The sequence below is a fragment of the Mauremys mutica genome, chromosome 1 (genome assembly GCF_020497125.1).
Source record: "Mauremys mutica isolate MM-2020 ecotype Southern chromosome 1, ASM2049712v1, whole genome shotgun sequence".
Lineage (NCBI taxonomy): Eukaryota > Metazoa > Chordata > Testudines > Geoemydidae > Mauremys > Mauremys mutica.
The window spans coordinates 10,566,019-10,687,914 of record NC_059072.1 but is presented as its reverse complement, the minus strand read 5'-3'; the positions used below and the strand labels follow the sequence as shown (position 1 = coordinate 10,687,914).

The 121,896-nt window shown below is 50.5% G+C and overlaps 1 protein-coding gene across 1 annotated transcript; it reads right to left on the bottom strand.

The window, feature by feature from the left end:
* Positions 1–483: 483 nt before the first annotated feature.
* On the bottom strand, positions 484–88,817 carry PODXL (podocalyxin like). Its single transcript, XM_044986005.1, has 8 exons — positions 88,349–88,817; positions 38,278–38,943; positions 35,000–35,256; positions 32,896–32,967; positions 14,404–14,551; positions 11,141–11,202; positions 10,422–10,589; positions 484–2,502 (listed from the first exon to the last, which is right to left on the bottom strand). The coding sequence occupies exons 1-8, from the start codon at positions 88,389–88,391 to the stop codon at positions 2,308–2,310; spliced, it is 1,611 nt and encodes a 536-aa protein (XP_044841940.1). The 5' UTR covers positions 88,392–88,817; the 3' UTR covers positions 484–2,307.
* Between the last annotated feature and the right edge of the window lie 33,079 nt (positions 88,818–121,896).

Genomic DNA, 121,896 nt, shown 5'->3' with positions numbered 1-121,896 from the left:
CTAGGACTGAAAGGGACCTTGAAAGGTCATTGAGTCCAGCCCCCTGCCTTCACTAGCAGGACCAAGTACTGATTTTTGCCCCAGATCCCTAGGTGGCCCCCCTCAAGGACTGAACTCACAACCCTGGGTTTAGCAGGCCAATGCGCAAACCACTGAGCTATCCCTCCCCAAGGAGATGAGGGGGGCAGCCCTGTCCTGGCATGACACAGATTTTTCAGGTGTGTAAGAATTTTTGGGTTAACAGCAGCAACTTCACTAAGTTTTTCCCCAGCACCAGCCCTTGCCTCACATAATGGCTAGGTCTACACTGGGGGGTGGGGTGTTGGGTGTTGACCTAAGATACGCAACTTCAGCTACGCGAATAGCGTAGCTGAAGTCGGCGTATCTTAGGTCGATTTACCTGGCCATGAGGATGGCGGCGAGTCGACCTCTGCCGCTCCCCCATCAACTCCGCTTCCGCCTCTCACCGCAGTGGCGTTCCGGAGTCGACGGCAGAGCGATCGGGGATCAATTTATCTCGCATCTACACTACACGCGATAAATCGATCCCCGATAGATCGATCACTACCCGCCGATCCGGTGGGTAGTGTAGACGTACCAGTGAGTTTGAATCTCTTTTGCATTCACACATTCAGGAAATGCAGTTCTGACAAGTCTGCCTGCATACCAGACAATCAAGGTGGCAGTTTCCTATTTGCCTGCTGTTAGATGCCTTTTTATGAGCCGTGAGAAACTTCACGGTGCGTTTTGAGCGACTTTGTCATTGGATGCAATGATGAAACAGGGTATTTAGTCCTGCTTCAAATGCAGATCTCACTAAGGACCCTTACTGGGACCCTCCCTAAATACATGGTGGGCTTCCTACACACTTGCCCTTTAAACTTCTATGACCTTTGGGCTAGGAGCTAAAAGAATGGGCTTAGGAATTTCCTTTCAATGGCAGAGGCAGTGCAGGTATTTCCTGCTCAGTTTGTTTATGGACATGATTCCAGCCAAGAATTAAATAACTCTGTTTTATTCGCTGTAGTAAGGATGCTACTGTATCTGAAAAAATGCTGCATTTTAATGGCTTGAGAAGGCAACATCCCACGGCAACGTCTACCTACAGTGGCTAAAGAAACCCAGCAGAAGTGCAGTCTTGGAGCCTTAACATTGCCCCGTCCTGAAGGAAGGGTGTATCCTCAACAGGACCCCGGTGTCAGTCAGTGGAATTCACACTGCAGGCCAGGAAGGTCCATGTAGGACAGAGGGAGTATTAAGGACCCAGGAGTGATCACTGTGGTTGTCAGGGGAAGCTTTGGTGAATGCAAAGTATTTTCCATAGTGATTCCAGGGAGACTTTGCAAATGACCAGGCAATCATGTGGCTTGGGATGAGGGCAGTTGCTGTTCTTTCCCTTATCTCCTGTGGCTTAATAACTGACACTTCTATAAAGCTTCTCTGCACATAAATGGGGAAAACAAAAGCACAGAGCACCTAAGTGACTTCTTTGAGGTCACACAGAATGGACCCCAAATCCCCTACCCCGTGTTCTCACCACTGCCCCATCATTTGATTGGAGCAGAACCTGGAGGTTTGACTATGGAAATGCAGGTGATGGTGGAGGTTACATGGGGGAAAGATCCTCATTCTCCTGGTGAGCAGTGATGGGGAAAAAACCAAACAGAATGCAGAGCCTCACAATGTACTGGGCACTGGCAGTAGGTGATGCACATGACAGCAGAGCGAAGAGCTGAGAAAAACCTATGACAGGAGATCGCTAGCCCTTTGCCTCCAGCCCTTCTGCCCTGAGCAGCACGCTTCACTAAGGCAAATCCGCTGTGATGCTAACGCAGTTTCTGGAGTACCCCCGTTAGGCACCAGAGGCTTCTGATCATTCTGAATCCAGGGTTCTCAGCCCGGGGCTGGGGGGTGTCATGACCACTCTGCCCTTCCCATAGTGCTAGATCCCAGCTAGACGGAACGGGTCCCCGTATGGAAAAGGCTGAGAAGCCCTGCAAGAGGCCTTCAAGCTCTTTATCCTTTTACAATGGCCAGAAGCTGAACTTTCTTGTCTCTAGTCAAGGCTTAAATACAGGCCCTCTCCCGCTACAGAAGCAAAAATACAACCTAGTCTGGACAGTGAATATGTTTTGATTGAACAACATTTGGGCCAGAGCAAACGCCAGTCATGGTCTCCTGCCTCAAGGGGGCATTCAGGCACCTGGGTGTCTCCTTGCTCCACAGGATGCTCCAAGCAACGGCACTTGTGGCTCTGATCGTTTTGGGGTGGTTTGGTTTTGTTTTGCTGGTAGAGTTTCATGTCACTTATAAATGCGTGTCCTCCTCTCCCTCCAGCTCCTCTTTTGTGAGGTTGTCCATGGGGACTATCCAGCTGTCTCCCAGCTCCCCGTTCAGGTTCACCTTCTTCTCCTGCATCTCTGAGGAGGTCTCCATCACCTCCAGGGTCGGGTTGTCATGGTAGCCGTTCTCCATGGTCTGTAGCTCTTCTGTCAGGCGTTGCTGGAAGGGGACAAGAAAAAAAAAACAAATCTTTGGTGAAAACAAAAGCGTGGTCGGTCTGTGGATAAATGTACAGTATTTCCCAGCTGCCAACCTTTATCCTCACAGCATCTGTCCACACTGCACAGTCACCTCACAACCAGACATGTTAGTGTGACTTTCCTGGTGATGACCAAAACTAGACTAGCCAGGGGTGCTGTAGGTCGGGATGGAGGGGCCTAGACTGGACTGGGCAGGGGTGCTGTGGATCAGGACTGAGGTACCTTGGCGGGGCTCTGTGGAGAATCTTACAAAGCATCTGCTAGCCTTTGATGCTACTCAATCAGTGAATTTTAAAAAGAGAGTGAGTCTGAAGTGTACTGCAGCTGGTGGCTTGGTTCTCCCTCAGCTCCTCACGCCCAGGGCCAAAGACGTGCAATCTCCTTGGCTCACCTCACCAGCTCCTAATTCCTTCAGCAAGACCTTTCCTGAGCTCAGCAGCACAGTGTCCTTCAGAACTAGCCGGCTCCACGCTCTGTTTTCTGCACCTGTCCTCCTGGCATCCCCAAAGCAGGAAAAACCCTGCTGTTCGGCTGAACCTTCTTTGACTGGGGCCACCCTTGGTTTTCAGTGCACTTAGGGTCACGAAGTGCCTCTGTATAAATAATGCCACAGAGTCCCACCTTAGTCCTCTGTGACAGAAGACAGAGATGGGAAAAGACAAATAGCTCATCCGCTCCATCTCCCCTTAGCCAGGAAGCGTCGGTCTCCATTCTACGCTCCCTGCTGTCTTTCTTGTCCAGGCTAGTCCCAAGGCATGGGGCTTCACTATTTCACGCCTGATTCACCTCCTCTTCCTAGTGATATGGTGCCTGGAAACGAACCCGATGCTCTAGGAACGGTCACACCAGAGCTGGAGAGATGATTAGTTCCCTGCTCTGGCCATGACGCCCAAGCATGTGCAGCTGGATATTATGCTGGCTCATCTTGCAGCTGTGTCTCATTGCCCACTCATGTCTAACTTGCTGTCCATGCTCCCTCTGTTGTCTCTTTGGGCACTGTTGCGCCTCGCAAGTGTCTTGCACTGGTCAGGTGCCCGAGGGATCATCCCCCAGATGTCCTCACCTGGGCCTTTCCCAGCGCATCTTTTTTTTCTGCCCATGTTTCCAATCTCTCTCAGGCTCTTTAGAGGATTTTGGTTGGTTCTTGCCACTTCTTCCAGTTTCCTATCATTAGTCTGTGTTCTGAATGTGTTATTCTAGCCACGCTCGCAGCTCAGCTGTGATGCTAACAAGCCATCACCGTAGAATGAGGCTAGACTTCTGCCCCAGCTACATTGGTTTACCATTACCTGGAGTTTAGCCGGTTAATCATTCTTCAAGTGTTCCTAGCCAAGCCAATTCCAATAGGACTTCAAGAGACACTACATCAAATGCTTTGCTAAAATCCGTTTGACGTAGAATCAGAGAAAATTAGAATTGGAAGAGATCTCAGGAGGTATCTAGTCCAACCCCCTGCTCAAAGAAGGACCAACACCAACTAAATCATCCCAGACAGAGCTTTGTCAAGCTGGGCCTTAAAAACCTCAAAGGCTGGAGATTTCACCACCTCCCTAGGTAACCCATTCCAATGCTTCACCACACTCCTAGTGAAATAGTGTTTCCTAATATCCAACCTAAACCTCCCCCACTGCAACTTGAAACCATTGCTCCTTGTTCTGTCATCTGCCATCACAGAGAACAGATGAGCTCCATCCTCTTTGGAACCTCCCTTCAGGTAGTTGAAGGCTGCTATCAAATCCCCCGTCACTCTTCTCTTAAGCCCAATTCCCTCAGCCTCTCCTCGTAAGCCATGTGCCCCAGCCCCCTAATCATTTTCGTTGCCCTCTGCTGGACTCTCTCCAATTTGTCCACATCCCTTCTGTAGTGGGGGGCCCAAAACTGGACTTAATACGCCAGGTGTGGCCTCACCAGTGCCGAATAGAGGGGAATAATAATTGCCCTCGATCTGCTGGCAATGCTCCTACTAATACAGCCCAATATGCCGTTAGCCTTCTTGGCAACAAGGGCACAGTGCTGACTCATATCCAGCTTCTCGTCCACTGTCATCCCCGGGTCTTTTTTCTGAATAACTTTTTTCTGCAGCCAGTTGGTCCCCATCTCAGTCCAGAAAGCAAAGCAATTAGGTTTCTGGCAGGATTTCTTCCTCATGAAACCCACCGCTCATGCTGCTAATTGCTCATGGTTCTGCACAGTTACTTGGTGTTCCCCTTCGCAGTTTGACTGTGGGTGGAAATCGGCCTTATGGGCTGACAACAGCCAGGATCACCCTGCCTTCATTTTTTGGGAAGTGGGCACCAGATTGTACTTGCCCTTCCCCCACGCCTTCCTCCCCTGCCCTCTGGTCTGTGACATTTCTAAAATACCTACAGCAAACTAGCTGGCTCTCAAATGGCCCGTGGGATGACTGTTCTACCAGGCTGAACGTGGGCGCTGAATCCTCCCTTGTAATGCGGCCCCCTTACAATGAAAGCGACAGCGGGGACCAGGGCACAGAGCATGTATCGGAGCTGTGGGGTCTATCCCCACCTCTGGCACTGACCTGCTGTGGGACCGTGCGCTACTGCCTGTGATTTGCCTACCTCCCACACGCTGCCTGGCTTGTCTAGAAAGGCCTTGTCTCCATGGGAGAGTTGTTGTGTGGGCGGGATTTTTGCTTTGCTACAACCCAAGGAGTGAATTTAAGCTGCTACAGTTATAAGCGAAAGGCATGACTATTAATATAGTGGTTTAACACCTGCCCCACTCCCCCTCCGGGCACTCATTCCTATGAGTGGCTTTTTTTGATTCAGCTTGTGTTACTTGGGAAGGGGCTTAAGCTAACCCCAAAAAGCTGTTCTTATACCAGAATCAGTGTGTGCACCCTGGGGGTGGGTGTGTGTGTGTGTGTGTTATATTGGTCTGTTGACGTGGGCACAACTGGTACAACTTTCCGGTGTAGCCATGGCCTTAGGCAATAAGCTCTTCAGGGCACGGACCTGTCATTGGTTACGTGGCCGTACAGCACCTAGCACAAACAGGGCCGGTTAGCTGCTGCTGTTAGAAATATTAGAAGCCAGGCTGCTGCCATGGCAACGCCTCAGGAGCCAGCGGCTGGAAGTGCTGCTTTGTAAAGAAAAGCCAGCGGCTCTGATTGGCGCTCACGCAACTCAGGCCGGCTGTGTTCAATTCCATCACTTACATATTGCAGCAGGAGCCTCTTCGGCGCTGCCTCTGCAAACCGCCCGCTTCTGAATGCCTCCCTGCAGACAGGTGGGGAGCTGAAGTGGGTGTTGATCCTAGCAGCGCGTCACTCAGACCAGGGTTTCTCAACCCAGGGGTCGGGACCCAAAATTGGGTTGCCAGAATGTTTCAAAGGGTCGCGTGGCAGCTCCTGTCCCACGAGTCTGGCTGAGCTCACCTCCCTGCTCCAGGCGCTGCAACCTCTGGGGTCCCAGCGCCGCTCAGGGTTGGCCCAGCCGCCATGGCAACCAGAGTCCGGGTAGGCCAAATTTGAGTGAGTGGCACTGCCATCCCATGAGCCAGGTCACAGCTCCACTCACACAAATTTAGTCCAGTCAGGGGTGGGGCCAAACCTGAGCAGCACGGAGAGCCAAGCCCAGCCAGCCCCACAGCACTGGAGCTGCAGGAGCTGCCACTATGGGGTGAGCGTCGGGCAGGACCCAACCCCACTGTGGGGCAGAACAGGGGCAAATCCACCTGTGGGCCTCCACCCCCAGATTATTTACTGGGTTGCGACAGGCCCTAAACATTGCCAAATGGGTCCTGATCCCCAAAAGGTTGAGAACCACGGGACTAGGGTTTAAGGCTAGAAGGGACCCCCCGGACTATCTAGTCTGATCTCCTCTATAGCCCAGGCCTCCACCACCACCCAGCACCCACACACGAAGCCCAACAACCGGAATCAGACCCAAGTATCCCAACCCCTCAGGTGCCTACACTGTGCCAATGGCAGGGAATTGCCACAGCTGTCTGCTTCCCGAAGCCCATCACCCCTATGTCTTTTTAAAACTCAGCCCTGCGTCGGAGCAGCCTCGCCGGCTCTGAAGCGGGGGCCTGGTCTTTTCAGGTCCAAATGCAGCCTCACTTTCATCCCGCTCTTAATCGTCAATCTTGTCTGTGGCTGGTTCCTCGGGGCTTGACAAACAGGCCAAGGAGCGAGTCCTTCAGTGTCTAGACAGGATGCTGCCACTTCCTGTTTGGTGACTTGACTGCGGCTTTTCTCTCATGTTTGTAGATTAAATAATCATGGCGAATTAAGTGCGCTTGGAAGGACATTTGGAGGTGGAGGGATGACCTGGCTCTGTGCTAGCAAGGACCTGCAATGGGGACAGGGGAGGGGAAGGGGCGTGTGCCCATTTTTGCTCTGATGATGTATAAAGAAGGCCTGAAATGTATTTGCCGGGGGGAGAGGGGAGCAGAGAAATCATCTGCTTGTCTTTTACATTAGAACTTCAGGCCTCATCAGCCCCGGAAGACACCTGTGGTCTCGTCCCTCCAGTCCCCAGAGGCTGAGAGCTGAGCCGTGACGCTCAGCTACACGGGAGGGGTTTGCTCTGATGTAGCTGCACTGGTGGAAACCCCCGGCCTATGGCTCCTCAGCTGACGGGCAATGGTTTTGAAGAGGGGTAACGGCAGCAGCGTACACCGCTGTTTGCACGGATGTAGCTGCACTGCCTCAGAAATCCTCACCAGGGAAGGGATTTTCAAGTCAGGGTGCTCCACAGCCATTGCTTTTCGTCTCTGCTAAGAGCTCCTCTGCTCTACTGAGCACTTGGGACAAAGTGAGCGAAAGATGGAGCCGCCTGCCCCTTCCGGTGTAAGAACCCACAATAGCCATCAGCGCCCCAGTCCTCCAGCAAAACCCAGGGAGAGCAGCTGGGCTGTTTCAATTTCTTAGCCAGCCTTCCGAGTCACCGCTAAGGCCTGTCTTCCTCAGGGCAGAGAGAGCCTTTCTTCTCAAGGACGCCAGCCTGACTCCAGCCCAGGCCCACGATTACAGATACCTGTTACTGTCTGTGCCTGGCCAGCGGCCTTTTGGGACATGAGTGTGCTGAGCTGCAGTCCAATTCCTAGCGGACAGGTGTCCACCTTGCAGTGAAAGGGACCTAAAAATCACACGTCTGCCTGAAAATGTGTTTAAACCTTTAAATGGCAGTAGACAACACTGACAGCTTGTGGTGTATAATCAGTGTCACTCCTTCCCCCATACAGCAAGTTGCACCTGTTGTTGGGCCTCTCACAGAGCAAGAAAGGTGAGAGAAATATGTACGCTCCAGTTGGGTGTGTACAGCACCTAGCACACTGCAGTCCTGGGCCAGGATTAGGGCTCCTAAGCACTACAGCAATACAAGGAATTCACACTGATGGGGGGCTCCAGCCCAGGTAGGGTCTGTAACCACTTCTCATGCTTTTTTCTTTTTTTTTTTATATATAGTTAATTTCAAGCTGACAGTGACCCTGGTTGTGGTCTCGGCAATGAAATGGACCTAAAGACCAGCCCGTCTTTTCGCTCCTGATCGCAGAGGCAGGGCACATGAGAAGCAGCCCTGAGTGTAAGAAGCTGGGGCTATAGCCCTCCCTGTTGTTAATCCACCTCCCCGAGAGGTGGTAGCTGGGTCAATGGAAGAATTCTTCTGCCGACCTAGTGCTGTCTACGCTGGGGCTTAGGTCAGCTTCAGGATGTCGCTCAGGACTGTGGATTTTTCACACCCCTACGCATCATAACTGGGTTGACCTCACTTTTCAGTGTAGACGAGCCCTGAGTAATCACCTTCTATAGACGTTTCTAAGCCAACTGAAAGGAGGATTTTAATTCTCTGAAAAATCCTGCACCGCCCTCAGGAGAACTTGTGAAGACCTCTAGTGGTTTTGCCCTATCATAGGATTCTTGCATATGACATTGTCAAATTCCTTCTCCGCTGGATCCAAACTTTTATCAGTAGCAACTGGAGCTGTGTAAACCGAGGGAGCAGTGACTTGTACTTTGGTTTCTTCTGGCTCTTTACACTGATACTATAGCCAGCCTTTTAGCTCGCAAGCTTGGCACCAGATGTTGCCTTTATCTGTTAGGTTTGAGACCGGACTCTGCACAGGCGAGCAAAGGGATTTCCCTAGCAGTGCTAAACTAAAGAGTTAAATTGCTGCCGCAGCAACCATCACTCCTGGTGCTCTTTGATCTAAAAGGGTGTAGTGCCTGCGCCCTCCTGTGGACATCAACTGTGTCTGCAAGTCATATTTGCATTTCCTACAGCACAGAGCAATACAATGACTGTCCAGCAGTGCCAGTGAGGGTAGGGTGACCAGATGTCCCGATTTTATAGGGACAGTCCTGATTTTGGGGGCTTTTTCTTATATAGGCACCTATTACCCTCCACCCCCTGTCCTGATTTTTCACACTTGCTGTCTGCACCCTAACTGAGGGGTTAGCGGGAGTAAATCAGTACAGGCCAATATGGTGACTGGTAGGGAACCTTGGGGAACAACAGTTCAGCTTGCTCTGCTGTGAGCCTGATCCTCCCAGGGAAACTCAAAGGGACATGAACAGGAGAAACATACGACACCCTGTCAGATTAGCCCATTGTAAACCCTACTGTTCTGAGCACAGTGGACTCACCCATCAGTTCTAAGGAGGCACTCAGGCCTAGTGCCCCAAAGGTATTTAGGTGCGTAACTCAAACTGGGGCTTTGATCCTCTGCTACCTTAGCTACACTATGAGAATCTACAGGGATGGGATGCAGGCTCGGGGCAGGACGCCAAGCTGCCCCTCATTTCAAAAACAGCCTTTTGGGCTGCGTGCTCAGTGACGGTCCCTGTGCTCGCTGTGTTAGCCAGGGATTTAATTTGGACGAGGGCCTGAGGAAAAAACTTGCCACCCACTTAAAAATGGTGGGCGTGTGGGAACTGTCAGCCCATCTTGTCCCGTATCCTGTCTCTGATAGAGGCGAGTGTTAGATCCGTTACAGAAACTGCGTAACGGGCAGCTTGTTCCATGACTTTCCCCTGGGGGCATCTCCTGGTTGATTTCCTGAGGGGGCAGAGTCTGGGTTACAGCTGGCTGAAAAATGCCAATTCTTTTTCACAGGACATTTTAAAATTTTTGAAAGAAATCAAATCGCTTTGGGGGGTGGGTTTTCATCAAAAAAGAAAAAAAAATTCAAGGGAAATTTTGAAAAAAAAAGAACCCCAAAAACCTGTTTCATAACCAAAATTTTTACCCATTTTTGTTTTTCTATCAGAAAACCAGTTTCATTGCCAACAGAGAGATTCCCCCAAAGCATTTTCTGTGCTTGACCAAAAGCAATTTGCATCACAACTAGGTTTCCCTGGGACAAAATTCTGACCAGCTCTTGTCAAGTATCAGAGGGGTGGCCGTGTTAGTCTGGTTCTGTAGAAGCAGCAAAGAATCCTGTGGCACCTTATAGACTAACAGACGTTTTGCAGCATGAGCTTTCGTGGGTGAATACCCACTTCGTCGGATGCAAGAAGAAGTGGGTATTCACCCACGAAAGCTCATGCTGCAAAACGTTTGTTAGTCTATAAGGTGCCACAGGATTCTTTGCTGCTGACCAGCTCTTGCCTGTCTAATGTAATGGGAGGGGAAGGGGGACTTCTCCATGTCAGTCCTCCCAGCCCAGCCATGGTGACAGAGCCGAGCAGCCAGCCCCACACGTCCCCAAGGAATTCAGGGTGGCTGGCAGTGGTCTGATCCCAGGACCACCCCTCTGCTTCTGGCAATAGCCCCGTCCACATTAGGACACAGCTCCCTTCTCCCCCACCACGCAGGTCACCCCAGCCCTCTGGCTGCTGACTGACTAAACAAAACGCCCCTGCCCTGCAGGGGGCTGGGGACATAACGGGAAGCCCCCGTGGGTGCTTACCTGATCCTTCCTACGGGCAACCCGCTGGTGGCAGCAGCCGTAGATGGCAGCGACGAGGAGCAGGGAGCAGGCCATGCACACGATGGTGATGATCAAGGGCATGCTGAACCGGTCCTCATTCTCCTCCTCCATCTGCTTGTCAGCGTACGTGACGTTGCCAATGCCAAGCTGCCAAGGGCAGGAAGGGTGAGGGGGCAGACCCAGCAGCACCTGCCCTCCCTTCCCTCGGTGCCTAGCCTGCGTTGACAGAGCGCCCGCCCCCTCGGCCTCCCCTGCAGTCCTCTTTCCATGGCACGGCAAGCGGCCCAGCTCCTGCCTGCGCTCCCGAGCCTGGGCCTGCACAGAACGGCCAGCTGCACAATCAGCCGGGCGCATACAACTGTGGCGTGTGCTGTGCTGCCCTGCCCTGCCCTGGCAGGGGCTCCAGGCAGCCTGCGCAGAGGGGAAGGAGGGATGTCCAAGGACAGCAGCTGGGCTCAGTGAGACGTCACCCCCCATGTTCCCGTCCCCTGCGAACTGGCTCCTCTTAGTCACAGGCTAAAGCCCTTTAGAAATGGAGACGCTGATTGCCTTGGGGCTGGCATGGCAGGGAGCAGTGGGACTGTCTTCCAGCCCCAGCGCTCCAGCCAACGTCATCTCGGCAGCGTTTGCCCAAAGCCGCCTCCCCAGGAACGGGAAATGGGGTTCGTCCGGGGGGGTTGGGGGAGAGACCCACTCACCTGCTGGAGCTCTCCCTTCTTCGTCCCCAGCAGGTCAAAGAGCTCCTTGGGAGCGGCGTTGGCTGTAGGGAGAAACGAGCCAGAGGTGAAAGGCGGCCCCCTGCGTAACGGCTACGCCACGCGGCCTGCCCCAGGCGGAGCTCGGGGCATTCAGCCTCCAGCTCACACATGAGGAAACGGGGCAACTTGCCCCAGGCCCTGCAGTGAATAAATGGCAGCCTGGGCCTCTGCAGAGAAGCCAAGGATTAAACGGGGGAGGGAGACTGCCCAGCCCTCTCTGCATGTCAGGCTCGGTGCATGACCACCTGAGGGCCCTTCCAACCCTGCTCGTCTATGATTCTATTGGGTTAAGGAATCTGCGGGCCCAAGGAGGCCGTGCTGCTGGCTGTGCTTTGCCTGCCGCCGGGATGCTCGTTGGGTTGGAGCCCAGGGCTGTAACTCTAATAATACCGTTCAGCAGCGCGACACCCAGGCCCAAAGCAAACTGGTTCAAAGGAGATTTTTGGTGCCAGAGCACCGGCTGGGGGAAGGGCTGCCTGAGCCCTGCATGCGGCGCTATGACACACGTGCTGCAGCGCGTGACAAGAACAGAAATCAAAGCAGGCGCAAACCTCGCAGGGCAGCTAGTCCCTGCCCCGCCTGGGCTGTCCTGCTCCCTCCGCGGGATCCCACAGCCCTCTGGCCGCTCCGGCTGTCCCGTTTGTGCAGCGGGCTGGGCTGCTCCCTCCGCGGGATCCCACAGCCCTCTGGCCGCTCTGGCTGTCCTGCTCCCTCCGCGGGATCCCACAGCCCTCTGGCCGCTCCGGCTGTCCCGTTTGTGCAGCGGGCTGGGCTGCTCCCTCCGCGGGATCCCACAGCCCTCTGGCTGCTCTGGCTGTCCTGCTCCCTCCGCGGGATCCCACAGCCCTCTGGCCGCTCTGGCTGTCCTGCTCCCTCTGCGGGATCCCACAGCCCTCTGGCCGCTCCGGCTGTCCCGTTTGTGCAGCGGGCTGGGGCCACATGGGGAGCGGATGCAGCCCTGGGGCGGGGAGCCGGGGCTGTTTTCACTAGCGTGATGGGCTTTGGGGATTGGTTTCGGGCCTCATAAGCGCCAAACAATCGCCCTAAGCACGCACTTGAGTCCCTGAGGGACACCTGAATCCCCGCGGCTGGCCTGTGCCAGCTGACTCGGGCGAAGGGGCTGTATAACTGCAGTGTAGCCATTCCGGCTCGGGCTGGAGCCCTGGGCTCTAGGCCCCTGCGAGGTGCCGGGGGGAGGGGGGCTCCCAGAGCTCAGGCTGCAGGCTGAGCCCCAGTGGCTACACTGCAATTAAACAGCCCCTTCGCCTGAGGCCAGCTGTGGGTGCCTCACTGCGGTGTAGACGTACCCACAGCACAAGAGGGCAGCTCCGAATCCCAGCCCCTGCCTACCCTGTGCCCAGGCCGCGGGAGGCCCGTTACAGGCAGTGCTGTGTGCACTGGAAGCAGACAGCACGGGGGAAGGTGAGACAGGGAGGCTGGTGGTCGAAGAGCAGCTCACAGGCCAGGAGTCACTTCCCTGCCCCCAAGGGCAGGCGTCCTTCATGGAGCACGGGAAGGATCAGATTGTTCCCGGGAGTTTGGCAAATGGCCTCTGCCAAGCAGTGGGCTCCTACCTCTCCCCAGCAGGTGGGGCTGTTACTGAGGTGACCATGCAGCGGGGGGGGAGGGCATGGCCTGCTAAACCCAGGGTTGTGAGTTCAATCCTTGAGGAGGCCACTTAGGGATCTGGGGCAAAAATTGGTCCTGCTAGTGAAGGCAGGGGGCTGGACTCGATGACCTTTCGAGGTCCCTTCCAGTTCTAGGAGATTGATATATCTCCTATTATTATTATTATGCTGTAGCAGGGCTGTGTGCCCGGAGCACCAGCTTGGGTTATTTAGGTCCGCCTGAGCTTTGAGATCCCCTCTCCGCACACTCGCCTGCATGAGATCACTGGCAGGGCTGGTACCAGCAGCTCTCCCTGGTGGGTAGAGGGGGAAGACCATGCACTGCTCTCAATTTCTCTCCCTACCCCACCACGCCAGGAGTGGCATTAAACAGAGAGGCAGGTGCTACCCTCCTCGGCTGTGAGAGTAAGTCCCTGCTCCAGTACCAGCTGCCTCAGAAGAAAGTGAAAGAGCCCCCATAGGAGGCAGTTCCAGAATAACCTGCCCCGAGGGGAGATCTCTTCCTGACCCCAGGCAGCTAGCAGTTAGCTTCTGCCCTGAAGCATGAGAGCTCTGGCCTGTCCTGCTTGTGTAAACTGGCTCTAAGTGCCTGGCTTCGCTGAACGAAGGGGAGTCCCTCCCCAGGCCCTGTAAACACTGTCCTCTCCTCTGTGGGTGCCCAAAGGAGGTCAGTCCTCGTGGGGCCCTTTAACCACGGAAGCACCTGCAGCCTGGAAGCTGAACTGAAACCTACCATCTCATTTCACATCAGCAACCCAGCAGCCATCAGCTGGGCTGGATTTGAACCGGGGCACCTGCACTGAGAGATCATTGCACAGCTACTCTCCTGAGCCGCCGTGGGGTGAGGCTTTTCTCTCCCTGGCCTGGGCTCCAGGCCCTTGTTGATACTGGCTAGTGGGTCGTAACCCTACTGGAAGATGAAATCGAACTGATCCACCTGGCAACTAGGTTTGGAACCAGAGCGGTGGCCTAGCCGTTTACTGATTGCTGGGGCCACTGGGCTTCCGTCACAGCCCAAAGGACGACAGCGGGAACAATGGAGCCCCAACCAGCCCTTAATGGAAAGTACTGGAGTCCCCAGTAAGGCTGATTACACAGCTCCATGATTTCCACCAGGCCTCCTGAAGAGGCTACAACAGCACGCACGCACGCACGCACGCACGCACACACGCACACACACACACACCCCAGGCCTGGAGCGGAGTCGTGGCCAGGCTGGGGCCGAGAGCGGAGGCCTGAGGCCAAGCATGCGGGCTCGGGGCTGACAGCAGGGCCTGGGGGCTGAGCCATGGCCTGGAGCAGGGTGCTGGGAGTGGAACTGGGACAACAGCTATGGCTGAGGCCAGGGTCAGAGCGGGGCCGGGTGGTGCTGCTCCCTGCCCTCCACCCCCCCCTCCCCTGGTGGGGGGCTGGCCCAGGCCGCTACCTCCCCCCCATGCCAGACATTCCTCCATGCCACTGCAGAGGGGCACCCCCCCCCAGTTTGGGGACCACTGGGCTGAAAGGTCTTCAGCAGTGAGACACCCCCCGCCCCCTCCCCTCCTGCAAAGCCCTTGGGTAGTGAGCAGGGCTCACTTTGCACAGAAACACCGAGCACAGCAATCCTGTTGGGGGAGTTCCCAGCGGCGGTCAGGCGCACGGTGCAGATGTCTCGGCTCTGGTTGAACGTGGCCTTCACGGCTTTGCAGAGCATGTTGTGCAGGGAGGAATCCACAGAGTTGCCCTGCAGGGACAGAAAGCACACATCGGCTAAGCCAGCAGATACACCTGCCAACTAACCTTCTGCGCCCCAGGTCTGCCTGGGTCCAGCGCCCCAGGTCAAATCCAACCCAGCACTGTCGTGCAACGAGCGTGATGGTTCTCAGCCCTGTTCTGGAGGGAGAGGGCAGGTGCTACATCACAGAACCACACCAGCACTGGGCACGAATTGGCCCCTTTGTGGGTGATCTCAGCCGAGTGTGAACAACCCTCTTGTCCCAAGAGGTGGTACCTCCAGGTCAGAGATGGAGGCGGTGCTATGGTGACCAGACACCTTTGAAATGGAGACCGGGCCTGATTTAGTTTATCGCTCTACGGTACTTATACACCTTGTCCCCCCAGTCACCATAGTATCTGAGCGCCTCCCAGTCCTTAATGCCGTTATCCTCCCATGCTTTGACGGGTTTAGCCTCACAACACAGATGGGAACGAGGCACAGAGAGGCTAAGCGACTTGGCCAAGGTCACATGGGAAGTCTGCAGGCCAGCAAGGAATGACCCCAAGTCTCGCACATCCCCATGCTAGAGCCCTAACCACTAGGCCAGCTTCCGCGGCATTAAAAGAATATGGTCGGGGGCTTGCTTTTGAGACGCTGAAATAGTGGCAACAGTTTCCTGCCTGGGGAGTCCTAGGGATGGTCTTGTCGCCAATAAGGTGTTTGTGACACAGCAACCCCTTGGTAAAGAGTGCCCTGTTCTTTGCAACCATCTCGCCCCTCAAAACTGAGAAACTCACGACACCAACCAGGTCTCACAGGGTATTTACCCATAAAGAGATGCTCCTAATGGGTCTGGATTCGTAATCAGAGTGTGCTGTACGTATGCTAGTTAATAAGGTATTGCTATTGAACGTATGCTTTATGGACTTGGCGTAAAAGTTAGTCACCTGAGGATAATGTATCTGGGCAGAAGGCAGGTGTCACCGAGCCCTGCTCAGCCGGCAAGGTATTTGTCGACCCCTCCCGCTCCATCCCAAGACGGTCAATGGAAAAACCCCAGAGTCAGCTGCAAACAACTGAACTCACTTGGAGGTGAAAAGAAGCATAGCAGGCAGGCGATGGCCCTGGCTGGGAATAAAGACAAAAGACTAATTCACTGTATGGCGGGGGGGAGGGAGAAACCTACTTTATTAACGAGGAAAGAGTGTAGCCCCAAGTCTGGGTTGTTATGATTTTGTTTTGTATTGTAGACATGTTTCCACCTTTCTCTGTTGTTTCTCACTGACTCTCGGTTCTTTCTTAAATAAACCGTCTTTTATTTCATGACACATGCTGCGTGGTTTATGGGAACGGGGATTTAAGGGAAAACTGGGGCCCACGGCACAGCATCTGGGATATCTGCGAGCAGCCAGGGCTGGATAACACAGGAGAACGATTCACAAGGACTCAGGACCTGGGACATCCCTACTGCTAAGGAGAAGCCAGTGCTGGCAGAGGCCGGAGGAGAGGGCTTGTGAGGCTGGTGGTGGCAGAGATTCCCCTGCACGTTCTGCTGAGACGCCCGCCCGTGGGAGGCAGGGGGTAACAAGGCGGCTCTCAGGCCCAGGTGCCCCGAGGCATCACAGGGCTGCCTCTCTTTCTAGTCCCCCAGCTTCTGCAAAGCAGGCGATGACCGACATTGGCTGCTTCCCTCCCCATGTAAACATGGGACCAGTCTCCCTCTGGTCTCGCCTAATAACCCCAGAGGAGACTGGGTGCTGACGGTCACCACACCACTGCCTCGTTGAGCAGCAGTGGGCTTCTTGCCTGGGGCTTTTTCTCTGCTGAGCCCAGATGCCCCAGCTGCTCCGGCTGTACACATGGGGCCCAGGAGCGTCCCTCCTGGCCGCGGCCTCCGCAGCGTCCCCTCTTCATCTGCCTTGTGCCGCAGCCCCAAGGCCAGGAAGAGTTTCGAAGCAGTTTCTTTATCACAAGCCAAATGCAGCTGGCCGGAGTTCTTCTCCAGGGCACGACCGGCCTTATCTGAGGGCTGCAGCTTTTGGAGTTACAGAAATAGCAACTCCCGGAGGGCTGCGGGGAGCCAGATCACACTTGCACGTCCCTGGCCCCGGCTTCAAACGAGCTGGGCTGTGCCCTTACCGAGCCGGGAGCCAGGGGCTAGGATGGGGCAGGGTAAACAGGGCCCTGCGAGGGAGCAGGCCCGACGGATGGTGGATGAAGAGCCCCAAGCCCCAGAGGCAAGCAGGGCCCCGGTCAGCTCCCATCCCACGGGGATTTGTGAGCAAATGGCTGGGCTTGTGACACTGAGCATGTGCTGTGCAGGTACCAGGTACTGAGCTGTGCCAGGCTGTGGGGGCAGAGCCCGGGGGAGAAGGGGGCGCCCGGGAGCTCCCGGAACGGTGCAGGGGGGGACTGAACCGGGGGGGGGCAGAGCCCGGAGAAGAAAGGGGTGCCCGGGAGCTCCCGGAAAGGTGCCAGGCAGGGCTGGGGGTCAGAGCCCAGAGGAGAAGGGGGCGCCCGGGAGCTCCCGGAACAGGGCAGAGGTGGGGGGGGGGGCTGAGCTGGGGGGGTCAGAGCCCGGGGGAGAAGATGGTGCCCGGGAGCTCCCAGAACGGTGCAGGGGGGGCTGAGCTGGGGGGTCAGAGCCCGGAGAAGAAAGGGGTGCCTGGGAGCTCCCGGAAAGGTGCCAGGCAGGGCTGGGGGTCAGAGCCCGGGGGAGAAGGGGGCGCCTGGGAGCTCCCAGAACAGTGCAGGGGCAGGGGGGCTGAGCTGGGGGGTCAGAGCCCGGGGGAGAAGGGGGTGCCTGGGAGCTCCCGAAAAGGTGCAGGGGATGGGGGAGCTGAGCTGGGGGGTCAGAGCCCAGAGAAGAAAGGGGTGCCCGGGAGCTCCCAGAACAGTGCAGGGGTGGGGGGGGCTGAGCTGGGGGGTCAGAGCCCGGGGGAGAAGGGGGTGCCTGGGAGCTCCTGGAACGGCGCAGGGGGGCTGAAGTGGGGAGTGGAGCACAAACACCGGTTTGGCAGCTGTGTGCTGTGACTGCGGCTCAGTTCACTACGTCCCATCATCTGTCTGTTACGTCCTGCTCCCCCGTCTGTCTCCAGCCACTGCCTGACCTTATGCTCCCACCGTGGCTCTCTGGGGTCCGGACCATCCCTCCGTTCTTTGCACACACAGAGCCCAGCACAACGGGGCCCTGCCATCTAGGTGCTATCACAAAACACACCCTATTAGGGGTGATGCTGCTGGGCCTGGAGCACAGGGGACAGTGAGGTGGGGACAGGGCAGCCAGTGTGAGCCCAGAAGAGCTGAGCTCCCTAACCCCTCACGTCTCAGTTAATTCCCTTTAGCCATCTCACTCGGCCTCCCTTTAGCTCCTGGGCTAGAAGGACCTGGGCCCGGCCACACAGCAGCGGCCCAGGAGCTGGTGCTTCCTTTGCCTGAGTCCTCAGCCCGCTCCCGTGGCGAGGTGAGGCCAGTCTCTCTGCTAAGCCCCTGGGCTCGCAGCCACCAAGAGCGCAGTTGCTTTATTCCTGTCCTCTGACCTCCCAAGGAACAACCTCGCCCCTCCTTGTCTAAATATTTGCGAAGCGGCTGAGGAGGCGCCCGTGGCGGTGACAGGATGCACATGCTCCGGAGGAAGGAACGTTCCCCAGCCGCCTGCGTGAGGGAGTTCGCCTGCATTGTTAGCCTCCCAGCAGGGGACAAGGGCCCTTGGCCTCAGCTCCATGAGACCGGGGCGAGAGCCAGGTGCTGCCCTTCTCCTGCCCTTTCGCTTTCCACCAGGAAAGTCAGGCCCTGGCAGGCTCTTCAATCGCACAGCGAGCTCCTCTGAGGCTCCCACCTTCCTCTGACCCAGCCAGCCCTGCCCACAGGTCGAAGCAGGGCTCTGGAGGTGCTGGGCTTTGGCTGTGGCACTCAGCGCACGTGTTGCTGAAAGAGCTACAAAAGGTAGATCGTGCCAAACCAACCTGATCTCCTTCTTTGAGAAGGTAACAGATTTTTTTTAGACAAAGGAAATGCAGTGGATCTAATTTACCTCAATTTCAGTAAGGCATTTGACACGGTTCCACATGGGGAATTACTAGCTAAATTGGAAAAGATGGGGCTCAATATGAAAATTGAAAGGTGGATAAGGAACTGGTTAAAGGGGAGACTACAACGTGTTGTACTGAAAGGTGAATTGTCAGGCTGGAAGAAGGTTACTAGTGGAGTTCCTCAGGGATCGGTTTTGGGACCAATCTTATTTAATCTTTTTATTACTGACCTTGGCACAAAAAGTGGGAATGTGCTAATAACGTTTGCGGATGACACAAAGCTGGGCGGTAGTGCCAATACAGAGAAGGACTGGGATATCATACAGGAAGATCTGGATGATCTTGTAACCTGGAGTAATAATAATAGGATGAAATTTAATAGTGAAAAGTGCAAGGTCATGCATTTAGGGATTAATAAGAATTTTTGGTTATAAATTGGGGACACATCAGGTGGAAGTAACAGAGGAGGAGAAGGACCTCAGAGTATTGGTTGATCACAGGATGACTATGAGCTGCCAATGTGATATGGCCGTTAAAAAAGCTAATGCGGTCTTGGGATGCATCAGGCGAGGTATTTCCAGTAGAGGTAAGGAGGTGTTAGTATTGTTATACAAGGCACTGGTGAGACCTCGTCTGGAATACTGTGTGCAGTTCTGGTCTTCCATGTTTAAGAAGGATGAATTCAAACTGGAACTCGTACAGAGAAGGGCTACTAGGATGATCCGAGGAATGGAAAACCTGTTTTATGAAAGGAGACGCAAAGAGCTTGGCTTGCTTAGCCTAACCAAAAGAAGGCTGACGGGGGATATGATTGCTCTTTATAAATATAACAGAGGAATAAATATCAGGGAGGGAGAGGAATTATTTAAGCTTAGTACCAATGTGGACACAAGAACAAATGGCTATAAACTGGACACTAGGAAGTTTAGACTTGAAATTAGATGTAGGTTTCTAACCATTAGAGGAGTGAAGTTCTGGAACATCCTTCCAAGGGGAGTAGTGGGGGCAAAAGACATATCTGGCTTCAAGACTAAGCTTGATAAGTTTATGGAGGGGATGGTATGATGGGATAGCCTAATTTTGGCACTTAATTGATCTTTGATTATTAGCAGGTAAGTATGCCCAGTGGCCTGTTAGATGGGGTGGGATCTGAGTTACTACAGAGAATTCTTTCCTGGGTGCTGGCTGGTGAGTCTTGCCCACATGCTCAGGGTTTAACTGATCGCCATATTTGGGGTCGGGAAGGAATTTTCCTCCAGGGCAGATTGGCAGAGGCCCTGGAGGTTTTTCGCCTTCCTCTGCAGCATGGGGCACGGGTCACTTGCTGGAGGATTCTCTGCACCTTGAGATCTTTAAACCATGATCTGAGGACTTCAATAACTCGGACATAGGTTAGGGGTTTGTTACAGGAGTGGGTGGGTGAGATTCTGTGGTCTGCGTTGTGCAGGTCAGACTAGATGATCATAATGGTCCCTTCTGACCTATGAGTCACCTGGCAATGGGACAAAGGAAATCAATGTCCCCTCCTGCTGAGGGACGGACAGCAAAGAGGACGCCAGCGTGGGGAAAGGTGTGAGGACAGGAAGAGCCGTGCCTGCCTCTGGCACCTCTTGCTGTGGGAGCTCACAGGTCTCAGGCAGGCTCAGAGCACGCTGACAGGATGGAGCGCTGCCGCTGAGCGAGGCGTTCCCCCACCTAGTTGGAGATTCTCACTTTGGGGCCTCTGGGGGCTTTGGCTTGAGCGATGGCTCTGGGCAGCTCCTTGGCTGTGGGGCAGCGTCAGGGCTCGGGTGGCTTTGTGAAAGCCGACTGGCAGAGACGTAGGTGCGCATAGGGATTTAGGAGCCTACCGGGTTAGACGGCAGCGAGGCGGCAGTTTTGAAAATGTCAGTGGGGTTTAAAAAGTGGCCGCAGGCACCAACCTAGTGGCCATAGGCGCCCACCTGCCGCTGAGGAGCTGGGCCGAAGGGGCTTGCCCCAGGTCACACGGGCAACTTGTAGCAGAGCTGGGAACCGAACCCATTCTCTAGGCTTGGTCTCTCCCCGCCCTGGCTGCTACAAATTAGCCTGGGCCTGCACAGCCATTGCTGGCTGGGACGGAGCAGCAAGCGCAGCCGCGCTAACATCCGTGTTGCCAACGCTTACCATTTTTTCGGGAATGACAGGATTTTGGTCAGGGCCGGAGCCAGGCTTCTGCTGATGCGAGAAGCTCCTGTCCTCTAGTGACCCATCAGAGCTGCTGCAGACAGAGCTCTCTCCCCTTCCCCAGGGCAACCCCAAGGGACGAAGGAGCTAAAGACCCCAGCAGCTCCACTCCTCTCCTTCCTGCTGTGAGCAACCAGGACAGGACGGTGCTCTGCTCCTCCCCTTCCCTGGGGAGCACCTCCCTGGGGAGGGGTGAAGAGTCCCGGGAAGGAGGAGAGGGGGCCCCATTGCAGCCCCTCAGGCCTGGGAGAGGGGGTGAAGAGCCACAGGCGGAGCAGAGGGGGCTGAACTAGGGAGGTGGGGGCTGGGGGCAGAACTGATGGGGTAAGGGCTGGGGGCAGAACTGGTGGGGTGCTGTCAGCTGAACTAATGGGAGGGATGCAGAAATGACAGGATGTTGGGGGGTTGAACCAATGGCGGACGGGGGGCAGAACTGATGGGGTGAAGTAGGATGGGCAGAACTGATATGGGGACTGGGTGGGACAGGACAGGACTGATTTGGAGGTCAGGGACAGAATTAATTGCAGGGCAAGGGATGAGGACATGTTAGGGTGAGAGCTCCTGTCAGGGGGGGGTGTGGGGGAAGAGGGGGCAAATCCCCTTACCCGGTACATTTGGGAGAGTGAGCGGCACTAGTTGTCTCTCAGACCCAGGCTGGGGCTGGGCAAGGGGAGTTCAAAAATCACAAGACAGATCAAAAAACTACAATACCGTCTTTTAAAAAAATCTCATGATATTGTGGGCTGTCCTCCTGCCTTGTTGGGGTTTGACCTCTTGAAGTTCCCAGTACTGCAACATTCCCACAGAGGCCTGTCGACATGATGCTGAATGCCGCAGGAATCGGCCTCCCTAATTCTGCAGCTCTTAGTGGGCCTTTTCGAGAACCATGAAGCAAAAGGCTTTAGAAACAATGTGACTTAGCACTGATGAAGGGCCTGGCCCCCTCAGGTAAAACCGAGGGACCCAGAAGGGGACCCTATGCACAGAACGCCACACAGCGTCCACTGCTCCCCCATGGAGTCAATGCAGTTGGCTGACGCTATCCAAGGAACTCTGCACAGACGAGGGACTGGCAAACAGGCCTCAAGTCACAGGAACATGACTTCCCTGACCTGCTTTGATGTGTGGCTGTCCCGGCCAATGCCAGGCGTCTGAGAAGGAAGCCTCAGGACTTTGTGGGGCCATGGATGGATCAGCCCAGGAGACCAAAGGGCTCTGGTTATCGGAAAGTGTCATTTAATCACTCTGCTCTGACGTGCCCTGGAGTGGCTGCCTGGATGGTCCTGCCTCCATGGCCCATTCGGTCATTGCTGCCTCTCCAATGACTGCCGGTGGCTATGGATGCCTCTCCACTAGAAACCCCCAGGCTCACCACCTACAGGCTCCCAAAGAGCCATGGGACAACTTTCAGTCCCTCCTGACGTGTGCTGGGGAGGGTCTGCTGCCCTCGGAGGCGAACATCTCTGTTCCTCATTCCCAGCCTCTTGAACCTGCCAGTCCCCCATGGTTTCCATCTGCTCCGATACCTCCCTGCCCCTCAGAGTATTTTGCATTCTTTGGCTGGAGTTGACAGGGCCTGACGGGCTGAGCTAATCTGGTTCCCACACTGGCGGGAATCTAAAACTAACATCCCCAAATGAGGTAACAGCACTTGAATCAACAAACCGCCCTAAACAGATGGACAGAGAGAGAGAACAGAGATTTCCCCCAGCCGCCACTCTCCAGCTCAGTGAGGTAGCTCAGCTCGGCCCTGGGCACGGCTGACGTGGGAAAATCCAGGCTTCAAGGCAGGGCTTCTAGCAGAGCAAGCTCGGCCTGCGCCTGCCCCAGTCGGAGGCCTGCCTTCCCATGTCAGTCGCTGTGGGGGCCAAGCCGCCAGGCTGCGACGCTGCGCAGATCTCCAGGAAGCAAAGGCCTGTCCTCCCAGCCCTAATCCTTTCCTTTTCTGGGGGCAAGGGAAACAAGTTGTCAAGGGCCCTTTAAACAATAAAGCAATGAGATGAGATGAATGATAGGGTGTTTCTGCGAGGCCCAGCAACAGGATTCCCTGCCTAGGGAAACCAGCCCTGCTCTGGCGACCTTATACTGAGCACGGGGCTTCCCCTTTAAAAATTCTTCTTGCTTCAAAGTGGCTGTGAGGCAGAGTGTGAGCTGAGCCCAGCAGACTGAACCTGGTGAGATTACGGGAGAGGCCTGGGACTGGGACTCGGGGGACCTGGGCTCTACTCCCGAGACTCCAAAAGCCTTTTACCAATGTTAATTATGCCGCATGATGACTCTATGGAGGTAGAAAAAGTAAACTGTAAGGCCCACTTTACTAGCTACTGAAATGCAGCCAGCTCTGGGGTGGCGGGCAGCAGCTCTTTAACTGAACGCTGCAATGCTACCGCATAAAAACAGCAGAATACTCTATCCAGCTGGAACTATGTTCTTCCTCTCTGAATTCCTCGTGCAGTCACGAAACTTGGAATTTAATTGGGACTCCAGAGTTGAGATGCTCACCAAAACCACCAGCGCCTCTTAAATAGTCACAAGGGGATGGAACCGCGTCTCATCTGCAAGACAGCCCCGGCTGCAGCCCAGCACTTAGCTCCATGGTGGGGCAATGCTTTAGATCTCACTTAAAGGGAAGAGTGCTACTTACTGAATCAACAGCACTGCCTCCAGGTCTCCCACCCAAGTGTTGACCCACTGCTCAGCAAGGGAGACCTACCAGGATCACATCACAGAGCTGTATTGCTGTCACCCCTGCTCACTACTGGCCTCAAAGGGGAGGTCTTGTGAGGCTTAATTAACTAACCTCTCTCAGCTCTTTGAGATCCTTAGCTGTAAGATGTTGCTGAAGTGCAGATACCACCAGGACTGTCTTGGCTTCTCCCCAGCCTAGAAGAGCACACTAAAAGGCCCCGAATACCGTCAGGACTGCCTCAGTCTCATCATGCGGGGATGCTGCAATGGCATTTGCCTCACCACATGGTGAGCCAATGAGCTGAGTCCAAGAGAGGGTCTAGAAAGGGGGCTACGCCATGGCACTGGAACAAAGCATGGGCTATGCAGGAGACAGCTTTCTCAGAGGCCGGATTAGGACTATGGAATGAATTCCCCCAAGAAGTAACCTCATCACCTTCCACTCCAGGTGCAAGGGGAACTTCTCAGCTCAGCCTCCTCTAATATAAACACAGAGCGGCCATGTATATTACAAAAAATTAAATTAAAACCCTACCAAAACAAGCCACTTCACTGCACACACAGCTCTCCCCCTGGGGCAAAGAGGAACGAGAACAAACCCCAAATAACAGATATTTGCCACGTTGCTTAATGCACGATTGGAAAGTGGCAGATCCTACAGTGAACCTACAGATAACAGACAAGAGCATCTCAGTTTAAAGTGATCTCTGCCACCACAGGACGGACACGGAGGCTAGTGCAGGAGACTGGGAACCGGGACTCTTAGGTTCTGAACTTGCCTCTGGTGCATGAATTGTGGGCAAGTTGCTTGTAGCAATCTGTGCCTGTCTGCAGAGTGCTTTGAGAGTCTCTGAACCCCACCCATATGGTGCCGATGTGTTTCCTGTGACAACTCCAGCCTGCAGGGTAGCCAAACGCTCTGCATTGTCCGCGCAGGCTGGCGGAGCAGAGTTCACCACAGGGCCGGCCCACAATATTTTGGCACCTGAGGCGGGGAGCTTAAATGACGCCCCCATGTCCCCTCACTTGGGCCAAAACTTTGGAAGGTCTCAATTCTTCCTTCTTCCTGTTCTACTCCTCTCATGGTACTGCTCTGCTACCTACCCCAATAAAGGAGAACTAACAGCTTAAAATGCCTTGTTAAAAATTTTTAAGTAACACTTAACTTTCAAATGCCTGAACAGCAAATGTAACTTTTCTTGTCTGCATAGTAAACACTGGCATTTTTATCTGTTTGAATAATCAAAGTGGTGCTTTCTGGGCCTTCTTGGTTGCAAAGATGTGAACTGCTTCCTGAAGGTCCACAGTCTGGGCCAACTCATGCTCTATTGAGATGGTTGCAAGGCCGACCATCCTGTGTCATTGTGGAGTGTAGATGTGTTTTTATTAACTTCAGCTTGGAGAAGCTGCGTTATCCATTGGCAACTGTTACAGGAAGTGTTGGAAGTATATGCAGAGCAACAAAAGCATTTGGAAAGAGGGTGGTCATCTTATTTGTGCACATATATTCCAGAACAGCCTTTGGAGTTGATCCTGCTGAAATGTATCTTGAAAGGGCGTTCAGTTCATCACCTACACCACTTGCATCAATATTGCGCATGTCATCATATGTCAACACGGTCTCTAGTGTCCTGCATTGCTGGTGTACATCTTCTTCAGGTATAGTGAGGAGTTTTGGAATATCATACAACATCCCAAATATACTGCTGTGTTCCTTGAGCTGCATGGAACGTTCTTCAACTGACAATCTAGCACCTGCTTAAAGAATTCAACTTTGAATTGTTGTTTGGGGTCTCTTATGGGATTATCCCGTGTCTCGTAATCAAAATGTCTTCTTCTTCGGTGACTCTTGTATTCTTGAATGGGTGGGAAAATAGCTTCAGTGTGAAGTTCCTCTGCCAACTTCTGAGCAACCTTCAGAACGTTTTGAAATCCCCCATCTGACTGGTAAGACTGTAGGTATGACTTTGCGTTGTCCAGTTGTTCCATTGCTCCAGATATATCAAGGTCAACACCTTGGAGTCTCTTGCTTACAACATTTATTTCAAACAGTTTGTCATGCCACAACACTAAGCCACATAGAAATTTGAAGTTATGTATGTTTCTTGTGATTTCATTTCCCTCTGCCACTGTTCTCCCATGAACAGTTCCTGTCATAGCATTGTCCTCCATAATGGCAACTATGGCATCATCTATCTTCCAAATTTGGTGTTTGATAGGCTCCACAATTTTAAGGAAGTTTCCATTGTTTGGCACATAGAGCTGATCAGAAGTGCCACACAGTGCTAGGTTTTCGGTAGCAAGCATTCTCACAATGGCAATGAGTCTTTTCAGAACATTTTGCCAGTAAAGAGACTCTGATGCAATCTTCTCTTGATGCTGATCATCTATGGTGGCCTTTCACCTTAGTCTCATCTCAAGCTCTTTCCACCTATGGAATGCTCTCTGGTGATTTGCTGCCTTCTCATGGCATGCCAGATTTCTAGCCAGATTTTTCCAGTCCTTATTCCTGTAGAACCCATTGTGTCTGGAACATTAGGCTGGAAGAGTTTGCAACAAAAACAGCATGCAGCATTCTGGGTTTTTGAGTACATAAGCCATGGCCTCTCCACTTTGTCACCATTGGGGATTTCACGCCAGTAATGTGTTGAATGGAAACTTCTATTTTCATTGCCATGAAGTTTTTCACTTGCTGTGGCCCGTGCAGTACAAGGAAGTCCCTCAGGCTACTTACTGCTCAAGTGGGTCCACAGTCCTGGACCATCTAGACTTAAGGAACTAAACTCAGCAGCAGCTGTTTCTTGCACTTCCACCACACTCTTCTCTGATCTACACTTTTCTTCAGGAATGTGCATGGTTACATCCACTCGAGATGGAGATATGGATGCTGCAGTGGCTGCCAGGTCACCTGCACTCTGACTAACTGGAAGATCAGGCATCTCCTCACCACTCACATTCTCACTGGGGCCGGAAGGGTCACCATGAACATTTGTGTCTATGTATCTCAGGAGAGCTCCTTCCTGCTTAGATTGAAAAGCTTCCTTTGTTTTCTTTCTTTTTCTGAATGCTGCCCCAGAGGGGCGTTTTCTTCTTTCACTCATGACTGCTGTCCTGTGCCAGCTATAGTGGCTCTCAACACTCAACTGAAGGGGACAAATAAGCAGGCCTGAGTGAGGGAAGATATCAGCGTCTTAAGGGCCTAACTGGCTCCTACTACTTCAGTTGACTGCCTGTTCTCCTCAAGTGGGTTCAGGGAAGCAGAAGGAAACAGGAAGCTCCCTGACAAGATCGTGTTAATCAGTCCAGGCTCCTGGGGGTGCCAGAGTGGTACAGTCAGGGCCGGCTTTAGCAAGTGCGGGGCCTGATTCCTGGGGGGAGGGGGGGCGCCTGTACTCACCAGGCGGCGCTCCCAGTCTTCGGCAGCACTTTGGATTGCCGGCCGGGAGAGCAGGGCCGCGGGGCTGCCATGCTCTGGCCGGGAGAGCGGGGCCGCGGGGCTGCCGCGCTCCGGCCGGCGCTCTGGCCAGGGGAGCAGGGCCACTGAAGACCCTGGCGGAGCTGACCACCGCCGGGGTGAGTAAAAAAAATTAAAAAGGCACCTAAGGCGCGGGGCCCTCTTAGGCGTGGGGCCCGATTCCAGGGAATCGGGTGAATCAGCCTAAAGCCAGCCTGGGTACAGAAGACGCTCTTCCTCCTCTCTCTCCTTGCTGCTCCTGCTGCTTTCTGTTATTCCCTCTCACCTTTTCTCCTGACTGCCTGTTATGTCTCTTGCGCCCTCCTTCCTCCAGCCCAGCACTCCACCATCTCTGTGCATCTAGAGCAGACAGAATACATATGCACCAGCAGCAGACACAATTTTCTACACCCTGGGTCCTAGTGGCGTCCCCCCACAGTCTGGCACCTGAGGCGGCCATCTCAGTTCGCCTCATGGTAAGGCCAGCCCTGGTTCACCACCACGTCCCCGGCCCGCTGTGACATGAGGAGCTGGCCACCTTCACTTTGCAGTCCTTGCTGAATGAGCAGTGCTAGAACTCCCAGTGAGCACGTTTTGCCAGTGCAGCTTCCCTCTGCACTACACAGACGACCCCTTCAATGCTCATGGCACCTGCTCAGCACCCCCTTCCTAAGAGCCAAGTAATTCAGCGGCATAAAGCTTGATCCTGCATCACTGAACCTCGACTTCAATGGCAGCTGGGCCATAAAGAGGTGGGCTATACTGGAGTTTATGCAGCTGCAACCCCAGGTAAGAGAGCTCCATGTCAGAGAGCCACCAGACGTGCTCTTACAGAGTAGGATGGTCTTGTGATGAAAAGCTGACTGGCCGTCAGAATATCTTCTCTTCCTGGCTCTGCCACAAGCTTGCAATGCCTTTGGCATGGCACCACTCTGTGCCTTAGTTTCCCCATCCTTAAAATGAGGATATTGATACTGACCTAATTAACAAAGGTGCGTTGAGGCAGATTTCATTCGTATTTATCAAGTGCTTAGAGATCCATAGATGGAAGGTTTTAGGGATGGATGAAGCACGGAGTCAATACATTTGCTCTTGTGTGGGAGCTTTCAAAGAACTTCATAGCCGTTCACGCAGCAAGCTGCCAACCCCCCTCTCTGATGTTATCCCCTCCTTTGACAGCTGGGGAGTCTGAGGCACAGAGAGGTGATGTGCCCCAAGTCACACAGGAGACGCCACTGATTAGACTTCGAGACTCCTTGGTGCCTAACCCTGTGCCCACATCACAAGGCCATGCCATTTGCTTAGTCAGTTATTGCCTTGGCAGAACAGACCAAGGTGGGAACAAACAGAGTCCTGCACCAGGAGCCAGGCAACCTGAGTTCTAGTCCCACCTCTGCTGCTACCCACCCAAGGGCAAGTCACTCTGCCCCAAATCCTCAACAGTATCCAGGTACCTGATTCGTCTCAACAGGAATGCAGTTCCTAAATATCTTTATGTGATCCTGTTTTCCTCTTCCACCCTTTGTCTGGCTTGCCTAGTTAAATCACAAACTCTTTTGAGCAGGGCCTGTCTCTCACTATGTGCATGTACAGCACCTAGCACACTGGAACCCTGATCTAGGGTGGGGCCTGTAATACAGATTTGAATCAATCATGGAACAAAACAGTCCTCCTTGGTAGCTCCCGGGTTGCTGCTTTCCCTTGTGTTATGAAGTGTGTGAGATTCTTTCACCTGACTGTCACGGTTTGGCTAGAAACTTGTTTACCAGATCGCCAGAAGGGGGAAGCAGATGCTGCAGGTTCTCAGTTATCTGCTTAGTTTGGGAGACATAAAAATTGTTCTGATTTTCAGGAGTTGCTATCACGGGGCGTTAAAGGCAGCTGAGTAGGAGGCATTCCAGGAGCTGGTGAGGCAGGGACCTTTGAATGCTGGTGGGATGCATAATCAAGATCTTACTGCAGCTGCTGAAATATTTAAATTAGCACGTCATGTTAACAACATTTCAGATAATTATGTCTCTAAGAAATTGGAGTTGCAGACATCCTGACGAGCCTGCCAGAAGGTGCGAAAGTGCAGCTCCCACAAGCACACAGGAGACGTGGACGAGGCTAACCCATGATGTTCACATGCCGACTACCCTACTCGGAAAATGAGCCGGAGGGGAGGGCCAGGGAGCGGAGCTTAACCAGGCTCATTTCAGCACAAAGGGGCATTTCTTGGTTTTACTTTTAAAAAATGTAAACAAAACCCATCGTTGGTTTGGAGTGGTGCCACCACCACGAGGCCTGGCTGTGTAGAGACAGACACCACCATCAGGAGAGGACTGAGCACAAGACCTTCAGAACGAAGCACAAGTCCCTGCCGCTAACCTCCTTTAGCTGTGAGCAGCGGGCTGTTACAGGCACGCTCACACACACTAAGCTAGTGTAGTACAGTATCTGGTCTCTGCACACACACCCCTTCTGAACATCTGAGGTCGATGGGAATTCATGTCCCATCGAGGGTGTGATTTTGTGACAAAGACGTGTATACAGATAGACACCACGGGGTCTCAGCAGGGATCAAGCCCTGGGACTGTCAGCACCCAAAGCACAAACCCTGCCACTTAGGCTAAAGGAGGAATTTACACCTTGAGCTGTGCAAAGCAACAGGTTCTTACAGTTGCTGGGGCCTGCTGCAGGGAGAAGAGAATCCCAGGCTACAGCCAGCGTGTTAGACAAACAAGATTTTAAAAAGTGACAGCCAGTTTAGGTGCAAATTTTAGGGTCTGTAAATAAAATACAGCAGAAACATTTTCATGAATGAATATGTACACAGGGTGGTTGAAAACTAGGGGCTATTTTTGGTCTGGATTCAAAGATCAGATTTAGAGATTTAATAGACATCGGGACAGGATCTAACGTGGGGAACAGATTATCCCACATCCGCCGACAGCAGAGTTCTTACAGCTTCCCCTGAAGCACCTGGATCTGGCCAGCATCAGACAGGATACTGAAGCAGATGGACCTTGGTTCTGATTCAGTCTGGAAAACTATGTTAAACAGCCCCTGCAGTTTGCAAACCTGTCTCGTGCTACTGACTGACAATGTGGAAGTGAAACTAACTAGAAACACCAGGGAAACAGGCCAGTGTATCTTCATCCTCCAGTCCAAGTGAAATGTACCAGTGAGGAAAAGTAAAAAGGAACATAGGACGAGCCAGACTGGATCAACCCTGAGGTCCATTCAATCCAGGATCCTGTCTCTGGCAGTGGCCAGTACAAGTTGTTACAGAGGAAGGCGCAAGAAACACCAAAGTGGGCAGTTCTGGACTATCCTAGCCAAAGCAGAAGTTACCTCCTGACCTCTGCAGTGAGAGGCCGGCTTATGGCCTATGAGTTTATCCCTTCCAGCCATGCATTGTTATTTTGACATGACAGAACAAGGAGCAATAGTCTCAAGTTGCAGTGGGGGAGGTCTAGGTTGGATATTAGGAAACACTATTTCACTAGGAGGGTGGTGAAGCACTGGAATGGGTTACCTAGGGAGGTGGTGGAATCTCTTTCTTTACAGGTTTTTAAGGCCTGGCTTGACGAAGCCCTGGCTGGGATGATTTAGTTGGGGATTGGTCCTGCTTTGAGCAGGGGGGTGGACTAGATGACCTCCTGAGGTCCCTTCCAACCCTGAGATTCTATGATTCTATGATTTTAAATCCTCTTTAACTGTGGATGCTTTATCCATATTATCCATGTTAATGCCTAATACTCTTTGGAATCCTAAGCAATTAAGTCATCAGAGGTGTTATTAGTGACACAGATAACGTCACCGATGGGTTTTTTAGTCTGACAGCATCCATTTACGGAGCCAATTTCCCCCCAATAGCGGCAAGAAAGAGAAGAGGAGACTCATGACCAGGTGGTGGCAGCAGCGAGTCATTTCCCATCTCAGATGTTGCCTATCAGGCTGCGATTTAGGTGCAAGCTTCCACCAACCCCACAAGAGTGCTTTCAAGGGCCCCGCTGGCCAGGCATCAAGCCATTGTATTGCTTGCAGAGGCCAGAAGTGGCTCAGAGGCCCTGTCTCTCAGAAATGCGCAGGGCTGCCACTCACAGAGTCCCAGCCATTTTCAGGCTCTTGTTTATGTATGTTTTTTAAGCCTGCATGGTGGGAAAGGGGATTGACTGAACTTTCAAAACTAAGTCTGCGTCCATCCCTAACATCCATCCCCACAGCCACGGGGTCAAGCTGGACCCAGCCGGAACATCTTCACCTCTCAAACCAAGCACACACCCCCGCTCCCCCCCCCCACGGGAGTGATAGACAGGGATTAACAGGCTGACAAACAGAAGGGGGAAGGTCTGCTTCGCTCTCGGTCCTGGCAGCTTCAGGTGATCTGTATGAATAACGCTGTGCACTGCACAACAGACTCTTTCATCAGCGGATCTCAACGCATTTTACAGACATTCGGGAATCGCGTCTCCCCGCATTCCAGTGAAGTTAGGGTTATTCCATTTTACAGGTAACAGACACACAGGAAGTTTAACTGAGCACTTTGAGGCCACGCAGGGAGAGCCACGAAAAGGACCCAGAAATCCTGACCCCCTCTGTCTCGGTATTTATACTATCATGAGCCCCACCGGCGCCAGAAACTAGAGCTTTATACCGTCCTAGAGCAACTCCAAATCTGAAGCAGCCGTTAGTGATCTGTGGCGAGTCGGCTGGTCACATAATGCTGGCTCCTCCTCCTCATTTCCAAGGTGCTACATCGCATTACAGACAGCGAGAAATAAACTAAATACTTTCCCAGATAAGCAACTGCTGTGGTAGGATGTTATGTGACAGTGAATGACAAGTGAGGGGTCCCTGAGCTGTGGTGTGGGCCACATTCAGAAAGAGTCACGAGTATTTCTGGTAGAAAAGATAAGTGCTGGGTTCTCCTTTCAACCTAAACCAGTTTTACAGCTGGTAACTCCACTCACTTTGCTCCCGATCTTCCCCAGTACAAGCAAGAAGAGAAGGGGGACTTTTCTCTCTCCCTCTAGGGTTTTCTCAGAAATTGGCTGTTAAAATCATGTCAGAACTGAAGTGGAGGCAGAGGGAGCGAGAAGGTAACCAGAATGATGTGGTTTACAGGTCCACTCTCACAACCTGCCGTGGCCAGAAATGAATCTCGTCTCCTACTGGAACCCTAGTTTTCCAGAGCTGTAAGCCATGTGTGCCTAGTTCTAATTGTCTGCAAGATACAGGACTGTAACATTCTGCCTGGCCTCTTAGTCTAACAGGGCTTTTTTGACCTTAATATAGAGAGTCCCAGATTGCAGGTCATTTGCTGTATGATGAGCAGTCATGCTACCTTCTGCTGTGGCGTTGCTAGGTCTCATAAAATAATCAAGTCTGTCTGTGTTAGTACTTGGATGGGAGATCTTCAAAAACCAGCCAACAAACCACCTCGCTGCTGCCCTGAATGGTGCTGGTGACTCAGCAGGGGCCACTGTTCACTCAATATTGAGCGAGCACCCCAGCATGCTACTGGAGGGCAGTGCGCCCTTGGAAGTATCATCTCGTAGATGAGATATAAATCCAAGGTCCTGACCACTTCTGGGATAAAATTCTGGCCCCAATTAAGTTAATAGCAAAACTCCAATGGAGTTTAATGGAGGCAGGATTTCACCCTGGTTTTTAAAGCTCCATCTGCACTTTTCCCAACCAATTTGGGTTGGTTAATGCTTGTTTTCTGACCATCTTCCTACTCTGGTAAATATAGTCTGCCTGTCTTTAGCTCCTGCAACAGTTTCAGCTGGATACGGTCTCTTGCCTTATTGAGTAATATTGCGGTGTACTGTTAAGCAGTTGCCATTTGCCATCCCAGAAGTGATTGCATTTCAGTAACTGGTGAAATCATTCCTGTGCCTACAGCTTGTCAAGCGCTTTGAGATCCATGGGTTAAAAACTGTAGGGAAGTTGCTGTTGTAGCCAAGGACAACGGGGTGTTGTATGTAAAGGAGGGTACTCACACAACGTATAGGCTCGTTCAGGGTTAGAATGACTGCTGAGTCGCTGGACAGGTTCTGCTCCTCACAAACGATCTGAAAAAAAAAGTCCCAACCCAAGTCATTTCTGCATGGTGGAGGGACAGCTGGTCATTGATGCAGCAGATTGATCAGAGACACAGGATTGCAAACACTCCAATCAGTTCTATAGCCTGTATCGGGCAGGTCAGACTAGATGATCTAATGGTCTCTTCTGGCCTTAGAATCCACGAATATGAATCAAGAGGCAGAGATGGCAAAGGCCTGACAGGTCTCCAGGGCTCATCTCCCAACCCTTTATATACAAGTGTCCTGAACAGTCTGGGCACTTCTAACCAGGAAACTGTTGTCTGACCTGTATTTGCTCGTGCATGTGCCAAAACGGGCTTAGGACCTAGAACGAGGGGTCAGCGGGAGAGATCTGGGTCTCACCAGCATGTTCCTGCCAATAAATGGTTGGAGTCAGACACTGTGTCACGTGATTTGCACACCCACCCATCGTGAAAACAAACCTCCAAAATATTTCCCTCTTCCGGCTTCCTGTTACCACGGCCCCCTCTCCTGCAGCTCCTGTCCTAGCCCCATCATCTAATTTCTGTTGTTGTTTATAGCATGACCAATTACTAGAGCAAACCAAAAGACCAGATATGGCCTCTGTCCAAAGCCATAACAATCTAATTCCTCTCCAAGTCAGTCAGGGCTGGATTCACAAAAATACCTAGGTGCCTGAACCCCAGATTTAGAAACCTAACTCCCACTTTTGGCTCCACTGCAATCCTCAAAACTCCCGCTGAACCCAGGAGATGCCAAAACTCCCTCGGCTCCTGTGTTTGCCTTAAAAATTGCCTCTGTGCCTATGTTCCTGCCTCTGGGCCTGGGCACTGATGCCTCACTCTAGGCACCTGGACCCCTATCTCCCACTTAGACCCCGGAGCAATTCGCAAACCGGGGAAAGGCAGGCGTTTGGCCGTCTCCATCATCCGTGGGGCCAATCCGAGAGGCGTGCTCAGAGATCGCTTACCAGACTGGGCCCATCAGGTGAGTTCAGCGGAGGGAAGAGAAGAGCTCCCACGTAACAGGAGAGATTGAGGAAGCCCCACATCAGAGTATCTGGTAGCCGAGTACTTAGCAGCACTCACCTGGGATGTGGGAGACCCCCCCCCATTCTCCCATTCAGGCAAAGGGGGGACTTGAACCGGGGAGGAGGTGTCTCCCACATCCCAGGGGAGTGCTCCAGCTGCTGGGCTGAGCAATGAGTGAGGTAAGATCTTCCCCTTTGCTGCCTGGCTTCTTGCAAAAAAACATAGGTAGCTAACCCCACAGCCAGGACTCACAAGCGGAGCTAGGCACCTCCCTGCAGCCCAGACTTAGCTCTGATGCAGGGGCGAGGCTTAGCACACCCCCCTCTGGGTGGCACCTCCCATTGGCTAGCTTAGGCGGCTCCGTGCCTAGCACGCTGGCGTTTGTGAATGGCAGTCTAAGGCGCCTGTCTGTATAGAGACCCTGGTCACCTACCTCCTGTGATTTTCTCAGCACCGAGTCACGTGGTGTCACAAAGCCTAAGGACCTTTGTGAATCCAGCCCTCGCGCCCTCCGTTATACTCCCCATCCCACCCCCCAAACGAGACGTCTTTCCCGAACAGCTTCCCAACTGTAGTCCTCCTTCACCCCATCTCCAAACCTATACACTGGGAGGGTTTGTCCATTCCTGTCTTGCAGGCTCAAGAGGCTTCCCCTGCAAGCGATCACCCTCTGACGACAACAGAGATACATAAGCAGTGACACATGCCGTAAGGAGCCCCTGACCGATGCACACACTGGGTGCTACTTCAAATGAATAAGCTGCTTTAGGAATAAAACACAAGCCTCAGCTCCTTGAGCAGAAAGAGGATCTCTATTTGCTGTCAGCAGCAGTAGTAGGGCTTGTATCTTTTCCGTGGTCCAGCCACCAGAGGGAGACCTGATCACACATATTGAACCTGGCATGTTCCAGTGCCACAAGGCTTGACAGTCTTAGGCTGCCCAAGAGGACTGAGCCTTCTCTCCTGCTGGCTTTGGGCATTCCCACCTACACCCAGGTCCCGGTTACCTTATTTTGGGCCGGAGAATCACTGGGCTTGGATTCCCCGCCAGGAGCTGGAGTGCGGCGGCTCGGTGATGTGCTGGCTGTAATGGAGATCACAGTTCCAGAGCTTGAGGCTGGTGGCTGTGATACAACACCAGCCTGCTGTGTGGTTGCAACTGTAGCTTCCCTAGGTTTGGTAGCACTTTCCGTAGCTGCCACAGGTTTCACTGGCTGATTCCGGGTGGTATGTTCCTTGGCTGTATTAACATCTAAGCTGCTTCCTAGACATTAGAACACAAACAAACAAGACATTGATGGGTTCTAGTGAAGCCCCACCACCATGCGAAGAGCAGACAGGCGCCACGAGGAGCGATGAACGGGGACCTGCAAAAGGAAGCTTTCGCCTAAATGTTACATTGGCAGCCCTACCTGTATCCTGAAGATTTTCCCCTAGGAATTTCCTTAGTGGTGTTTATTAAAATAAAAGAAAAGGAGTGGGGGGCAGGTTAGAGAATACTGATATGTAAAAACTTGCTACAGATGGTTATATTTCCTTGAGACGAAACCTCACCACTCTGGGGCCTGAAGGCTGCCCTGCTTTATGCCAGGCTAAAGCCACGCTCTGAGGTTATTTCCCAGGGGCCGACTCCATGGGTGCTCTGGAACTGGAGCACCCACGGGGAAAAATTGGTGGGTGTTCTGCACCCACCAGCAGCTCCCCTCCCTGCCCCAGCTCACCTCCACCTCCGCCTCCTCCCCGAGCGCCCCGCGGCTCTGCTTCTCCCCCTAGCTCCCAGCTGTTTCGTGGTGGCAAGCACTGGGAGGGAGAGGGGAGGAGGGGGGGAACGTGGGGGGAAGAGGCGGGGCCGGGATTTGGGGAAGGAGTCCAATAGAGGCAGGGAGGGGCGGGGTTGGGGTGGGGACTTTTGGGAAGGGGCTGGAATGGGGGTGTGGCAGGGACAGGAGGGGGCTGGGCAGGGGTGGAGTCAGGGAGCGAAAAGTAGGTGCCTATGCCAGGGGCTGTGATGGGGGGAGGGTGCCAGCTGAATGCCCCCATAGATCCGACTTATAGAACGATCTCGCTGATTTCTTCCAAGACAATGCGTGACCTTCCCCGTCCCCTCAGCTCGCCTCCCCTCCTACAACTCTCTCCTCCTTCTCCCCTGTCACAGACACAGTGGTTTCTTATCTGTTCTCCTCCCCTAACCTCTTCACTTGCCCCAGTGGCTTCCTCCCACCTTATCTCCTGATCTCCCTCAAGTCTATTCTCATCCTCTCCCTTACGCTTCTCCTTAACCTCTCTCCTCCGACTCCTTCCCCTCACAACACAAACGTGCTTTGGTCTCTCCATTTTTTTAAAATAACCACCTCCTCTGCCCCCACTTGCTGCTCCAGCAACCCCCTCCCTCCCATTTCCCTTCTCCCTTTCATCACAAAGCTCATTCAATGTGCTGTCCACAGGCGCTGTCTGGAGTTCCTCTCCTTCAGTTCCATCCCAGACCTTCATCAGTCTGGCTTCTGCCCCTTGCAATCCACTGAAATCGCTCTTGACGAAGTCTCTAATGACCTGTTCTTAGCCAAAGCTCAGAACCAGTCAATGCTCCATTCTCACCCTCCTGGAGCGGTCAGCAGCCTTCTTGAGATCTTGTCCTCCCTTGGCTTCTATAGCTCTGTCCTCTCCTGGTTCTCTCTAATCGCTCCTGCAGTGTGTCCCTCTCCGACTTTCTACAAGGGCTCCACAAGGCTCTGTCCTGGGTCCTCTTCTCTTCTCCCTCTATATCTGATCCCTGGGTAAGTTCATCCGTAAACACAAATTCAACCACCGTCTGGATGCTCTCTACCTCTCTACTCCAGACCTGTCTCCTTCTATTCAGACGCAAATCAGACTGCCTTTCTGACACTTTGTGGATGTCTAGCCTTCAGCTCCATCTCAACATGGCTAAAAGAACTCTTAAACTCCTCCCCCGCCCAAAAAAGAAAATCTCCTCGTAACCTCCTCTCTTGATCACAGGCCTGTAACCTGGGCATCATCTTTGATTCAGATCTCTGTCTAGGTCTTCACATCCAGGCTATGTCTAAAGGTTGCCGATTCTTCAAAAAAGAACTAGATAAGTTCATGGAGATTAGGTCCATCAGTGGCTATTAGCCAGGATGGGCAGGGATGGTGTCCCTAGCCTCTGTTTGTCAGAAGCTGGGAATGGGCGACAGGGGATGGATCACTTGATCATTACCTATTCTGTTCATTCCCTCTGGGGCACCAGCATTGGCCAGTTGGAAGACAGGATACTGGGCTAGATGCAGGGCCGTCCCTACCCATATGCAAAGTACGCAGCTGTGTAGGGCACCAAATTTCCTGGCTCCCGCCCCTGCTCCGCCCCAGCCCCGTCTCCACTCCAGCCAGCCCTTCCCCTGAGGACCACAGGAGGGGTCGGGCTCCCTGCTCTCACCGGTAAGTAGAGTGACCCGGCCCCAGCGTGCTCCGCTCCCCTGGCTTCCACGCCACCATGGCCAGCTTCCCCCACACCACCCTACTGAGGCCTGGGGCCAGCCCCTCCCCGCCGAGGCCTGGGGCCCCACACAGCCCCGCCCTCCCCCACGGAGGGCACCAAAATGGCTCAGGACAGCCCTGGCTAGATGGACCTTTGGTCTAACCCAGTGTGGCCGTTCTTGTGTTCTTTCTGTATAACCTCTCTAAGATGCAGCTTTTTCTATCCATCCACACAACTAAAACTCTCATCCAGGCTCTCATCATCTCTCACCTTGATTAGAGCAACGTCCTTCTTTCTGGCCTTGACAAATACAGCCTGGCCCTGTTCGTATCCAGAACCTTCTGCAACGATCATTTTCCTAGCCCATTGCGTAGACCATGTTGCCCCTTGCTTGGCATACCTCCCCTGCCTCTCACTTCTCCATTGTGTCAAACATAAGCTGGCCTCCATGGCCTACTTGCTAAATTTTCAAACCAGCACAGACAGGGCCCTGCTAGGGACAAGCGAGGAGTTCGGCCTCTATGCTCCATTTGGCCCTGAGCCTCTTTTGTTGAGGCTGCCAACAAGGGGGCCACTTGCTAGGGTGGCTTTTGTGATAGAGACCCCAGGCCACTGGCCTGCGAGCCACCAGGTGATCTCACGCAGGCCACTGAATAGCTGCTGGGTGGCAGCGACTGTCAGCCATGGCCAGGCTGAGCTCGACACGAACCCAGGACCTAACCTAGACTGGAAAGACTCCATAACCCATTTTCTGTTCCAGAGTCAGCCAGCATTCCCCCAGCCTCCAAAAACTGCACACAGTCCTATTCATACCTGTAGTGGTTTCTGGTGTTTGGGGCTTCTGAGATGGAGACACGGCTGCCAGACCAGTGTCTGCAGAGCTGGGGACGTCAGCAGCGATGGTAGAGCTCGGGGTAACAGCCATGTGAGCAGCTGGGGTGGCCACGGAGCTGGGGGTGGCTGCAGCACTGAGGGGATGGTCAACAGCGGCAGCCGTGGGTGCACCGACGGTGAGGGAGTCTGCAGAGCCTGTGGTGGTGCTGACCACCACCGCCGTGCCCTCAGAGGCAGCACTAACTTTAGTAGGTGGGGTGCCGGTGTCAGCTGGGGGCAGAGTGCTGGCAGGGGGCAGAGTGCTGGCATTAGTGTGGGATGGGGCACCGGCGGGGGGTGGGGTGCCGGTGCCAGGTGAGGTTCCAGCATCAGGGGAGGATGGGGCGCTGGCACTGCCTGATGTACCAGAGGTGGTGGGGGGCAGCGTGCTGGCACCAGACAGAGTGTCGGTGGAAATCGAAGGAGCAGGCAGGATGCCAGTGCCAGTGGAGGGTGAGGTGTCAGCTTTGGTGGGGGTCAAGGTTTGAGTGGGGGACGGGGCACCCGTAGTCTCAGTGGCGGGTTGGCTGCCCTGGGAGGAGGCATCAGCAGATGGGGCACTTGCGGTGGAAGCAGCAGTCGTGCCATTTTCTTCAGTGGCACCTCCTAAAAAAACACAAAGGGCCAAATGGTTACAAAATCAGAGGAAAGGCTTCCTGGCTTCCATCCAACCCACCCTTCCACAGACTCTTCATATGCACCATGTCCAGCGCAGACACTTGTGTAAAGAGCTAATGTGTGGGAACCAGCCCCTGCCCACTGCTGAGAATACTCGCTTCCCCTGCAGCCCCCCGTAGGACCAGCGCACTGTGTGAGATTTTCAGAAAATTCCCCGAGGAGTATAGTGGCAGAGGGGAGGGCTGAGGACGAGGTAAGGAACACGAGTGAAAAAGCCACTCTAATGGGCACAAGTGTCCTAAACTGCATGGAACTTGGAGGGAGGAGCACAGGTTGCAGGAGGGAAGAGTCAGGAGGAGGCACCAGGAAGTCGGTCTGTGTGCACATGGCCGGAATCCTAGGTGCAGACACAGCATCTCTGTAAATAGTTCTTACTGAACGGCTGAATTTTACAAGCATTGAGTCCTTTCATATTATCATCTAGGCTGTGATACATGAAAAAACACGTAACAAGCCAATGGAGGAGCATGTGAGACTTGCCCCTGATACCAGGAAGGCTCCTTCCCTCTTGCCACCCCTCTGCATTTTGTTCCCACATCACCTCCAACCCAATCTTCAAGAATACCCAGTTGAAGACTGAGTCTCTAGAGAGGATCTGTGGCAGAGGGCAGCACCAAGACAGCTCAAAACCACAAAAACCCAGGGGTGGGCAAAAGAATAACACCAAAATTCATTTAAATTAAAAAAAAACCCAAACCAAAAAAACCAAGCAGCAAACCAGACAGGGTACCTTGCATATTATACATTCACCAGTGGTCCCTGCAGGTGACCCATTCTCCTCTGCCAACCAGGGGTGCTGGAACAATGTGTATAGTGGGGGTGCTGAGAGCCATTGAACCAAATTGTACACCCTGTATATGATGGAAACCACTTCAAGCCGGGGGGTGTGGCAGCACCCCCCATTCCAGCACCTATGCTTCCAACTGCCTGATTTAGGGTATGTCTACACTTTCGAGCGGGGGGTGTCATTCCCAGCTCATGTAGGCATACGCATGCTGAAAGCAGAGTGGTGTTGGGGTGATGCGAGGTGCTGGCCATCCCAAATACATAGGGGGTGACTAGCCCCACTCACGCTGATACAGATACAATGTATTTTTAGCACGCTAGCTAGGAATTGCACCCCCAACTCTAAACACAGACATACCCTGACTGACTGTCCCCCAGCTGGAAGACTGGGGGTTTTATACGGAGAGAAAGGAAGTCCCACCCTTAGCTCTCTACTTGACTGACAGCCTTCTTAGCCAATTGGCTTTATACATAAGCTCATGCCCAGACAGTTTGCTGGCTTGGGTCTCACTAAAAGCCTCCCCACCAATAAAAGCCCCACCCTCCAAGCCATCAGTCCTGCTCACTCTTATCCTCTCATGGATTAGGGCCTGGGTTGAGTTCCCAGCTGGCCCGCTGAGTGTCCTTGGGCAAGTCACTTCACCTCCCTGTGCCACCTCTGTTCTCCCTCCCGGCTTTCTGTCTTGTCAGCTCTTTGGGGCTGGGACATGAAATCAGTGAGGTCCTGATCTCCACTGGGGGCCTCTAGGTATTATATAATTATTAAATAATAATAATAATATGTTGGGGATCTGATTTCTCCCAAAGCTGTGGTTGTTGACCCTGCCAGAGCCAATTAGGTGTCCGTCTGGATCCCAAATGGCCTGTGTCCATGTCACCTCCAGCTGCAGCAATTTCATACCCTCCACCCCCTCGCATGCTCCTCCACAGAGGGGAGCTTCCGTTAATTAATTCCCAGCCACAAAAATCTGCAACCTGTGACTTTTCCTGGATGGATGGGAGCTGCCGTTCTCACTCCCACTGCACTTTCTACGTATCCAGGCTCCCTCACACAGGGACAGCAAGCTCAAGAGGGACAAGGGCTGGAATGTAAGCAATGGAATCCCCCCCACCCCTCCTTTGTTGCAGCTGATATCAAAAGGCATAACAGAGACAGAGAGAGCGGAGACCGAGATCTCCCACCCACTCGGAGCCCCTGGCAGGAGTGATCTATCTATCTAAGAGGCACCTGTTAGGTGGGACTGTCAACCCTGACAAAAGGCCATTGTTCCAGCACAAACCTTGTAATGCAGTCACGGGATGGTGAGGTCCCTTGGGAAGCCCCTTGTTAAACACCCCTCCCCCCCAAATTCATCAGAAGGCGGGGGTGGGGTTTTTTTTGTTAAATCTCTGATGGAGCTCAGCTCAGCCCTGGCATCTGCCCAACCCACCCCACCCCCATCCAAGGACAACTTTTCTCAGGGCCTCAGGCAGATTCTTCTGAAGAGCAATTTTTGGCGGCTGGAATGGAGCAGATGCCCTAAATGGTATGCAGGTCCCTAAGCTTCCAGGGGGGAGGAAGTCTTGAACCCCGTCGCTCCTCCCCATCTCAGCTGACACATACCACGCCGTGGACTGTCTTATCAATACACTCGTATTGCCAGCAAAGTGCAGCCTAGGCTAAGCCTCGGCTAGAAAGACCAGCCAGTGGCCGAGTCCTTGCACTGGTAGGAAGCCAGCATGTCCATACCCATGTTTGCTCCAATTTACTTTTTGCCATCCATCTATTGGAGAAAGTTACCCTGATGCCCAGCCAGGGCAAGGAAGCTCCTATCTATCACTGTTAGTTCAACTGGTGGACTGCCAGCAAGGACGCACCTCACTGCCACCACGCAACCAGGTTAAACAGTCCTTCTGCTGCTGTTTCACAGACATTGCTGGGGGGCCAGGCTGGACAACTTTCTGCAACTGCACTCTCCAGGGGCCCCTGTTTGCCCAGTGTCCCTTCCCTGCCTCCTCCCATTGTAATGAGAGCACGATTTTACTGACGAGGGGAACAAACAAACAGATTTCACCGTCCCTCGCCCTGTCAAGAAACAAATTATCCCCAAGGACACTGGGTTCATCTAAGGAGAAGAATATATTTTTGTAGGAACTCAATGCTAAATGATTCCCATCATCTCCCTAGGGAAAGACTCTTCCTGAACGTCTGAGGAGGAAAGTTCACCTGGGGTTTCAACTAGAGTCATGCTCCCCACGCCCAATTTTTGGTAAGATGGAAAATTATCTGCCTCCCCCCATTCCGGGGTGGTAGCATCAGGGTGAAGTTAGTAATACCGCATTAACTGGACTTTCATCTCTTGTAGCATGCCAGGGACAACTAAGAGATACCCCGCTAGTCCCCAGGTTTGCTGGAAGACAGACTCTCAGAAGTGGAATTGTCAGGCAGCTTAACAATAGTTGCAACAAATCCAAATCCTGAAAGCAAAGGCGTGTTGCATGGGACGCTTTGAAAAGGCAATTAAAAATTCACACACACACACACACAGAGCCGTTTGAGGTTAAATAGTCTGGGAGGAATAAGTGCCCTGAATAAGAGCATAACACAATCATGTTAGTGTGCATGTGAGATCGTTTGTCTCCCTCAAGGGAAGCCCTAGCGTGGATAAGAGCCTCATACCGAATGCTAGCAACAGGAGTTACCCCCTCACGGCAAATGAGGCGGGTCTGTGGTTGCAAGGCTGAAAGTGCCAGGTTCAATCCTCGTTGATGACTGAGCCTGATTCTCCGTTGCCCCGTGTCTTGTGTAGTCATTCATGGCAGCACCACGTGGATGTGAAACGCTCCTGTTCTGAGCTGATCGTACTTGGCGGTGGTGTGAATGACCATCTCAGGGGCTGGGCAATGGAGAACCTGCTCCTCTGCGCTTCACGTCGTTAGGGCTTGTTCCGTTTATCCAAACCTAACCGAGGGCCACATCATCGGCTGGTGTAAATTGCCATAGCTACATTAAGGTCCACGGAGTGATGCTAGTTTACACCAACTGAGGATCTGGCCCAGAGTTTTAAAACTGAAGCTCCAGATTGGTGGAGGGGGAGGGGGAGAAGGAGAAACTGTGGCAGGATTTATTTGGAAAATGTCCATGGGTCCGGGCACGGGAAGAGGAAGGCCCCCGGCTCCAGGAAGAAGAGGGCCCCCGGCTCTGGGCGCGGGAAAAGAATGGTCCCTGGCTCTGAGAAGAGAAGGGCCCCCGGCTCCGGGCGCGGGAAAAGAATGGTCCCTGGCTCTGAGAAGAGAAGGGCCCCCGGCTCCGGGCGCGGGAAAAGAAGGGTCCCTGGCTCTGAGAAGAGAAGGGCCCCCGGCTCTGGGCGCGGGAAAAGAATGGTCCCTGGCTCTGAGAAGAGAAGGGCCCCCGGCTCCGGGCGCGGGAAAAGAAGGGTCCCTGGCTCTGAGTAGAGGAGGACCCCCGACTCCGGGCATGGGAAGAGGAGGGCCCCCGGCTCCGGGAAGAGGAGGGCCCCTGGCTCCGGGCGCGGGAAGAGGAGGGCCCTCGGCTCCGGGCGTGGGAAAAGAAGGACCCCCGGCTCTGGGTGCGGGAAGAGGAGGGCACCCCGTCTTTGGGTGCAGGAAAAGAAGGGCCCCCGGCTCCAGGCATGGGAAAAGAAGGGCCCCCGGCTCTGGGTGCGGGAAGAGGAGGGCCCCCGGCTCCGGACGCAGGAAGAGAAAAAAAACACCAGAGCAAAGTGCCTAGAAAAGGAACGTCCCTCCTCTTCCTCCCCCAACCCAATCTAAAGCCGTCTCCCCTCCACCCAGCTCCTGCTGCTAGGTTCACTCCCGGTCCAAGCCCTTTCATTTCCTATCTCTGTAACTCCCCCTCCCCGCAATCACTTCATCGAAAGAGCTCAGATTGGCTCCAAGTCTATTAATAGTGGGGAAAGGAAACATAGAAGAATAACCTAGGAAATTGTGGGGCGACACAACCCACTCAGCCTGTCAAGCAGGCGGAGTCCCGCTCACAGAGTCACTGGCCAAGAGCCCCTGCTTCTCTTGAGATCTGTTGGGAAACCGAGGGACATGAGGCCGTGCAGTTAGTGGGAGGGGAGAGAGGAGAGACAAACTGGGGCTGAACAGGCCTTTGGAAATGCCTATTTCCCCCTTTGCAGCCTTTCTTGCTTAAATAAGGGCAAAGGGTTGACGTCATTAAAGGGAAGATGGGACTTGGGAACCCAGGCGTAGCCTTTACTAGGGGAGGGAGCGTAGCCTAGAACAGGGAGGTGGGAGTCGAGAGTCTTCAATTCTTTCCCTTTCATCAGGCAAGATCCCAAAGTGCTTTGCAAACATTACTTACAAAGAACCACTCCACCTGCCACTGAAAGGCAGCCGCCGCTGGGCAGCAGCTGTGCCGGGAAGTGAGGAAGAACATAATCTCCAATTGAAACCGGGAGGGAAATTAGAACATAATTACTCATGCTGGAATGTGGTCAGGGCACCAGGGCAAGTGCTCCAACTGCTGACTAACGAGAGTCAGGATATTTACTAATCACATGTGGGCAGGGCCACAGTTTTATGGCATTGTAGAAAGATGGTGCATCTAGCACAGCGCCCCCTACTGACCTGATAGCACACTGGTCACAGTAGTCCTATTAGTCCTGTTCTAAGCCAGTGACCCTCAGACGGAGGCTCGGGAGCAACAAGTTAGGGTGACCAGACAGCAAGTGTGAAAAATCGGGATGGGGTGGGGGGTAATGGGAGCCTATATATGAAAAAGCCCCAAATATCGGGACTGTCCCTATAAAATCAGGACATCTGGTCACCCTACCGCAAGTAGCTCTGTAATAAAAAAATTAATAAATAAAAAATAAATTAATGGAGATATCCTATCTCCTAAAGCTGGAAGGGATCTTGAAAGGTCATTGAGTGGAGCCCCTGCCCTTCCCTAGCAGGACCAAGTACTGATTTTGCCCTAGATTCCTAAGTAGCCCCTTCAAGGATTGAACTCACAGCTCTGGGTTTAGCAAATCAATGCTCAAACCACTGAACTATCCCTCCCCACTCTGTCTCATGTGGCTCTTTGCAGCACATGACATTAAAACACAGTATGATGCAATTATTAACCAATCAGGATATTTTTACTATGTTATTAATCAATTGTAGTTGATAAAATAATAATACTTGGCCAGTCATTTTGCTGTGGCTCTTTGAGGTAATGTTGATCGCTAATTTGGCTCCTGAATATCAGGGCTCTAAGCCAAACAATGGGTGCAGACGATAACCCGGTGTCATTTATCCCATGGAAAAGCAAGTGTCCACATGACCAAAAAAACACTCACTAATTGGCATTAACTGATCCTTTTGCAGCTGGCCTCACTAGAGACTATTAAGAGGTGGCTAGACCATGGAGAATGAACTGATCCCCTCACCTCTTCTACTCTGCCCCAAAGAGAAATCACAGCATGTGAGGTCCTCCAAGCAAGGACATTTGGCAACACACAGCAACCACTGTCAAATCACTTTACAGACAGTAGTTCATCCGTCCAATTACTGCACTGTACAATATTAACGACAGGGCCTGGCACCCAGATAGAATGAGAAGTATAACATCTCTGGGAAGGAAGCTACCATGCTTGGATTCAGATTTAGTGCAGAGCGAGAGAGTGGGTGAGTGAGTGAGTGAGTGAGTGAGTGTGTGTGTGTGTGTGTGTGTGTGTGTCCCTCCCCCCCAACTGTGACAAGGACTCATTGTTACGGACTGGTTTTTTTGTTGGAGCTGGGTGAGCAACACAGAGACAATCAAATCAAGGCAATAAAACACGCTGTGTCGTCTCTGCTATCACACAGGAACAAGTGTGTGCGGGGGTGGGGGTGCATTCTGTCCAAAGCTTGTGCCCAGAAGATCCCACCTGATAAGCCCTGACTGTCTGAATGAAGGGAGAGATAACGGCAGGGCATTCTTCTGATCCTGAAGTGTCCTGTTCTTATCGCCCCAGTTCAGATGCAGAGCCTGGCAAGGGCTCTCAGTGGGTCGGATTTCAATGGGCGCCAGCTGCAGGGACCGTCTCCCTTCTTTTTGCCCATCTCCTTCAACAGGTTGATGGATGCTCCAGGCTGCCAGGGCGCCGTGGGAATGATTTAAACCAGCCACGTCCACAGTCACGAGCAGGGACATTTATCCCCAGGAAGCAGCCGCACAGCCAGCCCTCCCCAATCAATCTCCACGTGCGATAAAAGAGCAGTCGCTTCCAAGAGGGTGGCCTTGTGGTTAAGGCACTAGACTGGGTCTCAAAGGGCTTCAATTCCCAGCTTTGCCACTGACTTCTTCTGTGAGCTTGGGAAAGTCACTTTGTCTCCCAGTGCCGCAGTTCCCATCTGTAAAATGGGGCTAAGCAGCCTTCCTTGCTCCCGGTGTCTGTCCTGTCTATTTGCACCGCAAGCTCTTGGGAAGCAGGGCCTGTCTCTCGCCACATGTTTGTGCAGTCCTTAGCACAGTGCCCTACTGTAAACCAACATCAGGGTTAAATCTAGCATCTTGCAGGGGGTTAGACTAAATGACTCGTCTAACCCTATGATTCTATGAGCAACAGCGATGTCTCTGCTAGGGTGGACTGGGGACTTTAGTCCCTATCACCCTGCAAGACTGCAACAAGGGGCTGGCTCATAGGCGCCGACTTCCCCTCTGCCTGGTGTCTGCTCGACACGCCCCCCCCAGGCCCACCCCAGCCCCACCCCCTTCCCCGTCCCTGCCCTGCCTCTTCTCCACCTCCTCCCCTGAGCGCGCCGCATCCCTGCTCCTCCCCCTGCCTCCCGGAAAGTCCTAAGCACCGCCAAACAGCTGCTAGGCGGCGGGGGGGTGGGTGCTGGGAGGGAGGGGGAGGAGCGGGGACGCAGCGCGCTGGAGGAGCAGGAGAAGGAGGTGAGGCGGGGGGAGCTTGGCCGCCGGTGGGTGCGGGGCTGTGATTCAATTTCTGAGTTGATCCAGCTTCCCCCATTCCAGCCCATCGCCATTCCCAGGCTGCTAAATGAAACAGCAAAGGATGCTGCACACCCAGAATAAAAATCCTGTCTACCTAAAACTGCACCGCTCAGGAAATGACAGAGGAACTCCTGGGACCGGAAAAGCAGGGAATGCAGGCCAACAAACCAGCTTGTCCCTACAGAGCCTACTGCTCTCACTGCAGCTCCGTAAAGACAAGAGACCCAGGCTTGAAGCCCTTCTGAGGGCTTGTCATTTTAAGGGGCTTTCCCCCATGTAGCCAGAGCAGTGCCAGCCTCTCATAATTTCACAGAGTCTGAGGCCAGAAGTGACCATCTGGGGTTGGACTAGAGCAGTAGTTCTCAACCAGGGGTACGTGTACCCCTGCGGTACATCAACTCATCTAGATAGTCGCCTAGTTTTACAGTAGACTACACAAAACGCACTAGCGAAGTCAGTACAAACTAAAACTTCATATAGACAGTGACTTGTTTGTACTGCTCTATATACTATACACTGAAATGTAAGTACAATATTTCTATTCCAATTGATTTATTTGATAATTACATGGTCAAAATGAGAAAGTCGGCAATTTGTCGGTAATAGTGCGCTGAGACGCTTTTGTATTTTTATGTCTGATTTTGTAAGCAAGTAGTTTTTAAATGAGGTGAAACTCGAGGGTGCACAAGACAAATCAGACACCTGACCAGGAGTACAGTCGTCTGGAAAGGCTGAGAGTCATGGGACCAGATGACCTTTGCATCTACAATTAAATCATATAATCAGGGCTGGTGCTGATGCAATGTATCCTCATTTCAAACTGCTGCAAAATATCCCTCATGTAAACCAGCCCTCCGAGAAGTTTTGTCATTGAAGTTTGTGACAACGATGCTGGTGTAACGAACTCTGACTCCCTTGGAGTCCTGCAAGTGCTACACTGGGCCAACGAGAGAGTTTTCAAGTAAACCAAAATATTATTGAGAACTTAGATCAGAAAAAGACTCACTGCACCAGTGTAGAGCCGGGCTACTTCCATCACCCAGGTTCCCTCTACAGTAATCATGAGTCAGGCCCCCAAAATCAGGAGATTGGTGCTACAGTGATACAAATAATCCAATTGTTTCGGCTCCACAGGCCAACTGCTTCAGCCTCATTGCTTCTTCCTGCCCCAGACTTAAGAGACCAGCCAAAGGGGAAGAGGCAATTGGGTTCATGCCTGTTTCAGTAGCAATAGGTTATGCTGCAGGCAGGCAGGCCAAGTGGTAGGAAAGAGATCTGTGCTAAGCATGTAGAGGCCAATGTTACACGCTCCTAGACCTGTGTTTGTCCGGTAGCAACCCGCCCACCAGTTTGCATTCTGGGGTGTCACACCAAACTGGGCCTCTCCGCAGGGCCGGTGCAACCATTTAGGATTTGGGGGGCGGCATTTTCTTTGGCAGTGACCGCGGCGGCCGGATCTTCGGCCGCCCCGGTCGCCACCGGCATTTAGGCGGAGAGAGCTGGGGCAGGGGAGTGCGGGGAGGACCGCCTGCAGCAAGTAAGGGGTGTGTGTGGCACGGAGGGGAACTCCCTGCCCCAGCTCACCCCTGCCCCGCTACTCCCCTTCACTTCTCCCGCCTCCCAGGCTTGCGGTGCCTAAGCTGATTGGCGCCGCAATCTGGGAGGCGGGAGAAGTGAAGCAGCGACGGCATGCTCGGGGAGGAGGCGGAGCAGGGGTGAGCTGGGGAGGGGCGCCTCAGGGCGGACGGTGGGGGAGCTTCCGCATGATGGGGAGGGGGTGCCTCAGGGCGGGGGCTCAGGGACGGGAGAGGGTGCAAGGTGGAAGTTTCGCCTAGGGCGCGAAACATCCTTGCACCGGCCCTGCCTCTCCGGAAACCTAACCCTCTTTCCCACTGTCTATATGACGGAACTTCTTCACGATACACAAGAAAGGCCTGAAAGGTTGATCTGTTTAAAAATGAGGCAGTTGGGTGGGTTTTTCTGCTTGGTTTTATGTTAGAAAGTGAACTCCTCTCTATCCCACTTTGCCTAAAGGACACTATGGAAGACCAAAGACGTAGGGGTAGGACATACAGAGTCGCCATTGAAGCCTGACCATATTAACTGAGATGGGAAGCAATTTTCATTCAGACTGGCTGAAATGCCAAGTTCTACCCTGATTTGCAACCCCTGCAAACTCAGGGTTTGTTTCTGCTAACACCTGTTTAACTCAAATGCCTGGGAGGAAAGGTCTCTTTGTTAAGGATTCTGCACTCTGTAATTAACGCTGTAATTTCCCAGCTCTTGAGTGTTGAAACAGTGGTCTCAATGTCACATTAACCGATTGTGCTGTGTTTTCATTTCCTGGTTTGTTTTTCTAAAGAAAAGAAAAGCGAACACGTTTTCGAGCTAAATGCACCATACTTCCTCAGCTCTGCACCTGCAGAGACCTACTCCTACATACAGAGAAAGAGACCAAATGTGGTCTCACTCCTCATTGACACCAGGGTAACTCACTGAACTCAACCCTCAGGTGGGCCCAGTTTATATTCAGCCAGGCTAAGGAAGGTGGCTCTAAGCTACCCTTCCTCTCTACGATCCTGCACCATCTCCTGACTGAAACGGCCCTTAGCAGACTTTACAGCAGCTGCTGGGTTGCTCTAAGTTACATGAGCTACCGCTAGAGGTGGAGGCAGGTAAGTGCAATATGCTCTGTCCTAACCCCAACCTGTACCTAGCCTTGGAAGTGGGAGGTGGGGGGTCAGCCAGCCAGCTCTGCCTGCTTTTGGCTGCCTCTTTAGGGAAACTCCCAACTGTCCTCCTGCTGGCTCAAGAAGCAAAGCAGCTGAGGCACAGGCTTGAGCCCAGTGGAGTTCCATTAATTAAGCCAGTGGAGGATCTGGCCTGGAGAGTATACTGTGTATTCCTGTACTCGGGATGTAACTAGCTAGATGGGATGGGGAATGCCGGGCTGTACAAACCTACCTGTCTAGCATACAGGTTTCCTGTCCTTCCCCTGTATTCAGGCTCCCTCTTCCCATCTTCAATGTACTTCCCTCCCACTTGCCGTGAGGTTCTTCCTATGGGGCAAGTTCATCCTAAAGGACATTTACAACTCCCACGCCACGGAGAGATGCCAAGGCTGGGTTTGTTCACTGAGTGCTTCTCCTACCAAGCACTACCCCAGCGTGCTTTACACTGCAATAGGCACTGGCAGAGCTGAGACCCTGGAAGAAAACACAGCACCACAAAGCCCACACGCAGCCTGGGAGGTTAGACCAAGAGGGACGGAGGAGATAACGGCACTGGTATTAGCGCTGACTCCCTTCCAAACTCATCCTGCACTCTGGACAGCAGTCACTGCGGAAAGGCAGAGGGGACCTCTGCTTAACTGCTTACCTGTGAGATGGGGGAACAACAGAGAAAATAAATGAAGGGAATTGGGGCCCAGGATGGAATTTCTGCTCAGAGCGAAGGAGCGAGACCCAGCTTCAACTCCCTACGGTGACTAAGGCAGACCACGAACCTGAACCCACATCTCAGACAAGTGCCCCAGCCACTGGGTTACTGGATGGGCAGGTGGGTGTGTTTCTCTTTCTCTCTCTCTGCGACAAAGGTCCAAAGGTCTCACCCACAACCTCTGAATTTTTCACAGACGAGAATTCTTCATTTCCAATCAGCGCTGGAAAACAACGGTGCAGGAAACGTCACGCGCTGGGACGGGCTTCATACAGGAAGCGTTTGTCTGTAAGTGTCCCAGATTCAGTGTTGCTGATGTCCAGAATGTACAGTGGGGGTGGGGGGAGGCAGCACGTTTGTACGAGGCCTGGCACAAAGGAGAGCTGAGCTCCAGCACACGGACGAGGCGGAAATGACCACACACGACTCGGGAGCTACAACACAGACACGAAGCGAGCACAGCTATGGCCTGTCGCTAGTAGCGCAAACACCGAAAAAAATCAGAGGGGGGGGGGGTGAGAACTTCACTGAGATTTGCAGCTCAACTGGAGTTGCAGCTAGCCGGAGATGTTAGGAGTAACAAGAAGGTTTCTTCAGGTATGTTAGCAACAAGAAGAAAGTCAAGGAAAGTGTGGGCCCCTTGCTGAATGAGGGAGGGAACCTAGTGACAGAGGACGTGGAAAAAGCTAGTGTACTCAATGCTTTTTTTGCCTCTGTCTTCACAGACAAGGTCAGCTCCCAGACAGCTGCTCTCTGCAGCACGGTATGGGGAGGAGGTGACCAGCTCTCTGTGGAGAAAGAAGTAGTTCGGGACTATTTAGAAAAGCTGGACGAGCACAAGTCCATGGGGCCGGATGCACTGCATCCGAGGGTGCTAAAGGAGTTGGCCGATGAGATTGAAGAGCCATTGGCCATTATCTTTGAAAAATCATGGCGATCGGGGGAGTTCCCGGATGACTGGAAAAAAGCTAATGTAGTGCCCATATTTAAAAAAGGGAAGAAGGAAGATCCAGGGAACTACAGGCCAGTCAGTCTCACCTCAGTCCCTGGAAAAATCATGGAACAGGTCCTCAAGGAATCAATCCTGAACCACTTAAAGGAGGCGAAAGTGATCAGGAACAGTCAGCATGGATTCACCAAGGGCAAGTCATGCCTGACTAACCTAATTGCCTTCTATGATGAGATAACCGGCTCTGTGGATGAGGGGAAAGCAGTGGATGTACTATTTCTGGACTTTAGCAAAGCTTTTGATACAGTCTCCCACAGTATTCTTGCCAGCAAGTTAAACAAGTCTGGGCTGGATGAATGGACGGTAAAGTGGATAGAAAACTGGCTAGATGGTCGGGCTCAACGGGTAGTGATCAATGGTTCCATGTCTAGTTGGCAGCCGGTATCAAGTGGAGTGCCAAGGGTCGGTGCTGGGGCCGGTTTTGTTCAATATCTTCATTAACGATCTGGAGGATGGTGTGGACTGCACCCTTAGCAAGTTTGCAGATGACACTAAACTGGGAGGAGTGGTTGATACGCTGGAGGGTAGGGATAGGATACAGAGGGACCTAGACAAATTAGAGGATTGGGCCAAAAGAAATATGATGAGGTTCAACAAGGACAAGTGCAGAGTCCTGCATTTAGGACGGAAGAATCCCATGCACTGCTATAGACTAGGGACCGAATGGCTGGGCAGCAGTTCTGCAGAAAGGGACCTAGGGGTTACAGTGGACGAAAAGCTGAATATGAGTCAACAGTGTGCCCTTGTTGCCAAGAAGGCTAATGGCATTTTGGGTTGTATAAGTAGGGGCATTTCCAGCAGATCGAGGGATGTGATCATTCCCCTCTATTCAGCACTGGTGAGGCCTCATCTGGAGTACAGTGTCCAATTTTGGGCCCCACACTACAAGAAGGATGTGGATAAATTGGAGAGAGTCCAGCGGAGGGCAACAAAAATGATTAGGGGGCTGGAGCACATGACTTACGAGGAGAGGCTGAGGGAACTGAGATTGTTTAGCCTGCAGAAGAGAAGATTGAGGGGGGATTTGATAGCTGCTTTCAACTACCTGAAAGGGGGTTCCAAAGAGGATGGATCTAGACTGTTCTCAGTGATAGAAGATGACAGAAGAAGGAGTAATGGTCTCAAGTTGCAGAGTGGGAGGTTTAGGCTGGACATTAGGAAAAACTTTTTCACTAGTAGAGTGGTGAAGCACTGGAATGGGTTACCTAGGGAGGTGGTGGAATCTCCTTCCTTAGAGATTTTTAAGGTCAGGCTTGACAAAGCCCTGGCTGGGATGATTTAGTTGGGTTTGGTCCTGCTTTGAGCAGGGGGTTGGACTAGGTGACCTTCTGAGGTCCCTTCCAACCCTGAGATTCTATGATTAGCAGGTCCTGGCATGGAATAAAACCCACTTGCCCTCAGAGCCGAGCGTGTGTACGTAACTCTGTGGGCAGGTTTGTACCTTTGTACCTCCCTTCCCTGAGCCCGCAGATTTATGGGCAGGGCTCACTCCCCAGCAGTGGCCGTTCCCTTCACAACTCCCGGCTGCCTGATGATATCGCACAGGAGGAAAAGGAGAAGAGTCTGGACCTAGAAGCGCCATAGGCAGGTAAAACGCCCGTTGACGGGTCTGGGCGAAATTCAGCAGGGACCTAAACGCTGAGGTGAGCTACACGTCCACCGTCGGCTGGCCGGTGCCAGTGACAAAGCAGGGTCGCTTGGCAGTGGTTTGGTATCCAGGAGACCTGACTCTCCGCTGCCTTGTTCTTCCTGTACTTGCTTTGGCCCCGCCCTCACCAGGCTCAGGGGGGAGGGGGTGGCGTGAGGGGGCGGGGCCACAGTCCAGGTGCCCGTGGCCCCCCCACTTTTAGAGACCTTCTGTCACCCCTGGCTGAGGGAAGGGAGGTAGAAAGGGCCTGACCTGCATACACCAATACGCACGTTGCCTCTGACGAACAGTGCTGACACCCCCAACTCGAGCCACTCAGCCCAGTCTCCCGTCACACCCACCGTCTGGCTTTATTTTAAGCCCCGATGAATGACGCCGGCCACCCTAGCGTTCTCACACTGATCTCATCCGTCTTCCTGGTGAACGCTGATGTCAACGGGTGGAGTACATTGACTTCAGTGGAGTTACGCTGGTTTAAACCGGCCGAGAGCCCTGGCCCTACGTGAGGCTTCACCTTAGCGTTTCCCTTCTACAAATTACGCACCATAGTTCTGTGCTTTCCCCAGCCTTCAGCTACGGCCAGAAAATGCTTCTGTAGCCTTCTGCTTAAACCCAGGGCTATGAGTTCAATCCTTGAGAGGGCCACTTAGGGATCAGGGGTGAAAAATTGGTCCTGCTAGTGGAAGCAGGGGGCTGGACTCAATGACCTTTCAAGGTCCCTTCCAGTTCTAGGAGATTGGTATATCTCCAATTATTACCTTTATTACCTCCCCGCAGTAGGGCTTGAATGGGAAACATTTCTGCCTTCCCCTCTCATCTTTGCCTGCACATGCTGCTTGCCTAACTCGGGTCCTGCAGGAAGAGGCGTGGGTGATTCAGTAGGTTGTGCTCTGTGCCCTGAGTCAGGTCCTAAGGCAGAGGGTGTTGTCATGCCCCCACTGTCTTTTGGAGTTAAAAATCCTCTTTGGTCACTAAAACTCCATGGCATTTCCACACTGCTAAGGAAGTCCTGTGATTAAGAGGCAGGATCTCTGGTCTCCTGGCCAGATTCGAATATTGGTGTATTTACTTTAAATTCCCGTCGTGGATACAGAACAGTTCACTTCCTGCCCTGCATTGTTGTGTAGGGCTGCGGGGTGCACTGTTAAATAGCTGCTGTGCTCTAGCCCAGAGGGGGCTGCATTTCAGTGGTGGGTGCAGTGATAAATAAAGATACATAGCAGGACAGATATTGTAGGAACTACACCGGATACACATCTCTGTGCAAAGTGTTCATTCCAACTATCTCAACGGCTCTCAGTCAAATGTTGTTTAATTCCGAGTAAAATGCCACCTCTACTAGGCCACCCATTTTCGCTGCAGTCACTTGAGACAGGTTTCCCTGCAGAGAGTTTAAGAAGCCCTTGGAGATATGCTACGACTGAAGGTGTTCTACCCAAACGTAAACTACCATGCCTGACCCTGCAGCCAAATGGCAATGGGAGCTTTGCCTGCTTGGGTCCACAGGATCAGGCCCTTTGCTACAGTCGCATTGTTTAATGACCTTTGGTAGCTGGGGGTTACTCAGCCAGAAGGCTGGAGATTTCCTGTTAGTGTCTCAAAGAGGGCTGTACGTTTCCGTGCAGCCTTTTGTCTGTGGATGCTATTTAAGGTCCCACCTTTTTGCCTTTAGTTCCCCACCCACCACTCCCTAGCAGTGGGCTTTACCCAGTCGGGTTTGATAGCTCTATATTTAAAGGCTGTGCCTGGTGAACCTTCAGGCATTGACAGGACACAGTTGGCTTGGCAAGAGACCATTCTTTAGGTGGGGAAGAGTGTAGGAAGGGAAGGACACAGCTAACTCTCCCTCCTATTCAAAACTATTTAAAGACTGTCTGGCACAAAAGTCCCTTCCCAATGACTGGCTCCAGTGACCATCTCGCTTTAAATCTGTGTAATCAGATCAACTTCTATTGTTGGCAAATTCATAATGGCGTCATTATTTAACTCTTGTAATAGACATTCTAGAAATAGGACATCCCTAGTCGCTTATTTCTGTAAAAAGGAGCACTTGGGCCAGTGCTCCGTTTGAGGAAGAGCTTCTGTTCTTCCCCCTTGTTGACCTAACACAGGTCTCAAAGATGGATGAGACCTGGAGCAAGAGATGACCTTACCCAACATACTGTCAATGCAGAATTCTTCCCTATGGTTTATCTGTGATACTGGTAAACCAAGGGCAGCTCTGGCCAAGGCCATAGGCGTTAGCTAAGAACTGAAAAACTCATAGATGGAATCCAAGCCAGGTCACCTCTGTTAGTTTTGTTCAAAATAGGTATTACTCTTATAAGAATGTATTTAGTGTTTAGACTTTACAAAATGCTTGTAAGTTGCTGCATGCACTAATCTCAGTCCTCATCCTCAAAGGAAACCTGCACAGCACTGTCAAAAGACAAGCCCGGGAGCTCCAATTTCATAACGCTAGACACTAAAAATCAGGGGCTGAAGAGAGGGCAGGTCTACACTCAAAATGCTGCAGCTGCGCCACTGTAGCACGTCAGTGAAGACGCTACTACGCCAACAGGAGAGCTTCTCCCGTCGGCATAGTTAATCCACCTCCACGAGAGGCAGTAGCCCTCCCATCCACATAGCACTGTCTACACTGGGGGTTATGTCGGTATAACTGCGTCGCTCAGGGATGTGGACTTATTACAACAGTCTGTAACCCACTCGGCCCCTCTTTTTGTGCTATGGCTGCAGAGATGTTAACAAGCCACTCTACCTTGAATGGTCTCTTGGAGCAGTAGTTCTCAACCAGGGGCACATGTACCCCTGGGGGTACACAGAGGTCTTCCAGGGGTACAGCAACTCAGCTAGATAGTTGCCTAGTTTTACAATGGGCTACATAAAAAGCACTGGCAAAGTCAATACAAACTAAAATTTCATACAGACAATGACTTGTTTATACTGCTCTATCCACTATCCACTGCAATGTAAATACAATATTTCTATTCCAATTGATTTATTTTATAATTATATGGTAAAATGAGAAAGTGTGCCATTTTTCGGTAACAGTGCGCTGTGACATTTTAGTACTTTTATGTCTGATCTTGTAAGCAAGTAGTTTTTAAGTTAGGTGAAATTTGGGGTTACGCAAGATAAATCAGACTCCTGAGGGGGTACAGTCGTCTGGAAAGGTTGAGAGCCACTGTCTTAGAACATGTGCCAAATGTTAATGTTAAACAATCTGTTCCACCTTGCATTTAGCTGTGATGCACAGAGTCCCTTTTCCAGACCTGAAAAAACGTTGGTCTAATAAATGATGTTCTCTCACCCACCTCGTCTCTTTAATCCCACCCATAATTTCTGTATTCCAGACTATAAGGAAATATGTTAGTTTTGCATTATAACTTTGAAAATGTTTGTTCTGAACGTGTGAACCCAGGTATGGGAATCGTCCCCCTTGCCCAGTCAGGAGGTCTATCAAGATTCAGGCTTTGTCTACACTGCACTTTTTTCGGTAAAACTTTTGCCAGTTGGGGTGTGGAAAAAAAACCCACACCACTGACCAACATAAGTTTCACCGCAAAAGTGCTGCTATGTCGTCAGGAGAAGTTTAGCAGCTACATTAGAGACCTTACAGCAGCACAAGTGCTGCTGTAAGGTCTGTAGTGTAGACACAGCCTAAATGGGCCATTATTCACATCCCTGAGCAGTGTAAATTATACCAAAGTCAGTGGCAGTGTAGGCCTGGCCTTAATGTAAAAGCTAGAACAGGGTCACGAGAGAATTTTTTATCTCTTTGCTGTTTGGACCTGTGACAGGTCCAGAGACTCTAAACTGAAGCAAGAGATCCCTAGGGTTATCCCTGGGTTTGCCCTGATACAGTTTGCAGACATGCCAGCTCTTCTGAATTAATCGCCAGAGATGCAATTTCTAAGTAAAATTAAGCCCAACTCATGATCTTGTGACAGAACTCTTAAATGTCAGGATTTTTTTTTCAGCTGCTGGTCTCCTGCTCTCAGCCCCAGTCCATGGGGGGGGGGGGAGTGGGGGCTCCCACTCTCAGCCCCAGTCCCAGGGGAGGTGGGGCTGCCCCTGTCAGCCCCAGGGCTACCCTGCCAGCCTGGGAAGTGGGGACCCCACTTCAGCCCCCCAAGACTTGGGGACTGTGAAGAACCCTAAGAGGAGCAGAGGTGAGGCCGGCAGGGCTGAACTATGCCTGGGGGTGGCAGGGGGCTGAAGTGAGGGGAATGGGGGGCTGTATTGATGGCGGGTTCTGAGCAGATGGGGCGGTGCGGGAAGGGCAGACTTAGGGTGGTGGGAGTCAATGGGGTCAGGGGGGATGAACTGATGGGGTGGTGATGAGGAGGGCTGGGGGACTGAACTGAGGGGGGCTGAATTGACAGAGGTTGGGTGAGGACAGAACTGATGGGAAGCTGGGGAACAGGATTAATTGCTGGGCAGGAGATGGGCAGACGTGGGGGTGAGTGCTCCTGCAGCAGGGGCCAGAATCACCTTATCCAGCACATATGGGAGAGCGGGTGACACCTACATGCACACACCCTGGGGATGGGCAGAGGGACTTCAAATATCAAGAGACTGACACAAAAACCACAATATAATCGTTTTAGAATCTCATGATTTTGGGGGGCCCGACTCATGATTTTTGATCACTTGAAGTTGGCAATACTGATTTTGAGTTGACAGATCACTATAACTCTGACACTCCAGATTGAGATTGCAACTTGTTGCTGTATATATCTTTACTTGCTTGAACCTGTAAATAACTCCTTTCTTTTTCCTAGTTAATAAACCTTTAGATAGTTTATTACAGGATTGGCTACAGGCGTTGTCTTTGGTGTAAGATCCTGGGTACCAAATGATTGGTCTCTTAGGACTGGGCGCAACCTGAATATTTTGTGATTTTTGATGTAAGTGACCAATTATCACTAAGTCCAACTTGCCTAGGTGGCAAGATCAACTGGAGAGCCCAAGGGGACTGTTTCTGAGTCTGTGGTAAGACTGATATAGTGATCCAGGAATTCATGTTATTGGGTTGGTGAAATCTAATTACAGAACATACCACCAGTTTGGGGTGTCTGCCCTGTTTTTTACAGTCTGCCCTGAGGTAGGCACTGATGGCCATGAAGCACCAGACAACATGACAATATCATCCAGTGTTTTCTCCTGTCTATGTACAAATATCACAAGTGAAGGGGCACCCGCCACCTTCGCCAAAAGAGCAAGGATGGTCTTGTGGTAAAGGCACTGAACTAGGGTTTGGGCTCAGTTCCCAACTCTGCCACAGAACTCCTGTAAGGCCTTGAGAAAGTCACTTAACCGCTATCTGTCTGTCCCGGTGTCCCATCAGTATGGCGGGGGAATAATGTCTTGTTTAATTAGACTGTAAGAGTACGGGGGCAGGAACTGTCTCTCACTATGTGTTTGTACAGCACCTGACACAACGGGGCCTCAATCTTGGTTAGGTGCTACTGAAATACAAATCATTCATAAAACAATCTCTTAGGCCACATGACAGATGCAGTGCTTTGGAATATTCTAAGATTATTATGTCAAATTTATAAATGTTGGCTGCATCTTGATGGGCTGGCTGGGGATTGTATTCTTGGCTTGATGGGCGAGCACCAGTCGTGGAGGGTAATTACTGCCAATCCCTAATGCTGAAACAAGGCAAGTCACAAAGTCTGTGGAAGTTCTGTCCCAGAGCAGAGATTGATTTGACTTGGTTCAAGAGGCCTGGAGAGAAAGAACTTGAAACTGTCTAAAATATCCACCCCAACCAGCTAAGAGCGTCACTCACACTCGATCCAAACCAGACAGGAAACTGTGACCAAGAGAGACGGGTCTGTAACTCCTGTGGGGTCTCCATGTGGAAGAGGGTGACTGCCTGGTACACTAGACATATATCGTTTTAAAGAGGTTTTCCTTGCAAGACTTTTGTTCTGAATAAATAGTACTTTGCTTTATGAAGACTGGCCCGTCACTGGTTAACCCTGTCATTGCCCTGGAGAGATCAGGACGGCAGGTGCTGAGCTTAAGTCAGACCTGCACAGATAGTCAGTCAGCTGCAGGCGTCTGCAGCCTAAGTCCCTGGTTTGGAGAGAGAGGTCCCCACCCCAAGAAAGGTGATGGCTAAAAGCCTGAGACTTAAATCTGGTGCCCTTCAAGAGGCCACAAAGGGGCAGGTAACTCGGGAACTGTGACAGGAGGCTACTTCATTTTGGCAGATCCCCGTCCCCTCAAACAATGGCTCCCCTTCCTCGCTTTGTACACCCTGCAAAGAAGCTGCCGCTGTGCTTTAGGGCTGTGACAGCAGCCTTGGTAAACAGAGACCCAGAATATTCATGCGCAGCCGGACCTGATCAGCAGTAGCAATGTGCAGAGTGAAACCTGTTTTAAGCAACCACTTAAAGGATCGAGAAAAACTGGGTGTTTAACGGGGGTGGATCCTAATAAAGGTGGCTCAGAATTGTACTCAGTGCATTTGGGGATAATTTGAGGTGTCCCTTGAGGGCAGGTTTACTGCACGATATACGAATTATACTAATCCCCAGCTTTTCATCAGTAGCTCTTAAGGGATTTACAAAGAAGGTCAGCATCATTATCCATATTTTACACATTACACACCCTCCAAGAATCTCAAAGTATTTTACAAAGGCGGGTAAGTGCTAGAAGTTAGGTGACTTGCCAAAGGTCACACCAAGATCAGTGGCAGAAGTGAGTATAAAACCCAGGAGCCTAGAATCACACAGGTTCTTGCTCTGAACAGCCTCTGCTGCCTGTTGATTCCTTTCACCTCCCCCGTGAGAGGTGCAGAGAGGGACTTCCAGCTGAGACAAGCCAGAGGTACAACCATGAGCGGGTTCCTTTCTGACTCACCCGATTGGTCTGCTGCCTATAGACCACGAGGGTCTTGGTTTGGGTTGCACAACAGGTAGTGGGGAAGGAGGAAGAGGCTGATTTGCCTACCAACAGGCCAGAATAATGGCCCAATAAAAATGTTGAATCGTCTGCTAAGACAGATCCTACCCAGGAATCAGCCATTCTTTTAATTATTCAATTAACTGCGACTCTGACAAGGTGGAGGAACCTAAAATAAGACTTCGCTGCTGTGTTTGGCTCCTGAATGGCATCTTCCTTCCAGCCCGCCTGCCCTGTTGTCACGAGTCATCAGAGGAATTAAATATACGGGGCAACTGCACAAAGCAGTTGGGAAGGATTCCAGGCAGTCGTGTTCGGGAGGGAATCCAGCACCCAGGTTTGGTGCTAATGGGTTCCTGGGCAGACGCTGGATTTTAATGGTGCGGTTTTGTGCTGTGAGATTCTAGCTTTTATGGAAGATGGAGGGCCTAGCATCACTCCACCCAATATAAAATGAGACCCAGATGCAGCTCACAGGGGATTTAGGTAGTGCAGGGAGGGAGGCTACATGAGCACATCACCTGGACAGTTGGAAAGGCAGCCTGGCAAAGTTTGGGCATGAGGAGTCTCTTTGGGTGGGGCAGAGGGACTTGAGTGGTGTCCAGGGAGCACTGAGGCAGGGTGAACGAATGGGGAGTAGGAACAGCGCAGTGTGAGGTGGGCTGAGACACAGGCACCCACCCCCCGCATTATGGAGCCTTCTAGGAGGGCGTACAGGGTCAGCACCAGAGGGTGCGCAGTGCTCCTCTTCTCATCCTGCCCCCTAGATTCCTCTCCTTCCCACCCGGATATGGGGCCGTAGGAGGAATGCTATGGGGGCAGCGTGGGGTGGGGGACAGAGAGGATGGGAAACGGAGAGGCACATCTCCCCCACCCAAGGTTAACTATCACCATCTTTCTTTCACAGAAGCTGGCCGGTTTGCAAACTCCATGCCCAGGCTCCTCTCCCGAGCTGGCTCACGAATCTGGCCGCTGCTCACAGCCACAGGGGAGCTGGGCTTTAAGAAAGTATCTTAACAATTCCGCTCCAGGGACCTTACTGTCTGGTTCCCACCATTCGGCACGACAGTGAAATGTTGACACAGTCTGGCTGCGTATTTCCTGAAGGAATGCTGGGCTGGGACAGCAGTGAGGGGAGCTGCAGGCCGGTGCACAGGCCGGGCTGGGCTGCATAAGGGCCCAGAGCTGGAATAAGACAGCGTACCATTAGGCAGGCGCATGCTGCATTGGCAATGCTGTGGGGTCAGAGCACGGTATATTGGCAGTGCTCTGGAACAGCCACCGTGTCTGTGACCCAGTATCACTGTGAAATGTTCATACGGGTACTATGTAAGGAGCGATGTATCTGTACTAGAAAAACTGTCTTCTTAAACATGTGACTAAAAAGCAGGGCTTAGGTCGGTTTCTCCAGACAGGAGATAAGAAATGTCTCTCTCTCGGTCAGGCTGTACATTAAGCATTGTAAGATGACACAATGGATACCCATTTACACATGAAGTTAACAAAGAGATGAGAGGTCAATAGGAAAGGAGCACACAGGAAAGAACAAGCCATGGGGGGGGGGTTTATCCTGTTGGTGAGTAATGACAGTGAACTTTGCAGGTATTTTTAGATGGACGAAGACTCCCTGGCTTCCTGTACCTAGGGAGTAAACAGACAGCACATGTGCATTCAGGAAAGTGGTGGCCTGGGTTGAAAATGTTGAAGAGAACTTTGGGTGAGACAAGTTCACCTCCTGTCTAAAGGAGTTTAAGTGCAGTCTCTAGAAAGCGTGTTATGATTTTGTTTTCTAAGTAACCTTTTGTTTCCAATATTCTTACTCACTGTCACTTGAATCTCTGTTCTTGGACAAATTTCTTCTTGTTTTCACTATAAATGTATCTCAGTGCTGTGGTGTTAAGCCAAGTGCTGGCTCTGAGTTGAATCTTTCAAGCTGGCGCGTGCTGTTTCTTTGGGAACAGCGGGCCTGGTAATTCTGTGAGTGTTCAGTGGAAAAGGACTGGACGCTGCAGGGAGCGCTCTGAGTACTATGGGGTTGAAGCGACCCAGAGAGAACGAGGCCTGCAAAGGCCAGGAAGGCAGTACTTGTGCTGCCACAGGTCTCTGATCCACAGCACGCGCAGACAAGACTCTGTCATGCTAAGGGCAGGTTGTAGTGAGTTGCCCCTCAACCCTCTCTACCTTTGGGGAGTATCCCAGTGCTACTGGTCAGAAGTGGGGTGCATTGGTAAAGCAGGGTTCTGCGCACACAACATCACATCTCTGAGGCTACATAGGCAAGTGATTCTTCACCAAACCAATACATGCTTTGTTGCAGCAGATTATGTAGCACTGTAAGATAAAAGACCATGCAGAAAACAGTCTTCCCTGACCCAAGAATGGCAGGATGGAGCACGGGATAAGTTTTGGGACAACCCTAAAATATTCACACATTCTGACGAGGATCTAATCATTCAGATGCTTGAGGAGACACCAAACCTTATCTGCATCACTTACTATAAAAGCACCACATTGTAAAATTGTTACTCAGGCAAAATTGCCACAGACTCCAACTGGAGTTCCTGTGCATGCTCTCTAAATCAGGCCTCAACTGTCCCAAACCATATGCAAAAAACGGAGGCAACAAAAACGGAGTCTTATTACAATAGCACCTAGGCACCCAGCTGAGATCAGGGCCCATGGCGCTAGGCACTGTACAAATTCACTGAGACCGTACCTGCCCCCCAATCTAACTAAACAAGATGAAGTGTGACAGGGGAAACAGGTGCAGAGAGAAGAAGTTACTTGCCCCAGCTCAGCCAGCAGGTCAGTGGCAGAGATGGGAACAGAGCTCAGCATAAGCGCCAACTTCTGCCGGCGCCGGTGGGTGCTCAACCCCGTTCTGCCCCCAGCCCCGCCCCGATTCCACCCTTGCCCCACCCCCCATTCCAATCCCTTCCCCAAAGTCCCCACCCCAACTCCACCCCCGCCCTGCCCCATTCCGACTCCTTCCCCAAATCTGTGCCCCGGCCCCGCCTCCTCCCTGAGCGCGCCATGTTCCCGCTTCTCCCCCCTCCCTCCCGGAGCCTGCTACAGCTGTTTGGCAGCGGCAAGAGCTGGGAGGTAGGTGGAGGAGCGGGGACGCAGCACATTCAGAGGCGGAGGCGGAGGTGAGGTGGGGCAGGGGTGGGGAGGGGAGCTTGGCTGCCGGTGGATGCAGAGCACTCACTAATTTTTCCCCATGGGTCCTCCAGCCCCAGAGCACCCACGGAGTCGGTGCCTATGGAGCCCAGTTCTCCTACTCCCATCTTCTAATCAATCAATAGCTCATCATGGCACTGCATGACCACCTCTCCTAAGGTAATGTCCTTCTCCATGGGGAAGCAGACAGAGGTTCATGGGGATATGGTAGGAAGAAGGAAATATATTTTCAGGCCTCCAAAGAAGTTGAGATTTGAGTTCTGGGAGAGGGTTGGGAGTTGGTTATTCTTTATTCTAGCTAAAGTAGTCTGCCCAACACTAAGTCATCAGCCCACTCCCACAGCCCTCCACTGCACACGGTGAGTCCTGTCAAAGCCGGTTAAGCTAAATGACTCCCTTGCTTAGCGTCCGTGTCGTGCATCTCTTGCCCAAGCCAAGGCACTGTTTCAGACAAGGCTTGCTCAAAGCGGCAGTTGCCAAGTGCAGCCCAACTTATGATTTTATTTTGTAAATAAATTTCACGCTGCTGGGGATTGACCCAGCCTAGGAGACAACGGCTGCCTGTCTATGGACAGCCATACAGCTCCCTCACCCACTGCCCCAGCAATGCAGCGGACGGACCTCACTGCAGCAAGACTGAGCATAACAGTTACGTCTGCTTCGTCTCTCTGTTGGGACTGCCCACCAGGATGACTTCTGTGCATTAAGCTCTAGACCGAAACTAGCAGTCATGTTCCACACAGACCTCTGAACAGTCACTACCACACTGGATTCCAACCAGTGACTTAATGATTGAAGGATCTATCCCAGTACCAAGCCCCTCAGCCTCTCACCTAACCAGCTCTGAATATTCCCCTCCCCTCACCCCCCGCATATCCTTCTTCTGCAGCATTGCAGCTAAGAGGTAGAAGCGTGTTTGATGGAAAATAACAGAGCTAGTCCCTTTCATTCACCTTCACTGAGCTACATGCTGCAATCTTCTGTATTGCAGAGCAAGCTGTGATTCAAACAAGTGGGATTTCCCCACCTAAAGTTAGGAGTTAGATTTGGACTCTTTCACTGCAGCAGATGGTAAATTCCTTCATTGTCAGAGGAAGTGCTTTGATATACTTCCCCATATGAAGCAGCAGTGAATAGGCCATAAATGGGAGGTCAGGAAACGTAGCTAGTTCGTATATTGTAAAGCACAGGAAGCCTGATGAACAAGTTCCCCTTTGGTGTAATTCCACGGGTGCCAACCGAGTTATACTAGGGATAAACTTGGCCTTATGCCTCAGAGGGCTGGCAATGGGACATGGAGCCTTTCACTCATAGGAAACTGGCTCAAAGCCAGGTCAAGTCAGCTCAGCTGGGACCAAAAGCTGTTACCATCCGATGGCTGTTTAGTGGTAGCCTACATGGGAAATGGGTTTGTTGATCTCAGCCAATTGCTGGGGGGACTAAGCTGCCTCTATCACCAAACCACCAGCATGTGTGGCTCTCATTGAGCCTCTTGCTGGCAGACTCACTAGGGCTCAGACTGATTTGGGTCTGGACAATTAGTTGTCCACTGACCCCATGCACCCAGAGGCAGTGTGTCAAAGTTGCAGCCTATTAGCAGGACACTGTAGTCTAGGGAGGCTTGCCTTGTGCTCTGCCTGTTCTGGGGATAAATGCAGGAATCCAGCCTGCGTAGCTGTCAGTTCAACACCTTGTTTTATACCTTGCTGTTGTTAAATGTACCTTTGTCCTTAACAGGAGAGGATGGCCTTGTTGCTAAGCCAGAGCTGGAGATCTGAGTTCTGTTCCTGGCTCTGCCAAGAACTTCCTCTGTGATCTCAGGGATCCCTTCCCACCCACCATGCCTCAGTTTCTTCATCTATAAAATGGAGCTAATAATACCTAGGGCATCTGTTTCTAGGGGTTTATTAATTTCATTCTTCAGGGCTTATTTGTAGTACTCTTTGAGTTTTACATAGATGTCCAAAAATTGGGGCTTTTTGGAGTTTTCTCCTTGTACATACTGTAATGAGTAATGTATATCATATACATTACTCATTACAGTAGTATATACTGTACTGAATAATCTCTGTCACATTCCCTAGTGAAACTTTAACTAGGGAACCTTCAGCATGCATCAGCAAAGTCTACATGGACCAGTTAGCGTGCAACATGTTAATGTGCTTTAGAAATCACATGCTCTGTGTAGACAAGTCCTTACCCATTTCTGGTGTTTTTCCAGTATTTGTTGGATAAACACTGATTTAACATTTTTTTTTATATATAACAGGAGTGTTTTATTGGTGTTTATCAGTTAAAACTGAAAAGCAGAAGCCTTATAATGTCTCAACTTGCCTCGCAGTGGGGTTGTGAGGGTACCTTCTTTGATATTTAGCACTTAGAGCTCCTCAGATGGAAGGCACTGCAGAAATCCAAAGCACTGTTACTCATTGGCGTTCTTTGCCCAGGGACATGGTTTGACAGGGCACACGCACATCTGTTCAAGCCGTACAGATGTTTCTGAAAGCCTGGAAATCCATTCCCAACCGCAGTGATCACAGAAGGGTCAAACTGCAGGATGGGGATGAAATAAGAATAATAAAAATGACAGCAATCATGGCCTTCAGGTAAATTAGCTTGCAAAGCTTTGCAGTCACTTCCCCGTTCACACAGCTCCTGCTAACAGGCATATTCCTGCCTCAGAGCTCTGTCGTCTTAGCCTGTTCAGTTTCTGTGCCAAGCCAGAGATAAGCCCTGGAAGTCAGTGCCCCAAGATTGCTGATCTGAGCTGGATCATGATGGAACCTTCTCTAAAAAGACCAGCTGGACCCACTCTTCCTAGCGCATAGACCCCTAAGCACGCTCAAGAGAAAATCAGCTTATGGCTTTGTATTGCTGCTGCAACCCTTCATTAATGAGCCCCCTTCCTAATCGGATTGGAGTTGTCCCATCACACATGCAAAGAGGATGAGCAAACAGAGAAAGCAATCATAGGAAAAACAAAACGCAGGGCAGAAATCCTCTTGTGCCTGCTCCACTCTAACACAAATAAAAAGCAAAAAGCTGGCATTCTTTTTGCATGGCTGTTCCAGAACTATTTCTAATTAACTGGCATTCTCAAGGACCAGCCAGCTTCTGGGCTGACATTCTGATTGCAGAGACCTTCTTTTGTTTTTTTCGCTGCGATTGTTACTGGTAGTACTCTGTGTAACAACGCTACTGAAAGCGACAACAACGCTGCTACTGAAAGCAATGGTAACCGTGATGCTACTGCTGAAAGGAGCCCTACCAAGAGCAAAAACAACAGCTAAAAGAAATAATCTCTTAGCATTTTATAGTACCTGTGTGTAATCAGGAGTTACTGAAATGCAGGTACCTGAGGTAGAGCATGGCAGCTGTTTAACAGTTTAGGACTGGAAGTAAAGAAGAATACCAGGTACAATTGAAACTGTAGGGGAAATCAGGGAGGCAGAATGCAATGATCCATATTACAATTGGAGCAAGACAAACATCCCTTCTCTTGCAAACAGTGCCTTGAGATCTTTAATGAGCACAAACGGTCAGGGCTTGGGTTTCATGACTCGTCCGAAAGACAACACTTCCCGCAGCATACAGCCCTCTCAGCAGCACGCTGGGGCACTGGCTCTCTAGTGATGTCACCTCTTGAATCATTCGCACCATTTCCTGAACAGGCTGGGGTTTCCTTGCAGGTTTCCCATCCATGTGGTGACCAGCCCCGACCCTGCTTACAAGATCAGACACAGTCACGACCGAATACATTAACCAAAGCTGAAGCGTAGCTCGTTGGACATGCACGTTTGCTTGTTGCAAAAACCCAGATCGGGTAACCCTAATCTCGGTTTCTGATCTGATCAGTGGAATGAAAAGCCCCACCCCCTCCATTGCTGACACTGATGCGGAGCTGTGCCTTGTCTTAAACTGAGGTTTGTCTACACTAGAAATATAACGCGACCTATATTAGGTCAACTTACAGCCGGAGCACGTCCACTCTACCCTCCTTGGGTCAGCGGTGCATCTCCTCACCAGGAGCACTTCCACCAACCTAAGAGTGTTAATTACAGCCCTGCCAAATTCTTGGGGGAAGGCACACACCCAGCTGGATTTTAGGGCATTGTTTATTAGGTGGGCCATCTTGGTCTGGATAAGAACGAGGTGACGTCCACGTTGTGACAGTTTCTTGTGCCCCTATTCTGGGCAAAAGGCGGGAAAGCGAAGAGAGCGGGAATCAGTTGTTGCTAAGTAACCGCCATCTTTGATAAGGGGCTGACACGACTTTGCGTAGGCAGAAGGCCAGGATCCTGTGCTGATGCAATCGCTAGAATACCTTTCAGCGCTGGCGAGGCTGAAGGACCCTGATCCAGTAATTACTGGGGGGGGGGGGGAGAGTGAGTACACAATTGTGTTGGAGGAGAAGACTGCTTTGAGCAGTTGACTGCATAATGAAGATGTTTCCTTTGAAAGGTGCCTCCCACAGGAAGGAGCCCGAGATAGATACATGAGCAGGGATGTGTCACTTGTTGAGACAGGCTACTTAATGATCCCTGAGTGTTGCCTTAAGCGGCAGCATTTTAAATGTCAGGCGGCAAGGGAAAACGTTCTGCCACTGCGCTGGAGGGTGGGGGATGCATCCAAACAGGGCTGGGTGGGGAGAGATGGTCTCAGATGGGTCTTGAGGGCTTGCGGTTTGTTTTGCTCTGTTCCTTTAGAAACAACGTGAAACGGGCTTGTGTCCTTCGTTACCGTATAGAGCCAGACAAAGAGATGGCGTGCCAGGCTTGCCTTCAGGGAGTACATGGCAGTAGGGGCTTGCCAGGCCAGGCCTACTGTCATGGGAGCCAGGATGGCAGGATTACACGAGGCTAGACCTGCTGATGAGCAGCATGCTCCTGACATGAGATGTAGACGAGGACATCCCAGGCCTATCCTCACTGGGCACAGGACAGCAGGGTCACACCATTCCTGGACTGCTTCAGCAGAGCAGAGGCACCCACCGCTCCTCAGAGTGCACTAGCTGGTGTACTCAGACCTCCTCACAGTGCCTACGCTTGCTGCCAGCCATTCTTTCAATATGCAATGTCTCCATTTCTTTGCATCGAAAAAGAACCATCTAGCCCCAGCCCTGCAGATATTCTCCCACTGGCATTTGAGATACATTTCAAGACAGATCAAAAGACCCCAGGCTGGTTGTACTCAGAAACTGCAATGCAGGACAACAGTCAACTGCTGACCTGCCCCATCTCTGTAATCAAGCATTTAATGTGCGCACCACTGCCCTCTACTGAATGGACTCAGAATTACTCAGCTGTGCATCCTAGGCCCTATATTAACAGCTGATGGAGATTCCCCTTTAGCTCAAGTGATAGAGCCTGCGCTTTTTGGAGCTCAGCAATATCTGAGTTTTATTCCCTCTGCTATATGAAGCTCCTAAGTAGTCACAGTTTTGTTACACTACATTTTAAATCAGTATAGATCAAGGTCATTTCCTCTTTTAGCTACCTGCCAAGATCTGAGTTCAGGGTTCTCCGTTTGCCCTTTAGCAGCAGACAATGTGGCAGGCACTGTGGGAAGAACATCCCCCTTCAGGCTGCTCGGGCTTTTCTGATGTCATCTACCTGTAGAATCCAGAATGCAGGTCCGACCAGGAAAGGGGATTTTAAACGTTTTGTAACCAATCCATGACCACATAGGACTACACTGGCATCAGGCAATGCTGCACAGCATGGGAAGCTGGGCTTTCATGGCAACCGTAGGACTGAGCTTGGATCCTCCTCCACCAGGAGCACTAGTAATCTAAGGTAGACTCAGGAAAAACTCCTTCTCTCTTCTTTAAACATCATTCCACCCACATGCGAAACCAACTACAGACCCAGGGCATTTGGACACTAAATACTGAAGTGACGAGCATTAAAAAACCCTAAAATTTTCCCTAGATTCATTGGGAGTAAATGGTCTACATTCTTCAGATTCCAGGACAGGAAAATGCTCCCTAGTCACCAAGAAAGGGCTCTGGGTTTGGACTCTGTGTTGATATTGTACCAAATCTGTGATCACGTCACACCTGTCATTGTTACAATGTCCCAGCCACGTACCAAACTATCGGGAGTATGCTCAGCAGACAGGATATGACAAGATCACTTTGTTATGGGAAGAGAAGGGAGAGGCCTTTATGGAAGGGTCCCAGAAGGTCAGATTCTGATGCCCTTTACTACTAGCTCACCAGCAAGAGGAAGGACTTCACAGTCTGGCTAATACAATTTGGGAAATTAATGGGGAAACTAATAGGATTCTATAGCCATTCCATTGGTTTCTATACAAATTACTTCAACCAGCCTATAGAATTGAATAGAGAAGGAGATCTTTCTATAGGGCTTTTGGAACCATCCTATAGAATTCCATAGCAGGGATATAGTTTTCGACTATGTTCTAAAGAATGATTTTTAAAAAGTCTATTTTTTATTAGATTCTGCAGACTTTTTGATAAAGGAAGGGTTATCATTAGTTCAAAGGGCGCAGGCATCTCTCCCACACCAGCTGCCTTTTCTTTTCTGGAACTGTGACTAGACAGCGGTCCTGGGAAAAACTAAAAGTATTCTCTTGTCAGAATCGGTCGCAGAGGTGGGCAGAAGAGTATAAGTCAGGGGTTCTCAACCTGGGGGTCAGGACCCCTCAAGGTGTCACATGGCTATTACATGGCGGGTTGTGAGCTGTCAGCCTCCACCTCAAACCCCACTTTGCCTCCAGCATTTATAATGGTGTTAAATATAAAAAAACATGTTTTTAATTTATAGGGGGGGTTGCACTCAGAGGCTTGCTATGTGAAAGGGGTCACCAGTACAAAAGTTTGAGAACCACTGGTATAAGTAACACTTCTCTCTCTCTCTCTCTCTCTCTCTCTCTCTCTCACACACACACACCACTTTCTGACTCTGTTTGCTGGCAGTAACATTCATTAGTCACGGCAGCATGGGCTCACGTTAATTCCTGTATGTGCAGGAAATTACGGAATGTGCAGAAGAGAGCGTTCGGAACAGTAATTCGGGTCACCAAACAGGGTGAGACTCCTTCTTTCAGCGCTCACACAAAACATGAGGACAGGTACTGTTCCTCCCATGTTTTGTTCCAGTCACTCCACACCTTGAGCACCATGCATGTGCGGCCCAGCACAAATAACTGAAGCCCCTTTCATCACATGCTCCCAACGCACTTTATCAAAGTTCACTGAGCCTCGCAGCACCCCAGAGAAGTAGTTTCTGGGAAAGCATTATCTAAAGTTGTGTTTATTCTTACCCCAGTTTTACTGATGGGGAAACTAAGGGACAGAGAGGTTAAGTGATTTGAGTCCTGACTCCATACTGTGCTATTCTAGCCACTAGATCATGCTCCCAGGCACAAACAATTTAAGGGAATGCACTTACCAAACTGAGCTGTGGCTAGGATGCAATGCCTGCTCCACGGGACCACAACTAAGCAGGCCTCTGTTTTATATTGGAAAGATATAGCACCTTCAGCATGAGGGCCCCAACTCATGCAGTATCATAGTATCATAGAATATCAGGGTTGGAAGGGACCTCAGGAGGTCATCTAGCCCAACCCCCTGCTGATTTACTCCGGTGCAAGTTGGATGTAACATGCTACCAACCTACTTTTCCATCACTTTGCACAGGAGTAAATCAGCAGGAACAGTGGAGGCCCTGAAAAACCAGGGCCAACTATGGCTTCTAAACCAGTCTATTGCCCCTTCCTTGTACAGCAATTCATGAAATAGCCGTGAACCTCTCCCAGATCAACAAGAGCCCCTTGAGCTTGTGAGAATTGGGACAATTAGATCATCACTCTGCCATTAACGTTGTCAGAGCACAATACAATCTTGAACAGCCTAATCCCTCCAGCACCACCGTGAAAAAGTGAGCAAGCATTATTACCCCAGTTTACAGCTTGGGAAACTGAGACACAAAGAGCTTACCCTGACCTGTCTAGAGATGTTGAGTGATTTGACTAAGGCCACGCAGGGGGCCAGTGACAGAACCCAGGAGCTCTTTGCTTCTAGTCCACGGTTCAGACCACTAGACCTCATTGCTTCACTCCTCTGACTTGTTTCTGGGTCAGCCAAGATTTGTGCCAGGGAAGCCAAATGTGTTGCATTTACCTGTTTCATGCAAATGAACCAACACATATTAAAGGAATTAGCCAATGAGAGTGGGGGTCTAGAAGAAAACATTCTGATATATAGGGCTGGTAGTGGAGTTCAGTGATTAGAGCAGGGGGCTGGAAGCTAGATGTTTTGCATTCTACTCCTGCCTCTTACTCGCTATGGGATTTTAGGTAGGTCACGTCTCCTCTCTATGCCTCTTTTTGCCCATCTGTAAAACGGGGACAATAATTCTTATTTACACGCAGGCATGATGCAAGGATCAATTCACTAATGTTTATAAAGTACCTTGCAATCCTCGCATGGAAAGAGTGTTACCTTTTTGAATCAGCAACACAGTCACTTCCCAGAATGCAATCTGGGTTTTTCCTTGGTTTGCAACCATGGCAATGGTGTATGCAAATTAGACACACAACTGCACCGCACACAGATTTTACACATGCTCACTACCTTCGTGAGGCTCCCTGTGGTCAATTGTTCTTTTTTCAGAAGAACTACAATGTGGCTCACTTGCTTTTTGGTTATTTGATGGAGCAATTAATTTATAAGCTCTGAAATTGTCATGAGAGTGATAAACGCACCAAGTGCACAGAGGGTAAAAACCAGCCATTGGGAAGTACTGGATGCAGTATTGCCAACCTCAAACATTCAAAAATCATGAGATTGGCTTAAAAATCATGAGATTTAAAAAAAAAAAACGGGTTCTTTTTATTTGCTTTCTGTTTTTTTTCTGATGTTAGGACCTTGATTCACATTTTCAAGCTTTGCTCTGCAATCCTGAGGGCTGGAAACTCAATTTTAAATAAAAGTTGTGCTTCTCCTGCAGTACTATGATTCCAGCAGATAGGACTTTAAGAAAAAACACAAAAAATTATGACACTTGCAATAAAATCACGAAATGGCATGAAATGGATGAAATTCAATGAAGACAAATGCAAAGTACTCCGCTTAGGAAGGAACAATCTGTTGCACACATAAAAAATGGGAAATGACTGCCTAGAAAGGAGTACTGCGGAAAGGGATCTGGGGGTCATAGTGGACCAAAAGCTTAATATGAGTCAACAGTATAACACTGTTGCAAAAAAAGCGAACATCATTCTCGGATGTATTAGCAGGAGTGTTGTAAGACACGAGAAGTAATTAGAATCACAGAATCAGCGCCTTTAAGGTCAGAAGGGACCATTACAATTGTCTAGTCTGACCTCCTGCACAACGCAGGCCACAGAATCTCACCCACCAACTCCTGTAACAAACCCCTAACCTATGTCTGAGTCACTGAAGTCCTCGAATCGTGGTTTAAAGACTTCAAGGTGCAGAGAATCCTCTAGCAAGTGACCCATGCCCCACGCTGCAGAGGAAGGCGGAAAAACCCCAGGGTCTCTGTCAACCTGCCCTGGAGGAAAATTCCTTCTCAACCCCTAATATGGCAACCAGCTAAACCCTGAGCATTTGGGCAAGACTCACCAGCCAGCACCCAGGAAAGAATTCTCTGTAGTAACTCAGATCCCACCCCATCTAACATCCCATCACAGGCTGTTGGGCATATTTACAGCTAATAGCCTAATTTTGGCAATTAATTGATCTTTGACTATCCCATCATACCATCTCCTCCATAAACTTATCAAGCTTAGTCTTGAAGCCAGATATGTCTTTTGCCCCCACTGCTCCCCTTGGAAGACTGTTCCAGAACTTCACTCCTCTGATGGTTAGAGACCTTCATCTAATTTCAAGTCTAAACTTCCTGGAGGCCAGTTTATAGCCATTTGTTCTTGTGTCCACATTGGTACTGAGCTTAAATAATTCCTCTCCCTCCCTGGTATTTATCCCTCTGATATATTTATAGAGAGCAACTATATCTCCCCTCAGCCTTCTTTTGGTTAGGCTAAACAAGCCAAGCTCTTGGAGTCTCCTTTCATAAGACAGGTTTTCCATTCCTTGGATCATCCTAGTAGCCCTTCTCTGTACCTGTTCCAATTTAAACTCATCCTTCTTAAAAAAAAATCCGCTCTACTCCACGCTGATTAGGCCTCAGTTGGAGTATTGTGTCCAGTTCTGGGTGCCACATTTCAGGAAAGATGTGGACAAACTGGAAAAAGTCCAGAGAAGAGCAACAAAAATGATTAAAGATTTAGAAAAGATAACCTGTGAGGAAAGACTGAAAAAAATGAGTTTGTTTAGTCTGGAAAAGAGAAGACTGAGAAGGGACATGACAGTTTTCAAGTACATAAAAGGTTGCTACAAGGAGGAGGAAGAAAAATTGTTCTTCTTAACCTCTGAGGACAGGACAAGAAGCAATGGGCTTAAATTGCAGCAAAGGAGGTTTAGGTTGGACCTTAGGAAAAACTGTCAGGGTGGTTAAGCACTGGAATAAATTGCCTAGGGAGGTTGTGGAATCTCCATCATTGGAGATTTTTAAGAGCAGGTTGGACAAACACCTGTCAGGGATGGTCCAGATAATACTTAGTCCTGCCATGAGTGCAGGGGACTGGACTAGATGACCTCTCGAGGTCCCTTCCAGTCCTATGATTTTATGACTAGGGGACACATCTTCTCCCCAACATGGAGTGATGTACTTAAAACACAGGCACAATTCCACTGTCTCTTAGGCTGCAATAAACAAACTCCCAGGGAGTCGGTGGAATTACACCTCTGTGAGGGGAAATTCAAACCCACAGCATCTACCAAAAGCAGCAGAGGGCTGGAATTATACAGAGAGGGCATCTCCTCTTGGAGATTAATTACACACAAATTGATAGGCCCTGAAAGCCAAATTGCAACTTAAGGGAACAAAGTGAGATCAGTGAGCATTATAGCAAGTTCTCTTCCAACAGATGCTTTATTATGGATGTGCAGATGTTCCGGCACGCTGACTGCCAGCTCTTGAAGACACCCTTTCCGAGTCATTATCGTGCGCCTCTCCTGCTCCAGGCGGTTCGAGTGCTGCGTTTTACAGTAAGTGGCACAGAGATAATTTTTATAATTCATTTGCCCTCTTTGCACCCTGAAGTGCTGTCACCAAGCTGTCACCAGCATCTGCGACACAGAACTGGAGCTCTGTTGGCTTGTAGCCGTACAGAGCAGCATCACGTCTGTTCTTTATGTGATTGTACAGCACTTGGCAGAACGGAGCCCGGATTGGGAGTGCTGGGTACTACTGCAATACAAAAACACCTCTACCCCGATATAACGCTGTCCTCGGGAGCCAACAAATCTAACCGCATTATATCGAACTTGCTTTGATCCACTGGAGTGCGCAGCCCTGCCCCCCCGGAGCGCTGCTTTACTGCGTTATATCTGAATTCGTGTTATATCGGGTTGCGTTCTATTGGGGGTAGCGGTGTACATAATAAGGCACTATAAAGCAGCCCCATCTAGTTAGCCAGGGAATCTAGATAGAGGACTTGCCAGGCCATAACCTCCCTCTCCACTGAAGGCATCTGTCAGCCACAAGGTCCCCCTGGATGCCCTGATCCTGGGTGTCCCTCTGGATCCCCACGTAACAGCTTCAGTCCATTTATAACTGGCCAGGAGATTGAGCCACAGTGATTTACGCCTTTGTCATCTCCACGCTGCTCTGTGCAAGATTCGATACCTAGGGCCAGGGCCGTCCCTAGCCATTTTGGTGCCCTACGCAGCCCACCCCCCCTCCCCAACCCGCGTATGGGTAGGGACGGCCATGAAAGCCACATGGCCGTTCCAGCAGGGTCAGCATGCAGCAGCCCACCTACTAAGCGACACAGGCCCTCCACAACTCATCGCCCCGGGGCTTTGTCCCCCGCAGCGCATGCCCATCCAGGGCTGAGTCCAAATCGAGTTCCCGGGCCTCGGCTACAAAGCCCTAGCTGGGTCAGATGCTAATTTATTTCAGTGACTGCCTCTCAGAACGGCAGCTGCATTCAGCCAGCACAGACCATATGATCAGGGGCTAGGGCAGAGGCAGGCAAACTTTTTGGCCTGAGGCTGCATCCGGTTTTGTAAATTGTATGGAGAGCCAGTTAGGGGAGGGGGTCGTGGCCTGGCCCCCACCTCCTATCTGCCCCCTCCCCGGAACTCCTGCCCTGTCCAACTCCCCCGTTCCCTGACGGCCCCCCCAGAACCCCTGCCCCATCCACACTCCCTGTCCCCTGACCGCTCCCAGACCCCCGCCACCCCATCCAACCCCTCCTCTCTTTCCTGACGGCCCCCCCAGAACCCCTGCCCCATCCAACCACCCCTTCTCCCTGTCCCGACTGTCCCCTGCTGCCCCATCCAAATCCAACCCCCCCTCTTCTTCCTGACTGCCCCACCTGGGACCCCTGCCCCCATTCAACCCCCTGTTCGCCCGCCCTGAACGCCCCGACCCCTATCCACACTGCCGCCCCCTGACCACCCCCCCGAACTCCCCTGCCCTCTATCCAACTCCCCCTGCTCCGTGCCCCCCCTTACCACACTGCCTGGAGCACTGGTGGCTGGCGGCACTATAGCCGCACCGCCCGGAGCCGGGCCACGCTGCCGCCACCGCCACCGTGCAGCACAGAGCACCAGGTCAGGCCAGGCTCTGCAGCTGCGCTGCCCCAGGAGCTCACAGCCCCGCCGCCCAGAGCACTGCGCCGGCGGCAGAGCGAGCGAGCTGAGACTGCGGGGGGAACAGCGGGGGAGGGGCTGAGGGCTAGCCTCCTGGGCCAGGAGCTCGGGGGCTGGGCAGGACAGTCCCGCGGGCCGTAGTTTGCCCACGGAACCAGCGTCTGCCAGAAACTAGGCTGGGCACAAGTCCTGGGCAGATGTTCTGGGCTGGGGTCCCATCTCCACTTGGAAAATGAGCCTTCTAATAAGAATCTCTTAAAGGGAAGAGGTGAGAAAGCTACAGTTCTGTCCCTTTAAAAACTGTGAAGGAAGGGTGCATCTTTTCTATAGAAACTCAACGTTGTTCAGTAGAATTCACCCTGCAGGGGAGAAGGATTTTTAAAAGGGCCAGGACTGCTCCTCTGCGGAGGTCACTCTTTGTACTACCCTTTGGGTGTGAGTGCACCTAAATATTGGGGTGAAAAGCACCCTAAGAGTGTTTGTAATAAATATTAACCAATAATTATTAATAGACTCCAAAGGTGCCCAGGATGCAGGCAGCGGGGTGCCCCATTTTTTACTTTATTACTGGTATTTTCCTTTCAGTGCTCCTTATTCCCAATTCGATTTGCATTTCGTACTGAGTGGAAGACAGGTCAGTGCTCTGCTGATGCTGTCGGGAGCTGAAACGTACCTGTGGACTTTGTATTAGTCCATCAAAAAATAACTACGTTTGAAAGGACATTAAGCCCTCCAGATTCAGGCAACACCAGAGCCCATTTATGCATTACAGTATCGGGCCTCATTCCAATTCCGCTGGTCTGACATGGTGTAATCCTTTGGGGTCTGATTCTCCACTCACTCCCCACCCTGTCAATCAGGAGTAACTCCGCTGAGGCACACGTCCTCGGTGAGGGCTAGCTCCCTGCCAAATTTAAACTCTCTAGTCGTGGTCATTTTGTTATTATTGTTTGTATTACTGTAACGCCTAGAGTAGGGTTGCCAGCTGTCCAGTTTTTGACGGGAACACCCAGTCGAAAAGAGACCCTGGAGACTCCAGTCAACGCTGCTGACCGGGCTGTTAAAAGTCCGGTTGGCGGTGCAGGCAGGCTCCCGACCCGGTTCCGTGCGACTCCCGGGAAGCTGCCGCCATCTCCCTCTGGCTCCTAAGTGCAGGGACAGCCATGGGGACTCTGCATGCTGCCTTCACCCCCAGCACCAGCCAGATCCATGGCCAATGGGAGCTGAGGGGCCGGTGCCTGCAGGCACGGGCAGCATGCAGAGCCATGTGGTCGCGCCTCCGCTTAGGAGCTGGAGAAATACGTCGCTGCTTCCTGGGAGCTGCCTGAGGTAAGTGACACCCAGAGCCTGCACCCCAAACCCCTGCCCCAGCCCTGAGCCCTCTCCTGTACCCCAAACACCGACCCCACCACAGACCCCACACCTGCAGCCCTCACCCCCAAGCCCCACATCCCAAACCCCTGCCCCAGCCCAGAGCCCCCTCCCCGACCCAAACTCCTTCCCGGAGCCCACACCCCCTCCAGCACCGTACCCCCTGCCCCAGCCCTCCTGCACTCCAAATCCTGGCCCCACGCCAGAGCCCACACCCCTAGCCCAGAGCCCATACCCCCTCCCACACCTCAACCCACTGAAAATGAGCGAGTGAGCAAGGGTGGGGGAGAGCGAGTGACGGGGGGGAATGATGTGGTCGGGGGCATGGCCTCCGAGAAGGGGTTGCGGGGCAAGAGTGTTTGGTTTTCTGCAAATAGAAAGTTGGCAACCCTAGCCTAGATACCAGCTGAGATCGGGACCCCATTGTTCTAGGCACTGAACAGACACACCACGAGAGACAGTCCCCGCTCCAAAGAGATTACAATCGAAACAGACAAGACAGACACAGGATGGGAGGGGAACAGAGGCACACAGAGATGACATAATTCGCCCCAGGGAACACGGCAGGTCAGTAGCAGAGCTAGGACTAGAATTTCTTGACTTCCAGGCCACTGCCTCTTAGCACTAGGGTTGAGCACAAGAAAATTTTTAAATGATGGAAAAGTTCATTATTTCCCCTCCTGTAAAAAAAAAAAAAAAAAAAAAAAGGGTGGGGGGCTAATCCCATTTTTCCTCCAGCTTGTCAAAATAATTCACCTTCAGACAGAGACCAGGGCCAAAAATGAAATAGCAACTGAACATGTTGTAATGCTAATGCTCAGGCAACCTTAACTAGAGCTACGGCTTGTACTCCAGCTGGAACAGACAGTGAGAATTTCCCACCAGTCTATTACCGTTTTTAGGTAGGGTTACATCTTCCTGGAGGGCAGAAGGAAACACTAAGAGGTTTGAGCATAGCACTAAAGCAGATAATCATGCAATTAAAACTACTAAAAGCTGACAAAGCCCCGGGCGCAGAAGAATTGCATCCCCAAATAGGGTGACCAGATGTCCCCATTTTATAGGGACAGGCCTGATTTTAGAGTCTTTTTCTTATATAGGGTCCTATTACCCCCCACCCCCGTCCTGGTTTTTCACACTTCCTGTCTGGTCACCCTACCCCAGAATAATGAAGGAAGCAGCAAGAGAAATAGAAAAACCTCACTCCAGGGGCAGGGGAGGCTGGGAAAAGGGACAAAGTTATAATATTTAGTACAGGGAAAAGGAGAGAGATTTTAAATTAAGCTCACGATTGACACATGGTACGGGCTGCCCCTGTGAAGTGCTGGCAAATCCCATTGAGGTCAGTGGAAGTGGCAGGACCTCAGCAGCTCTCAGGTGCAGACTCAAGTCTGCTTGAGTATCTATCTGAGGGACTGTCTACATTGCAGTTAAAAACTCACGGCTGACCTGTGCCAGCTGGCTTGGGCTAAGGGGCTGTTTAATTGCAGTGTAGATGTTCAAGCTGAGGCTGAAGCCTCTGGGACCGTCCCACCTCGCAAGGTCCAAACATCAACTCCACAATTAAACAGCCCTTTAGCCCAGGCCAGTCACAAGTTTTTAACTGCAGCATAAACATACCCTTACAGACAGGAAACAATTGCAGCATGTGGACTAGGTGGCTCGGGGGCTTGGCTGCGGCACTTCTAGGTGTCTGGTTCAACTCCAGCCGAGGTTAGGAGTGAAGAACACCTGCGATCACCTGACAGCTCTTGGTGATCTACTACACAACATTAGTTTTGCAGAGAAGTGTCCACATCACAACCCCCAATAAGAACGAACTTTGGCCACCCCTGTTGAAAGTCTTAAAGAGAGTTTTCGTTCTCCATACACAAAGCCCAACCACGAACTTAGATTTTACATGAAGAGAAAAAAAAACAACAAAGCGAGAAAGAACAGAAGTAAAGTCTCCACCAGAGCGAGCAAGAGCACAGGGTCTCCTTTGCAACAAGCTGCACCTGAACCAACCACAAAATGGCTGCTACCTCCAGCAAACTCCTAGGGAATTAAAGACCCCGTGCAGCCAATAAATAAATAAAGCGACAAGAGTACACAATCTGTCAGTGCACACACGGAGCCACGGAGAGTGACCAGACTGCCCATCCATATGGTCCCTCCAGGTCAACGATGAGGCACGTTGGCAGGGCAACAGAACGGAAACTTACCCTGAGGCTGCTCAATCTTTGGCTAAATAGAGAGCGTCAATCTCCAGGTCTTCACGCCAGCAACTCTCACAGGTACTTAATGCCCTTAAAGATGTAAGGGGAAAATCCTGGCAATGGCAAAACAATCAGATGGGGCAGTTATTCACAGCAGGGGGAAGGCAGCAGGTCGAGGTCAGTCTGAGAGCCAGGATCTTGTATATAAATGACCACAAAGCGTTGGTCTCAAATCTGATGATGATATTGGGGAAAGGGGTTGGGGAAGAAACAACAACAAAAAGACAGAGCAAATCAACTTCAGATGGAGCCCATCTATTTGGCTTCAGGCACCAATGCAGTGGAGAACTGCTAGATTTTAAAATAAGAATGACCAAACTGGGTCAGACCAGCGGCCCATCTAATTGCGTTTCCCGTCTCTGGCAATGGCCAGCCCCAGATACCTAACAACACGCCGAAATCCCTGTAATGGACAAGTAATGGAAATTGGAGAAGTTCTTCCAAAGCCCCCCCCGTGAGCGTTAGGCTTGATGCATGATGCTGTATCACCCTCATCATTGTTATCCTAACTCATGTAACTGTGGATGTGCTCCATAGGTCCGTCAATGGCTATTAGCCAGGATAGGCAGGGATGGTGTCCCTAGACCGGGGTGGGCAAACTTTTTGGCCTGAGGGCCACATTGGGGAATAGAAATTGTATGGCGAGCCTTGAATGCTCACAAAATTGGGGTTGGGGTGCACGAGGGAGTGAAGGCTCTGGTTGGGGGTGCGGGCTCTGGGGTGGGGCTGAGGATAAGGAGTTTGAGGTGTAGGAGGGTACTCTGGGCTGGAACTGACGGGTTCGGAGGGGGATCAGGGCTAGGGCAGGGGTGTGGGAAGGGGTTCAGGCTCTGGGGTGGGGCTGGGGATGAGAGGTTTCGGGTGCAGGAGGGTGCTCCACTGGGATCAAGAGGTTTGGAGAGCGGGAGGGGGAATCAGAGCTAGGGCAGGGGCGTGGGGAGAGGCTCAGGGATGCAGGCTCCAAGCAGCGCTTACCTCAAGCGGCTCCCGGAAGCAGTGGCATGTCCCTTCACCGGCTCCTGCACGGAGGCGCAGCCAGGAGGGTCTGCGAGCTGCCCCATCTGCAGGCACCACCCCATCTGCAGACACCGTCCCTGCAGCTCCCATTAGAGCGCTGGAGGGCGCCACTGGAGCGTAGGAGCCAGAGCGGGGCCATGCCAAGGCTTCTAGGAGCCACATAGTGCGGCCCCCGACCCAGCGCCCGGGCTGGAGCAGAAACAAGCCGTATTGTGCAGCCCCGACACAGCACCCTGACTGGAGCGATGATGATGACCTGTTCCGTTCATTCCCTCCGACGCTCCTGACATGGGCCACTGTCAGAAGACAGATGTGACGTTACTGACATAACCTGTAACCGTTTAGATCATTGTTGCAATCACTGTTATATATTGGCAGCAAATATTGTACAAAGGTTGTCGTGTAAGGTGTCTGTGGAAAGGTTATGATTGGCTAATTATGATTATGCTATCTCTGTGTGTGCGTGTGTATCATTTTTGTAGTTGAAGTTATGAATATTGGCTAGGTACTTGTATCTCAATGTGATTTGATTCTAAGTAGCCTTAGTAAAGCATTTGGTCGGCTTCTTGAGAAAAGAATTTGCGAGTTAAGTGCCCAGTCAAGAAACACTTAACTGACAACAGACCTTGGGAGACTCCAATCCACATAAGAAGTCTTCCTGGGGACTTTCAAGATAACATGTGGGCAATGGCTGCCACCTGTAAAGAACTAAGTCATGCATGGACATGTGACTTGCCCATGGGACTCCAAACTCCATTTTGCTGTAATTTCCCGCCGTAAGAACAAAGAGGTGTTCTTACCCCTGGAAGAGACTATAAAAGGCAGCTGCCTCATCTCCATCTTGTCTTCAATCCTGCTTCATACCTCTGGAGGAACTTTGCTACGAACTGAAGCTCTGGAGAAAGGACTGAATGATCCGTCCCAGCTGTGGATGTACTCCAGAGACTTGATTTGAACCTACAGTTTATTCTTTCACTACTACAAGCCTGAACCAAGAGCTTTGCCATTACTGTATATAATTGATTCCATTTAACCAATTCTAGCTCTCATCTATATCTTTTCCTTTTAGGAATAAACCTTTAGATTTTAGATTCTAAAGGATTGGCAACAGCGTGATTTGTGGGTAAGATCTGATTTGTATATTGACCTGGGTCTGGGGCTTGGTCCTTTGGGATCAAGAGAACCGTTTTTCTTTTACTGGGGTATTGGTTTTCATAACCATTCACCCCCATAGCGAGTGGCACTGGTGGTGATACTGGGAAACTGGAGTGTCATGGGGAACTGCTTGTGTGACTTGTGGTTAGCCAGTGGGGTGAGACCAAAGTCTTCTCTGTTGGGCTGGTATAGTTTGCCTTAGGAACTCCAGCCTTGCACTGTAATTGCCCTGCTTTAAGCAATTTGTCCTGAACTGGCACTCACAGTTGTGTCCCAGCAAAGTCAGCAATGTTACAACAGGATACTGGGTTATGTTATGTTTCAATATCCCCGTCTAATCCTTTCTTTAATGGGTCAATGGACTCCCTTGGCAGTGAGTTCCACAGGTGGCTAGGCACCTTTTACCAGTTTCAAATTTGTTGCCTTTCAATGTCATTGTTATTATATTAGGATAAAGGACTAATGGAGATGGTAAATTTGGCATCCCTATGACATTAAGTTATTGCAAAGAACATCACAAGAGAAACCAGAAAAATAACCTGGAGGAGCTGGTGACTCTGAAAATTATGCTAAGAGCCCATCTGCAGAGACAAATGTATCGCATTAGGACATACCGTAGTTATAACACAGCTTAGTTTTGCCAATCCATGCTATAACTATGTCACAAGATTCCATAACATGCCTATAACACATCTGGGTCCTGCCCACTCGGTGTTATTTAGCCTGGTGTCCCTTGGATGGTTACATGCAAGATTCAACAGCACGTAGATATTAGCGAGGTGCACACTGCATGCAGCTCAGCTCATCTTATTATATAAGAGAGATTGTGGATAGGGAGGGAAAAACCTAAGCAACTTAGGTACTCCAGGATCTTAGCAATGCAGTAAAGCTAAACAAACAAGGTCACCACCGCTGGAAGGTGCACAGAGTTTACAAGAGGGGGAACGGAGACAATAGATGCCCCAGAGCTATTTGTGTCCCCGGGTCGTGAACTCTTCCCAAAGGAAAGGGCAGGCGCTCCAGCAATTCGGAAACAATTTTTTTTTAAACAGGGAAAAGTGGCTAATTATGGAAGAAGCGACCCAGGGCAGCCACAGGAGCAATGGGTCTAACTAGGCTCTTAGAAAACAAAGACATCGGGGCAAGCATGTGAAAGGAAAAAGTTACCAGGATTTCAAACAAGTGAGCAGAGCTAGATGCGGCCAGACAGTCTCATACACAGAGAGTGTGTAATTTGGCTGGGTCTGTTCCTTGCTTCCTTCAAATTTTTAACTGTCCCGGGATGTTTGGCTTGTGGCTGATCTGAACTTAGCCAGGAGCAGCATGAGCGATAGCCAGACATTTGGGGGGACTTTGCAGCCCCGCATGCCATTAGCTCCTAGCTGTATAGGGCCTATCATACCCAGCAGAGCCGTTCTGATCTCCCCAGGCCATCAGCCTCCCCCTCTGGTCACTGAGACAGAAGTTCTCAGCAAGAAAGGGGGTGGTATACACGCACTCAGCTTGGGAGACGAGGGTGGTCTGAGAAGGAACCAGCTGGAGGGTAAAACAGGTCCAAGTGTTGGGCGGGGTTGGGAGTGATAAGGCAGCAAAGGCAGAATTCAGACCCTCCTGCTCCAGAAGCACAACTCCCTTCTATTTGATGTAGAAGGCAAATCTCTCTTAGGTGAAGGGGCCTATGACACACAGTTGGGCCCTTCCAGGTCCATCCAGCAAAGGGCTGCACTGCACATGCTAACTAGTCAGGCCATTACAAGGATCCTCAGGTGAACGGGAACCATCTGGCACCTTCCCCCCAGTGCCCTCCACGCTTGGAACTGGCAGCCTGATGGGGCAGCACTCACCTCCGCTGCCCTGAGTTCTAAAGGGGGCCAACATCTCAGATGATGCTCACAGCATCCCCCAACCTGCCTTGGTTTTCCCTGCTCTGTCAGAGCACAGTTCCACTCTGCATGCGGCTGCAGTCCCCGCTCCTGAGCTGGCACAGGAGCAAACTGAAGGCTTGATGGCTCGGTGACAGAGTAAACAGAGGACCTCGGACACAGGGACAGCAGCTGGGCACAGACAGAGACTCTTGCATGGGATGGTAGGTGCCCCGAAAGAGGAAGAGCCAAAGTCAGAGCTGCTGCAAGCAGATGGAACTGCACTCAGATCAGTGGAGTGGCTCAGAAGTGTAGGCTCCATGCACTCCTCTCTGCTCATGTCAGAGCGGGCCAAACCCATCAGAATCCAGCCAGCAGGTCCACTGCAAGCAGCCTCCTTCTTCCCGATCCTGCAGACGCTCCTGTGACCCAAATCAGTGGGGCTCTCAGGCGTGCACGCGGAGGGGAGGGGAAGCAACCATTCTCCCCACTCATCTCCCCTCAGACCCACAGGGATCTCTCCTCTGTAGGTAATGCTCAGACCTATCTTCTGTCCTGCCCCATCTGCCAATACACTCCCATCTCCTCCACGTACATACAGTGGATCGGCTCTCAAAGGAGCACCACTGCCATAGGAGAAGGGGGTACCCCTGGGAAGTAGCTAACCAGCACCAAGTCTCCTTCTGCAGGTCTCAAGATCTCCAGGATTTCCCGCTCTTGGGGCGGGGGGGGGGGGGGGGGGGGAGAATCTCTCTCTTGCCTGCAAGCTCCTATGGTTTTAATGTCACAAGTGATGGGGAAACTATTCCATGGCCTAAGAGAGCTCACTGACCCTAATTAATCTCATACACCTGCCACAAAGCCCCATGCACACAAGCCCCAAAGGGTGTATGTCACAAACACAGGGGCTAGAGCCCTGAAGCTTCACAGAGCTTCAAACAAGATGCCAGGCTCATGTACTGTGTTTAGAAAACTGCTGCAGCATCACTTCAGCCACCGGCGTGAATAATAATAATAATTCTTCAAAGAAACCCTCCGGAATTAAAATAAACTATGATGTCGCACCGCTACAGGACCTTTCATCCAAGGATGTCTGGGTGCGTGGCAAACAATTCATTAATTAAGCCTCCAAACAGCCCGGGGGAGAGGGTGTACCATTACTGTATCCATTTCACTACTTGGGGAATCCGTGGCACAGCGCAATTTCAGTAACTTGCCGAAGATTACACTGGGGATAGAATGCCGGATTCCCAACTCCACCTCCACCCGCTAATGCAAGTTACAACCACAACCCGTCTTGTCCACATGACAATTTAATGGGTTAGTTAACACACATCTGCCAATGTGTTAAAAAAAAACCTTGTCCTAGTGTAGCCCCATCCTGGCGACTCTCCTGCTTTGACCCCAATCCCTTCCCAGCCTCAGGAGTAGAACCCAGACGGCCTGTTGCCCCTATCTATAACGCAGTATCACAAATAATGGAATGAAAAGCGAGATCACTCAAAGTTTCTGTAGTTCACACACATGAACCAACCTTTGGCTTCTTTGGAACTGTTGTAGCTCTGGGTCTGAAGAGGGAGAGTTTTAGAGACCCGAGTTTAAACCTTGGGTGGAGGGACTGTGATGGCTTTAGATTAGGCGAACAGCAGGCCTGTAGGGAAAATCCAGTCCTGCCATTTGCATTAAGGATTATTTGAGATTTTGATTCTTTCTATCCACCCGAAAGATAAAGGGGTCAAATTTCTCCTCCCAAGTCAACACCACCCCCGTATCCTGTAATTGAATTTAAAAATCTAATAAGTGTCCCGTGAACATGCTGAAACAGGCATCTTTCTCAACGGATTCTCTGAATTGGAGGCAATTATGCTTAAGACCATCTTCATGTGTATGCTGTGCCAGCCGGATTCTGATCTGACCTACCCCAGTGTAAATGAGGAGTAGCTCCATCGAAGCCAGTGGATCACACTGGTGGTGAGCTCAGCATCAGGCCCAGATTACACAGTGAACAGCCTTAGCGGAAAATAGCTGCATTTTTAAAACTGCAACACCACAGGCCTGATGCTGAGCCGCCTTGTGCACTGTGCTATCATTTATTTACACCTGTGCGAAGCCAGGGTAGAACACTACCAAATCAGAACGCTCCACTCGTGTGCACAGCTGATCGCATTTCACAGCCCTTGTGAACAGCTATACCTGGCTACACAAGCAGTCAGGCAGAGGGCAATCAAGCCCCTTGTTGTTTCCAGTTATTTTTGTTCTTTAAAAAAAATTGCATATTTTAATTAACACGCCCCCAACCCCTGCCCACACACACACAATTTTTTTCTCCTTTAGGAAAATAAGGGACAGGGGTGGCCACCCTTCCTGACACGTGTGGGTCCTTGCTCCTTGAGCGGAAGGAGCTGCTGTTAGGCAGAACTGGATGAGTTCCAAGAGGAACCCAGCAGGATCACCTGACAGATAATATAACAGAGCCATCAGAACGCCTCCCCTCACCACCATCACCCCACAGCACAGCCCTCAACCCCTCTTCATACAACTCAAAGTGGATTCGACTCGAAACCCTGAAAAAAAATCTTCCGAGGCATCACTGGGCCAGGTTCTGTCTGGTGTAAAGTGCAAGTGGCTGCACTGACTTCAGTGCGGTTACTCCTGATTTACACCAGCATCACTGAGATCAGAGTTTGGCCTAATCTTCTCATGTTAAACAACAAGAGAAATCATTTTTTCAGCGCCTCTATCCGCTTTCGTAACAGCCCGACGTCCCTGCACTTGTTGACTCAGGGCTTGTCTTCACTGCTAAAAAAGTGGTGCTCTCTTTACCAGGGGTAACTACAGCGCAGGAGCTATCCTGCGGTAAAAACACAATGAAGACAAGGCACTTTAGTTTTAGTGGGAGATTAAACTTGCTGAGCTTAACCCCGCACCTCTGCCTGGGGCAGACCTTCACTGTGCTTTTAACTCAGGATAGTTACCGCAAGGTAAAAAACCGCAGCTTTGAGCAGCGAAGGCAAGCCGTCAGATGGGCAGAGAGGCCACTGCAAGACATCCCCAGCGCAAGACTTCACTAACTTTTGTCCATCCTTTCTCCCTCTTAATGTCAAGAAATATTCCACTCCTTCGCTGTCCTCGCCCTTCCTCCTGTTTACAACAAAGGGAGGAATTCCCTTTCCGACTATTTTTCTTTAAAAATGGTTCATGCTGAGAGTGCATTTTAAACACACCTTTCAGACGAGACATACAACCGAGGTCTTGGTGGCTTGCGGCCCATTAAAGATCCTACGGCAGTTTTCACAAGAGTATGGGTGTTAAACCCAAAGTCCTAGATGAATCCAAGTCTGGATTATTACTTCCTCTCATCAAATTCCCTTGTACGGGGTCCTGATTCCAACCAGGTAAGTCGGGGTAAGCAAACAGAGGTGCTATAGCTAGGGCACTGCACAGGGAGTCAGGAGATCTATTCCTGGCTACGCTACCAATTTGCTGTGACCTCAGGTAAGATGCTTTTCCTGTTTCCCTTCCTACCTTTCATCAGTCTTGTCCATTTACATTGTAAGCTCCACAGGGCAGGGACTGTCTCTCAGGGCTTGTCTACACTTACAGGGCTGCAGCCAGTGCAGCTGTAGCGCTTCATGAAGATGCTACCTACATAGGAGAGCATCTCCCATCGGCGTAAGCGCAGCAGAGTCCTGTGGCAACTTATAGACTAACAGACGCATTGGAGCATGAGCTTTCGTGGGTGAATACCCACTTTGTCGGATGCACAGAATCTGATGAGGTGGGTATTCACCCATGAAAGCTCATGCTCCAATACGTCTGTTAGTCTATAAGGTGCCACAGGACTCTTTGCTGCTTTTACAGATCCAGACTAACACGGGCACCCCTCTGATACTTGACACCATCGGTGTAGGTACTCCACCTCCCCGAGAGGCAGTAGCTGTGTTGACGGGAAAGCCCTCCACACCCTTGAGCAATGTAGTTATACCGACATAATTTTGTAGTGTAGATGATGGCTGTATTTATACAGCGCCTGACCCAGTGGGGCCCTGATGTTGTTTGGGGCGTACAGGCATTCTGTAATATAAACAAAAAACAACAACTCCAACCAAATCAGTGGAATGATACCAGCATGAAACTGGAACTGGTGTAAGATCCAAATCAGAAGCAGTATTGTTTATTTCCTGCTCTAAGATGCTGGGTGGGCTGTTAAACAGCTAATCCATTCCACCCGGGAGACGCCTGCATTTCAGCATGGGGTAAACTGATTCCTGTAACAATTACTGAATAAGGGCGTAAAGTGCTTTGGATTCCTCTGAGAGGAAGAGCACTATATAAACACAAGGTATTACTATGCAGACAGGGTAACCTGTGTTCATCCTTTTGTCTGGGTGGGCCATTTCCACTTCAAACTCAGCAAAACCAGGCGTGTCTGCTGGATGTGCAGCACACGCCAACAGATTCTCCGGGTTCAGGAGAGCCGCGGGGCGAGAGAGAAACATCTTTTCCTTGCTGCTAAATTTCCACTTGCTTTGGTCCCCTGGAAGAGGATCAACGCTGCCCTCAGCCCGGGCTTTACTCTGCCCTGCCCCTCACTCAGCACTGACTGCCCTGAGCCAATGCTTCCCCACCGCTTGGGGCTGCTATGCTCAATTGCAACAGAAGCTGCTAGCCCGTGTCTGCCCGAGGATGGTTGAGAGCCCGAGGATCTCCCAATGGGATGCCAGACCCCGTTCACCACTAGGTTGCTGGTTCAGCTCCGGCGTGCGTCAGCAGTTACCCCTGGGTGGCGAATATGCAACGAGTTGTTGGGTCTCAGTCTGGTGCCGGGGAGGCGGGGGGTGGTGGGAATCCACCCATCCAGGTAGCCCCGTGGCTGGCACTCTCGGCCAAGGTGCCCAGGACTGCGCGGGACGGGCAGCAGGAAAACCCCCTCTCCCCTCCCAGAGCCGGTCTCCTGTCCCCCACCCGGCGGCGTGGGGGTCCCCATCCACCCGCTACCCTCCGGGAAGGAGACTGGCAGCACTTACCCCTGCAGCAGAGCAGGACGAGCAGCAGGAGCGGGCAGCGCATGGTGCCTCCCTGGATCGCCGCGGAGCCCTGGCGCGCAGGTTTCTCTCTCCCCCCAGCCCGGCGGGGACGGCCGGCGGCGAGGCTGGGCAGCGGGCTGGCTCCGCGCGATGCACCAGGGCTGGGGCTGGGTGTGACACGCGCCCGCGGAGCCGGGGCGCGGCTTTGCAGCCCCCTCTCGCCGCCCCCAGCCCTCTGCAGCGCTGGGACCCGCGGCCTCTGCGACCCCTCCTTGCACGGGGCTTGGGGGAGCCCGGCTCTGGGCAACTCGCCCCTTCCTGCGCCTGGCGCTCCGCTCCGGCTCGCCGCCTCTCCCGGCCCCGCCGCCGCCGCAGCAGCAGCAGCGCCCTTTGCTCCGCGGCTCCCCCTGCCGGGTTCCCTGCGCCCCCGGGGCGCGCGCCGCAGCTGCCTTTGGGAAATGCTGCAGCTGCCGCCGCTGCCCTGCGTAGCCCTTGCTGGGTCCCAGCCCGGGCACCGCTCAGGACTCCGGGGTGGCGGAGCCAGGGGAGGGCGATTGGTCCGCTCCGCCAAACCCCGCTTGCTGAATGGCTGGCCCCCAGTCCGGCCCTGATTGGCCACAGCAACGGCCTGTCCCACGGATGGTCCCACCCTCCCACTGACTGATTTTAGGGCTGGTGTGTCCTGTCCCCCCGCTCCCACCCCGGTTGTAGGGGCCCTACCAAATTCACAGTCCATTGGGGTCAATGTCAGGGTCAGAGGGGGTTTAAAATCCTTAATTTCATGATTTCAGCTATTTACATCTGAAATGTCACCCTGTTGTAATTGTAAGTCCGGACCCAAAAAGGAGTTGTGTGGGGAGGGAGGTCCCAAGGTTTTGGGGGTGGGGGGGGGTGCAGTACTGCTACCCTCACTTCTGCACTGCTGCTGTCCTCATAGCTGGGCAGCTGCAGAGCGGTGGCTGCTGGCCAGGAGCCTAGCTCTCGCGAGCACCAGCGCAGAAGTAAGGATGGCACGGTATGGTATTGCCCAGGGCCGGCTCCAGTGTTTTTGCCGCCCCAAGAAGGGAAGAAAAAAAAAGAAGCCGCGATCGGGGCAGCTCTACCGCCGCCGCTTCATTCTTTGGCAGCAATTCAGTGGCAGGTCCTATCCTCCGAGAGGGACTGAGGGACCCGCCGCCGAATCGCCGCCGAAAAGCCAGACGTGCCGCCCCTCTCCGTTGGCCGCCCCAGGCACCTGCTTGCTGCGCTGGTGCCTGGAGCCGGCCCTGGTATCGCCACCCTTACTTCTGCGCTGCTGACTGCAAAGCTGAGACCTCAGTCAGCGACCGCCGCTTTCCAGCCACCCAGCTCTGAAGGCAGCAGCGCAGAAGTAAAGGGTGGCATGGTATGGTAGTGCCACCCTTCTGCGCTGCTGCTGGTGGGGCAGCGGACCTCCCGCGGGCATGACTGCAGACGGTTCGCGGGTCCGGCGGCTCCGCTTGAGCTGCCGCAGTCATGCCTGCGGGAGGTCCAGCCGAGCCGCGGGACGAGCGCCCCCTCCGCAGTCATGCCTGCGGCAGGTCCGCCGGCCCAGCCTGCCGCCCCCCCGGCGGCAGGGAACGCCCCCTACATTTTGCCGCCCTAGGCACCAGCTTGTTTTGCTGGTGCCTAGAGCCGCCCCTGCAAACAACAAATAATAATATGCATTACCTGAGATCCAGACACAGCCTTCGTCCCACACTGTGAAAAATTCCTCTTAATTTGAATGAGTAATAGATTTGAGCAAATGTAAGTGACACAATACTTCTAAGGCCACCCCAAATGACATGGCTCTTTGATGGTGAGACACTTCGGAAGTGACCAAAGCTTTATTTCAATCCAAAGTACTGCCCCATTTAGGGTGGTCAGATGTCCTGATCATATCAGCATTGTCCCAATATTAGGGGCTTTGGCTTATATACGCAACTGTACGGCCTCTTGAAAAAGAAGTGTCCCAATTTTTCACACTTGCTATCTGGGCCCCCTACCCCCATCAAACTCCCTGCAGCCAAATTGCATTTGCAAATGTTGTTTGCATAAACAACTGGGATTTGAACATTTAAAAAAACCCACATTTTTATTGGTTCAAGAACACAAAAATAAGCAATATGTGAAAAATAAACGTAACAATCAGGCTACATTTGCTACATTTATTTGTTGCTGCTGGAAGGTCCTTTAGCTAACATTTAGTGAAGTAGTATTTTGCTGCTATCAGGGGACTAGAAATAAGCTCAGAGGTTTCCACTGAACTGTTCCCTCTGTCTGGGAAGTGCAGACGTATCACTAACGTGTCCAATGATAATCTGGATTCAGTGATATCAAAAATTAAATTAAGGACAGATGTCCAAAAATGAGCCAGCCTTGGATACTGCAATCTGATGTTGTTACAAGGTTGTTACCATGGGTGTTGGGTAGCATAGGCCGAGGAAGGCTGTGCCTCCCCAAACAGCCTGGTGTGCCACGCTGGGGCTGGGGGCACTCTGGCCATGCTGCCCGTCTGCCATGTTGGGGTTGGGGGTGCTCCAGCTCTGTTTCCCACCCAGCGCTCCAGGACTGGGGACATGCAGCGGTGTGTGCTCTGGGCTTTGGTGGTGGTAGAAGAGGAGGGGTGGGGCTTTGGGCAGAGGGGGAGGAGCAGGGGATTAGCCTCCCCCAACAACTCATTCACCTGCCACCCATGGTCGTTACAAGGTTACAAAGGTTGTTACACGGAGGAGGGAGAAAAATTGTTCTTAACCTCTGAGGATAGGACAAGAAGCAATGGGCTTAAATTGCAGCAAGGGTGGTTTAGGTTGGACATTAGGAAAAACTTCCCAACTGTCAGAGTGGTTAAGCACTGGCATAAATTGCCTAGGGAGGTTGTGGAATCTCCATCATTGGAGATCTTTAAGAGCAGGTTAGACAAACACCTCTCAGGGATGGTCTAATAATACTTAATCCTGCCACGAGTGCAGGGGACTGGACTAGATGACCTCTTGAGGTCCCTTCCAGTCCTCTGATTCTATGATTTGATGTTGCAAAAGGGAACTTCCTTTCTCATACACACACATTCTCGATAGCAAGTCTGAGAATTTATTTTTCTTTATTTTAATGTGAAGAGACATTGAGACATCACCTTATAGTGTTCTTATTTTAATGGAATCGTATACTTAGATTGTAAACTCTTTGGGAATCTTTTTGCATTGTGTTTGTACAGCATCTGTCACAATGGGTTCCTGGTTCCAGGGCTCCCAGATGCTACAGCCACACAAATCAATAATGAATAATTCATAACTTCATCGCTTCTAAGGCCAGAAGGAACCACTGTGATTGTCTAGTCTGACCTCTTGCGCAATACAAGGCATAGAACTTCCCTCCAAATAATTCCTGTTTGAAGAACAGGAGATCTTTTGGAAAAACATCCGATCTTGATTTAACATTGCCAGTGAAGGAGAATCCTCCACAACTCTTGGTACCTTGTTCTAATAGTTAATTACTGTCACGTACAAATGCACCCCTTGTTTCCATTCTGAATTTGTCTAGTTTCTCTACATCATAATAGGATGGAGACCGGTATTTCCCGGTCTGGGACCACTGCTCAAAGGAAATTTCTTTTCCTATAAAGTTTTCCCTGTTATAACATATGCCAGCTTTTCTCCTACGTATACATTTTCCATATAAACTGGAAATTAAATGTTTATAGCCTCAGAACCAGGATATTAATATTGTCACTCTTGTAGGAGGCCTTTGGAAATCCTTTGCAACCTGGGGGTTGGTCTCCACTAGAAAATTAGGTTGATTTAACTACATCACTCAGAGTGTGAAAAATCCACGTGCCTGAGCAGTGAATTTAAGATGACTTAACCCCCCAGGGTAGATGGTGCTAGGCTGATGGAAGAATTCTTCTGTCAACCTAGCTACCACCTCTCTGGGAGGTGGATTCCTGATGCTAATGGGAGAACCCCTCCTCCCCGGTTGGCATAGGTACTGTCTACACTGAAACACTACAATAGTGCAGCTCTGCTGCTGCACCATTTCAATGACAAGCCCGGCGTATTAAGGACATATATCTGAAGTGTAGATGGGGAGAAGAGGCATGTGGGTAAATTAAACATGTTTATTATTTACTATTTGTATTGAGGTGGCACCTAGACACCACCAATCAAGGATGAGGGCCCCATTGTGCTTGGCACAGTATATGCATATAATGAAAAAACAGACCCTAACCTAAAGAACGTACAAATCTTTATGTCCAACATCTTTCCAGTATCAAAAAAATGACACTCAGAGTCTGGCCAGCTCTCAGAGTGCAAGTGTTGCATCCTGATCGCTGGGGGCAGAATCTGGATTATTTCTAGTTAGAGTTAGGCTAGGCGGGGCCGGCGCAACACATTAGGTGACCGCACATTTGGGGGGGCGGCAACCGCGGTGACCGGAGCTTCGGCCGCCCTGGTCATACCGCCGTGGTATTTTGGGGGCGGGAACTTCCGCCACGTCTGTTGGGGGCGGGACCTTCCACCGCCTAAGGCATCAAAAAAGCTGGCGGCGCTCCTGAGGCCAGGTCTACACTACAGACCTATATCGGTATAACTACATTGCTCAAAGGGGTGAAAAATCCAGCGTGATGTCGATGGGAGAACTTCTCCTGTGAACATAGCTACCAGCTCTCAGGAAAGTGGATTCACTACGCCAATGGGAGATGCTTTCCCATCGGCATAGTAGTGTTTTCATTAAAGCGCTACCATGACAGTTGCACTGGTGTCGGTGCACACTTGTAGCGCTGTCCATGAAGACAAGCCCTAAGAAGAGAAGAGGCAGTACTAATACTCCTAGGACATTACTTCTCCATGAGGACTGACTGCTGAGGATCGAGTGCTTTTCATTAGCTATTTGGGGAGCAAATAAAATATGTATCCATTTTAAAAATTGGAGTATATTTTAATTTGATGCTTTGTCCTCCAACTCTCTAGAAAAATAACACCTCTGGGCTGAGACCAAGCATGGAAAGTATTTTCAGAAGGTTGAGTGCTTTAAAATGAGAGCAGATAACAGAACTCTGGATGGATCTTTAACACCTAGGAATTCCATTATGGTAGTGTCAGAGATGTCCATTGCATGGGCACGGCCACTAATGTAACAGCCCAACGTGTGTATCGGCTGCCTCATTTATGAAATCATTTATTACACATAGGGCCAGAACCAATGAAGCAATGCTGATTAACTCGAGTGAGAATCAGGGACCCCGAGCACTAGTGATGGGCACGGCTTTTTTCACTACATATGCATCCCATCACTCTTCTACCCATTGGGCCTGAACCACCAGCATGTTACATCAGGAAATTAGTGTACGTGCACTGGAATCAAGAGATACACCAGCCCATCTGGATCTATGCCGTGCTGAACCCACTGTGTTTAGCTGTGCCATACTGCCTAGTGATGTTTATGCCAGATGTTTATTAGCTGATCTTGGAACCAGGTCAGTGTACCCCTCACTGCACGTATCATTCTGAAGACTGTGAGACTTTTACTTGCGTAGGAACTACAGGATCAGACAGATTTTCTGCACCAGCTCATATTTTTTTTTGTAGGCAAAATTTTGTGCTAATGATTAACTGTCCGCACCTGTCTGATTGTGCCCATTTACATGGGACTCTGCGTGCAAAAATGCAGAGACAGTCAACAGCTGGAACAAACTTCTGCCCTTGATAAAAGCAGGCCAGTTTTAAAATCACAAGCTCACAAGGCTGCTATGGATTGGGAAATGGAGTGTTTATGCTGCAGCAGTTGTATTGTATCGGCACATGGAGAACAGGGAGAAACCTACTGTCAAGGCTGATTCCCCACTCTGGCACTTCGAGTGCAGAAGGTGGGGCCCCCCAAGGACTCTACAAATGAATACTGGCCACTCCAGGCTGGGATTAAACTCCCAAGGTTACAGCTTCTCTCTGACCTTGGATGGATAGATGCTTCCATCACCCAAGTGCAAAACCCCCTTTTTTAGAACCCAGGAAGGCGCACTTCCTTCATTTATCACTCCTACTCAGATGGATTTATTGGGAGTTGTATGCAGAGCAGCACCACATGCTCATTTGCTGGCTTTGTGCAGGGAGAGGTGAGTTACTTTCACTAGTTGTGTTGTAAAGCTGGTAACAAATAGCCTGAGTGGGTGTGGCTGAGTGTTGTGCTATCTCACACCCTAGGGAGTGGCTGTTGGGAGGCAGTCTTGTCCTCCCCAAGAGACTTTGTTTCTATTTAGGCCATGCAGAAGGACAGATGGGCACATCAAAGTCTTGTACTTATGCCCTAAGGCAGTGGTTTTCAACCTTTTTCCATTTGCAGACCCCTAAAAAATTTCGAATGGAGCTGTGGACCCCTTTTGGAAATCTTAGACATAGTCTGCAGACCCCCGTGGACCACCGGTTGAAAATCACTGTTCTGTGGTAGTGACACCCTTTTGCAGACCCCTTAACTCCATGGCAGTCAATGGAGTCCTGCCCTAAGGTGGCATTTGCAGTCCTGCCCCAAGGTGGAAGTGAGGCCAGGGGAAGAAATCCCAATATAGACACAGCCTCAGATTGTATAGTTTTGCCATATACAATAACACACAGCCAGAAAAGGAGAGCCATGCACTGATGAATCCCCTGGTGGAAGATGTTCATGCAGGGTGCCCAGAATATTTGTCTATGAAAGGATATGCCCAGACTTTAGGATGGCCAGCAGATTCCCTTTCTCCTCCATTTTGGGAGGGAGAGAGACTTTTGCAGCCCTCCCCATAATGCAGCTGTACAGAGCTATGCAATCTTAGAAGTAGTTCCAGCAGAGATAGATTAGTGGGCAGAGTGCAGATGAGGAGGCCAAAGGTACTCGGTCAATGCAGTTAGGCAGTTCCACAGTTTGTCACATGGGTATTACCGCCTCTTGCATGGTGTTTATACATTTAACCTACACACACACACAGGGGTCAGGTCATGATTTTATCATGATAGTCACGATATTTTGTGGTTTTCTGAAAGCCCCAGCTCATGGAATCAGTTGATTGCATTAGAATTTCATCTTGCTTTTTCTTTTTTTTAAAAAAAGTAAGTTTCCAGACCTCATGGTTGCGGAGAAAAACTTAAAACCATGATCCCAGTGCAGCGTTTCTCAAACTGGGGTCTGCAGATGAGGGTACTCCAGGGGGTCCGCCAGCCCCACTGATCAACTCCTCCCCCTCCCTTCCTCCCTCAACTCCTCCCCCCGCCCAGTGCCTTCTGCATGCTCGGGAACAGCTCGGGGGAGGGGACAGAAAGAGGTGGGGAAGAGGAGAGGTGGGGATTGGACATTAGGGGAACGGGTGGAGTGGGGATGGAGTGGGGGTAGAGTGGGGGCAGGGCCAGGGACTTGGGGGTGCACAAACAATTTGAACTCACAATGAGGGTCCTCGGGTTGCTACAGTTTGAGACCTACTGCCCAAGTACTTTCCAAGTTCTCAGAGACCAGACAGCACATAAACAACTCCAACATTTATTACTGTTTTGTTAAATCTCATGATCTTTAAGACAATCTCGTCATTTTTAATGCTTGAGGTTGGCAATACCGCGTGCACACACGCTCACGTGCATAGACACACACCTGTGCACACACGGAGGTTTCTTAAAAAGCGAACCGCTGTTCTAGTTATTTAGTGAAAGAGTCTGTGCCCTGGTCTACACACAGCCCCGGGGTCGAACTAGGGTACGCAAATTCAGCTACGTGAATAACGTAGCTGAATTCGAACTACCCTAGTTCGAATGACTTACCGTCCAGACGCCGCGGAAGCGAACTCCGCGGCTCCAAGGTCGACTCCGGCAACTCCTCCTGCCGCGGTGGAGTACCGGAGTCGACCGCGGCGCTTCCGGAGTTCGAACTATCGCGTCTAGATCAGACGCGATAGTTCGAACTCCGAGAAGTCGAACTCGCCGCGTCGACCTGGCGGGTAAGTATAGACGTGGCCTGTGAAATAGCAGGACTGGGCTGTGAAATGGAGCTTTACGCAGGTGGAGGCCATAGTGGCTCAAAGGTGTATGAGAAGGAACGATGGGCCTGAAATTACAAAGAGGAGAACGGGGGCTGCATTTTAGGGAAAACGTCTTCACAATGAAATCTGTGAGGCTCTTTAATAGTCTCCCCAGGGGAGGTGGTGGACAAAGCCCTGGAAAATAGAATCCAAGGAACAATGCTGCCTCAGGGGAGAGATGGGCCGCGTGACCTAACAGAGCTGTACTTTCGCTGTCCTGCATAATTCACTTAGGGCTGCATTCAAGTTTGCGATCAGATTTGACTGACATTGACAAAACCATTGCAGTATTTACCTCCATTGGCACGTAGCTAGCGAGGAAAACCTGCACATCACGGAAGTGCTAGCTCCTGCGTTTGGGCTGTGATCCAGGCGTGGATACTTTAACTGTCTCTCCAAGCTTTTCTGTAATCCGATTTTATTGAATGTCACCACCTATCTTATTTGTGCAATAGGGCCCAAAGTAATAACGTTTGGAATTCAGACTTGGGATTAAGGCAGGCGGATGAGCTGAAGTGCGCCAACCTGCTACCAATGGGATGAGTAACAGAATGAAGAACATGGGCTGCCACTGGGGGTCAAGATAACCACAGGCTATTTCAGGAAGATAAAGAGATCCCAGCAAAAGGCAAACACACCTACAGTGCGGCGGCTGGCTGGCAGATAATCCCAAGGAAAAGAGAATGTTTATGGAAGGGAGCCTTCAGAAGCAGAGTTGCAAAAAACCAGGAAATTTAGTAAGGCAGGAGGGGCAGAGGGTCTTAAGGTAGAAATGAGGGAGGAGGTTTGGTGTAGTAGTCAGAGCACAGGACTGCGAGTCAGGAGATTTGGGTTCTATTGTGTAGGACGCATCTCACGCAGCCCCAGAAACTTTTGTCATGTCCTCATATACACAATGCCTTGTAAGCAGGAACTGTTTCATAAAGCAATCCTGTTAGCAATGTAACACAAGACCCTTGCTGATAGCCATGGGAAAGCCTTGGGGCACACTAGCAAAGAAGTAATAACAACCGGAAGGATGGTGTTGTTAAGACGTTGAGCTGAAACCCAAGAAGTCTGGGTTCAGTTCCCAGCTCTGTCACAGACTCCTGGTCACTGAATCTCTTTGAGTCTCAGTTCTCCATATTTACAATGGGCACAATAGTATTTCTATTGTTCCACCTTTTGTCTGTTTAGATTGTGAGCTCACCTGGATAGGGACTGTCTCTTACTCCTATAGAACCTATTGCAATGGAGGCCTGGTGTCAACCGGAGCCTCTAAACGCTACAGTCAAATAAATAATAATAATAATTCGATCACACACACATCCCACATAGTGGAAGAAACTTTTGCCATGCACAGTACATTGTGTGTGTGTGTGTGTGTATTAGGAGCAGCTTCATGAAGCAATGCCAGCAGCAGTGTAGCCTAGGAACCAAACTGATGTCAGGGACAATCCTTGGGACAGATCAGATAAACAAAATGCATCTATATTACATGTAACTAGCACTTTCCATACTGAATAATCTCCAAGTGATTTACAATCTACAATGTAAAGAAGTCAAAACTGCCAGTTCTTTGGGGCAAGGACTGTGTTCCCAGCTGTGTTTGGGAAGCAGCTAGTACTTGGTCCACAACACTGCAATATTAATTATTAATTATTATTATTATGTAGATCTAACTGGACCCAAGACCTGGGTCAAATCAGAATTATGCCCAATAGAAATGACTTTGGTGATCTCAGTCCAGATTCTCGCCTCAAGATTTTCCACTGCATCACTGGAATGACTGGACTATTGATTGGATTGAATTAAATTGATTGGAAGAGCAGGCCAGGATTGAGGGGCACTGGCAAAGCGGCCTGTGGATGAAATCCAGTGGAATAGCAGGGGCTCTTACAGGTCAGGCTTGGTTTAAACTGGCAGAGATGTGGTGAGTGAGTAAGGACTGGCATAGCAGAAGCTGCTGCATGTCAGGATTCATGAGCATTGGCAGGGAGTCTGGAGGAGCAGAACTGGACTAGTCTGCAAGGGTAGACAGTAGGCGGACTGCTAGGTGCTTTTGAATGGACTGCAAAATCCTTTTTATTTACTTATTATTATCATTATAGTATATAGTTCTGTTCAATATCTGCATCAATCAATTAGATAATGGCATAGAGAGTACACTTATAAAATTTGTGGATGATACCAAACTGGGAAGGTTTGCAAGTGCTTTGGAGGACAGGATTAAAATTCAAAATGATCTGGACAAACTGGAGAAATGGTCTGAAGTAAATAGGATGAAATTCAATAAGGACAAAGTGCTCCACTTAGGAAGGACCAATCAGTTGCACACATACAAAATGGGAAATGACTGCCTAGGAAGCAGTACTGCAGAAAGGGATCTGGGGGTCATAGTGGTTCACAAGCTAAATATGAGTCAACAGTGTAACACTGTTGCAAAAAAAGTGAACATCATTCTGGGATGTATTAGCAGGAGTGTTGTAAGAAAGACACAAGAAATAATTCTTCCGTTCTACTCAGTTAGGCCTTAACTGGAGTAGTGTGTCTTGGTCTGGGTGCCAGATTTTAGGAAAGATGTGAACAAATTGGGGTAAATCCAGAGAAGAGCAACAAAAATTATTAAAGGTCTAGAAAACATGACCTGTGAGGAAAGATTGAAAAAATTGCATTTGTTTAGTCTGGAGAAGAGAAGACTGAGAGGGGACATGATAACAGTTTTCAAGTACAAAAAAGGTTTCTACAAGGAGGAGGGGGAAAAATTGTTCTCCTTAACCACTGAGGATAAGACAAGAAGCAATGGGCTTAAATTGCAGCAAGGGAGGTGTAGGTTGGACATTAGGAAAAACTTCCTAACTGTCAGGGTGGTTAAGCACTGGAATAAATTGCCTAGGGAGGCTGTGGAATCTTCATCACTGGAGACGTTTAAGAGCAGGTTAGATCAACACCTGTGAGGGATGGTCTAGAAGATCATACTTAATCCTGCCATGCAGGGCCGGCTCCAGAGCCCAGCGGGGCAAGCGCCTGCCTGGGGCGGCCCTTTCCCGGGGGGGCGGCAGGCTGGGCCGGCGGACCTGCCGCAGTCATGCCTGCGGGAGGTCCACTGGAGCCCCGGGAGCAGCGGACCTGCCGCAGGCATTACTGCGGAGGGGATGCTCGGCCAGCGGCTCCAGTGGACCTCCCGCAGGCATGACTGCGGACGGTTCGCTGGTCCCGCGGCTCGGCTGGACCTCCCGCAGGCATGCCTGCGGCAGCTCAACCGGAGCCGCCGGACCTGCGAACCGCCCGCAGCCGCGGGAGGTCCAGCCGAGCTGCGCGACCAGTGGACCCTCTGCAGTCATGCCCGCGGGAGGTCCGCTGCTCCCGCGGCTCGGGGGCGCCTCCCGGGCATGACTGCTTGGGGCGGCCAAAAACCTAGAGCCGCCCCTGCTGCCATGAGTGCAGGGGACTGGACTAGACGGCCCCTCGAGGTCCCTTTCAGCCCTACGATTCTATGATTTTTGTTATTGGGGTGTGGCAAATGATTCTCTGGAGTCTGGACCTTGATTATACCTTGACCAAGAAATTTGGCCCGGGACAAAAGATAACGGACGACCCCTGGACTAGTGAGAGTGCTGCCGATTAGAGATCCATTGCACGGGGAGAGCTCAGTGGGGGGCATTCTATGCAGCATCTGCCATGCTAACTCTGCGGCTGCCCAGTGTGACTTTCACAAGCGCTAACTAACATTTGCATAATGTAAAAAAGGGGGAGAGAAGAGAGAAAAGCGTTAGAAAAATAAACAAGCAGTCCATTAGGAAGGGCAGGCAGGCGGCTAGCCACATTTTCAGCTGTTAAAAATAGCCATTTGAGGAGGCCTGTATTTCTGCATGTCTCTTTCACTTGTGCGGCTAAATAGACGTCTCTTTTACAAAGCCGCTGCCAGTGGAAAGTCACATCGCCGCTTTGACAAATTATGTAATTCCCATCACAAAGGCCCCAATTCAACACCCCCACCAGTTGCTGCAGAGATCCGTTTGCTGGCAGGGCCACTGGGCTTTTCATCTTCCCCTCCCCCATTGCTGAAGTAGGGACCATCAGCATCTCCACTAGCTGAGCCAGGCCTTTTGGGCCTGATCCCAAAGTCATTGAATTCAGTGGAAACATTCCTACTGAGTTCAGTGGGCTTCAGATCAGGCCTTTTGGATTGAAATGAAAATAGCCCATAGAGTGATGTGTATCTCTCCACTCTGAGCAAACATAAATCCACCCAGCTGGGGAAACCCTGTTCTCAGGACTCCTTAGTCAAATTTCTTTCAATGATACTTCCCTCCCTCCTCTTCCCTCTTTGACTAGGATTTGCCCACAAATAGCCTGGAAGTTGCCACAGCAACACCTTAAACCCTGGCGGAAGAGATCATTGTTTAATTCCTCCAGTCGCCCAGAGGAATTTGCTATTTGTTTTAGGGAGAAAAGGCACAAACGTCCCACATTCTTCTCCAATTTCACTCTCCATTAACCGCATTGCGCTGTTATAACAAAGTGCTTTGGGTTACTAGAAATGAGCTTGGTCTCTTTAAGACTACAGCACGGGGAGAGAGGCTTTCTTTTTATAGTCCCTGAAGGAACATCCATTGATAACTTGGCTGAAGCTGATACTTGATTAGGGCTTTGCCAGAGCAGGAGAGGCAATGTCGTCCAGTGGGTAAAGCACTGGCTTGGTAATCACGAGACCTGGCTTCTATTCCTGGCTCAGCCATTGATCTCCTGCGTAACCCCGAGCAAGTCACTTCTCCTCCCTGTTTCCACTTCTACCCTTTGTCTGTCTTACAATCTTGAAGACTATGAACTCTTCAGGGCAAGGACTGTCTCTTCGTCTGTGTCTGTACAGTGCCGAGCACAATTCAGCAGTGGAGTAGAGCCGGAACTTGACAGAACGGCGTTCTAGCTTCACAACACCCCTGAGCGCACTGTCCCGCACAGCGTGGGGGCAGGGTTAGAGCAGTGTGGGGGAGGGGGCTAGAAAGCAGCAGGGTTAGAGGACCAGGCTGGCGGGGAGATGCTGCAGTTTAGGAGTACGCCAGTGACAGTTATTATTCGCGTTGGGGTCGTGCTTAGGAGCCCCACTCATGGACCAGGACCCCGTCCGACACACTCTTCTTCTTCAGGTGCCTCAAGATAAAGATGCCTCATGATGAGCGATAGTCCCTGGCTTCTAGTTCTTAACCTTAAGGTCCTTCACAATTTGGCTGCAGTCTCGTATCTCACCGCATTGTGATATGCCGTCTGTTCTCGGCCAGTGGTGGCAGACATTTTCATCCGCTTCTCCCCCAAGCGCCTCCCACAGCTGTCCCTAGTGCCTGGCATAGCCTCCCTAAATCGGTTTGCACAGCCGCAACCCTGTCCTTTGCAAAATTCACTTCTCCCATGATGCCCAGCCATGATAGCGGCCCAAATATACTGGCAAAAAAAGGTGGCCTGTCAGTGATTCATTAGTATTTCTTGTCCAATAAAAAAAGAAAAATTCTGTTGCCTTCCAGTTGTACATAGGTGGGATTTTCAAGGCCACCAACTCCCACTGGTGGCTGAGTGCTTTTCAAGATCCCACCCCTAGTATGTAAATGACAACATCCTGGCAAACAGGTTTAGGCTGAAATTTTCAGAGGGGCATAAGAGGGAGTGAGGAGTCCAATTCCCACTGAATTCATGGCCTTTGGGCTAGCAGGCTTTGTGATGCTGAGAAAACAAATGTAATGTTGCAGTAGGAAGGATAATCCGGTGTTTAAAACACAGGATGAGGAGTCAGGAGACCCAGGTCATATTTCCAGCCCAGGTACTGACTGGCTTTGAGACCTTCCCCACGCCCCGTTACTCTGTGCCTCAGTTTCCCCATCTGTAAAATGCAGCTCATAATACTCTCCTGCACAGTGGGGTTAACCAGAAATAATTCATGGATGTTTGTAAAGTGTTTTGAATGCTGCAGACATGTGAACTATTATTATTCTATGAATTGGAAGCTTCTGTATACAAACTCCTCCATGTATTCCCCTCGTTTGTTAGCGTGTCTATATGTTATGTCAAAGTGTCCTGTATTTAAAAACACGCATAAAAGCCAGATTGGAAGGGAATTGCTAATTGAAGTATGTTTGTAATGAAAAGAACTTCCCACCTCTTCCCTCTCATTTTAGTAAAGATTAATTTTGGGGACAATCATCCAGCGTGTGGAAGTGCGTCACGCTCGTCAGCATTAATGGGAACAGCATGCAGTCATCAGTGGCAGAAAGAACCCTTTAATCCCTTCAACCCAGTACAGATAAATGCAAATCACAGCACCATTTGTTTTTATGTGGCATTTTTAGTGCACAGTAACACAAAATGCTTCACTGAGGCACGCTCGCTAACCTCTTACATGAATCATAAAGAAAATGAAATTGCCTGGCTGAGCTGGGTTATTGTAAGGCATGAGAGACAATTAATTGTTTTTAAACGAGCACAACATTGTTAAAAGGTGCCAGATTGGCAGCCCAGGAGACTCAAGTCCAATGTTTGCCCACAGGACATGTACAGAGCAGGTGATGGCAATGCCAGCGCCTATCACAGCACATCACCAAGGTACTCAGCTCCACCCTGGAGCTCATTCAATCCGTGGCCCAGCCAGTCCCTGGTCTGTCTGCTCAGACTGCTGGCAAGATGCAAAGGGAGTTTTGGGGATGTCGACTGAGACCCACCAAACTCATTTCACATGGATGGTAACAACCTAGACCTGCTACTGACCCATGCTGGATTCAAAGGGCTTTCCCAGAGCGAAAATGGTCAAATCCTAGCCAATCCGCTCAGCTACATATCCTCCATGGGAGGTGATTTTAAAATATGTTGTTGTAATGAGACGCCGTAACAAGTTGTAAGAGCAGCAATAATTTCTCCAGATTTGGGCTGCATGGAATCCCCACCCCCCATTATGGCCTGATCATCCTCTGACATTGGTGTAAATCAGGAATAACTCCATTGAGCCATGGGCCAGATCCTCCGCTGGTATGAATCACAAAGCTCCATTGAAGTCTGCTTGTACCTGAAGAAAATCCGGCCTGTCAGTTATACTGGTAGGAAAACAGATTCAGGCTCCCTCTCTTTTGGGTGGCACCTAAATCTCAGGTGCTGAGCACCCCGGTAATGAAGTATCCCCATGCACGTTTCCCTTTAATATTAATATATGAAATGGGTCCCATTTTGTTTCATTGTTTTAAGGCAATGTATTGAAAAGCAATTTGAGCTTGTGATTTTAATTTGAGGGTTTTTTTTATTTAATAGCATTTAAAGCCCATTATGACAAACATTATTTTAATTAATACAAAAAACCCCAATGGATTATAATATTTAAAACTGATGTTTATGAGGGGGACCAGCCTTTAAAAATGTTATACTAATGGTGCACCATTAGTTGTTGAGCTTGTGGATATTTTTAGTTTTTTGGTGCAAAATAGCTAGACTTTGTGTTAGTATTTTTGTTTGGATTGCTGCAGTTAATTGACTAATTTGCTTATTTTTTGCTAGCTATTGGTATGAGGTGGTTTAATTAACCCTCAAAGAAAAATTAAAATTTAGAGCATTATTGGTATTTATTAGGTTAACATTTTTATTTTTATGAATTGGAAAATAGTAAGTTATGGTGGGGGTTTGCAATATTGTTACATTGCACATACATTGTTGTACAGGTTGCTTTTGAGGGTTTTTTTTTGCTATATGATTTTTAAAAATTTAATAATACTTTAGTGGAGCTATTATTTAATTTATTTTAGTAGCATGTTGATAAATTTTCATTTTGCATGAAGTAAGGCTTTTTAAAAATTGGCATGGTGGGGCATACCCACTGTTGGGTAATTTATTTTTTTTATACCTATGGTGATTAATTATTTTTTTTATTTAAATATATTTTTGCTAATTGTGGGGCTTAAATATGCTGATAGGCATAAGCCCAGCACTGGAGGTCTTCCAGAGAATACAGTTACTCCTCACTTAATGTTGTAGTTATGTCCCTGAAAAATGTGACTTTAAGTGAAACAATGTTAAGCGAATCCAATTTCCCCATAAGAAATTTTTTTCATCAGACAAAAGACTATATATATATATATATATATATATATATATACACACACACACAGAGTATAAGTTTTAAACAAACAATTTAATACTGGTTCACAGTGATGATGATTGTGAAGCTTGGTTGAGGTGGAGGAGTCAGAGGGTGGGATATTTCCCTTACTGCTAAATGATGAACTAGCAATTGGCTGCAGGAATGGAGGGAGGGGAGACATCGCAGACAGAGACACACACCATATGTGTGTGAGAGAGAGATGCGCATTTTGCCTTTAAGTACTCTGCCTTGTTAATTAGATCACCTTGCTGAGACCATAGCTGCTGCAAGCTCCCTCCGTCCTGAGCCCTGGTGTGTCCCCCATGCTCTATGGAAGATGGGGTAAGCAGGGTGCAGGAGCAGGGGGGAAGGGGACACCCTGAAATTAGCTCCCCTCTTCCTTCCCTCCCCCCGCACAGCAAGCAGGAGTCTCTGGGAGCAGCTCCAAGGCAGAGGGCAGGAGCAGCACATGGCAGTGGGGGAGGGACAGCTGAACTGCAGGCAGCTGCTGCACAGGGAACTTAGGGGAGCAGGGAGCTGATAGGGGGGCTGCCGGTCCACCCTGGTTCCAAGCCCCCACCAGCTAGCTCCAACAGGCTGCTCTTCCTGCAAGCAGTGGACAAAGCAGGCGGCTGCCAAACAACCTTAGAAGGGAGCACTGCACAACTTTAAACAAGCATGTTCCTTAATTGATCAGCAACGTAACAATGAACGTTAACCGGGATGACTTTAAGCGAGGAGTTACTGTACTTACCTAAGTGCTGGAATGGCTGCCTGGGGTGAATATAACTGCAGATGATAACTTCATTATAGGTGAAGGGAGCAATAATACAGAAGCTGAATGAGGTCATGACACAACACTACCAGCTTTTCTTCAGTGAAGCAGGGACAAGACTAGAAAACTCAACTCAGAAAAAATGTGACTCAAACAGCGTGAGGTGACACACGTTGGACATCTGTTCACAGCGGAGGGACTGAAAGCAGTTCCCAGTGAGAACAAGGTAGTCGGAGACGTGCCAGCTCCAGGGATGTGAAAGGAATACAGCACCTCATAGGAATGACAAAATGACTAATTTTCTGTACAAGTTTTGTCCATACCTGACTGCAGTTGTAGGCCAAACGCGTTCAACAAAGGCCCAGCTCCCCCTCCCTCATATGCAATTTCAGCGAGCCACTAAAATTAACCAAGCAACACTAAACACCAATAACTATAAAATCCAGCTGCAAAACCTTTATATTTACACCTCTACCCTGCTATAACGCGACTCGATATAACATGAATTCGGATATACTGCGGTAAAGCAGCGCTCCGGGGGGGCGGGGCTGCGCACTCCGGCGGAACAAAGCAAGTTCTATATAATGTGGTTTCACCTATAACGCGGTAAGATATTTTGGCTTCCGAGGACAGCGTTATATTGGGGTAGAGGTGTACCTAAATATACATATATAGGTATATATATAGGTATATATTTATATAAGATATGCTAATTCTAATGATTAAATTATACTCTCAATAAACACAGCATATTGCCTTATCCCCTTTAAAAAAAACAAACTGAAGTTTAAGTTCCTTGTGCTAAGGAGATGGTGAACTGGGGTGCACTGCTTCCCCAGAAGCAGCACATCAGTGCACATTGAGGGTACCCAGAAGATAAGGTACTGGGCACTCAAGTAGGGTGTGTGAATTGCTAGCCTGGACTGGGAAAAAGTGGGGCTTGTGGATCCCAGAGTGGAGCGCTTGTGTTGCCAACAGCTGGTAGTTGCAGTGGGTTCCCCCTGGCGGAGATAGACCAGGCTCATTCATGCTGTATGCAGGTGGTAGTGATCCACCATGGGGAACCCTCCAGAATGTCACCGTTGAGTAAAAAAATACGTCTCACACCTGGGCATCGACAGCTGTCTTAGATGGGTTCAGAAGGCTGTTTACTGGCCATGAAGAACTACATATCTCTGCTCCTTGCTAGAAGCATGGGGCACCTGCCTGCCGTGTGATAACTCCGAGCAGCAAGAGACTCTATAAGCCCAAGAGCTGCCCATCTGACCATAGGAAAAGGTGAGAAGTGACCAACTTACCTTCAAGGAAAAGCAGGACTTCATGACAGTGGCCTGCTACAGAAAGTTTTGGGAGGTTGATGCCCCGATACAAGAAACAAGTCCGTGCTTGGCAAGGTGAAAGGCCACTTTGGGAGATATGGCATTCCAGACACTATTCACTGACATGGACCTCGGTTTGTCTTGGAAGAATTCAAACAATTTGCACACATATGGGAGTTTGACCACCACACCTCCTCCACACCCTATCCCCAGTGTAATGGTTGGCTGGACTCTGCTGTGAAAACAGCTAAGAGACTGTTGCAAGAGGCTGTTTCTTCTGATTCAGACCCCTTGTTAGCATTGTTGGTACACAGGAACACCTCATCACAGGGCTGTCAAAACGGGCCAGCGCAGTCACTGATGGGACAAAGGACCAAAACCTTGCTACCAGTGAGGGGAGACCTGTTGCACCCAGAAGTATGGGGACACTGCTGAGAGGCGATGGCGATGTTGGCGATGGCCAACAGTCAGAGGAAGCAGCTACTACAGTATGGTGGGTCAGCCAAGGACCTACTGGCCTTGGAGACAGGCTCTTCTGTGAGGATCCAGCCATTAGAGAGACACCAAACGGAGTGGACTAAAGAAGTCATGAGGGGTGCAGAGGCACCCAGGTCATATGAGATGACTGTGCCAGAGGGACAAGTGAGCCGAAGGATCAGGAGACACTTATGAGCCAGCAGGCACAATGCCCAGAGAGAGTGTGCAGAGGCAGAGAGATCATCACAGAACAGAGGGTCAAAGAAACACCCAGAGGTTAACCCCCAGGGAGGGCGCAGACTCTGGAGAGAGAGGGGGTTGGGATGTGGGAGTGGGTGCGGCTGAGGAGTTTAGAGTGCGGGATGGGGCTCCGGGCTGACCCTGGGGCAGGGGGGTTGGGGTGTGGGAGAGGGTCCAGGGTGCGGGCTCTCAGAGGGAGTTTGGGTGCAGGAGGGGGCTCAGGGCGGGGGCAGGGGGTGCGGGGTACAGGTTCTGGCCAGACAGTGCTTACCTCAGGCAGCTCCTGGAAGTTGCCAGCATGTCCCTGCGCCTCCTACTCTCGGGGCAGCCACCGTCTCTGCGCGCTGCCCCTGCCTGCAGGCATTTTCCAGCCAATGGGAGCTGTGGAGCCATTGCTCGGGATAGGGGCAGCATGCAGGACCTCCCTGATTGCCCCTGTGCGGTGCTTAGGGGCTGCAGGGACATGCCAGCAGCTTCTGGGAGCCTCTCTGGGAGCCGCACGGACCCAGGGCAGGTAGGGAGCCTGCTTTAGCCCCGCTGCGCCGCTGACCGGACTTTTGGCCTATTAAAATGAAGGCCGACTCCTGGAGACTCCTGGCCAATCCGGGAGGGTTGTAAACCCTAGTAGTTTCACGAGGTTATGGTATCCTTCTTCACTGAACTCATGTGTAGTGTTGCATTGCTAAGCAGTGACTGAATTCCACCCCAGAAGTTGCTGCATTTCAGCTGAGAGCGAAGCAATTTCTTTCACTCGGTGTGAGTTCACCTCGCTAGCTAGAGCAACAGTCTGCCTTCATGCAGCTGCACTGACTCCAGCAGAGATGCAAATCAGGATCCGTGGCCAGATGAAAGAGATGAAAGGGAGTGTGAACGGGCCACATATTATTAATTTATTCTAGTTATTTCTTAATTATTTATGATCATTTCCTGTTTCCACTCTTTGGCTATTAACTCCCCTTCCTCTGTCCCTTTCTGTTTGCAGCTGCATCCTACGGCAGCTGAAGCCTGGCATCTTCGCTATCCCTAGAGCAGGTTGTGTGTGTGTTTGCAAGAGAACATAACATACGAACATAAGAACGGCCAGAGTGGGTCGGACCAATGGTCCATCTAACCCAGTGTCCTGTCTTCTGACAGTGGTCAGGTGCCTCAGAGGGAATGAACAGAACAGGAAATCATCAAGTGATCCATCCTCAGTTGCCCACTCCCAGCTTCTGGCAGTCAGAGGCTAGGGACAGTCAGAGGAGGCGAGGTTTTGAATTGGAGGCCAGACCAAAGCCTGCCCTCCATATCTAACCCTGTAAGCATTATAGAGGACTTCAGATCCAAACTGACCTCCATGCCCGGAGCCCCAGTCTCCCATCTGAATGGAAGGAGGACTGGGTGCCAATGAGACCAGTGCAGCGTGTTTCAGATCTGCAGCCCTGCATTGTGCCTGCGATCAACATGATTCATCACAGCTCAGCGCTGCCAAAGAAATGGGAAGGATGAAAGGTCCTGGGGAAACAAAGTGCTGGCACCGTGCAGCTTCTGTCCTCTAGAGAATCGCCTGCAGAGGCAAATGTCTTGAAAGACCAGGGCCTTCCCCTGCCAATCACGAGTCTTGCCTTGCCAGGCATCACTTTCCTCTAAACAGCTCCTAATTAGAATGCCCATCAGGCGACTTATTTTGCTTCGTTAAGGTAATAATTGGAGACATACCAATCTCCTAGAACTGGAAGGGACCTCGAACGGTCATCGAGTCCAGCCCCCTGCCTTCACTAGCAGGACCAATTTTTGCCCCAGATCCCTAAGTGGCCCCCTCAAGGATTGAACTCACAACCCTAGGTTCCTAACTGTGACCTGATTCTGCTCTCTGCTATCCTGGCTTAAATCTAGAGCAACTTCAGGGAAGTCACTGAGTCCCACCAGAATCAGAATTTCAACTTCTGTATGAGGAGAGGTTAAAAAAACGTGGACTTTTCAGCTTGGAAAAGAGACGACTAAGAGGGGATATATAGAGGTCTATAAAATCTTGACTGGTGTGTAGAAAGTGAATACGGGAGTGTTACTCCTTCACATAACACAAGAACTAGGGGTCACCAAATGAAATTAATAGGCAGCAGTAATAGTACAGAAGGAAGTACTTCACACAGCGCACAATCAACCTGTGGAACTCATTGCCAGGGGATGTTGGGAAGACCAAACTATAATAGGGATCAAAAAAGAACTAGATAAGTTCATGGAGGGTAGGTCCGTCAGTGGCTATTAGCCAGGATGGGCAGGGATGGTGTCCCTAGCCTCTGTTTGCCAGAAGCATGGAGTGCATGATGGGATGGATCACTTGAGGATTCCCTGTTCTGCTCATTCCCTCTGAAGCACCTGGCACTGGCCATTGTCAGAAGACAGGACACTGGGCTAGATGGACCATTGGTCTGACTCAGTATGACCAGTCTTTATGTTCTTATGTTACTAGAATGTTACTGGGTTCTTGTCCCTCCCACAAGAGCCTATGAAGAAAGGAGCGGAGAGGGGTAAAGAGAATGAATGTGATGCGAATGTGCACACAGCCTACACGTCTAATCCGAAGCCCACTGGATCCAGCCCTATATATGCTCTGGTAGGGTATTCATCTGAGCAAGCTTACTGGATGCCCTATGTGGAAGTCAGTTAGAGTTACCACTGTCACAGGTGTGTCGGGCAGAGCCATAAACAGCCCTTGCATGCTACTCACCGTTTTTACCATTGCTGCACCTAGGTCAGGGATATTTCCTTGGGAGGAAGAGGGACCATGAGCTTTCCCATCCTCCATCCCCCCTCCCCCCTGATCTGCAAGGCTCACTGACCTTGAAAGGGGCTTGACACCCTGGATGGTGCAGAAGCTGCATTCTCTCTGAGCTTCCCCCTGGGGTAGCCTGGCTCTTTAGTGCCCTTACTTAGAGCTGTGCTCTGAGCCAAAATGCAGCTTTCTGCTGGCCACAGCAACAGACCAGCAATTACTGCACAAGATGGTTTTGTCCAGAACTACGCAGTGTGACACAGCGTCATCCTGTGCAACAGCTTGCTTGCAAACTGTACCTCAAAACACTTTACAGGTAAGAGTTCATAATAGATAAGCAATGGATACTCATAAGAACAAGCAAGAGAAATAAAAAGGAACAGGCCAGGGGGGAAGCCAGGTTTTTATACAGGATTTGTGAAGAGATGGAGACCCAAGGAGAGAGATGTCTGATCTGTGGAACCATAGTTCATCTTCAACAGGAAGCAGTTAGTAAAGAAAACAGCTGGATCTACAGAAACAAACAAACAAGCATCCACACAGCATGAGTTCCAACTCTGTCTCCCTTGTTTACCAGGGACTGTATACTGCCTGGGCCTCTATACAGCACACAGAGATATCTAGTGACTGAATAATATACTGAACATGAACATATCCTTACTGCTAAGGAGCACAGGGAAGCTGTTCCAAAGACCAGGAGCTGCAGAGGAGAGGACTGTAATAATACCAACACTTAGCTTCACTTTTTCTCAGTAGATCTCAAATTGGTTTGCAAAGGAGAGGAAGTAGCATGATTCCCATTTCACAGACAGGGTTATGAGGCATAGACAGCTTCAGACTTACCTTACCAGTGAGGTACTGCAGAGCCAGGAATGGTGGCGCCCAAGTCAGACTTACAGTCCAGTGCCCTATATCTCGTGATGGGGTCTCTTCATTCAAAATAATCCAATGAATGTATTTGTGGTAACAGAGAGAAGGGCAGATTGTGCCCTCTGTTTACAGCCATGCAGCTCCAAGGACTTCCCAGGAGCTGAGGGCCGAGTTTGCATCCAGAGATTGGCAATATAATGAACCCCTGAATGGATTAGTAACAGGATTTAAACCTTACGAATCACAGCAGAGATCTCTACCACTTGAGATAAATAAGTAACTCTGTTGGCCAGTAGCGGTAGTAAACTGTTACCCTCTAATGGAGCAGCCTCTTGATGGGAATAAGACACACAATTTGCCAGTCTGTTGCACAGAATGAATTGGATTCAATAAGAAATTGACTCAAACCTTTAACTCAGGCTTGGACAGAACCCGATTCAAACTTTTTTCAGGTTCATGAAGTTTGGAGGATTTTATTTCTCTGCTGTTTTCCATTTTGGAGAGAGGGTGGGGACTGGGCTGCTGCCTCATTTTCTGCTTCTGGCTAAGTCCACAAGTGGAAGTGCTGCAATCTCATCAGAGAGGCTATTTCCATGGCAATCCCAGGCTGCTGGCAACAGGAGGGCTTGCAGGAATGCTGTTCTCTTGAGATTTGTTACAGACTGAAGGGGCTGGATTCTGATTCTCCTCCTGCCCCAGCCTTATGCTGGCCTAACTGTCCTGAGTATGGTGGAGTCGTTCCTGATTTATCCCAGTGTAAGTGAGAGGAAAGGACCAACTGCTTAGTTAATTGATGACAGTACAGTGCTTTGAATCATAGAATCATAGAATATCAGACTTGGAAGGGATCTCAGGAGGTATCTAGTCCAACCCCCTGCTCAAAGCAGGACCAACCCCAACTAAATTATCCCAGCCAGGGCTTTGTCAAGCCTGACCTCAAAAACCTCTAAGGAAGGAGATTCCACCACCTCCTTAGGTAACCCATTCCAGTGCTTCACCACCCTCCTAGTGAAAAAGTTTTTCCTAATATCCAACCTAAACCTCCTCCACTACAACTTGAGACCATTGCTCCTTGTTCTGTCATCTGCTACCACTGAGAACAGCCGAGCTCCATCCTCTTTGGAACCCCCTTTCAGGTAGTTGAAAGCAGCTACCAAATCCCCCCTCATTCTTCTCTTCTGCAGACTAAACAATCCCAGTTCCCTCAGCCTCTCCTCATAAGTCATGTGCTCCAGCCCCCTAATCATTTTTGTTGCCCTCCGCTGGACTCTTTCCAATTTTGCCACATCCTTCTTGTAGTGTGGGACCCAAAACTGGACACAATTCTCCAGATGAGGCCTCACCAATGTCAAATAGAGGGGAATGATCACGTCCCTCAATCTGCTGGCAATGCCCCTACTTATACAGCCCAAAATGCTGTTAGCCTTCTTGGCAACAAGGGCACACTGACTCATATCCAGCTTCTCGTCCACTGTAACCCCTAGGTCCTTTTCTGCAGAACTGCTGCTTAGCCATTCGGTCCCTAGTCTGTAGCGGTGCATGGGATTCTTCCATCCTAAGTGCAGGACTCTGTGCTTGTCCTTGTTGAACCTCATCAGATTTCTTTTGGCCCAATCCCCTGATTTCTCTAGGTCCCTCTGTATCCTATCTCTACCCTCCAGCGTATCTACCACTCCTCCCAGTTTATTGTCATCTGCAAACTTGCTGAGGGTGCAGTACACGCCATCCTCCAGATCATTAATGAAGATATTACACAAAACCAGCCCCAGAACCGAACCATGGGGCACTCGGCTTGATACCGGCTGCCAACTAGACATGGAGCCATTGATCACTATCCATTGAGCCAGACGATCTAGCCAGCTTTCTATCCAACTTATAGTTCATTTATCCAGTCCATACTTCTGTAACTTGCTGGCAAGAATACTGTGGGAGACCGTATCAAAAGCTTTGCTAAAGTCCATTGCTTTCCCCTCTTCCACAGAGCCAGTTATCTCGTCATAGAAGGCAATTAGGTTAGTCAGGCATGACTTGCCCTTGGTGAATCCATGCTGACTGTTCCTGATCACTTTCCTCTCCTCTAAGTGCTTCAGAATTGATTCCTTGAGGATCTGCTTCATGATTTTTCCAGGGACTGAGGTGAGGCTGACTGGCCTGTAGTTCCCCGGATCCGCCTTTCCTTCTTCCCTTTTTTAAAAGATGGGCACTACATTAGCCTTTTTCCAGTCATCTGGGACCTCCCCCGATCGCCATGAGTTTTCAAAGATAATGGCCAATAGCTCCGCAATCACATCCGCCAACTCCTTTAGCACCCCCGATGCAGCGCATCCGGCCCCATGGACTGTGCTCGTCCAGTCATGGACTTGTGCATTTGATGATGGAACAGGCAATACCAGCACTCATAATGATAAGCATTTATTATTGGTATTTTGGTAGGTCCGAGACTGAGTTCAGGGACGCACAGGGCTAGGAGCTGTAGAGACACACTGTAGAAGATAGTCCCTGCCTCAAAGACAAGACGGACAAAGGTGCAGCTTCTAGATAACTGCGCATGATTTAGGACTGTGATCAATGAACCCGCTGAGATTTTGTGATCTGCCTTAAACTGTTCCTTGGAGTTTGAAAGGGGTTCACACAAAACTTCCGTTCTAGTCTTCATATTTTACATAAGGTACGTTCACTGCATAGCAGTCACATTGTAGTTATACATATATTAATATTACATATGCTCATACCTACACCATATTACAGTTGTGATGTGCCTGAAAAATTAGTTCTATGTAATTGAATTGGTGACTATGTACTAAAAAAGTACTTAACGACAGTGTTCTGTTTCTGAAGGATACTACCACTATGCACCTGTTTTTGTTGCTAGCAATGTTCACTAGTAGTTCCTCTGCACTGGCACTTAATCAATAATGCAACTGCACTGATCTTTCTGTGCAAAAGAGATGTCTTTTTAAAATGTAACCTGTGACAGGTTCTAGGATCGGCATAAAGATGCAGAGCTCTTTTGCTGACTCACCGTGGTATCAGGTGCAAGGATGTTGCACAGAAATGCATTTATTTTTGTTCATCCAGGAGTATAAAAGGGGATTGAATCTCTGTCTGAGCCAAAGGGAACCAGGAACAGGATCAGAGAGGGCTCTGCAGGAAACACCCAATCTCAGGAGAACACCGAAGCTAAGGTTTATGTTTTGTTTGTTGTTGAAGGTAACAATAAAGGGAAATTCCAGGGAAAGGAGAATAAACTGGACCGGGTCCTGCATGTGTGTTTGGGCATGCTGTGTTAGGAGCAGGATGAGAATGCCACCTGCTTACAAGTGCTTTGCTCAAATTTCTGTAACTAGAAGGAAATTCTTATTATATTGCTACATCCTGTAAGGGAACATATTCAGGTCCACTTATAAGAACATCTGTAAAAAAGGCAAAACAAACTGAGCGTGTTTCAGCTAGGAAGCCCGCAGGTTGTCTGGGAATATTGATTCTCATGCTTCTGAATGACAAATCCCCTCAAAGGAAATCTGGGATTCATTCCCAGCTGACTTGCAAAAAACAAAAAGCTCTAACCCCATAACAAATAATGATCACAATGAATAAGTCACCCAGATTTGGTGAAGAATTTGACTTGCAGAGCAGGGAAATCTTGAGGTGGGGGATGGGGGTAGATAGGAGGGAAGGGAGCTTTTTACACTTGGGCTGACTAGCAATAAGTCTACACCGTGAATTCTCCAAGCCTTGTCAACACGGGCATCTATGTTGAGCCCTGTCCTTACTGATGATCTATATGCGAGGACCTCTTGTGTGTTTCAGCTCCTGGTTACTAAGGGTATGTTTACACTATGAAATTAGGTCAAATTTATAGAAGTCAATTTTTAGGAAGTGATTTTATATAGTTGCTTGTGTGTGTCCCCACTAAGTGGATTAAGTTGGCAGAGTGCGTCCACAGTACCATGGCTAGCGTCAACTTTCGGAGCGTTGCACTGTGGGTAGCTATCCCACAGTTCCCGCAGTCTCCGCTGCCCATTGAAATTCTGGGTTGAGCTCCCAAAGCTTGATGGGCAAAAACATTGTCACCTGTGGTTTTGGGTACATGTCATCAGTCGCCCCTCCCTCCGTGAAAGCAAAGGCAGACAATTGTTTTGCACCTTTTTTCCGTGCAGACGCCATACTGCTTTCAGCAGACGGTTCAGTAGGACTGCTAACCGTCATCATCCAACCACCGCTCCCACTGCAACTCTGCTCTCCTGATGCCATGAATTGACCTTGCAGGTCCTCTCGTTTTTCTTTATCAATATCTATTCTCATGGCATCCCATTGTCATCCACTGCTTCCGCTGCAACTCTGCTCTCCTTCTTGTGTCTCGATAGCAAATTTCTCCAAGTTGTCTGTCATGGGCTCCAGCAAACGTGTGTTCTTCCTCAAGAAATGTGTGCGATGCTAACCATCGGCCTCCACCGCATCCGCTACAACTCTGCTCTCCTGCTCTCCTGGTGCCATGAATCCACCACGCAGGTCCTCTTGCCATTCGGTATAAATATTTATTCTCGTGACATCCATCATCATCCACTGCTTCCGCTGCAACTCTGCTCTCCTGCTCTCCATACCACGGCAAGCATGGAGCCCACTCAGCTCACCGCTGCTGTTGTGAGCATTGTAAACACCTCGCGCATTATCCTGCAATATGTGCAGAACCAGAACCTGCAAAAGCAGATGAGGAGGCGATGACAGCGCAATCACAATAGTGATGAAGACATGGACACAGACTTCTCTCAAAGCTTGGGACCTGGCAATTTGGACATCATGTTGGTAATGGGGCAGGTTCATGCCGTGGAACGCCGATTCTGGGCCCAGGAAACAAGCACAGACTGGTGGGACCGCATAGTGTTGCAAATCTGGGATGATTCCCAGTGGCTGCGAAACTTTCACATGTGTAAGGGCACTTTCATGGAACTTTGTGACTTGCTTTCACCTGCCCTGAAGCGCAAGAATACCAAGATGAGAGCAGCCCTCACAGTTGAGAAGCGAGTGGCGATAGCCCTCTGGAAGCTTGTAATGCCAGACAGCTACCTGTCAGTCGGGAATCAATTTGGAGTGGGTAAATCTACCGTGGGGGCTGCTTTGATCCAAGTAGCCAACGCCATCACTGAGCTGTTGCTATCAAGTGTAGTGACTCTGGGAAATGTGCAGGTCATAGTGGATGGCTTTGCTGCAATGGGATTCCCTAACTGTGGTGGGGTGATAGGGATATATGATCCATCTATCTTGGGACCGGAGCACCAGGGCAGCCAGTACACAACCCGCAAGGGGTACTTTTCAATGGTGCTGCAAGCACTGGTGGATCACAAGGGATGTTTCACTGACATCAGCGTGGGATGGCTGGGAAAGGTACATGATGCTCGCATCTTCAGGTACTCTGGTCTGTTTGAACAGCTGCAGGAAGGGACTTGCTTCCCAGATCAGAAAATAACCGTTGGGAACGTTGAAATGCCTATAGTTATCCTTGGGGACCTAGCCTACCCCTTAATGTCATGGCTCATGAAGCCGTACACAGGCATCCTGGACAGTAGTAAGGAGCTGTTCAACTATAGGCTGAGCAAGTGCATAATGGTGGTAGAATATGCAATTGGACGTTTAAAAGCGCACTGGCGCAGTTTACTGACTTGGTTAGACCTCAGCAAAACCAATATTCCAATTGTTATTGCCGCTTGCTGTGTGCTCCACAATATCTGTGAGAGTACGGGGGAGATGTTTATGGGGGGGTGGGAGGTTGAGGCAAATTGCCTTGCCGCTGATTACACGCAGCCAGACACCAGGGCAATTAGAAGAGCACAGCAGTGTGAGCTGTGCGTCAGAGAAGCTTTGAGAACCAGTGACAGTTCTGTTTGTTTCTCCTTGATGAAAACCCACCCCCTTGGTTCACTCTACTTCCCTGTAAGCCAACCGCGCTCCCCCTTCGATCACCACTTGCAGAGGCAATAAAGTCATTATTGTTTCAAAATCATGCATTCTTTATTAATTCATCACACAAATAGCCAAGGTAGCCCGGGAGTGGTGGGGGACGAGAGAAAGACAAGGCCACACCACTTCAAAACGTATTGAATGCCAGCCTTCTGTTGCTTGGGCAGTCCTCTGGGGTGGGGTGGGGTGGTTGGGTGCATGGATCTCCCATGTTTTTGGACATCTGGGTGAGGAGGCTATAGAACTTGGGGAGGAGGGTGGGCGGTTACACAGGGGCGGCAGCAGCGGCATTTCTGTGATCCTGCTGCCTTTCCTGCAGCGCCACCAGATGCTGGAGCATATCAGTTTGATCCTCCAGTAGCCTCAGCATTGCATCCTGCCTCCTCTCATTGTGCTCCCGCCACCTCTCATCTCGTTTGTCCCTCCTGTCCTCGCGTTCATTTTTTGCTTTCCTGGACTCTGACATTGTTTGCCGCCATGCATTCCGCTGAGCTCTTTCAGTGCGGGAGGACTGCATGAGCTCAGAGAATATTTCATCGCGAGTGCATTTTTTTCACCTTCTTATCAGCACTAGCCTCTGGGACAGAGATGATGGGGGAATGTTGAAACATTTGCAGCTGTGGGAGGAAAAAAAAGAGAGAGTAGAATTTAAAAAGACACATTTTGGAGAACAATGGGTAGACTCTTTCACAGTGAACCAAGCTGTTAACATTACATAGCACATGTATTATATTGAGGGCCTGCCAGTTTGGTGTGAGAGATCACACACGAAGGCCTGGGCAACAGAATTCGGCTTGCAGGCAGACATGGTAAGCCGCAGTCTTTCAGCTTCTTCAACCTTCATAACATGTGGGAATGGTTTCAAACAGCAGCACCCACCTTTCCCATACCAAGCACCCGTTGGGTTGGCCATTTAAAAGGAGGGGCTGCACTGGCCGCGAATGCATCCCAAGTCTTCAGGACAAATCAATCATTAAACATGCTTGCTTTTAAACCATGCGTTATATTTACAAAGGTACATTCACCAGAGGTGCCTTCTCCGGCTTCAAGGTCCATGAGCCCGCCTTGGGAGGGTTGGAGGGTATTGGCTCCAGGGTGATAAACAGTTCCTGGTTGTCAGGGAGAATGGTTTCTCTGCTTGCGTGCTGTGGCACTATCCTCCTCCTCCACCTCCTCATCTTCCTTGTCCCCCAAATCCTCAACCCTGTTGCATGAGACTCCCCCCTTGTAGGTGTCCACAGACAGGGGTGGGGTAGTGGTAGGCCCCCCTGCCCAGAATTGCATGCAGCTCATCATAGAAGTGGTATGTCTGGGGCTCTGACCCGGAGTGGTTTTCTGGGAGGCTTGCCTGAACTCCTTAATTTTCATGCGGCACTGCTGCAGGTCCCTGTTGTAGCCTCTGTCCATCATGCCCTTGGAGATTTTTTCAAATATTTTGGCATTTCGTCTTTTGGAATGGAGTTCTGATAGCACGGATTTGTCTCCCCAAACAGTGATCAGATCCAGTGCCTCCCATTTGGTCCATGCTGGAGCTCTTTTGCAATTCTGGGACTGCATGGTCACCTGTGCTGATGAGCTCGCCACGCTGGCCAAACAGAAAAAGAAATTCAAAAGTTCCCGGGGCTTTTGCTGTGTTCCTGGCTAGTGCATCTAAGTTGAAAGTGCTGTCCAGAACGGTCACAATGGAGCACTCTGGGATAGCTCCCAGAGGCCAGTACTGTCGAATTGCATCCATGCTACCCCAAATTTGACCTGGCGATGTCGATTTCAGCACTAAGCCCCTCACTGGGGAGGAGTACAGAAATCGATTTTAAGAGCCCTTTAAGTCAACAAAAATGGCTTCATCATGCTAAATTCGACCTAAACTCAGTGTAGACCAGGGCTAAGAAGTTCCATGTATTCTACAGCGGTGTCCCCAAGCGATGCCGTTTACCAGAGGTTAAAATTTGCAAAAGTGACTTAGGCCTTTCGGAGGAGCTTTTCAAAAGCAGGAAGCACAATTAAGCCCCCAGCTCTCATTGAAAAAAATCAATGGAACTTAAGGGCCTAATTTCCATCTGTGCTTTTGAAAATGTCTCCTAAGTCCCATTTTCCAAAGATTTTCAGAAGTGACTAATGAGTTTGACGCTTCAGTTTTTGAGGGCCCCACTGGAGACACCTTCAGGGCCCTGATTTTTAGAAATGCTGAGCATCCACCCTCTGAAAGTCAGACCCCTTTAAGGGGTCGCAAGACGTGCCTCCCAATACAAGGCACTCCACTTTTGAAAATCTTGACCATAGGCATGTAGAAGCCTAAATCCCATGGACTTTCAATGAGACTAAGGCTATGCCCACACTACAGCTTATGTCAGTATAACTTATGTCGCTAATGGGGGGGAATAAACCATCCCCCTGATCCACATAAGTTACACCGACCTAAGTGCCAGTGTGGACAGAGCTATGTCAGTGGGAGAAGCACTGATATAGCTTACGCCACTCATGGAAGTGGCTTTATTATGCCGACAGGAGAGCTCTCCCATCGGCCTAGAGCATCTTCACCAGACGCGCCACTGCAATGCTGGACATGTAGACAAGCCCTTAGGATCCCGAGTCACTTTTGAAAATGGGACGGTGGCTCCTATGTAACTTTTGAAAATGTTACCCTATGGCCTGACTGTAATATTTTGGGCTGTTATCCTAGAAAACTGCTGTGTATTTCTTAATAAGGGATAGAGATCACTTGTCCTTCTAAAAATCTTACCTTCCTTCTTCCTTTAATTTATTATTAATCATTTGTACTGTGGTAGCACCAGTGGGCCCCTAGTAAGATTTGGGCCTACTGCGCCAGGCGCTGTACAAAGCAAGCAACAGCCCCTGTCCCAAAGAGCTTACAATAACAACCGACAAGCCACATGAAGGAAGGATTATTAGCCCTGTTGCACAGATGGTAAACTAAAGCACAAAGCGATTAAATACTTTGTGCAAAGTCACACAGGGAATATGGCACTAACAGGTCGTTTGCTGCCACCACTTCGTTCACTCTGCTGGTGTGTTCTACCCTGTCCTTCCCCCTGTACCTGTACTGTCTATTTACATTGTAAGCTCTTCACGCAGGGGCTGTCTAATACTCTGTGTGTGCAGTGAGGCCCCATTCTTTACTGACTCTTAGGCTTCACTGTAATAAACGTGATTAATAATAATAATAAATAATGATAAGCTGGAAATTGGAAGCAGGTTGCCTGGGTCTTTTTCTAGCTTTTTATCCACAAGCCCAACCTTTCGCTCTGATTTGCTCTGTCCAGTATCTCTGAGATGCTGTACAATCCACATGTGATCTTTAATGTGATCCAGCTGGCCTCTGAAAGGAAGGGAGCGAGGAGGAGGTGAGGAGCTCTCAGGTACCCGGCGATTGTTGTTAGAAGGTGTGGGGTATGTGTATGTATGTGTGGGAGGGATAGTGTGGCACTAGTCATAGAGAAACAAGCTTCATTCTGCATCTTCTCCGCTGTCCCTCGTCCTCTCTAGACAAACACTCGGAGGTCACAGCGACTGGCCCTGTTTGAGAGTAACTGTCCCTATAGTTAGCAGAAAAGTTTCCACTTTTTCCATTGCCCTGCTCCAAAAATATACCACCAATGTGTGTCCCTTTTTCCGATTCATCCGTCCCTATTTATAGCTTTCCAACACAGGCATGGATGCGTTTGCTGACAATCCCGCTTTGCTCTTCCATCCAACATGTCTGAGCCAAGGCTCACAGCCCCTTGTGGGGGTTAGGTGAATATTCTGCAGGGCCACCCAGAAGATTCAGGGGGCCTGGGGCAAAGCAATTTTGGGAGCCCCTTCCATAAAAAAAATGTTGCAATAGTATTCTATAGGCAAATTGCCTCACTTGCCCCCCACCTCTGGGCAGCCCTGATATTCTGAGCCACATTTTACAGCTGGGCTGAGGCAAAGTGACTTGCCCAAGGTCAGGTGAGTCAGTGGCAGAGCTATCCAGCTATCCAGGCAACATCCTTTTGGCAACCGAGAGGCAGCCTTCACTGTTCTGCAGCACCCCTTGACTTGGGGCAGAGGAGGGTGGGTCATACCCTAACAGTGTGGCTCTGATAAAGTTTTAGAGAACAGTTTGACACAATTTTCTTCTCTTCCCATGGGAAAACCCAGGGGGGAGCGATATTCCCTCTTTGTCACATACTGAAAGAAAATGCAGTGTGAATGGTCTGTGGAGCAGTCTCCAAAGAGCAGCGGGAAGAGCTCCAGCATGTGGGACTTTTAAAATGAAACGGGACAAGATACAACCACTGGTTGCAGGCAGATGGAACAGGTCATCCAGTCTATCTCTAGCTTCTAGGGTTTTTCATGGATTAACATGGAGTCAATTTAAAAAAGTGTACAGGGCAGAAAGACCCGAGCGTCTATTTCCTCATCCGTGCTCTGGCAGAAAGAAAAAGCAATTCTATCTCATTTTTGAAACAATCCTATGAAAGGAGTAAAAAGGCCTCGTTGCGAGAAATCCCAATTCCCTTCCTGTGCTGGAAGGGGAGGGGGAACCTTTGTCTGGTGAAAATCTCAGCAGTTTGCATCTGTTCAGTTCAGTGCCCAGAAACAAAGGCAGAAAAATCCAAAGAATTTCCAAGTGGCTTCTTCAAACCAGCTTCCCTCTCACCAACCTGCCCACGCACACGCACGCCCTATTTTGCCTGCTGTTAGCGTTTGGGAAGCGGAATACTAATGTGGAGGCAGCAATCTCTGATGGACGCTTTGGCCAGTCACTGAGGGTTACACTGAAAGGAGCGAGCATAGCCCAGAACTGGGAACGAGAGTCCTTCAAGACCTTTTGTTAATTTCAGCTCCAGTCATTTTGTTCCTGATTTCTCCCTATTGCCACTTAGCATTGAAAAGTCCTTCAGCCTGTTGTTCCATCCCCTAATTGGAGTCAGTCCACAACTCAGAACTGCTCCTCGATGATTAGCATATGAAGGGAGAAGGAAAACAAAATCATTATTGGCCACTTGTGGAGCAGAAGCTGCTGTCTGTAGGCTTATTGCCAT

What these genes read in the sequence shown, in the direction of transcription:
- PODXL (XM_044986005.1), bottom strand. Translation starts at nt 88,391, where the DNA reads ATGCGCTGCCCGCTCCTGCTGCTCGTCCTGCTCTGCTGCAGGG. An exon ending in AACACCAGAAACCACTACAG is followed by an intron (nt 35,257 to 38,277) that starts GTATGAATAGGA and finishes TCTAATGTCTAG; the next exon opens with GAAGCAGCTTAGATGTTAAT. An exon ending in TTGCCCGTAGGAAGGATCAG is followed by an intron (nt 2,503 to 10,421) that starts GTAAGCACCCAC and finishes GTCCCCTTCCAG; the next exon opens with CAACGCCTGACAGAAGAGCT.